Below are 140416 nucleotides of genomic sequence, written 5' to 3' on the forward strand. Positions count from 1 at the left end.
ATTACAGCTGTTTATCAGTCAATTATGATGAGAAGCTGTTAGCGCGTGTCAGCATTAGAAGTTAGTTGACCCTAAAAGATAATATAAGTATCTTCAATTTTAATATTTTAATTGCATCATCACCGTCAAAATTTCCACCCACCGCTTAATCTCTGCCGTCAATGTTGACCTTCTCGTCCTATATATACCGCCTTGGCTTAGTGTTCCTCTCATGCCATCTTAGGTTTTGGTTTCTTGTATTCGTCATATGGATTTGGCATTTGAATTTCCTTGGTATTGCTTGGTCGATTCGATTCTTTTGGTATTGTTTCGGTGATTCGATTTTCTTGGTATTTCTTCAGTGATTCGGTGATTCGATTTTCTCGGTATTTCTTCAGTGATTCGGTTTTGTTTCGGTGATTGATGTGCTTCTTGATCCTTCTTGATCAAGTTTTTGTGTAGGGTTATTATGTGATGTTTGGGATCGATGAATGTGCTTTTGTCCATTGAAGGTCTATAGAATTGTTGTTTGTTAGTATTTGTGATCATTCCTTTTCAAGAAGTTCTGAAGTTTATGACATCTCTTTTGGCGATTGAGGATGTGGTGCTCAAGTTTAGAACGGCTACGGTTTCGGATATCTTACTTCTCTACAATTTCCCTTTCTATAATTTAATTTCTCGATCACCAAATATACGTGTTGAACAGTGAACTATTTCTCTGCAGCGGTGGTGTTTGGTGTTTGGATTATTTTCGTTAAGTGTCGAGCATCTCATGGAGCATTCATGGAGCATTTTATGAGAGATCATGTCCCCCTTGGTTTTTAATTCTTAAATTGATCATTGTTCTATACTTTGTTTTTATATTCTTAAATTGATCACCTTCTATTATTTCTTGTATTGTTCTTTCCAGGATTTCTTGTATTGTTCTTTCCAGGGATGTGTGGGATAGGATTGTGGCAACAATGGCACGAGATTCTTGAACTGTTATCTTTAGGGTGTGGTTAAAATGAAAACACTGATCTTGGAGTCCTTCCTTTCATTTTAGTAGTGGTGGCCCTAGGGTTATTCGTGTTCTCTTATTCTGGATTTTGTTTTCTCAAATTTGCTTCTGTTTCCACTTTTTCTTGTACTAGTGTCACAACTTCATCTCATAGGGAAGGGAAGCAGTGAATTTGTTGTTGGTGGTCGAAGCAGTGTATCTCAATCGAGTGTTCGTCTTTTCTTTAATTTCTTATCTTTACATCCAAGACAAGCAATGTATGTCGAAACTTCGACACGAGATCTCCTAAAGCTTTAGGTTTTGTCACCCTTACATTTACTGATGGCTATATTTATGATGAAGGATACCTATTTGAATTTGAATGTAGTTCTTTATTTGATTTCTTCTAGGTGTTGAACTGTTTGTGTCCATTCCTCTTTAGCATATCCAGACTCTACGTTCGGTTGAGGATTAAAAATCTCGTCTTGATTGGGCAACGATTCAGGATAACCTGATTTATTTTTATTTACTTCTATTTGATTTCTTGTGATTTGATCACCAAACATGATCACTCAATTGTCATTCGCTTCTTTGCAGCGGTGTTTGGAGCATGTTTCAAGATTATCTCATCGAGCATGTTGAGGATGATATCTCCTCGTGATGGTGTTTCCTTTTATTGATCAACTAACATTAGGATTAATTTGTTATCTGGAGAATAAGTCTGGTACTTTTTTATATGGCCTCTATTAGTATTTTCGACTTTAATTTGATATCTTTTTTCTTAACAATCCTTTTGGAATAGATATGAAGTTGGAGATTAAACTAGAAATGGCGTCTGCTTCTACTATTGTTTAACTGCCCAAGATAACCTAATTTCTTTCCTCTACTTATATTTAACTTCTCTGCAGTTGATCACCGAACATTTAGATTGAGTTGTGATTTGTTTCCCTGCAGTTGGTTTGTGTAATGACCAGTATGTCAATCGAGCCTTCAACTTTTACAAGCAATCGATATTCTGAAGTTTTGTCACCCTTACGTATTTTGATATGTTTATTCTTACATATTCTGTTGTGTTTATTTTGATGGATATCTGTTTGAATGTGGTTTTGATTGAAGATCTCGTGAATTAGTAGGGAATTCATTTACGCCAATTCTGAATATGATTCTTTATTTGATGGTGGCGAGTTTTGAACCTTTTCCGTAAATTCCTTTTCAACTTTTCAGCTGCATGCTGGTTTTCTGAAATTCTTTTTGCCCATTGATGAAATGAAAATCATAATGGTTCAGGACGGCAAACGACTCAGCATACTCAGCATAGCTCAGTACCTAATTTCTTCTTCCGAGTCTCCTTTCTATTATTTAATTTATCATGTATTGATAACCGAACATGAGAATTGAACAATGATTTGTTTATCTGCAGTGGTGATTGGATAGTTGTGCGCATTGCATCTATCCTTGTTATGAGTTTATGTATTGGTTTTGAATTATTGAATTTGTGAAGTCGTCACGTTTCTATACTTCCTTTTATTAAGAGTGGTAATCGTCTTCTTAAAATTTTTGGCTGTACAGGGATGACAGGCAAGGGATGTGTGGTGTAGGAGATCGTGTGAAGTATTAGGTTTTCATACCTTTGCATTTTCTTATTCGTTTATTTTTGACATCCTGTTTGATGCCTGATGCCTATAAAATTGGTGTTTATTGGCATTTGTATTCATTCCTTTTCAGCAAATCCTGGAGTAAATAAAATCTCTTTTGGCGGTTGAGGATTTAGTGGTCAAGTTTAGAGTGGCTACGGTTTAGGATATCCTGACTTCTCTATATGATTTTCGTTTCTATAATTCAATTTCCCTTGACTTCATCACCAAATATACATGTTGAATTTTGAGTTGTTTCTCTGCAGCAGTGTTTGGTGTTTTGATTATTTTCGTTTGGTGTCGAGCACAATGGAGCGTAGCCATGTTATGGGTGATTGATGAAGGAAATATATTTGAATTTAAATGTAGTTCTTTATTTAATTTCTTTAATTCCTAAATTGATCTTTTGCTATTGTTGTGTACTTCGTTTTTATTTTCGTAAATCTATTCCTTTCTATTACTAGTTATATACTTCTTGTATTGTTCTGTACAGAGTTGTGTGGGATAGGATTGGGGCAACAATGGCACGAGATTCCTCGACTGTTATCTTTAGGGTGCGGCTAAGTTGAGAAGACCGATCTTGGAGTCATTCCTTTCATTTTAGTATTGGTGGGCCTAGGATTATTTTTACTGTTTATCAATCTGATTTTTTTTTTTTCTGAAATTTGCTTTTTGTTTCCTCTTATTGTTTGTTATGTATTAGTGTTTGCACTTCATCTCACAGAGAAGAAGAGAAGCAATGAATTTGTTGTTGGTGGTGGAAACCTCAGCACGAGATCCTTGAAAGCTTTAGGTTTTTTCACCCTTACATTCCCTGATGTGTTTATTTAAGATGAAGAATATCTATTTGAATTTGAATGTAGTTCTTTATTTGATTTCTTCTTGGTGTTGAACTGTTTGTGTTCGTTCGTTTTTAGCACCTCGCCAGAGTTCGGATGTGGTTAAAAATCCCATTTTGATCGGCTACGGTTTCATCTATTTGAATTTGAATGTAGTTCTTTATTTGATTTCTTCTTGGTGTTGAACTTTTTGTGTTTGTTCCTTTTTGGCACCTCGCCAGAGTTCGGATGAGGTTAAAAATCTCATTTTGATCGGCTACGGTTTAGGATTACTTCTCTACGGTTTTCGTCACTATAATTCAATTTCTATTGACTTGATCACCAGATATACGTGGTGAACTGTGAATTTTTTCCTGCAGTGGTGTCTGGTGTTTGGATTGTAGAGCATCTCATGGAGCATGTTATGGGCGATCATGTCCCACTGGTTTTTTAATTCCTATATTGATCTTTTGTGTACTTCGTTTTTATAGTCTTAAATCTATTACCTTCTATTACTAGTTATATACTTCTTGTATTGTTCTTTACAGAGATGTGTGGGATAGGATTGGGGCAACAATGGCACGAGATTCCTCGAACATTTGTCTTTAGGGTGTGGCTAAGTTGAAAAGACAGATCTTGGAGTCATTCCTTTCATTTTAGTATTGGTGGGCCTAGGATTATTTGTACTGTTTATTAATCTGAATTTTCTATTCTGAAATTTGCTTTTTGTTTCCTCTTATTATCGGTTATGTATTAGTGTTAGCACTTCATCTCACAGAGAAGAAGAGAAGGAATGAATTTGTTGTTTTTGGTGGAAACCTCAGCACGAGATCCTCTAAAGCTTTAGGTTTTGTCACCCTTACATTTCCTGATGTGTTTATTTAAGATGAAGGATATCTATTTGAATTTGAATGTAGTTCTTTATTTGATTTCTTCTTGGTGTTGAACTGTTTGTTTATGTTCCTTTTTAGCACCTCGCTAGAGTTCGGATGAGGTTAAAAGTCCCATTTTGATCGGCTACGGTTTAGGATATCGTTACTTCTCTACGGTTTTCCTTACTATAATTTAATTTCTATTGACTTGATCACGTGATATACGTGTTGAATTGTGAATTGTTTCCCTGCAGTGGTATCTGGTGTTTGGATTGTAGAGCATCTCATGGAGCATGTTATGGGCGATCATGTCCCATGGGTTTTTATTTCCTAAATTGATCTTTTGTTTTTGTTGTGTACTTCGTTTTTATAGTCTTAAATCTATTGCCTTCTATCACTAGTGATATGCTTCTTGTATTGTTCTTTACAGAGATGTGTGGGATAGGATTAGGGCAACAATGGCACGAGATTCCTCGAACTGTTATCTTTAGGGTGTGGCTAAGTTGAAATGACAGAACTTGGAGTCATTCCTTTCATTTTAGTAGTGGTGGGCCTAGGATTATTTGTACTGTTTATTAATCTGAATTTTCTTTTCTGAAATTTGCTTTTTGTTTCCTCTTATTGTCGGTTATGTATTAGTGTTAGCACTTCATCTCACAGAAGAAGAGAAGCAATGAATTTGTTGTTGGTGGCGGAAACCTCAGCACGAGATCCTCTAAAGCTTTAGGTTTTTTCACCCTTACATTCCCTGATGTGTTTATTTAAGATGAATGATATCTATTTGAATTTGAATTTAGTTCTTTATTTGATTTCTTCTTGGTGTTGAACTGTTTGTGATTGATCCTTTTTAGCACCTCGCCAGAGTTCGGATGAGGTTAAAAGTCCCATTTTGATCGGCTACGGTTTAGGATATCGTTACTTCTCTACGGTTTTCCTCACTATAATTTAATTTCTATTGACTTGATCACCAGATATACGTGTTGAATTGTGAATTGTTTCCCTGCAGTGGTGTCTGGTGTTTGGATTCTAGAGCATCTCATGGAGCATGTTATGGGCGATCATTTCCCACTGGGTTTTTAATTCCTAATTGATCTTTTGTTATTGTTGTGTACTTCGTTTTTATTGTCTTAAATCTATTCCTTTCTATTACTAGTTATATACTTCTTGTATTGTTCTGTACAGAGTTGTGTGGGATAGGATTGGGGCAACAATGGCACGAGATTCCTCGAACTGTTATCTTTAGGGTGTGGCTAAGTTGAGAAGACAGATCGTGGAGTCATTCCTTTCATTTTAGTATTGTTGGTCCTAGATTATTTGTACTGTTTATTAATCTGAATTTTTTTTTTCTGAAATTTGCTTTTTGTTTCCTCTTATTGTTTGTTATGTATTAGTGTTTGCACTTCATCTCACAGAGAAGAAGAGAAGCAATGAATTTGTTGTTGGTGGTGGAAACCTCAGCACGAGATCCTTGAAAGCTTTAGGTTTTTTCACCCTTACATTCCCTGATGTCTTTATTTAAAATGAAGAATATCTATTTGAATTTGAATGTAGTTCTTTATTTGATTTCTTCTTGGTATTGAACTGTTTGTGTTTGTTCGTTTTTAGCACCTCGCCAGAGTTCGGATGAGTTTAAAAGTTCCATTTTGATCGGCTACGGTTTAGGATATCCTTACTTCTCTAAGGGTTTTCCTTACTATAATTTAATTTCTATTGACTTGATCACGTGATATACGTGTTGAATTCTGAATTGTTTCCCTGCAGTGGTGTCTGGTGTTTGGATTGTAGAGTATCTCATGGAGCATGTTTTGGGCGATCATGTCCCACTGGGTTTTTAATTCCTAAATTGATCTTTTGTTATTTTTGTGTACTTCGTTTTTATTGTCTTAAATCTATTCCTTTCTGTTACTAGTTATATACTTCTTGTATTGTTCTGTACAGATTTGTGTGGGATAGGATTGGGGCAACAATGGCACGAGATTCCTCGAACTGTTATCTTTAGGTTGTGGCTAAGTTGAAAAGACAGATCTTGGAGTCATTCCTTTCATTTTAGTAGTGGTGGGCCTTGGATTATTTGTATTATCTAGTAATCTGAATTTTCTTTTCTGAAATTTGCTTTCTGTTTCCACTTATTGTCGGTTATGTATTATCTAGTAATCTGAATTTTCTGTTTGTGTTCCTTCCTTTTTAGCACATTGAGGTTAAAAATCCCACTTTTATCAGACAACGATTCAAGATAACGTGATGTCTTTTTATTTTCTTATATTTGAATTTTCGGAATTTGATCATCAAACATGATCACTTGTCATTTGTTTCTTTGCAGTTGTCTTTGGAGTATGTTTCGTGATTTATCTCATTGGGTGTGAATGATGTTTCCTTTTGTTGAACAACTAACATTAAGATTGTATTGTTATCTGGAGAATAACTTTCGGTACTTTTTTATATGGTCTATATTTGTATTTCCGACAATGTGATATCCTTTTGCTTAACTAGAGAGGGCGTCTAACTGTCCTTTTGGAATAGGATATGAAGTTGGAGATTAAACTAGAAAGGGCGTCTGCTAACTTAAATTTCTCCCTAGCTATTATCACCGTCTTACAGTGTTTGGCTTTACAGAGAGGACAAGCAATGGATGTTTGGAGGTCATGTGAAGTATTAGGTCTTGTTACCCTTACATTTCTTTATTCTTTCGTGATTGGCTGTTTGATGTCTTATGCACTTATCAAAGTCGTGTATGCTGGTATTTGTGTTCATTCCTTTTCAGCAAGTCCCGGAGTCTATGAGATGTTTTTTGGTAATTGAGGATTTTGAGCTCAAGTTTGAAACGGCTGCGGTTTGGGATACCCTGCCTTCTCGATGAGTTTCCTTTCTTTTATTTAATTTTTCTTTCTCTTGACTTGATCGCCTAACATATGGGTTGAATTTTTAATTGTTTCGATGCAGTGGGTATTTTCGTTTACTGTTGTGCTTTTCATGGAGTTTGTTATGAGTATGTTGTGAGCGATAGTGTTCTTAGTTCTTCTCTACTCTTTCGGGGATTGGGGATTTGGAGCTTGGGCTTAGAACGACAGTGGTTTAAGATATTCTCTGCCTTCTCGATGAGTTTCCTTTCTATTATTTAATTTCTCTTTTCTTGATTGAATTTTGAATTATTGTTCTGTTTCCTTATTATTTCCATATCAGGAGTGGTTTCAATCTTGTGTAGTTGGAGTGATTTGAGACAACAAACTTGTTCTGTGATTCTGATTTTAATATGATATCCTTTTAATCCTTTTGGAATATGATATGTTGAGCATAACGATCTATATGAAGTTGGAGATTAAACATGAAAGGAAATTGTTGGAGATAACATAATTTCTTTGAAGTGTTTCCTCTACTTTTATTTAACTTATTCGATTCGAGCCTTCATCTTTTCTTTAATTCTTCTTCTTGGTCTTTACATCCAAGACAGGCAATGAATGTGGAAACTTTTGCACGCGATCCCCTCTGAAGCTTTAGGTTTTGTGACAATTGTTTCTTATGCGTTTATATGACGGATATCTATTTGAATTTGAATGTAGTTCTTTATTTGATTTATTTGATTTCTTCTAGGTGTGGAACTGCTTGTGTTCTTTCCGTTTTGCACGTGAGACTTGAGATTGTTTGAGGATTAAAACCATGTTTTGATCGGTCAATGATTCAGGATAGTCTGATTTCTTCTTAGTTCCCTCTTGATTTCTTGAGATTTGATCAGCAAATATAGATACTTAATTTTCATTGTTTTTTTTTTCAGCTGTGTTCGCAGTATGTTTCATCATTTATCTCATCGATCTTGTTAAGGGGTGATTTGTTTTGAGTTGTCTTGATGTCTATACTTTTTCTTTTTATTGGTGAAAGCTATCAAATCTAGCTGTTTGATCTGTTGTGATTATGTTCATTCCTTTTCAGCACATTAACTGTTGAGGATACGAAAATAATACAATGCTCATGAAGCATGTTATGGGCGATCATGTCACCCTTGGTTTTTAGTTCCTAAATTGATGATTGTTCTATACTTTGTTTTTGTATTCTTAAATTTATCACCTTCTACTACCAGTTATATATTTTTTGTATTGTTCTTTACAGATATGTGTGGGATAGGATTGTGGCAACAGCGGCACAGGGTTCTTGAACTGTTATCTTTTGGGTGCGGTTAAATTGAAAAGGCAGATCTTGGAGTCCTTCATTTCATTTTAGTAGTGGTGGGCCTAGGATAATTTGTGTTCTATTTTAGGTGTTGAACTGTTTGTGTTCATTCCTTTTTAACACATCGAGACTCTAAGTTCGGTTGAGGATTAAAAATCCCATTTTGATCAGACAACAATTCATGATAAACTGATTTGTTTTTATTTCCTTGTATTTGATTTCTTGCCATTTTGATCAGACAACATTGCAGACAACAATTGTCATTTTCTTCTTTGCACGGTGTTTGGAGTATGTTTCATGATTTATCTTATCAGAATAGGATGTGAAAACTAGAAAGGGCGGCTGGTTATAACTTAAATTTCTCCCTAGTGTTTCCTCTACTATTATTTAACTGCCCAAGATAACCTAATTTTTGTCCTTATATTTAACTTCTCTTCACTTGATCACCGAACATTTAGATTGAGTTTTGATTTGTTTTCCTGCAGCTTGTTTGGCTAATGACCTGTATGTCAATCGAGCCTTCAACTTTTCTTAAGTTTTTGGTCTTTACATCCAAAACAAGCATTGGACGTTGGTACTTTAGTACTAGATCCTCTGAAGTTTAGGTTCTGTCATCCTTGCATATTCTGATGTGGTTATTTATAATGATGGATATCTGTTTCAATTTGGTTTTGTCGGAGTGAAGATCTCTAGAATTAGTGAAAATTCATTTATTTGATGGTGTTTAAATGATTTATTTTCCGTAAATTCTTTTTCACCTTTTTAGCTGCTTGCCTGGGTCTCAGAATTTTTTTTTTCCCAGTGATGAAATGAACATCGAAATGAACATCATAATTGTTCAGAACGGCCAACGACTCAACATAAATTAGTAGCTAGTTTCTTCAGGTTTCCTTTCTATTATTTAATTTCTCTGGTATTGATATGCAAACATGAGAATTGAACTGTGATTTGTTTATGTGCAGTGGTGATTAGATTAATTGTGGGCATTGCATCGAGCCCTGTTATGACTTTATTCATTGGTTTTGAATTATTGAATTTGTAAAGTCATCACCTTTCTATACTTTCCTCTTATTAAGAGTGGTTATCGACTTCGTAAAGTTTTTGGCTGTACAGGGATGACAAGCAAGGGGTGTGTGGTGTAGGAGGTCGCGTGAAGTATTAGGTTTTGTTACCTTACATTTTTCTTATTCGTTTACTTGTGACTTGCTGTATGATGTCTATTTCGGCTCACAATAACTTGGTTCCTAATTTCTTCGAGTTTCCTTTCTATTATTTAATTTCTCTGGTATTGATAACCGAACATGAGTGATTTGTTTATCTGCAGTGGTGATTGGATTAATTGTGGGCAATGCATCGAGCCCTGTTATGAGTTTAATCCATTGGTTTTGAATTATTGAATTTTGGAAAGTCATCATCGTCCTATACTTTCCTCTTATCAAGAGTGGTTATCGACTTCTTAGGAGGTCGTGTGAAGTGTAGGTTGTTAACTTTACATTTTTTTTATTCATTTATTCGTGATTGGCTGTTTGTTGTTTACCTTTTCATTCCTTTTCAGCAAATCTTGGAGTCTATGACATTTCTTTTGGCGGTTGAGGATTTAGTGGTTTAGGATATCCTGACATCTCTACGGTTTTCCTTTCTATAATTTAATTTCTCTTGACTTGATCACCAAATATACGTGTTGAATTGTGAATTGTTTCTCTGCAGTGGTGCCTGGTGTTTGAATTATTTTCGTTTAGTGTCGAGCATCTCGTGGAACATGTTAAGGGCGATCATGTTATTGGTGCCTGGTGTTTGAATTATTTTCGTTTAGTGGTGCCTGGTTTTTTAATTCATAAATTGATCTATTGTTATTGTTCTATACTTCGTTTTTATAATCTTAAATGTATCCCCTTTCTATTACCAGTTATAGACTTCTTTTAATGTTCTTTACAGAGATGTGTGGGATAGGATTGTGGCAACAATGGCACGAGATTCCTCGAACTGTTATATTTAGGGTGTGGCTAAGTTGAAAAGACAAATCTTGGAGTCATTCCTTTAATTTTCGTCGTGGTGGGCCTAGGATTATTTGTATTCTCTTTTAATCTGGATTTTGTTTTCTCAAATTTGCTTTCTGTTTCCACTTATTGTCGGTCTTGTATTATTCTCACTACATCTCACAGAGAAGAGAAGCAGTGAATTGTTGTTTGTGGGGGAAACTTCAGCACGAGATCCTCTAAGGTTGAGGTTAAAAACCCCATTTTGTTGATTGACAACGATCTAGGATAACCCAATTTCTTTTCATTTTCTTATATTTTTTATTTCTTGGTATTTGATCAGCAAACATGATTACTCAATTTTCATTTGTTTCGTTGCAGCTGTGTTTGGTGTATGTTTCATGATTTATCTCATCGAGCATGTTGAGGGATGATGTGTTTCCTTTTATTGATCAACTAACATTAGGATCGAATTGCTGTCTGGCGGTACTTTTATATGGTCTATATTAATATTTTTGGCTATAATTTGATATCCTTTTTCTTAACTAGGAAGGGCGTCTAACTATCTTTTTGGAATAGGATATGAAGTTGGAGATTAAAGTAGAAAGGGCGTCTGCTAACTATCCTTTTGTTTTTGGCTTTACAGAGAAGACAAACAATGGAGTTGTGGTTTTGGAGTCATGCAATGTATTAGGCTTTGTTACCCTTACATTTTCTTATTTGTTTTTGTCACTGGTTTTGATGTCGGATGCCTATCAAAGTCGTGTATGCTGGTATTTGTATTCATTCATTTTCAGCAAGTCCTGGAGTTTGAGATGTTTTTTTGGCGATTGAGGATTTAGAGCTCAAGTTTGAAACGACTGCGGTTTACGATATCCTGCCTTCTCGATGAGTTTCTTTTTGTCATTTAATTTTTCTTGACTTGATCATTCTATTGTTCTATTATTTCCCTTGACTTGATCGCCAAACATATTACTGTTTGTTATGGAGTTTGTTATGAGCATTGAGCGATTTACCCATGGTTGTAAAATTTTTAAATTTGTCTATTGTTCAATACTTGATTTTTAATTCTTAAATTTATCGTCTTGTCTTGTACTACCAGTCATAGCTGTCTGGAATTCTTGTTCTTTACAGAGATGTGTGGGGTGGGATTGTGGAAACAGAGGCAGTAGATTCCTTGGACTGCGAAGTTTAGTACGACTATGGCTTAGGATATGAGTTTCCTTTCTATTATTTAATTTCTCAAGTTGTTCTGTGATATGGAGCCACTTCTTGGTATTTTTTTATATCATCTATACAAGTATTTCCGATTTTAATATGATATCCTTTTGGAATAGGATATGTTTGAGCATAACGATCTACATGAAGTTGGAGATTAAACATGAAAGGCAATTGAAGATAACATAATTTCTTTGAAGTGTTTCCTCTATTTTTATTTAACTTCGACAACCAATGGATGTGGAAACTTTAGCACGAGATCCCCTCCGAAGCTATAGATTTTGTTATTTCTTTTATTTATAATGATGGATATCTATTTGAATTTGATTGTAGTTCTTTATTTGGTTTATTGTATTTCTTCTAGGTGTTGAACTGTTTGTTCTTTCCTTCTAGCACGTCCAGACTTTTGAGATTGAGATTGTTTGGGGATTACAATCATGTTTTGATCGGTCAATGATTCAGGATAACTTGATTTCTTTTTAGTTCCGTCTTTTGATTTCTTGGGATTTTATCAGAAAATATGGATACTTAATTTGCCATTTTTTTTTTGCAGTGGTGTTTGGAGCATGTTTCATCATTTATTTCATTGATCGTGTTAAGGGGTGATGTTTTTTTTTTTAGTTTTGTATAGTTTTTCTATACTTTTTCTTTTGGTTTGTGAAAACTATTAAATCTAGCTGTTTGATCTGTTATTATGTTCATTCCTTTACATTTTGTTATACATTTATTTGTGACTCTAGCTGTTTGATGTACTGTCAAATTGTTGTTTGTTGGTATTTGTGTTTACACCTTTTCAGCAAGTCCTGGAGTCTGAGATCTCTTTTGGTGGTTGAAGATTTATAGCTCAAGCTTATAGCAGTTGGGGTATCCTGGCTTGTCGATGAGTTTCCTTTCTATTATTTGATTTTTCTTAACTTGAATTGTTAATTGTGAATTGTTTCTCTGCAGCAGTGTTTGGTGTTTGGATTATTTTGGTTTAGTATTGTGCATCTCTTTGAGGTTGTTATGAGCGCTCTCTTGGACCATGTTATCAGCTTTTTCCCTTAGTTTTTAATTCCTAAATTGATCTATTGTTTGTCTTTCGTTTTTATATTCTTAAATATCAGTTATAGATTTCTTCTATTGTTATTTATAGAGGTGTGTGTAGGGTTGCAGTAAGGGTGGCAGAAGATTCCTCGGTTTAGTTCTTCTTTTACTCTTAAATTATTTTTTTTTTCTTTTTCATTAATTTGTGTTTGGCTGAACTTGCTAGTTTGATTTTTATTTTCTTAGGCATTAACAAATTTATGCTGGAGCGGTCTTAGCAGGCGATCATGACCACTGGATTGATTTGTGGTCTTTTGTCACTATGGTTTGTGGCTAAATTTTTACTGGAGTCATTCTTTTCATTTTAGTAGTGCTAATTAGCAATTTGAATTCTATTGGAAACTGTATTTTGTTTTCTCAAATTTGCTTTTTCCACTCTTCGCCGGTCTTGTATTTATTCGCCTTTATTTACTATTGCTTTAGGTTTGCAACCCTTACATTTTTTTTATCCCTTTATTTTTAATGACAAACATTTATTTGCATTTAAATGTAGTTCATTATTTGATTTGATTTGGGTGTTGAACTGTTTGTGTTCATTCTTTTTTAGCACGTCCAGACTATCTCATCGACTGTTTTCATGGATAAGGTCTTGTGATGGTGTTTTTTTGTTCTGTTCTTATTGTTTCTATACTGTCTTTGTGAAATCTTTCAAATCTAGCTGTTAGACTTTGTACCGCCAAATACATGGAACTTATATCACATTTGATGTGTTAAAACTAGTGATTTGTACGAGTATTTTTTATTTATATTTAATATTTAGTTTAATGATAATTTTTTTAAAGACTTTCTATATATTATATTTTGAATTAGAGTCATAATAATTGAAGTAATAAATAATAATAAAACTATTAAAATCTTGTATGTATTATTTAAATTATTAGTTTAAATTATTAGTAAGTATTTTTTGTAGAGGCTACATATGTTGTAATGTGTTAAGTTTAAAGATCAAATAATGATTTTTAATTAAAAAGTTATTTATTGTCTAAAATAAATAATTCAACTTAATTTATAATAAATGATTTAATTTTTAAATTAATTTAATAACAAAAATAACATAGAATATAGAATGGATCAAATAAATAATTTTGAGTGAAAAAAATAACTATATTATATAAAATAAATAATCAATAAATAATTTGGAATATTTTATCTAAATTCTAGAAAAGATAAATGACCTAGGATTTAGATACGATATAATCTGATACTGATATGTTATTTGTTAATTTTGAAGATAAATATCAATTTTGAAAATAATAGGTTAACAATTATTATTTTTGTGTAATTCTAAATTAAAATCAAACGTATTAAATGTCATTTTATTATTTAAAATAAAATTTCATGTTAGGCATCATAATATCTCCCTAAAATTTGATAAAAATAAAGTAAATAATGTAATATTAAGTTGTAATTAACGAAAAAAATGAATAAGTTTCATTATTTATTAAGTTGTAATAAAAATTTGTTAAATTTTCTTTCTTCCATTTTAATATTAATTTGGTTCTTTAATTTTTATTTTGGTTCTTATTTTAGAACATTTGATTATTTTAGAAAATTTAAGTCTTTTTTATTATTATTTTGGAAAGTTTGATAATAGTGATTTCGTTAGTGGTGTACTAAATATTATTAAAATATTAAGTTGATGCAAATTTTACTTAATTTTTTTCAAATTAATTTTAATTACAATGTATTTTATTAATTGATTTTTATAAAAAAACAATGTTTTTTAATTATAATAGTGTAAAATTTAATAAAAATATTTACTTTTATAACTGATTTATATTAATTTTTTCTATAACTTCTATATAATTTCTAATACTATTTTTTATTTTAACTATTATTTTAATATTTTGTAATTATTACAAAAAAAATGAATATAAATTTAATCTTTCTACACAAAAACGGATATTGACCAAAAGTTTTAGAGAATCAAATATTATAATCAAAATTATTTATTTAATAGTTATATTAATATAATAAATTTACATAATTTAGCATTTAAATCTATTTGGATGTTTTTTTTTATAAAAATGATATTTAATATAAATCATATTTTAAATTAGCTTTTTCTAATTTATATTTCTTTCCATATTTTATTACTTTTGTTATTATGATATAGATAATTAATATTAAACTTCTCGTAAAATTTTAAGAAATGGTTGTTCTACTATAATTGGATTATTATTATTATTATGCTTATAAATATGTGAAGAGGAGTTGGATTTATTTTATTTTCATCTTAGATTTACTTTTATCATTTTTTAAAAAAATAATCTTTATTTTAAATTTTTATTAATATACATATTTTCTTTTTAGAAAACAAGATTTAAAATAATTTTTCAGTATAATATTTATCTGGTTAGTCCTATTTAAAAAATAAAGAATCGAATAAGTTAAATGATTGAGCTATTTGTTTAGGTATTATTCTTTTCGTATTATGATAGAATTGTAGTTTTGAAATTATTATAAGCAAAAATCATAAGAAAAATAATTTGTTTGTTTGAACTTTTAAAATTATTATAAATCTTGTATTTAACCAACAATTCTAAATAGTAAAATTTGTTCGATTAAAATATTTCAATACAAAAAATATTAAATTAATTTTCAAATACATAAAATAAAAAAAAAATTATTGATATGTTTTTTTTTATTAATAAAAATGGGGGCCAAAAAGAAGCTCGCCATTGTTTCTACAAATGTCGAATCTTCAATTGACCCAATTCTTTTCTTTAACTTAGTTGTTGTGATGCAAGAATAACGATTTATTTTCTTTTGACGTTTCTGACCAGAACTTGAAAGATATATTTTGAGAAAATTCAATATTTTTTTCCAACAGAGTAGACTTGGTAGAAGTATATATTTTCGTTTCTAATTGATTGTATAAAGTTTTTATAATCAAAGAGGCCCCATGAGTTTCTTGCAGAGAAGGAGTGAAAATTGATTCCAATGGCAGAGAGTTCTTCATCATTTCCTGTGTCTACTTCTCCCACTAGGCATGATGTGTTTCTGAGCTTCAGAGGGGAAGACACGTGTGATAACTTCATTAGTCACCTTTATGCAGCGCTGAAAAGGAAGAACATTGAAGCATACATCGATTACAGACTACAAAGGGGCGAAGAAATTTCACCTGCACTTCAAATTGCAATAGAAGAATCAAAGATCTATGTCCTCGTTTTCTCCGAAAACTATGCATCCTCGACATGGTGCTTGAATGAACTGACTAAAATACTGGATTGCAAGAACAGATATGGAAGAGATGTAATACAAAGAAGTATTCGAAGAGCATGAACAGCGGTTTAAGGACGACATGGAAAAAGTTCAAGGATGGAAGGATGCTCTCGGGCTGGGATTCAAACGTTATCAGGTCATTATATTTCTCTATAATGCACTTTTCAGATAATCAGAATATCATTTCATTTACTAAAATTGTGTTGATCTCATCATAGTTTAAGTTTTTCTCTTTTTTTTTTCTTTTTTTCCTTTCTCTTGGTCGGTCATGGATTTGATCATATCACTTTGTTATAGTTTAACTTTGTACAAGTCTGTTTTCCAGTATCAAAAGTCACAAGTAGTTACGGTAGAACTTTTTCGACCATTTCACTAACCAACCAAGCTAATATATGAAGATAATTTCATATACTTGCTTAAACATCTCTTCAAGATGTTCACTTTTGTTGACTTCGAATTTTTCTTTAGTTTAGTTTAGCTTGTTTGCTTGAATACTAAAACTTTGTTTTCCAAATTATTTGCAGGTCAGAAAACACACTTGTTGAAGGAATTGTGGAAGATATTCTGAAAAAATTGGATCGTTATTCCATTAGTTATGATCAAGGAATCATCGGCATTGAAAAACATACTGAAAGAATTCAGTCCTTGATGCATCTTGACTCACCGGATATTCGAATCATAGGAATTTTTGGCATGGGAGGAATAGGAAAAACTACAATTTCTGATCAAATATATCAAAGATTGACATTGGAATTTGATTCCAGCAGCCTTGTTTTAGACGTTCAAGAAAAAATAGAAAGAGATGGAATAGACAACATCAGACTCAAATATATGTCAGAGCTTCTAAAGGAAGCACCATCCCCTCATTTATCATATTACAATGAAAGACTCAAACGGACAAAGGTTCTCCTCATTCTTGATGATGTTACCGATTCAGCTCAACTTAGAAAATTAATGGGAGGACGTGATAGCTTTGGGCAGGGCAGTAGAATCATTATGACTAGTAGAGACAGACAAGTCCTTAAGAATGTTGGAGCTGATGACATCTACGAAGTTAAGGAGTTGAATTTTCTTGATTCTCTAAAACTTTTTAGTTTACATGCTTTTAAACAAAAACCTTCACAAGAAATAACGTACATGGACTTGGCAGTGGAGGTGTTGATGTACGCAAAAGGGATTCCGTTAGCTCTTCAGATTTTGGGCTCATTGCTTTATGGCAGAACGAGAGAAGCATGGGAAAGTCAGTTGCAAAAGTTGGAAAAGTGCCAACATCTTGAAATTTTTAATGTATTAAAATTAAGTTATGATGGACTTGACGAGGAGCAGAAGAATATATTTCTTGACATAGCTTGCTTTTATAGGGGACATGAGGAGAGTGTGGTAGCAGAAATGCTAGATGACTGTGGTTTCTCTTCTAAGATTGGAATGGATATTCTCAAAGATAGGTGCCTAATTTCTGTCTTGGAAGGTAAAATTGTGATGCACGATCTAATACAAGAAATGGGTCAAGAAATTGTTCGTAAAGAGTGTCCTCAGCATCCTGGAAAACGCAGCCGATTGTTGAATTCTGAGGAAATTTGTGGGGTTTTAAGAGAGAAGGTATATTTTGTTGTTACTCAATTGCAAACCACTTAGCTCTTATTAAACATCCTGCAATATTTCATGTTTATTAATGTTCCAATTACATTGATTTACTTTCAGGGGTCAGATGTAATTCAATGTATCTTACTGGATATGAGGAAAATAGAAAACGTTGTAGTACATGGAGAAACTTTCAAAAAGATGGACAATCTTAGGATGCTTATGTTGTGTTATTCTTGTTGTGGACTCAAATCAGAAATGTCTCTTGCATCATCTCTTGTAAGTCTACCAAACACTTTAATGATTCTTTATTTGAACGGTTTCCCTCAAAGATCTTTACCACCGAACTTTTGCGCACAAAATCTAGTGAGACTCGAAATGCCAAACTGTCATCTTGAACAACTTTGGGAAGGAGATCAGGTTTTTCACGTTATCTATGTTCTTTTTGTTTTTAGACTTTTAAAGATAAAAACAAATTCTACAAGCATGGCATTGTACATGCTTACTTTATAAGAGATATGATCGTAACTTTTGACATATTCACACATTCAGATGTCATTTTAGGTAGGGAACAAAAACATGTTAAATTTTGTGAATTTTTAGTATAACTACAAAATTTGTAGCCATCATAATTGTGTTAGTTCACAATAAGACAATGTAACTAAGAGTTTACAGAAGAAACATAGCTAAAATTGGCTTACAACTCTATTTTAGTTTTTCTTTTTAACTGATTCATTTCCTGTTTTATGACAGAATTTACCGAAGTTGAAAAGGCTCAACCTTGGTGGTTCTTGGAAGCTTACTAGAATACCAGACCTTTCTCTGTCACCAAATATTGAAGAAATAATTCTCAGCCACTGTGAAAAGTTGAAGGAAGTTTACTCTTCGACATTCCTTAGCGAGCTCTGTTGTTTATGTTTAGATAATTGTTCGGATCTGAGGAGTGTAAATATTCCCGGTAATATTCTATCTAGATCACCAGGATTCATTTCTCTTTCCCAGTGTGGCAAGATTGAATTGTTTTCAACCGCTCAAACCCAATTATATTGTTCTCCATCATCATCCTTAATCACTCCAACATCCATTTTCCTGAAACTGATGCGTCAACGTCCAACTTTATCAGTATTCTCTGATGAGTTTAAACTATCTCGACTTGATCGTCTCTCAGGCTTCCCTTCCAGTGAAATTTTCTCAATTACTTTTGACAGATATGAGGAAGAAGAAAAAGAACTGGCGAATAATGATGTGTACTTACGATGTGATGAAGTGTGGAGAAAACTTAAAGAAGGTGTGCCCTTAAACTTTCAGAGTCTCAAGAAGCTCTGTTGCTTAGATCTCTCGAACTGTTTTTCCCTTACAAGCTTTCCATTTAATCTTTCTGAGATGAAATTCCTCAAGCAACTTTGTCTCAGTGATTGCTCAAAATTGGAAACATTCCCCGAGATTGAGGACACGATGGAAGATCTACGGGTGCTCATCTTAGACGGCACAGCCATACAGGCATTACCTTCGTCCTTGTGGCGTTTGGTAGGGCTTCAAGAACTGAGTTTGCACAATTGCTGGAATCTTGAGATTATTCCATCTTCCATTGGAAGCCTCACCAGACTATGCAAGTTAGACCTTACATACTGCGTATCACTTCAAACTTTTCCAAGCAGCATTTTCAAATTGAATTTGAGGAAACTTGATTTTTGTGGTTGTTTTACGCTGATGACCTTTCCAGAGATCACGGAGCCCGCACACAGTTTTGCTCACATTAACCTAACAGAAACGGCTATCAAAGATTTGCCTTCCTCATTTGACAATTTGGTCAACCTTCGATCCCTGCACCTCAAAAAATGCACTGATCTCGAGTCACTTCCAAATTCCATTGTTAATCTAAAACTTCTCTCTAGCCTTCATTGTTCGGGGTGTGCCAAATTAACAGAAATCCCAACACACATCGGTCGCTTGACGTCATTAATTGAACTGTCACTGAGTGAGACCGGAATCGTTAACCTTCCTGAGAGCATTGCTCATCTTTTAAGCTTGAAATCGCTTGATTTAATGCAAAAGTCTTGAATGCATCCCTCAGATTCCATCATTTCTCAAACACCTCGTGGCATTGGACTGCCCATCCATTAGAAGAGTGATGTCAAGTTCTGTTGTTCCAAACATCTCAAATTCGAAAGAGGGTGTCTTCAAATTTCATTTCACCAATGCCCGACAACTGGATTCAGGTGCTCGTGCTAACATTGAGGAGGATGCAAGGCTCAGGATGAGCGACGATGCATACAGGTCAGTGTTCTTCTGTTTTCCAGGGAGTGCTGTTCCTCATTGGTTCCCTTTTCGTGGCAAGGGACGTTCGCTGACTATAAATAAAGATTTAAGTTTCTGCAGCGATGATAGGCTCGTTGGTTTCGCTTTGTGTGTGGTTTTTGGACTGTCAGATACGAATGATATTGAAGGTAGAAGTGGTTCTTTTCGTTACAGCCTAAAATTTAAATCTGATGATGATGGCACACATATTATTCCAAATAATGATGTGCTAAACAACTATTTCAAATGGAATGGTAAAGACAGAGTTGTTGATAAAAACCACACATTCATGTGGAAGTTTAACTTGGAGTCCTTAAAGGCAAGCGGCATGAGCCTCAGAATCTGTGATGCTCGCAGCTTCACTTTTGAGATCAGTCCGTACGATCACGACTTTACGTGGCGAGATATCAAATCAATTATGAGAGAGCTAAAATGCTTTGTAAAAATAAAAGAATGCGGCATGTGTCCTCTTTATGGTAGCGGAAGCAATCTTGCAGAGTCTTCAATTGAAGGGAAGATAGGAAGATGAAGGGGGAAAACTACCGAGCTGCTGATTAGTCTTCCTGCTTATTAGTCTTCCGTTTTATAGGAGGGGTATCATTGGGGAGATACAACACCCACCAATGAGATCTGAGTCCAACCATATAAGGAATTGACACCACTCTCAACCCAAAACTTTAAGGCAATGAATTTATGAGTCTTTATTCTTATATAATGCCCTACTTTCTCGGTTGCGGTTAATGTGGAACTTAGATTTACTTGTTTTGTTTGATTTAAATGCTCACTGGCGTTTTTAAGCTATTGTTGAATATAGTTTGATGTTTCAGTTTGGACATAAGTTGTGTTCTTCTGTTGTCCCAGAGTTCCATTTTCTTAAAACTCTTCATATATCGATTTCATTAACTTCATATTTGGCTTGCATTTGCAGTGAAGACATATGAAATCTCGAGGAGCTACTGCATTTGGAAGGGTAATAGGAGCCTCGTATTCCCAGATTATGCCCATGCTAATTGAATATATTATCATATCATTGTATTATATTAACACTCGGCAACAATCAAGGAGCCATGTCAATCACCTCTTCTTAGGGTTCAATTCTATTATGGAGTGACACTGTTTTCACAAAAGAGCAAGTTAAATGAAAGATGTTATACTTATAAGGTATATAGAAAATGAATGATGTCCACATATATCTATATATAGAGATATATTAATGATTTAATTACCTTTTAAAATGTAACTGGTTAACCAAATAAATTCACATCAGGAATGTAGGTGCCAAGCCATAATGGTCCATTGAGGAATGAATTAGTAATTTAATTACTTTCTAAAAATGAAACTTATAGCTCAAAAAATGCTTAAGTATTGAAAAAAAAAATCGTTAGGTTCATTGACGTGGTGGATCTTTCTTTTTTCTAAGAGTATGTTTTATATATAGAGGGCGAGAAGAAAGAGATTTTGATATTGGTTGTTAGCGAAGAGTAATAAAGACCTTTCTTCTTTAAGAGTATGTTTTATATATAGAGGGTGAGAAGATTTTATTTTAATTTTTTTATATTGGTTGTTAGAGAAGTGTAACTTTATTACGTTTTTAAAAATATATGGTATGTTTGATTTCAAGAGTGGATTTGAAGAGATAAAGAGATGATTGTGTTACTGTTTATATTAAGTGATAAATTGTGTGATTTGAGTAATTTTGAGATAAAAATTTGTGAAAATTATGTATAATTTGATGATCGTAATAGATTAAAAAAATATTTTAATAGATAAATTAAATGATTGATATTCTAACTGATCACAAATGTGGCATAAAGTTAAAATAAATAGTGAAAATAATATAAAACTTAAATGGAAAGTCATATTTCTGATTAAAAATAGAGTTAAAATTGAAAAGATAAAATTAAAATTAGTTGGGAATCGTAGGAAAACAAATTTAATTACATTTTTTTCAAATAATAATTTGTATATTGTTAACATTGTACTCGTAGCCAAAGTAATAAACTTTTTATTAGTAGAGTTATTATAAAATGATGTGGTATGTAAAATGAGAATATCACATTATTATACCATGGTACAATATCATAATAAAACATCACATTGCGTGCACAAAAAAAAACGCCTTGGAGCCCGAACATCTAGTCCTTCGAGGGATGTGTTGTGCTCAAAACAACTAAAAGGGGTTACTTTTGTCTTTTGTTCTCTATGATGCACGGATACAATATGTGTATTAGATATGACATGTATTTGATACGTTAATATATTTATTTTGAAAGTAATAAGACACGATACGTAATACACAGAATATTAAAAAATGAATACAATAATTCTTAAAAACATAATAAATATATTATTGTTATTGTGTTAATCCAAATTAAAACTATATGTGCTGAAGTTATCAGCATAAAAAACATAAATTATTGTCATCATAAAAGTATCATTGTAGGAAAACTCTTAAATAATAACCAATTTTGGTAACCAAAAATATGTTAGAGACTAATTTATAAATTAATTATTTTGATAGTTAAAACTTTGATAGCTAATGTTAGTGATTAATTTAAAAATCAATTATTTTGGTAGTCAAAATCGTGGTAACTAATATTATTGACTAATTTAGAAATCAATTCATAATATAAATTATTTTAATTATCAATTTAGAGACTAATTATAATTTTTTGGAACTATTTTAGTTGCCAATGATTTTTAGTTTTTAAACTAATACTTAAATTGGTCACTATATAATGACTAATTTTTTTGTTACTAAAATTGATCATTATTCAAATATTTTCTTGTACTGTACTGAGATTTTGTAAATTAGATATTTCATTGATAAATATCTATAAGGTATCTTAAAGTATTAGATACGGATACGTTTCATACACAAAGACGTGATCCAAGTTGAAGTATCGGTGACATGAATATTATATGCTCACAATTTTCTACGCATGTGGAAGCAATTGATATCACCGTCCTTAAATATGTTAACATCATCTAAAACAAACATCAAACTCATTTGCAAATTGACTCTCACACTAGTTCATACATAAACAAATACGACAAAAGATGAGAGTGAATTAAATTAATAAATAAGGGGAGTGATAATATGATTTAGTGATTATATTAAAAGGAATGGAAGACATAAAAGATAAGACTAAATTAAGTTAATTGAAAATGATAGTAATAAGATAACTTAATTATTAGTTTGGAGAGAATGAAAGGTTTGATTCTTCAAACTAACAATTTGGAGAAATAATGAATTAGTTAAATAGTTATAAATTAAAATATTTATATCGATAAATTAGATAAATTAAAAATTGAAAAGTCTAAATGATAATGTATGAAAATTTTTAAGTAAAAAAATTGAAAAGTTTTATTTTTCATTTTATATTTTCTCACGTGGGTTCCATCATACACATTCTAATTTGTTTTCCACAAATTTTTACTCAATTTATGCAATTTGTGATTTCACATCGAAACCATATTAAGAGGAAGAAGTTCAGCTTTTAGTTTCCTCTCATGATTCTCTATAAATTTCTCTCTTGATTTTTCCTCCTAACATGATGAATAATGGTAATAAAATGCATAATTACATTATTAGTGTAAAAAATATATGGTTGTCGCCTAAAAATTTCATCATCAAAGTCAAGAAACATCAACCTCTGAAACGTAAGAATGACAAAACAATTATCTTGATTTGAATAAATTAATTTGTTACTTTTTTTTTTTGTAGTTTTAAGTCTTATTACTTTGTTCAATAGTAAACTTATTTATCTTCATTAACTTGTCAGCTTCTATTTTTATTACACTTGTTATCTTTCTATAAATACATTATTATATAAATGCAGTGTTATTAAAAAAATAATTAATTTATCATAATTGTATGTATCTTCTGAAAACTCATCATTTTTCGATATATATAAAAACAATAATATGGTATGTTATTTTCTTTTTCACAATATTTATTAGAATAATAAAATTTCCCATTCTATCTCATACACTGTTAGAAAAAAAAAATTATATACATGTTTTAAAGATATATATGAATATAAATATACACAATTTCAATTTCAGTTTATTTATCATCACTGTAATGCAATATCAAAAGCTGTGTTTATATTTTGATAAAAAAACACTTTTCTGTAGTCACGATTTACAAATTAATTTTTTCTTTCAAAGAATTATTTTTGTTTCTCAAATTTGATAAGAAATTTATTAAATATTTTTTACATTATAGATAATACATTTAAAAAATATTCTGTAATAGCAAAGGTGAGTATGTGCAGTTTGTCTAAGAAATGGTAGAAGGTGGTGATGCAGTGTCTGAGAAATGGAATAGAAAGATAAAGAAGAAGGAGATACTGACACGTGTCACGGTGTTTAAAATCGGATGCGAACCTATTTATATTGTTCTCTTTATTCTCTCCTTCTCGTCCGCCACTTCTCTCTCTTCGCCGTTCCACTCAGCTCTCACTCTCCACCCTCATCACAAACCCTAGCTTACAATTTTCCATGGTTCCTCTCCATCTTCTCCACTGAACTTTCCTTCAAATCGCTCCTCAAGGGAGAATTGTCGGAGACACTCGCGATTCTACTCAAACTAACATTCGTCATGGCGGCTTCCACCACCAGCCAGGTTTACATCGATGTAATCGAGGATGTCATGGTCAAGGTTCGTGACGAGTTCGTCAACAACGGAGGCCCTGGGGAGGAAGTTCTCAAGGAGCTTCAAGCTGTAATTAATTATCATCTCCACCTCTTATATATGTCCACGATTTACTTTCAATTCCTATGTTTGAATAAATAAATCGGAGTATTTGATGTTTATACACATAGTTCGAACGTGTATTGATTCAGTCTGGAAGATTTTTTTTTCTTCTTCCTGGACTAGTTCGATCATTTAGGGTTTGAATGGTCTGGATCCGATCGATTGTTTTTTATGGGTTTTTTTTTTCTTCAATATTACTTGAATTGGCGGTGTTAAATATGTTCGTCTTCTTCTTTTGTTTGTAATTTGTGTAGATGTGGGAGTCAAAGATGATGCAGGCAGGTGCTGTGCTGGGTCCCATAGAAAGGTCAACTGCTGCTAAGCCAACTCCCGGTGGTCCTATTACTCCGGTTCATGATCTTAACATGCCGTATGAGGGTACCGAGGAGTATGAGACTCCTACTGCTGAGATGCTTTTTCCCCCTGTGAGTTTTGGTCCACGTCGTAGTTATAAGTTCAACCAGTGATGTCTCCTTTTAATGTTTTGTCATCAGTTAAAATTATTGGATTGTTGATATGTGCAGACGCCGTTGCAAACGCCAATTCAAACCCCTCTGCCGGGAACTGGGGATAACTCAAATTATAACATTCCTACTGGACCAAGTGATTACTCCACTCCCGGAAATGATACAGGAGGAAATGCTGATGTAAAAGGAGGAAGACCTGCGACTTATATGGTAAAGCTCATTTTGCTAGCTGGCCTCATGATATATCATAAAAGTAATTTTCAATATAATTGTCAAATTACCTTTTTTCATTTGCTCCCAGTTATATATCTCAAACAATTGCACACACCTAAAAACACTATAGCAACGTAGCGCATGACCACCATTCTAATAATCAAATTTAATAACTTAGCAAACTCAGTAAATAACAATTAAAGTCAAGGAAATGAAACGGTTTAAAAGACATCATATTTCAAATACAAGTCACAAAAGAAACATGGGTGGATGTTACAGAAAATAACATCGGTAGAGGGTTCAGAGTACAGAAATGAGTGGAGGGTGTCACCAGAAATACCACCAGAGATAGGTTGGTTTAGTCAAACAGTATGGGTGATGGACAGTAGAAGTTTGGGAAATCATAATAGTCAATCATAAATTGCAGTGGAAAGTGGCTGGCCTTGAAAGTGCTATAGCTGTTGTTTGAAGTTTATACACATTACATAAATTATGCTACAAAAACTCACATGTTAACCTTTTTTTAATAAAAAACTAAAACTAAAGAATATCATGGGGGCATATGGATGAAATCATCACTGTTGATCAATGGGGGAAGGCATCAATGCCTAGTTAGAATAATAAAAAAATAAAAGTTAGATCTTAGAAGAACTAAGGACTAGGGACCTCATGAACAGGAAGTAAAGGATGCATTACAAACTTTGGTAGCAGTGAAAGAAGGAAGGATAGACAATGTTTTATGGTACAGGAGTTGACTGGAACATAAACGACCTTTTCAGGTAAGTGGCTGGAAAATGCTTTGTAATGTCAACAATCTTGATGAAGAAAGGTGGGCGTCTTCTTGGAGAGATGGTTTAGGTTCCTAACTTATAATTTGGTCTTATCCCACAAAACTGGTTGGACTTGTAAGTTAAGAAACTACCTAAGTCTTACATTGGTCATATCTCTTGTTGATATGGGATCTAAACACTTCCCATCACACCCAAAACTGGACATTTTGAGTGTAGACAACTGCTGTAGCCCAATAACACCCTGTCATGTGCAGGAGTGGACATTAGAGGTTCACTTGTTATGATAGAAAGAGGGAGAGTGAGGAAGGAAGGAGTAAGGAAAGACTAAGGAGGGAGGAACTGGTTTGATCGAGAAGAAAGGGAGGGAACTTGCAAGCTGATGAATATACCCAAGTTTAATAAGGACTACATTAGCTATGTCTCAAGTTAGTGTGGGATTAAACACTCACTAAGTGAATGGGACGTGCAAGATAGGTGGGAATAGGGTTTCTGATATGATTAAATGAAAATGGGGGTGGAATTCTGATATTCTCCGGGCTAAGCATCAAATGACACCATTCCATCATGAGGAGAATACTGGTAGAGATGATTGTGATATCACTGAAAAATTTGTGCTGCTACAGCCACTACAATTAACATCTCTGCAACAGGCTTCACAGCAGTGGCTGGCGAGTGTGATGCAATGTAACTTTATATGGTGGTACTATGTGGGAAACTACATAAAAATAGGAATTTTTTAAATTCGTAAAGGAGTATGTCAACTTTGCCCCTTTAAAGACACCAAAAGTTATTCTGTTGAGGAAAAAAAGGTATTCAAAATCATGCTCCTTTTTGGACGCAATTGTAGCCATTATTTGGAAATGAACTACTATTTTGACTTTGTATTTGCCCCGGGTCGCCCTCACTGCTATAGTGTTATTTATAACTTTTTGTTTAAGTTTCTCAAATGCCATTATCAATTTATGCTATTCTTTTAATCTTTAGCTATTATTCAGTGGTTTAACTATTCTGTTTAAATAATTTGCATGGACTTTTTTTAAGGTGTACATTAATGTTGACTTTGTAAACTTCTACAGCAACCTCCTTCTCCTTGGATGAACCCGAGGCCCTCACTTGATGTCAATGTTGGTGAGTGTCTTTTATATTCAGGATAAAGTGTTTAATGTAATGCTTTGCAGTAAAATGGTTTGTATTACTGTAGCTTATGTGGAAGGGCGGGAAGAGGCAGACAGAGGAACTTCTAATCAACCTCTGACACAGGTAAGCAAGTCAGTTAGGTCTGATAGAAGAATGCTTTGTCTGTTGTCAAAATTCAAAGAGATCTCATCTTGGTCGAGTTATTTTATAAAGCCAGCTAATTGTGTTACTATTGTTGCAAAACACGTTGTAGGTAATTTTGTCTGGAATGTCACGATACTCATGCTTTAAAAAATTGTAGGATTTCTTTACAATGTCGTCAGGGAAGCGTAAGCGCAATGATTTGACTTCTCAATATAATGCTGGCGGATATATACCTCAACAAGATGGAGCTGGGGATGCTGCACTTGGAGTTTTTGAAATTGAGGTACTTGTTTCTCTATTGGTCGGCATCATTTATATCAGCAGGATATTTGTATGCAGTTTGTAAGCTGTGCTTTAGTGATGTTAATGGTTTAAATTACTGCCTTTGTTATTTTTGGTTTCATTGTAAACTATATTTTTTACCTAATGGGAGCGAGGATATACTAGCTTATAATTAGTTTGTTGGTTTTCGCACTTCTCTTTCCTGTTCCCTTCTTTAGGAGGAGGGGTTGAGACAAGATGGGACATGGGGGATGGTAAAAGTACATCTTGCCACCCCTGATTTGAGGTGCTTTCCTTTCCCCTTCTTTTCCCAAATTGGGTTTGCCAATTGTTGGCATAAGACTGAGTGATTACTGATGGAGAGGGCAACCCTTGCTGTAGCTACCTACGTTGCATCTGTCAATTTTGAAAAATGCATAGATTATGAGGATATCTCTGAAGGGTTTTCAAACAAATGTCTGTGTTGTGACAGTACCATGAAAACAAATGAATAATGATTCAAATTACATCAAAACTATGAAGGTCCAATTTCCACAGTTTTACGCCAAAATGAAATCCTTAGAGTGACATTCCTTTTTTGTTCAGTTTATTTCTACCAAGGATTCACTTTCCACAATGATAGTGTTTCTCCTTGCTGTTTCTTCCTGCTGTTTATTTTTAGGCAATCTTTCTACTTGTTATTTTTGTTTCCCTATTCTCTATTTATTTCCTGCTTGTACCTCTTTCTTGTGCATTTTGCTACAAGCACTAGAGTATGGTCAGTCTAGTCTCTACAGTATTTTTCTTTGTTAGGGTCTTCAATTATAGTTATAATTGATTTTCTTGCGTCCTGTATCACTCTGGCTTGTAGAAAGAAATTTTCCTTTGTAATAATTTCGAAAGATAGCATAATGATTCAAGTAGTCTCTCTCTCTCTCTCTCTCTCTCTCTCGCAGTAAAACTATTCATGAGACAGTATTTTTTTGGAAATTTGATATCTTATTTTTGGTCTCACAGTTTTATAATTTTTGGGGCATTTTATTGTGAAACCAAATTATTCAGCTCTTCAAGAACGTGGGTTATGATTTTGCGTGCAATTGTCTAATATTCTAGGTTGAGTGGATTCAGTTACCACCTGTCCACCTGGGGCTGTTTGATAATATTGTGGTATTTACCAACTTTAAAAGCCTCATAAAAATTGTCCTCAAATTTTTTATTTTTCAGACTTGTTTTACTGTGATCTCAACTCTCAATATGAAAGTAATAATGCAGAATAGACATTTTCTTCAGATAGCTCTATTGAGAATTTTAAATTCCTAGCTTCTTGCCTGTTCCATTCTTGTACTGAATATATATTGTTTTTTTAACCACGCACAAGGAAGCGAATTATCTGTCAGTTAATTTCATTTACTTGTTTGGTTGATGGAAAAATTGTTCAGTTACTGAACTCTTGGATATCTATCAATTAGGTAAATGGAGGGGACATCTCCATTAATTCACATCACACTATTTCCAAAGGGAAAATGCAAGCGGATGTTGAGAGGTTGACTACTAGAATTCCTCAACTTGATGGACCAATTCCTTACGATGATGAGCTTTCTACTCCAAATGTGAGTAGTGATATTTGTCCCTTCTCCTTCTTACACTCATGATTTTGTTCTTTCCCTCCACACCAAGAGATGCATTTACTTTTTTTACTTGTTCTAATCTTTTGTTGCCCTTATAATTTTGTGAAAAAAGACATACCATCTCTCTTTTAGTTCTTGGTATGTAGATAGCCGGGCTTTCTATTTTTGCAATTAATAACCACATACCACATTCAATGTTAAGGTTTCAATAGGCACTTTATTTATATTTGATGAGCTCTTATTAATTACTTGAGCTATTCTATTGATGCAAAACTATTTCCGTAATTATTGCATAGTGCGAAACAACACAGTTTTAAGTTCTCCCATTTACATTAGTGTTTGTTAATGAGCTACATCTTCTCTTGTTCAAAATTGGACAGAGTAATAATTCCAAGGAACTATATTGAAATGGTTGATTTTAAATTCAAGATGGATTTTGTAATATACTAACATGTTTGTAATTTAGAACATGAATTAGTTGCTTATTTAGTTTCGGGGATTGATTTTTAGTTGCTAACTTAATGCAACTTATGGAACTTGAAAACTTCAAATGATTGGATGGACTAATGTATAGTCAAAGGAGAACAAAATTGGACTAGAAAATTCCACCAAACTCTGCAGTTACTATTTTTAGTGTTTAAATTGCATTATGCTTCATTTGGCACTTCCCTCCTCCATGTCTCCCGTTCCATAATCTTCGTCTGTATCATCCTTTGGCAGATATACAACTACGAAGTGTTCAATGATGACTACAATATTTCTAATACACCAGCTCCTCCTGGTAAGTCGATTATGTGGAAAATTTTTATGGCTTATCATTATATATTTTGTACGTCACATCTGCTGATTACTTTTCCTTTATTAATTATTAGAAGTGCCAGTTAGCACCCCTGCTCTCTTGGCTCAGAATGAGGTGGGAAATGATGAGGACGACGACGATGATGAGCCTCCATTAAATGAAGAAGATGATGACGAATTGGATGACATGGAACAAGGAGATGACCAAAATACACATCATCTGGTTTTGGCCCAGTTTGATAAGGTAACAACTTTCCTACACTCTGAACTGGATGTCATGGGATTGTAATAATTTGTAGGTAGTGTGGTTCAGGGTTGGATAAATTATTCTTTAATATGGTCTATCTTGCTCAAAATTTAGGTGACACGTACCAAGAGCAGGTGGAAATGCACACTAAAGGATGGCATCATGCACATAAATAATAAGGACATTCTCTTCAACAAGGTTTGTCACTGTTGAAGGAGGACATGTAATGTTATTTTCTATTTTTCCAATGTAATCTATTGAATTGTCATACATCTGCAGGCGACAGGAGAGTTTGAATTCTGACTTGTTGGAGGTGGTGCTTTCGTGAAGCAAGATTCAGAGATGTGGTTTAGTGCTTCGTCATCTTTCTTTAATTATACTTGTTAAGCGAATGTTTCAGGAAGAGGAAAATCCTTTTACCCTTTCGAGACTGTTGTTTTGATGTTGGCCTCTTGTACATAGAGAATGAGCAATTTTTGGCCTTTACCTGATTACAGACACGGGCATTTCCTTGAGCCCAGCAATTGTAGTATGTGGTTCCTTTAGTTCTGTATACTTTGTCGTTTTGGTTAATTTGGCAATCCTTTGTATGATAATGATAGTTAATTTTGGCATAAACTTCATCCAGACCTCCCAGCTGAAAATGTGTGTACTTTCTTTCTCACCTCAATCCATCTGCATCACCAAGCTCCCTGTTGTTTTTTTCACCTCAGGTTAGAAATTGTGATCCTGCTTCTACTGTGTCCTTGTCTGTCTCATAATCATCCCATCAGAAATTCTTAAAACATTCTCACCAAGCCCACTCTATTCACAGCACTTCACAATTTTGAGTTGTAACTTTTGTAGCTCTTCTATTCATTCCTCGGATTACTGATCTGGGGCAATGGTTCATGTGTCATTCTTTTCCAAATGCCTCCATTCTTTTCATGCCCTTCATCTTATTTTCGTTAAACTCTCCATTAGAAAGCACTCCGGTGTTGTCAAATTTTCTTCTCTTCTTTAACTCAACAATGTTATTTATATCCCTTCTACTTTTAATCTATACTCACTATGTTCTTTCACAATTTGTTTCTGCAATATGTGAGCTTCAATTACTCATTTACTTTTTCTAAAATTTTTAGTCTTTTTCAGTTCTCTGACCAGTAACCAATTAAGTTTTTTTATGAGCAGTATGAATATATTAATATTTGAATTCTCTTCGAAAAGGTCGATCTTACTCCGATTAAGTTTTCACTGGTTCTCCTCTAGAATTACAAAGTCTTCATTTCAAGCTAGGAATTATTAACATTCACTATCAATTTACAGATGTCTCAACTAAGTCTTTCAAATTGAGATTATGCGAGATTATGCTTAGGAGCATGAAGATTCATATAATTGTATATTGTGGATATTACCAAACATGCATTCATGAAAAATAAAATTAATCTTTTGTCAATATTTAATCAAGATAATGTTCTGATTAATGTACTTTACAGAAGAGATTTTAGTTTTTGGTTTAAATTGAATGATTTATATGAGATGAATTAAATTTAATAGAGAGAAGGAAAAATAATTATCTCAGTTTTTCTTTTTATTTTGTTAGCACAAAGTAACTCATGTTTATTTTATAATAAAATAATTATTGAACTTGAGTGAGTAAAAATTAATCCAGTTTTAACTTTTAAATTTTAAATAATAATATAGGGGATTCTAAGGGAAGAAAATTTAAAAATAAATATTTGATATGTGTTCAAAATTAGTGACAGAAAATGAATAATAATATTAATTTTTAGTTAAGTAGTGTTGTAATTTTGTATTAATTCTTTATGAATTTTAATCATAATTATATTAATTTATAATTAGATGAAATGTGATAATTACACATGTAAAAATACAATTTTTTAACTTTTAGTTAGGTCTAAATTTAAGTTAAACAAAATTCATTATTTTATAAGACGATGACATTTTCAATAAAAACACTTTTACGAAAAGTAAATTTATACAATTTTATGATACTATTATGTTACGATTATATTTAGAATATACTTCCTAAACATGATTTAAAATTATAAAATTTTACTATCTAAATCTCTGATTTTGAATATCTTGTTTTCTCATAACTAATATTTATAAGAGTTCCTTTTCGAGCTATTCTTTTCTTTCTGTGAAACTCTTACGAAATTTACTTGAGAGGGCATTTTAATCCTCTTCACGTAAATTTAAAAATTGCGATTCTTGAGTCTCGTAAAATGAATTGGGTTTGATTAAATTATAAAATATTAATTTCATGGAAATAGTTCTTTTTATCCTACCATAGCAATTAATTTTCATTTCAAAAAGTTTTACGGTTGTTGAAAATTTCAATATTTCAATCATATTAATAACGTTGCAAAAACAATTATCAAACAATTATTTTCTAAATGTGGTTCTCATGCAGAAATATTTATTATCCATGTAAGTAAAGAAATGCATGAAAATGAAGTATTATGTTTGAGATTTATTGCATTTACTGGATTTGATTTTTGTTTCACAGGAAATTAGAGCCTCCAAAAATAATTAAAAAGGTATCACGTCAATGCATTTCCATTCATACAAATTAAACGTACTCAAAATAATTTATGCACCCATTCAATTCAATTGAAAGTCTTTCTCTTAGAAAATCAATTCTAATTTAAATTTTATGTTACTTGTATCTTTTAAACTCTACAATGTGATTTCATAATAAATAAATAGGAACACTGTCTTAATCCGTTATACTAAAGAGGTTTGGTTTAATTTTCACAATAATATAAAATCAATCCCACTAAAATAGTGTGTCTTGATAAATTAAAAATAAATTCATTCTCATAAAAGGTTAACAATTTTGTGGACTATAAATAAATCGCAGTTTAAAAGATAATTAATTTTAAAATTATTGAATCTCAAGTTCATATATGATAATTAGGATCACTTTAGAGTATAAATTCATTTTAGGCTCTTAGGTATATCAAAACACCATGTTATTATATTTAATTTATTTCCACTCATATATTCTTTTAATCAAACCCTTAATTTCTACTTTACTCCCATATTCTCCCTCTTCATTTCTATTTACCCTATTTCTTTAATAGTTGTGAATCATATTTCTATTATTGTACACATGTGTTTGTTGAAAGATCATACGTAAAGAATTTTGTGACTATTATTTAAAAGACATTTGTAACAATTTAGAAAGTGGTCCCTATTTAGGAAAAGGAAAAGAAGGAAACTCAATAACTCAATAATTGAAGAAAAGAGTAAAAGGTTTCTAAGAGAGCAAGATAGAAGAAAAAAAAAATTTTAACTACTAAACATTGACAATTTTTTTTATAAAATTAAATATCAGTGATTTTGAAATATTAAAAAAAATAAAAAAATAAAAACTAATTAAAAATAACACTTAAGATTATTAAAAAAATTGTAAAAATTTAATAGTCTAAAAATTATTTTTCTTAAAAAAAATTGCAGAATTTGACGAAGTGGTCACTGCCACCATTGGTTGCTGATTTTGAAAGAGATAAGCTTCATCATAACTTAACTTAATCCCTCTAACTACTACCACAACAAACCCTTAATGCTTCTGCTACACTACACTCCAAATTCCAACCAATAAATATTTTCAACTAATCAAAAATAGTGTATAGTACAAACTAGTAAAAATATGGTTACTTGGTCCTTTTCTGTCTATTCTTAGACCTATTTTTTTCCTACCTAGTTTACTCATTTTGAACTAATCTTCTTTATTTTAGGTCACACTCTTCACAATTTAAATTATTTTTGTCTCTGTCGGTGGTGCAAGCCATGCAAAAAAACACCCTCCTTTGAAAATAAATAAAATTTAAAAAGCAAAAAGAACCAAAAGGTGTGGACACTCATGCTCATCTTTTCTACTGAATGATTAGCCAGATTAAACAATAACGTGTGCGAGTAACCTACAAATATTTTACAATAATTGCAACCGGTGCCATATTGTAAATAATAAAATAATAAATAGAACAGGTTAAAATAATAGAAAAATGCAAATCTGTGTAGAAAAAAAAAATAGTGGTAGTATACATTCAACATGCTAACAACTGTCAGTCACCGACTGAAACCCCGTTGCCATTACACGCATTCAAGTAATTTATGAATATGAACAAATTCTCCAAAAATATACCAAAATAAAATTAAAACCAAAAAGAAAAAAGAAAAAAAAAAACAATTAAGACAATTAACACAGTACACACCTCTGTTGTTGTGTTTTGTGTACATGCAGATCAAATCGTCCACTTCCAGATCTTGAACCTAACATCCACGTTGCACTTGGCGTGCGAAGTGGACGCCGTCGCCGGTTTCTTGCCGGAGGGAAGATTCACTCTGATTCCGTCGCAGGAGACTCTGATTCCGACCTTCGGGGTTTTCAATTTTCCCGTTTTCGCCTTCACTTTCGTTTCCAAATTCACCGTCAGTGGCAGCCCGTTCTTGTTCTTCATGCTGGACTTCAACCGCGACGCGTCGTCGCTCTGGAGCGCGCTGCCGGTGCTCACAATGGAGGTTTTGATGAGCGTGGTGTTCTTCTTGCCGTGCAGGAAGGCGGGGACGGTGCCATCGCCGACGTCGACGTCGCCGGAGAGTATAGCGATGGAGGTGGGGTCGTAGGCGAAGAGGATCTTCTTGTTGGGATTGGTGGCGGAGACTGTGACGTCGAAGCGGGAGTTAAGGGTGGAGGAGGCGGTGAGGTTCAGGTACGAGAGTTTCAGCGAGGTCACGGTGAAGGTAGGGCGGTGGGGGCGGTAGAGCAGGTAGAACGCAGTGCCGGCGATGCCGATCAGGAGGAGTAGGACGAGCACGGTGAGGATCAGCCAGAAGAAGAAGGTGCAGCAGCACCGGCGCTTGCTCCGCCGCCGGTGGTGAGGCTGCGGGCGGTAGGTGGGGCGGGTGGCACCGTAGAGTTGTGCTTTCGTCGCCGGGAAAGCGGGGTTGGCAGTGGCGGCTGCGGCGGGCTTTGCCGAAGGGTACACTCTGTCTGTCATGGCGATGGTGTTGGTGTCTTTCGTTTAACTAACGTTGTTGTCGGTGAAATGAAAAGAGAAGGATGTTTTAAGAAGAAGAGAATGAGGAAAAAAAGATGGTTTTTTTTTTTTTTTTTTTCCTTTTGGCTTTGTTGACTAGAGAGAGGAGAAGGTGGTGGTAGAGCAGTATGAAAAGTGAGAGTGGGAGAGAGGGTTTAATGTTTAATGTGTTATTAGGAGGTTGTTTAGGGATAAATAAGGATTAAACAGTGATTAGAAGTTGGAGAAGGTGGGGGTAAGAAGAGAGAGATGGTAACGTTCTAACCACACACCCTTTAGCTGGATCCAGCTCTTCTTCTCTTTCACATTCGGCGCGTACAAATGCAGCAACTAACAAAATGCTCTTAATTTCTAAATCTCCTTTATTAGTAGTTAGCGTCACCATCATACTTAAGGTCAACTTGTTTTTCTCCTACCTAATTAAAATTTTGATTGGGATTTGACCAAAGAAATTAAAGACACATTTACGATTAAGTTCTAGACAACTATTTTCTTTTTCGTATTACTCACCCACCACCACCACCCAATCATTTAAATCACTAATATGCATACATACTCGTTACTTTTTCTTTTAATTATTTTGGCAATTATTTAAGAGCTTTAATCTTGATAATTAAATAGTATTAATTGCAAGGAAGATAAAATGTTGGGTGTAGTGTAGGGGAGTGGAAGCAACGCGGCCGTAGTGAAAGTGGAGGTTTGAGTATTAGGGTATATGTGATGTGAGATTTTACTAATACATTCTAGACTCTCTTCCAACGTGCGAAAAACGATGTTCATTATGAAACTGACTTCATTGCTTTAATTCTCTGTGTGCCACCTCTGCGTTATCGTCTTTATGCAATGATCACACGGCCACGATTTCCCTGATCTTCAAGTTACCAATCATGGATACCTAATCATAAATCACGTATTTTATATAATCATTCACACAATTTGTAAATTGATTCATCCCCTTTTATTTATTCTTTTGCACATGTTATCTTGCAACTAGGGATTAGACCTTTGTAAATAAAATCCCAAAAAAATGGAAACAAAGAATTAATCGAAGAGCACTAGAAAGTCCGAGACAATTTGTCCCTGAGAAATGACATTAGTTTTGTTGTATTAAAGTTTGAGTAGCCACCTAATCCCGTTTTTAATGTAGTTTTAGATATTAAGGTTGTTGTTTAGCTCCAGCTGGAATATTCATGGAAAGGAGAATCCCAAATTAAAGATTTCTTTTATTACTGAAAATGCATATTTTCATTGTGGTGGTAGAAACATTATGAAAGAAAAGTGACCACATTTTTATGAATATATGTTGCACATTCTGCTTTTGTTTCTGTTGGTGTATGGTCGGGTACATCCCGGCTCAATAAGATAGAAATGGTTGGGATCATTCCGGCCTAAGTATGAGGCACATTCGTTGTGGCTCAGTCACTGGGATACTTGCTTTTCACCTTTTCTCCAACATAACACAGAGGGCCCAATAAGTGTGATGTTTTGGCCGAGTACATCCCGGTCCAAGGAAGTGGCAGATGGAACATGTGATTATGGCACAGAGGTACAGAGGAGCAGCGCACAATCTCAGCCAAAAAGGAAGGAGTTGATATTTGAGAAGTACAGACAACAAAACCCCAAAAAAGGAAGGAGTTGATATTTGGCGAAGTACAGACGGGCAAACCCCAAAAAAAGGAAGGAGTTGATATTTGAGAAGTATAGACGGCAAAACCCCAAAAAAAGGAATGAGTTGATATTTGAGAAGTACAGACGGCAAAACCCCAAAAAAGGAAGGAGTTGATATTTGAGAAGTACAGACGGCAAAATCCCAAAAAAGGAAGGAGTTGATATTTGAGAAGTACAGACGACCAAACCCCAAAAAAAGAAGGAGTTGATATTTGAGAAGTACAGACGGCAAAACCCCAAAAAAGGAAGGAGTTGATATTTGAAAAGTACAGACGGCCAAATCCCAAAAAGGAAAGAGTTGATCTTTGACAAAAGTACAGACGGACAAAACTCAGATGGAAAGAGCTGATCTTTAACAAAGACACAGAAGAACAATCTCAGCCAATAAGGAAAGAACCGATGCGTGTAACCTCAGTCGGAAAGGGAAAGAATTGATCCTCGAATACGAACGGCCCACAAATAATGATAACAGGTCCATTAAGAAATTAGTATAAATTAAAGCCTAGTGAACAGGTAAAGATACACTTTTCTCACTAATCAATTACACCTCATATCAATCACTTTCTGACTTGAGCGTCGGAGTGCCTGCAGGTACCCCCACCCCCGGAGTGCAGACGATAGGGAGATCCAGGAGAAGTCCAGAAAGAAACAAGAGGAAGTTCGACATAGAGGATTCTTGAGATCGTCTGATTCCGCACCAAAATAGTATCGATCAGTTTCTATAATGATTCTTAATATTATGTGTTTTTAGGTTTATTTCCGTCCGTCACTACCCATACCTCACGTCATCAAGTACATTTCTAAAAGAAATTTTTAGGATGTGCTTGTTGAGGAATATGTGTCAGAAATTAAACAAAACTTTAGAAAAATAAATTGTACGGGAAAGTTAGAAATTTGATTCTAAAATAAATATAATACTATATTCTTGTATGATTTACTATTTGTAAATTTGTATATCTCTGTTGTGTTATGCTGAATGCATTGGTATTGAATATGAGAATATCTTACTCACTCCAGACAATATATAGTTTAGTTTTTAAGTTCATATTTTACGTGTTATATTACTGAAATTTAGTGATTTATGTGTGATATATTGTATTAAGTGAATATTAATTTGTTTGTATTTAAGATTTAATCTACTGATTTCGCACTACCTTCTGTGTGTGTTGTAAAAGCAGAGCATTTAAACTTACGGCAACTTCACCGACACAAGTGATCATTTATTAATATTTTATTTTTTGGTAGCTAGGACAGAGGGTAGAAGGTGAGTGAAGGTTAGATATTAAATTTTATAACGCATTTCGAAGCACCTACCAAATCAGTGTATATATATATATATATATATATATATATATATATATATATATATATATATATATATATATATATATATATATATATATATATATATATATATATATCTTGCACAAGTCTTTTAACCAATACAAAAAAATTATTTTATTTTTTAATATTTTTATTATTTTTAAAGTAAGTTGTCAAATGATTATTGAAGCATGGAAAAACTTTTTCTCTTTTTAATTTTTTTTCTATTAGTTATGTATTTACTTACATGTTATTCATTCACAAAAGTAACTACTGTATTTTGTTAAGTGGGAAAAAAAAAGAGAAAGCAGTGTTTAACTGTGTTATAATGGAATAAGAAATTTATTTTTAGGAATACAAGACTAAAATTTAAAAGAAAAATTGAAATTCATATCGATGTTTGTTATTAAATTTTAAAAATTTCCTGCATAATATGAAGTTTTTATGTTTATGAATGCTGAGACCAATCTCTTGTATAAATTTTTTGACGAGTAAAACAAAATGACCATAAACAACCTTAAAATTTTGTGTTTTTCAATGAGAGAAAATTATTGTGTTTCCAAAGATTTATTTATTTTATTTATCTACATTATTTTCTATCAACCGAAGAAAGACTTTCCAAGACTAATAGGATAAAACTAATTATAAAATGGTGTTGGAAATAGTCCAAATGTGAGTTAAAATCTCATATTGAATAGAATAAATAAAGTTAAACACTATATAAGAATAAAGATCCATAACACAATGTCTTAAAGTTTTGGGATAAAAGTATGATCAAATACTTTATATGTGTAAGACTAATATCATATAATCATATGAAACCACAATTTCTTAATGACTATAACCATAACCCATATATAACCAAAACATGTGAAAAAATATAACTCATCAATGGTATCAGAGTCGATAGTTCGGAGTGATTGACCTCAATGACTATAACCATAACCCATCTATAACCAAAATATATGAAAGAATATATAACCCATCATATCTCTTCATATATTTTACAGATTATTTGATTTGTTATGGTTAGTGTTTAGCACTTGAAACAGCATTTACTAAATTCAGCTTTCTTTGCGTTGAACATTTCAACTAATTTACATTTATATTATTTATATTCATAATATTCCTCTCAGAAAACAAATGATTTTATCAGATTCAATTTTTCTATTTTATAATCAATTATCTTATTTACATTAAATACTATAATCAATAACATTAATCTAAAATAAAATTATAAAATCTTCTTTTACATTATCGTAGTTTCTATGATAATGACATGTCTCCAATCTTAATTAAAGACTTTATCAAATTAACAACTTAATCAAACAATTAGTATAATAATTAAACAAATATCAATTCTTAATTGAAATTAATAAAATAACGGATCCTATATATACAAAATTATTTATAATACTAAGCTGAATATTCTCCTTCAAACACAATTTATTCTGTATCTAAGATGAAATCCTTAAAATTCGACCAGTCAATCAGTTGATTAATGAATATAATTTCATAATAATTTTGAATAGTGACTAAACTTCATAAAGTAATTTATTTATACCTATTTTTATGAAATTATGATATTAAGAAACTATATTAGACATTTGACCAATTTCAATCAAAGAAACAAAATCACAAGTGTCCCCAAAAATAAATATACCTATTTTGGTAACTTATTTATTTATTAAGTTATGTAGATGGAAAGGTTTTAAGGAGAGCAAAGTATATGAAATAACTATGGTTCTCTTGTTTATTATTTTACCTTTACTTTCAAGTCTAGAAATACCATTTATTATTAATGTGTCATCGATGCACAAGCAAATATATTAAAGGTTATAATACATAAAATGTTTATAAATCAAGTTGGATGAATTTATAAATCACCATAAAATGTTTATATTACGTGTTTTACAAGATATTAAAGGTTATAATACATAGGTGCATACATGGTAACAATTTATGGACCTTAAAACCAATTATTTATTTACATAAAGAATGTTTTTGAAAATAGAAATATTGTTTTTAAATATTATTATAAAAAAGTTCTGAAATAATAATAAGTTTTAGTAACTAAAAATAATTAGTCTTGATCAATTTAAATATTAATTTATAAATTAAAAATTATTAAAAATTAAAATAGTTTTTATTATAAATTGAATTGATTATTAATATTATAATTACCGAACTTTTTGTTACATAAAAAATTATTTTTTAATTAAAAAATTGATTTTTAAATTGATCTCAAATATATTTTTAACTACCTAAATTAATCATTACTTAAGATTTATCTTATAGAGTATTACCTTAACTTATTTTTTACCACTATTTTTTGTTCAATTTTGTTTCCATCTTTGATCAATAAATTGGAAACTTGATTTTAATGAGGTCTAAATCAATCAGATAGTCGATTAAATTGGTTAATGAATAATTTTTTATATATGTTTTTAAAACTATATTATTGATAGGAAACATCTATTAATTTTGTAAATATCATCAATTCGAGAAAACTTGATTAGCAATCACAAGTACATGTACTTAGCTTTAACACTATCAAATCAAATGAATAATACTTTTAGCTTACAAATTTAATACAAATTTAAAATAATTTTGATTTGTGAATTAAATTCCTATCTAACCTCATAACTGGTCGCAATAAAAGTGTTGGGTATTTCAAAGACATGAATCTTGACTAACTTGAGTCAAAGATCGACCAATAAGAAAGCTAAGATTCTTTAAAAAGTTTTTTTTTTTCTCGATATCCTATTCATGAAAAAATCAAGTTCTTCATCACTTCCACCAACAGATTCTGGTGTATTTGTTGGAGAGGAGATTTTATATAATTTTTATAAAATGAAATATTTATAATTTAATTTAAAATAAAAATATAATTTTAATAATTATTTAAAGATAAAAAACATGTTTAACCAATATCAAATTTATTCAAACAATGCACATGCAATTCACACAGTTAATGCAGTTAATTCAAGGAGTGTCTCCTAATTGAATGTTGATATCATTCAGTACTTTGCCTCTTCCTTCTCTTAAAATCAAAGCACACTAACACAATTCCAACCCCACCAACCCTCTTACATAGAAGTTATTCTCTGCTTAGGATTGTACTGTCATGATTTTTTCACTGCTCAGTTATTCTGAAGAACAATAAAACTGTCATTTCCCAGTCATTAATTATGAAAATAGGAAGCATGCGTGTCTCCTTCCTCAACCATTCTCTTGCCATTTTTTTTCCTATTAATTTGGTTACCACTGTCGGTTTCCTTATATTTTAGTCTTTTTCATAGTACCTTGTCTCTTACTGCGCTAGCTTCAGCGTATATGCTGCTGCTGCTAACTCCAAACTAATACACTTCAATTTCACCCCTCCTTGGGTTGTCGGTGAAAGATCTTCAGAATGGGATTGCAGCTCATTTTCCTGCTAATTAAGCTACATTTTGTTACATGTACACCCCATCTTCATGAATATGCTGGTATGAGCTTGATTTAGATGTTTTGATGAGTTCCTTTATATTGTTGCATGTATGATCCATTTGAGAAGCTCATAAATTATTGTTGAACATGAAATGTGGTTCACATTTATGGGGTGTTTGTTTGTTTGAGGAACTGGACTGCATATTTGGATGTTCATAGTATCCGCTACTATGGGTTTTGTTTTCATGTTGATTCTCTCTGAGATTGTAAATTTTTAAATGAGCTTTGTCTTAGTTTCACCCTTTTCTCTTTTTCTCATCTTCACGCTTTGTAAAAAAACGTGTTCTGTAGCAAGCTATTTGCACCATTCGAGAATCCGAAGCCCTTCAAGCATTGCATTTCCACCCACAGAGTCACCTACTACAGTTCCTGCTGGTACTACACTTCCACCTTCCCAACCATTCCCCAAAAGAAAATGGATGCACAGTTCTATGGACTCTCCAATTCCACGCCACAAGCATCACCATTCCAGAAGAAAGTTCAGCAACCAAGCTCCTGGACCAACCTTTTCAATCAATCCCCATACTCATCAAGGTTTGATTATCTGACAAATAAAGTTAATGCACAATTTCAACATTTATTGCCTTCAACACCTCAAAATTAACTACATTTCTTCTGCAAACTTCTCTTGAAAAATCTAGGTCCTCCTCCTGTCATCAAATCACAACATTCATTCTCTTCACCTGTAAATGCACCAGCACCAGCACCAATAGTTCTATCACACCACTTGAATGGTAATAAACATTCATTTCGGTCATTTCTCTTACTTCTATTTTTTATGTGCTGTCTACCTTGATTGCTAATTAGAGTTAGCACCTCATTGTTTGTGTCTTGCTCTGTCCATCACCATCAGTACCGTATACTTCACCTAGAATTTCACCTCTAGGTTCATCAATGAAGAAGACAAGGACTCCACCAGCAGCATATGCTTTTGTTCTACCATCTCCACCGCCTAACAAAGGTATTATTGATTCCTTCTCTTCAATGTTCGCACCCAAGTTATGCAATATATGTGTATTGATCTCATTCGTGATTGATTTTTAGATTGTATGTCACTGACATGCTCTGAGCCCTTGACATATACACTTCCTGGATCACCTTGTGGTTGTGTTTGGCCACTCCAAGTTAAACTTCGCATCAGCGTTGCAATATACAAGTTTTTTCCTTCGGTTTCAAAGCTGGCCAAAGAAATTGCAGCTAGTGTTTTGCTGAACCGTAATCAAGTACGCATTGTGGGTGCCGATGCAACTACTCAGCAGCTCGAGAAAACTACTGTTCTCATAAACTTGGTGCCCCAAGGAGTGAAATTTGATGATACAACAGCTCTTTTAATATATAAGAAATTCTGGCAGAGAGAGATTCTCAATGATGATTCTACCTTCGGTTCCTATGAAGTGCTCTATGTTCATTATCCAGGTTATACATTAACAAAATGTTTTTAAGACCATTTTTGTGTTTGTATTGTATGAAGTCAATAAATGTAGTATATTTGATTTCATTTATCCTTTTTTGATAACATATTCAGGTCTTCCACCGTCTCCACCTTCAAATGTTTACGGTATAGATGTTGAACCATACCCTGGTCACGACAACAATGGAACAATAATAAAACCTTTAGGAGTAGATGTCTCAAGGAAGCAAAAAGAAGGGAGTGGTGGAAGAATGCTTATTATGATCATCCTTTCATCTTTTACCGCCTTCCTTCTATTCATTGGACTTGCATGGATTTTTCTCTTGAAGTGTGGTTCCAGCACTCTTGAACCTGGACATATACCAGATGCCAAAATTTCATCCTCTTCAATGCGATCAGGTAACTTAAAAGCAAGTGAGGACTACCTTTACTTTTCGGTAATTTTTGAAGACTTAATTTCATGGACAACTTACTTCATGAAGTTTGAAGTGTTAGTTTCAGCTTTTCTGGTTACGATGCTAATATAGTCTTTTGTATTCTGGGATTTATTCAGATATTGTGCTTGAAAAATCTTGATCTTAGCTATTTACTTGAGTGTCTCCATGTTCAAGTAGTAAACAGTGGAATTCATTATGAATATATGTTCAAAGCAGGTACTGCCAGTGTTAGGTCATTGACTTATGCGAGCATGCCAGGTTCTAGATCAATGTCCTTCGGTTCTGGAACAATAATCTATGCAGGATCAGCTAAAATATTTTCTTTGAACGAAATCGAGAAAGCAACAAATAACTTCAATTCTTCAAGCATACTAGGAGAAGGTGGCTTCGGTCTTGTTTACAAGGGTGACTTAAATGATGGCAGAGAGGTGGCTGTGAAGATTCTCAAAAGGGATGACCAGCATGGTGACCATGAATTCTTTGCAGAGTCAGAGATGCTTAGCTGCTTGCACCATAGGAATTTAGTTAAACTGATTGGTATATGCACAGAGAAACACACTCGCTGCTTAGTGTATGAGCTTGTTCCTAATGGCAGCGTGGAATCCCACTTACATGGTAGGCTAAGTCACTGAAATGATGATGAAAGTCATCAACACTTTTGAAAGCCAATTCTTAAGAGCCTGATTTTTGAATACTCTAACTTGTGGCTAGGTATGGACAAAGAAACCGAACCACTAGATTGGAATGCCCGGATGAAGATTGCACTTGGTGCAGCTAGAGGATTAACCTATCTGCATGAAGATTGTAATCCATGTGTCATACACAGAGACTTCAAATCCAGCAACATCTTATTGGAATACGATTTTGTACCCAAAGTTTCAGATTTTGGCTTGGCTAGAACAACATTGAACGAGGGAAACAAGCCCGTTTCAACTCATGTTATTGGTACATTTGGGTAACAATCTCTTCCTACACCTTTTGTGTTGATGATTGCAATGAACTCATTTCATTTGTTACGGATGAAAACTGATTTTGTCTCATTGGCATCTTGTTTTGAAGCTACGTAGCTCCTGAATATGCAATGACAGGACATCTTCTTGTCAAAAGTGATGTTTACAGCTATGGAGTTGTGCTCCTTGAGCTGCTAAGTGGAAGAAAGCCTGTGGATTTGTCGCAGCCACCAGGACAAGAAAACCTTGTTGCTTGGGCTCGTCCACTTCTTACAAGTAAGGAGGGTTTGCAGAAGATCATAGACCCCATTATGAAGGATAGTGTTTCCATTGATACCATTGTAAAGGTTGCAGCAATTGCATCAATGTGCGTGCAATCAGAAGTCACTCAGCGTCCTTTTATGGGTGAAGTTGTTCAGGCCTTGACATTGGTATGCAGTGAGTTTGAAGAAAAAAGATGACCCTGTAATTGGTCTTATAACCGGTGTTCCAGGTGAGACAGTGGGCTTTCAGAGTGCAACAGAACCTGGTTGAGAATCAAGGTAGCACTATTGTCATCATAAGTAATGTTCATATGGTGCAAGAATTTGAGTCATTGGGGTTATTTGTATAGAGGGGGCATGAAAATTCAACTAAATTGTGTCAAGAGTACCATTAAACTTTCACAAAGCAAATTCTAATGACAATGCAAATTTGGTCATCGTTACTTACTAATTCAAAAACATTTTTGCTTTTCAAAACAGGAATCACTATAGTAAAATTTGACAAAACAATACTTCAAGAAGTTAAGCAGGGACATCTATTGCTCAATATTGCCCACTATGTATGGATTTTTGGCTGTATTGTATGTACAAAATATGTGTTCTCTACCTTTAATATTATCTATAAGTACATCATAGAAAAATAGAAATTCTAAATACCACAAAAATAATTCAACAAATTCAGCGAGAACTCAGAAAAGTGATAGGAAAATACTACTGTCTCAAATCTCAGTGACTAAATTTGTGAGCAATTTAGTTAAATGAAACATGCGCACAGTATTTAAAAACACTTACTTCATAGACTCCTGTATTGAACCAGGATAGGTGCATTGTCCAAATTCTCATTTCTGATTAAACCCACATCGAGTGGTATTGTAAAGTCAATGTGATGATCATACTATAATAAGAAGAGACTGCTACATTTATATTCACGGAGCCATGTGATAAGCACAAAGCGAACTATTCTTTCGCCTTTTACTAAAGAATACCGTGTGTTTGTCACTACAAGTGGCATACGTTTATTTTTGGAAGAGTCTTGATAAAAGGCTCTGCAATATTAGTTGAATTTTCAATGATTACTATATATATTTCCTAAATAAAGTATTTATTGGAAGATTTTTATATATATTTCCTAAATGAAGTATTTATTGGAAGATTTTTATTAGGTTTCATGTCTTTCAGCTTTAGCAATGCAATATTAGTCTTATCTTAGTACCTGTTCTTGTGTTTATGATGATGTCTTTATTGAAATTTTTTCTTTAGTTTGTATTTTATTAATACCAACTTTTTCTCTTTTCAGAATTCTTTCTTTATGTGATTTTATTTTTTCATAGTAAACCAGATGCCAGAGTTGTGAACAATGTTATTCACGTCTGGCATGAAAACTGCTTTCACTAAAAGTTCTACAAGTTGTGGGTGAGGGTGAGTAATAATTGATATCTCAGACATCTATATTTGACTCAAATGTATGGTAACAAAGCAACTGCATGATTTTATTAGTTGTGACATTTACCATAACTCAAGTTGAAATGTCCTCTACAACGAGGACAAAAAAGCAAATAATTAAACTTTTGAACTAAATTTGTGAGCAATCTAATTAAATGAAGTGTTGGACAGTATTGAAATACAATCACCTCAGACAAAAATATGAAGGATGCATAAACATCGAGTGGCATTGCATAAACAAGTTTTGTGATCATACTACAAGAAAAGGCCAACAGTTCTTTCACGGAGGTCCTAATAGACTGTCTGTAATGTTTATAATTTTTCCAAAGAGGATGCAATTGAAGTGGCACAATTAAATTAGAAATTTTCTGAAGAGATTGAAAATATCATTTCATTGATTTTGTATTAACTCTATTCTTGCTGTTTCCTCTAAGTAGACAAACTTCTTAAAAGATGTTTTAATGTCTCACCCTCCCCTCAGTGCTTATTTTTAATTTTTTAATAGTTATTTATTTAATTATTAATAGTGATATAAAAGATTTATTAGGAATCTGAACAAATCAGAGTTAGTTTGGTTGGATGGACAACCACAGCCTGCTTCAGCTTACAACACACTACTGTCTTCACCTTGTAGCTGCTGCTGATGATTATAAGGTCTTCAAAAATCTTCAATTCATGGTCTCAACATACCAAATAATCGGTATTCTTTAGTAAAAGGCAAAAGAATAGTTCGCTTTGTGTTTAACTCATGGCTCCGTGAGATATCAAAGAAGAGCATTTCAATATTATATAGCGATCCTATATCTGTTCATACACTAACACAGTCGATGTGGACTTCAAACCTTCTATCAGACATGTTAACTTGGTCATGTATAATTCAATTTTATTATTTAATATCATTTTTGTGTTTTAATATGAATTTAATATCAAATTTTAATTAGATTTCTACTCTGTTATTGACTTTGGATAAATTCTTTTCAGCTTCTATTGTTATAAAATAATAAACATCCTTTTTGATATGATAAAACATTTTTTATAAAAATACTACTGAATATTTTATAAAGAAAATTTATCAAACAAAGAAACATGTCATAAGTTTTTTTTTTTGCATAATTTTTTAATATTTTGTAATTTTAAATTTTCTCAAATAATTGTTACATTTTTTTCAGTTTTTATTATTTTAAATCAATTAAACACCATTTTCAAAAAGTCATGAAACATTTGATATAAAAAAGTTTATAAAAAGAAAATTATCAGACAAGCATGCTATAAATTTCTCACAAATAATTGCTATATATTTTCAGTTTCTATTCTTATAAAACTTCTATTAATTCATCCTGAAAACTACTTTATTCCCATTTACTCAATTTGAAATTTAACAGAATTATTACAAATAAGACTCTACTATATTGGTATATCCCACAAAATTCTTGAACTAAACAATAACTTCAAAATCCATGTAGTATTATCTCACAACATAACTCAAGTATTACGAGAAATGTATAAATCTTTGAACTAAAATTTACAGAACTTTACCCCTGAGGGAGCCCTTCCAGAAATTCTCGAAGGCCCAGGGTAAACCCAGGCCCAAGAGGGGGTTTGGAAATAGTTTTCAACCAGCAATAGACGCGCCTCGGTTAGAACCTCACTAGCTGCGTCATTGCCCCAAGCGCAAAGATACTTCGCAACATCATCTCACAAATTATTTATTAGCTTTTGTCAGTCTCAACAACCAATTATTTCCTATGTGGGACTTAACCAATGTTCCAATGAGTTGCTAGATCATTTTCAACTTGATGATTTTACCCACCATTCCAGTGATTGATAGCAGCATTCCTCCTGTTTTTTTAAGTCTCTGCTACTTATCCAAGTCAGAGGAAAATTTTTTTAAGTCACTGATTAACAAAAGGTTTCTTTCATAGCAATGGCATGTATATTTTTCACAACATCAAATTTTGGATTAAGAGAGACTGATAAAGACGAAGAAGTTTGAGTATATAAATTATTTCATGACCCAGGATGACAGGAGATTTACTAAGGGACTAAATGTGGTGAAAAGATAACACGGGAAGAGTTTTCTACAGCATCTCTCATCCTGTAGAATGAGAGCCTAAATCCCTCATTTTTTTACAGTTTCAGATATTTTTTTTCCTAGTCTCTGTACACTCTATTCAATTTATAAGTTTTAAGTTTGAAATGAAATATTTTGGATAACATTAATGTTTTTCAGACGTTTTAAGTGGACGTTAATGACTACATATCGCAGCCATGAACCATGTAGTAGAAATGCATAGCTGCAGTATTTGTATATGCAGAAATTTTGGTTCTGTGACTGTTTGTAAAACTTTTTCTTTCCCACTCTTTTGAACGTAACTCGAACAGGTACTTTGTCATGTCATGTCATCCCTAGTTGTCAAGTTTTATAAATGTTTTTGTTATTTTGGGAAATGGTTTCTTTGATTTAACCCCAACCATGTGTACAAAAACCTGGTTGTGTGTCTGTTACACGGGAAACTAAGATGGTTGAAAAGCTTGATGCCGAATGCAGTTTCAAAGTGTTTCCGTTCTCTCTTGTCACCATTCCAATCCATTTTTGTGGTCTCTCCTTCAATCTCCCACATACACACGCACTCTTTCTACGTTACCCACACACATGAACTTGTTGATTCCCTCCATGTCTTTTTCCAGCGTTGCCTCACTCTGCATCAAGCTCGCCAGCTTCACTCCCAATTGCTTCTCACCGCTGCGCATCGCGTACCCTTCTTGGCCGCCAGCCTCATAGCCGCTTACTCCCGCTTTGGCTTTCTCTCAGACGCTCGCAAAGTGTTTGCTGCAATCCCAGTTGAGGGACTTCATCATCTTCTTTTGTGGAATTCCATTATCAGAGCCAATGTCTCTCATGGCTACCATCAACACGCGCTTCAACTTTATCTTGAAATGCGAAACCTTGGCATTTTGCCCGACGGCTTTACTCTTCCCTTGATAATACGGGCCTGCTCGTCTCTGGCTGTCTCTGGTCTCTGCAGGATTGTCCATTGTCATGCTTTGCAGCTGGGGTTTCGGAATCACCTTCATGTCGTCAATGAACTCGTGGGTATGTATGGGAAGCACGGGCGAATGGAGGATGCTCGCCAACTGTTCGATGGAATGTCTGTTAGAAGCCTAGTCTCGTGGAATACTATGGTTTCGGGTTATGCTTTCAACTGTGATTCTCTTGGTGCTTCTGCGATTTTTAAGAGGATGGAGTTGGAAGGTTTGCAGCCGAATTCGGTGACGTGGACCTCCCTCTTGTCAAGCCATGCTAGATGTGGGCTTTATGACGAAACTGTTGAGTTGTTTAAGTTGATGAGGACGAGGACAAGGATAATTGACATCAGTGCTGAAGCATTGGCCGTGATGTTGCCTGTGTGTGCTACTGTGTTTCAAGTTGACTGGGGAAAAGAAATCCATGGGCTTGTTGTTAAAGGTGGATATGAAGATTATTTGTTTGTGAAAAATGCTCTGATAGGTACATATGGGAAGCACCAAAATTTGGGGGATGCACAAAGGGTGTTTTTGGATATAAAGAACAAGAGCCTAGTCAGTTGGAATGCTTTGATATCGGCATATGCTGAAGCTGGATTGTGTGAGGAGGCCTATGCAACATTTTTGCAGATGGAGAAGTCATGTACAGATGGTCAATCCCCAGTGAGGCCTAATGTTATAAGTTGGAGTGCGGTGATCGGTGGCTTTGCTTCTAAGGGGCTTGGTGAGAAGTCACTGGAACTTTTTAGGCAAATGCAGCTTTCCAAAGTAATGGCAAATTGTGTGACAATTTCCTGCGTTTTATCAGTTTGTGCAGAGTTAGCTGCATTGAACGTTGGCAGGGAGCTCCATGGTTATGCCATTAGGAATTTGGTGGGTGACAATATATTAGTAGGAAATGGTCTGATTAACATGTATATGAAGTGTGGGAACTTCAATGAAGGACATATAGTGTTTGATAGTATTAAGGGTAGAGATTTAATTTCGTGGAACTCCTTAATTGGGGGTTATGGAATGCATGGGCTTGGTGAGAATGCTTTAAGAAGTTTTGATGAGATGATTAGAGCAGGAATGAAGCCAGACAACATCACTTTTGTGGCTATTCTATCTGCTTGCAGTCATGCTGGACTTGTTGCCGCTGGTCGTAACATTTTTTATCAGATGGCCAGAAAGTTTAGCATTGAACCTAATGTAGAGCATTATGCATGCATGGTTGACCTCCTTGGTCGTGCTGGACTTTTGAAGGAAGCAACTGATATTGTTCGAAACATGCCTATTGAACCTAATGAGTATATTTGGGGAGCCCTTTTAAACTCATGTAGAATGTATAGAGACGTGAACATTGCAGAAGAAACAGCATCGCAAATTCTAACCCTGAAGTCAAAAATAACAGGGAGTATCATGCTGCTGTCCCATATATACGCTGCAAATGGAAGGTGGGATGACTTCGCAAGAGTGAGGGTGTCGGCAAGAACAAAAGGTCTTAAAAAAGTACCCGGTCAGAGTTGGATTGAGGTGCGAAAGAAAGTTTACATGTTTTCAGCAGGGAATTCAGTTCATTTGAGTCTGGATGAAGTTTATGTGATCCTTGAAGAATTGGCCCTTCACATGGCGAGTGAAAATTATAATCTATAGTTTTGTCAAGAATTTGTTTATTGTTTATAATCACTCATTATTACTCTTGTTGCAATCTGGGAGCCAATAGGGTAGATATTATATTTTGCCATGACTTATTTCATGAACTACTGGACAATGACACTCTGAATTTGAGTTACCCAGAAAATTTTGGCTAGATATTAATATATTTTTCCATAATGCATAGAGTCCATTATCTTTACGTCCTGTTTTGGAGTGGGTTTAATATGTTTATAGTTGTCTTAAAAATAAGCGAGGTTTTATTTTATTTTTTAATAATTTGGAATGAATATTTTGCTCTTCTTTCTATATTAATGTCATTTTAGAGCCTTCTTTCTATTCCATGGAGTTTCCTGACATTTTCTCTTTAAATGCGGTTCATGCACTCACATGAAATGGGATTCTATAGGCAAGTGAACTGCTTGCATCATAAAACGAAAGGATTTTCATAAATGTTTCATGTGGAGTCATGTGACTAACACCGCGAAATATTCTTTCGTCTTCTAAATAAGAAAACTTTTAAATGACATACACTTCTTTTTATAAAGAGTACCCCTGTCGGGAGTGTTCTGCAATGTCAGTTTCAACTATAAATATCTATTTTCAATCTAATTTGTATTATATTGAGGAATGTTTGATTATATTGTTCTGTTATTTGCTTTTTCAAAAGGATTACAGTTGTACGTGAGTAGTGACTAGTGGTATTTATATAGACTTTGTACATCTAAATCTAACTTATTGTTTGAAATACTTGACTGATAGTTGTTAAATGCTAAGAAGTACCTTTACTTTCTAGAAATTTTTAAGCATCCTTCAGTTCTGAAACAATAATGTATGCAGAATAGACTACACTTACATGGTAAGCAAAAGACACTGATGATGAAAGACATCAACACTTTTGGAAGCCAATTCACAAGTCTGGCTTTTTAATGCTGTAAGTTGTTCCTAGGTGCTGACAGAAAAACCAAACCACTTGATTGGATGTCCAGATGAAGATTGTAGTTGGTGCAGATAGAGGATTAGTTTATCAGCATTTGAAGATCCATGTGACAGGCAGACACACAGGACTTCAAATCCAATAACCTCTTATTTGAATATTTGGGATATTAGAATAAAGAGGATTATAGTAGTCACTAATTATACGGATATAGTAGGGTTAGAGTAAACATAACAGCAAAAAGCTCAGCCCACAAGAATTGAACAAAAAGTATTTTAACATAACTGGAATTCGGACAAAAGAAATAACCTGCATTCCACAAAAATTTCAATAACCAATAAAACTAAATTTGAACTAAAGTTGCAGAGCCCTCTAGAGAGGGCTCTTTCAAAAATAAGGGTATACCATTTAGCGAGACAAACACACGGTATTCTTTAGTAAAAGGCGAAAGAATAGTTCGCTTTGTGTTTAGCTCATGGCTCCGTGAGGAACTATTGGAGAACATTTTCATATTATATTATGATCATTGATCTATTCCTACATTAACACAGTCGATGTGGACTTTGGTCAGAAATGCTAACTTGGTTATCCCTGTTATATAAAATTTTCATTAGATCTCTACCTATTATTGAGTTTGGATTAAAATTTTCAGTTTCTATTAAAACACATAGTAACTGTATTAAAGATTGTCTGGTATTTTTGAAATTCTTTTCTTCCTCAATAGAGAGGTGTTTTTTTATATGTATAATAACTTGTAACTGCCTTAAAGGTTGTCTGGTATTTTTGAAATTCTTTCCTCTCTCTTGTTACTTCTCATTAACGCATTAACTTCTGTTATAATGTGTTAACCTATGTAAAAAATGTTATTAATAAATATATCAAATTCTCTTTGAGCAAACATGATCTCACATCTTCTGTAGTATAAAAGAGTTATGTGACATTTATATCTTATACATTTTGAGTTTCTGTAACCAAAATTATTAAAATTAATCAATTATATAATGTTATTTCAACTCTACCTAAGATGAAGCTAATTATATGTTGTATTTGTATGTAAACTGCATTGGAAGAGAGAACCTGATTATCAATTTTCACTTAAAATTTTGTTTATGTAGATATCTAATTTATCGCTTGGTATCAAATTTAACGACTAGGAGTAGTTTTAGCAAATGTCTTCATTCCAAGAAATTCTTGTGGACTATGGGCTTTCTGTTTCGATTGATGATCTAAACCTACCATATAAAATTATAACAAATGACTTTCTAATAAAATTAATTAGACAATATAGCATAGATCTTTTCAAAAATCAATTGATGGATGATTAAAAATACTATTAGAATTACATTAACCACTCTTCATGGATGATTCAACACATACAGTTGACCATTTATCATGAATGATTCAACACATTGAGAAGCATCTCAATAACTTAGTAGAATTTGAACTGAAATTGCAGAGCCCTCGAAAGAGGTCTCTTCCAAAAATAGGCGTATGCCACTTAGCGAGACAAACACACGGTATTCTTTAGTAAAAGGCGAAAGAATAGTTCGCTATGTGTTTAACTCATGGCTCCGTGAGTGACACAGTAGGAGTATTCCAATATTATATAACCATCTTATATCTGTTCATACATTAACACAGTCGATGTGGACCTCCGTCAGACATGTTAACTTGTTCATAATTGATTTTTTATTTAATATCATTTTGTGTTTTTATCTGCCTTTAATATAAAACTTTAATTAAATATCAAACTCTGTTATTGAGTTTGGATTTATTTTTCAGTTTCTATTAAATTTTTATTTAGTAATTTTAAATTGTCTCAAATAATTGTTATATGTTTTTCAGTTTCTATTGTTATAAAATAAATAAACAGGATTTTGAAAGAGTCATCAAACATTCTCTATATAAAAATTTATCTTACAAAAAAAATAATTGTCAAGCAAATGTTATAGATTTGTTTTGCATAATTTTTATTGTAATTTTAACTTTGTTATAAAGTTAAAGATCCTTTCGTGAGAACTGTTCCTTTGTAGAAGCTAGAAAATTATTAGTGTTATTTCAACATTTTAAAATTATATATATTAAACTTCAAACTAAAATTGAAAATTTTACCCTCACTGTCATATCACATAATACTCAAACTTTAAAATTGTTTAGAACATTATAACATTGAACTAAAATTTATTGGGCTTTACCCCTAAGGGAGCCCTTCCAGAAATTCTCGAAGGCCCAGAGTAAACCCAGGCCCAAGAGGGGGTTTGGAAATAGTTTTCAACCAGCAATAGACGCGCCTCGGTTAGAACCTCACTAGCTGCGTCATTGCCCCAAGCGCAAAGATGGTTTGTGACATCATCTGACAACTTATTTTATAGGAACTTCTGTTGTTCCCATCAATTGTCATATTTGATGTGGGACTTTAGTATGCAGAGGCTAATGTGGCCAGTGACTCCAACAACAGATAGGAGCATTTCTCCATTCCTTTCATTTTCGTTTTCTTCTTTCTAAGTTTTTGCTACTTGTCCAATCCCAATTAATTGTTGTTCAAGATATTTGAATGTCTTTCCAATATTAAAGAACACTAACAAATCAGAGTTGTATTTTTTACCAGTTAATTCTTAGTTGGTCTCTGAGAACTACATTACTGATATATATATATATATATATATATATATATATATATTTGAAATAGTTATTCTTAATATAACTGTATTTGAATATTTCTTAAAACAATTTGTTCATTAATAAATTCATGTTTCTTCCACTGAACACTTCTGTTAACATGTCTATTCATTGAGTGAAAAAGTTTTTCCAGTCATATATATTGATTTTATACATAAATTAGTTAATCATGTTTTATTACATTCAAAATACACTATGTTGTTCATAGAAAGTTTGCATGAGGAAACTTCTGCTCAATAAAATACATGTTAGATGACTGATAAACTACTAAAAGAATACATATAATATAATAGCCTTGGTCTAAATCGTTACACCGTGTCTAATTTTCTTCACGCTTCATCACGACACCAAAAATTGGTTCTTACAATTTCAAGTTTTAAAAAATGACTCGAGTTTAAACCGGCCTTGAGGAGTTGCAATAACTTTTTTTTTTCAGAAAACTCAAATCTAACTTCATAATTTGATAACCACTCTTCACTGACAATAAACAAACAAAATACATCCATTTCCAGCCCTAAAGGATACTACTACTAATAGTACTTTTTGTCTTCAAATTACAACCTTTTTCTCATTTTTCGTGAGACAATTTCATACTACACACTCGAGACTCATCCTTAAACACCACCCAATTTCCCCAACCTGTCCCTTAGAATCTTCAGTCCCATGTACCTGTTACAAATACAAACATATTATTAAAGTTAATTAAAAAAATGTACATCATTCTGTGCAATGTTCTGTATTTACATACCTGCCCATCATCATCACAGTGGCTTGAGGATTGGTTCCTGGCGACTCAGTAAACGTGGAGCCATCAACCACACGGAGTCTATCAACACCAAGAACCTTATACTCAGAGTCTACTACTTTCCCCACATGGCACCCACCATGGTAGTGCCAAATAGTGATCACAGAGTCTCTACAAAACTGTTCCAGCGACTTTGTGTCATTCGCATGTTTGGGTATGAGGTTGATATTTGCCTGCACAGTGATGTTCAACATTTTCTCTGCGCTTTCTTTGTCGCACATGGTGTAGTTTGTCACGTGCTGCGACTGCACAACCTTTATCGCCAAGCGAATACCCTCCACGCAGCGCTTGAGATCATAAGGGTGGCTGAAATAGTTGAAGGTAACTGCAGGGTTGTCCTCCACGTTAGTGTTTATCAACCTCAGTTCACCTGTTGACCAAGGATTCGCAACTTTTGACAGTATGAACCCTCCCCTGAATGCTTCTATCGGTATATCTTTCTTGCTCTTCACAAAAGCCTCAACAGCTTCTCGTGATCTTTGCTTTGGTGGGATTGTGGATAGCTGCCCAATCTGTTTTTTTTTTTTCCAAAAGTAATTGCATCATTTCCAATAACACGCTCTAAGTTTCTAACATTATCAGTAATTATGTAACCAAATTTAGCGAATAAAGTGCATACCTCTGCGGACAAGATACCATGGTGGCAGTGAATGCTGTCTTTGGACTGGCTAAAGCCACAACTGGTCTCAATGTACACACCCAGATTGGTTATACCTACAGTTTCTATGAGTGACTGCTGAACCGGTCTCTTTGAAGGGACAAAGATTGTGTTCATGGGGTTATCGGCCATGCCTTTACCAACAAATTCATTTTCAAGCACTACAGGGATGTTGAATTTCTGAAGCTCTTCTCTGGGGCCGATTCCACTGAGAAGTAGCAATTGAGGAGTGCCGATTGCCCCACTCGACACAATCACTTCACTCTGTCTCCCACTCCCCAGAAATGCCTGATGCTGTTTTCCATTTTCATCCTTGAAGATAACCCCAATGGCTTTTGGTTTTGTTCCTGCATCACCATTTTCATTTTCAGTCATGAGACAGTGATTTTAAGAAACAAAACATCGTTAGAAGTGTTTGTTTGTTACATGTTCATCGTACCTGTGGTGTCAAAAACAATCTTTTGGACAGTGGCATGGACGAGGACAGTGAGTTTCTGAGGATTTGCAGAAGCAAGCAATTCAGCGGCGGTGTGGCGGCGGCCAAATCTGTCAAAAATGGTTCCGCCAACTTTGGTTCCGTACTTGTGATCATAGGTGAATCCATTAAAGGGTGAGACACCAGCATCTAGAAGGCCGTCTCTAACTGCTCTCTGCCAATGTGAAAACTTTGGACGATGAACAACCTGCTTCTCCACCCATGGATAAGACTCGTTCACCAGCTGTGTATCCCACCCCACCTTTCTTATGAATCTGCAATTTAGTTTTCAAAATCTTCAGAAAACAAAAAACATGTTTCATACTACAAACTATCTATGTACCATGTCTTTTCTTGTTTCAGATAATTTATCATAGTCTTTCAAGCACATTTTATTATTAATTAAATATCCTGAAAATTATTAATGTTGAAAAAAATATATATATATACGTACCCTGTTTAAAATGAGTGAAAAAAAATGGGTAAATTTCAAAATAGAAAAATGATTTTTTAAAAATTAAATTTTGATAAATTTTTCTTATAATTTGATGCGTATTTTTTAAGTGTTTTTTTTACTTTTTATTTTCTTATTTTTTAATATTTTTAAATTAATTAAAAGATGACATTTTAAATTGTAAAACAAAATTGTTTTTTGTCAAATGTATTATTATCCTTCAAAATAATAGTGTGATTATTTTATTCATTCTGAAATAAGTGTTGTTTTAGTATTTGTTTTTAATAAACATTTTTTAGTGGTTCGTTGACATAATTTGATTGATGTCATAAATGATTTTAGAATTTGAGATTCTGTTAATCTTTCTAAACAATATACATTATACTAAAATGAAGGGAAAACATTTATATCATTATTGCTTTAAATTGTTTTTAAAAAATATAAAAATTGATTATGTATTTATTAAAAGAATTGTTTAATTTTCTTAACTAGTCTCCAACGATTTGTTTGGATCATAAGTAAATTAAGGATAAAAAAATATGAGTGGAAAATAAAAAGAATAAAAAGAAAAGAAAATGGAATTAAAAAGTATTTTATTTAGATGGATATAGACAAAAAGGAGAAGATAAAATAGGAATAAATAAATTATATCAAAATATTTATACTAAATAAAGTTAACTATATATTTTTAAAACTTTTAAATTTTTTACCCAATTTTTTCTCAACATTAAAGGTTAAATTATTTTAAAATATTTATTAAATTTTATGTAATAAGAAAAATTCTTTGAATTTTCAAAGCGGTAAATAACCAAAAAAATGCACATAATATTTCCGAATTATGACTAATGCTACATAACATTTATATATCATAGAAATACCATATTAATTTTTGTTCTTATAATTTTACATATATACAACTTTTATCCCTGATAAATTTTAATTTCATATTTAATTCTAAAATTTTATAAAATTAAACAATAGTATTTTGATTTACATATTAAAAAGTTAATAATATGTTAACAATAACATAAAATAAAATTGCTTAATTTTTTAAAAATTTGAAAAACCCGATCTACCATTAAAATTTTGTGGACCATATAAAAGTGGATTTGAGTATATATATATTTGTCACTTTTTCTCCGTGGATGTTGAATAACATTGACGGGTCCATGTAAGCATCAAATAGCAACACTAATAAATAAAAATTGAAATGAATGAGTGTAATTGTGATTTTGCAACATGTGAATTCAATGACTATTCCCAGGAACAGGGATCCAACATGCATCCTTAATGATTTTTACCAAAACATAAAACTACCCCACAATATATTCAATGTCTGTTTTGTGTGTGGTCTCTTTTCTTCCCTTCCTTTTCTTAAGATCTGACACTCTCACCTAACAACTTACATTGCATAAAATAGAGCTACCAAGGTACATACAACGGCATTTAATTCATCAACTTGGAATTTTGTCAAATTAGACGCAGTCTTTTATATATCATCGTCATTCTGTTAGACCCCATAAAATCCTCAAACCCATTTAAGATATACCAATTAACCTAATTTCTCTAAAAGAAGTATTTTTTTTTTTTAGAAATAGGTTATACTAAATATACCCTTATGGTCATTGTGTTATTAGGTTAAGAAATTTAAATTTAACTCAAAAGTAAGTTTTTGAGATACAAGTTTTAAATAAAAATTCAGTGGGTAAATTTGGATTGAATGCCATGGTCTGCTTTGGGGGAGTAGATCAATGGCATTCGCTTTCACCTTGGTCCATTGTTTAATCAAATATATAGGTGTGTACCTTTGTTTTTGGGTGGGTGGTGGTGTACATAATGTTAACCCCACACACACACAATTTCTTTGGGAAACAATAATCAACAACTAATAACGATAATGGGAGAGAAGGGAGAAAAAAACACACACACATTATTGAAGTTTTGAATAAAATTATGTTTGCACGTAAACACATAATTGGATTTAAAATGCTGTACTTGATTGTTGGAACAGAAAACTAGTAATAATAATAATACTAAAACAATGTCACATTATAGAAAATAATGAGTATTAGACAAATCTCATCAATGTTATTTCATTCATGGAAGCTTAAAGCATTAGTACGAATATTATCAATAATCTACGTAAGTTAGCATGTCAATTTATTTTTTGTTTGAATTGATCTATCAGGAGAATAAAAATGGGTGTTACCTACGGAATTAAATGGGCATGACTCCTATTTTTAACTCTCATCTTTTATTCTATGACGTGATTTAGTGTAAATCATTAATTAATATATTACTATTTTTATGTTTGAAAGAATGAAAGTAAAAAAATGGAAGTCTTAGTATATAGGATTATTTCTTTTAGCAGGGCAATTTAGTTTTTGTTTGAATTTACGTAGAGGATAAAGGTTGGTGTTACCTAGGGTTTGCTCGGGTGTAGAAGCCAGCGTTAATGGAGCTGCCACCTCCCAGAACCCTTCCTCTTGCATTCAAGACTCCATCGGTTGAAATGAAGTACTGAGAAGCCGAAGTTGGTGAAGTGTCTGCCAAAGCTATGTGAAAGTTTTGCAGGAATGACACATTGGGGTTGTTGAAAGGGACTCCTCCTCTTTCCAGCACCAGAACTTTGAATTTCTGAGACAGAGTTGCAGCCAATGGACACCCTGCAGTGCCACCTCCCACTATTATATAGTCATAACCACCATTGTCCCAAGACTCCATTGAACTCCCTCTCCTGATAAATGGGTACTCACCGTTCCAATTCCGCTTACCTGCAACCATAACAACAAGGAGAGTGAAGGTAAAAGGTTGTCTTATTGTATATTACAGAACATTGTTGTCTATCATCTATAGTGAAATACCAGAATCATTGTGTTTGAGATTGGTTTGTGTGAATGTAAGAATGTGAATAAAAAGTTTAGAAAGTAGAGCAAATGATTAGATATGGAATAAACCTTGAGAATGAGGTAGATGGATGAGGAGACATGGAAGTAAGTAAAGCAAGAATTTGAGTGCACCAATGGACGCCATTGGAGTCTCAGAAAAGCAGCTTCTTCAACCTCTAAGTGGCTGTCTCTGGTTGGCCTTCTCTTCTGTGTGCATGTGCATCATATAAATATTCTCAAATGTCCCCACTACTCTGTTCTTTGAGTAAACACACATATTTTTAAGAGAATGTTAACTAATGTTTTATGAATCAAATCCGTTTGTGATATATTGAAAACTAAAATATTAAGAAAAACAAGTTATTAAATATAAAAAACATCAAAACTCTAAACCCTGATCTTAAATTCTAAACTTGATTATCTATTATTTAATAGTATAATTTTTAACCGAAAGAAAAACATTATAGTAATAAAGTGGTGAAATTTAGGTTTAGAAAGAAGTGAATAAGAATGAAATAAAAGATGAAAGATAGCAGTTAATGGTAATGAATGTAAGTCTCCCGTGCTTGTTGAGAAAGGGTGAAACAGCATCTGAAGAAGGCATTTAATGAAGAAATGAAGGTGAAGGTTTTGGGAAGAATCTGACCGTTGGATTTGGCTACCTCTGCAAACTTATCCACCACTTTTATAACAAGCCAGCTCACTCACCGGCACCACCAATAAAGCTCCATATTTAATATTCTACCAAATATATCAAAATTCTCTCTCTCCATTCATGCTCTTCTTTTCTTTTCATTGCTCCTTTAATTTTACTTTATTACAATCATAAAATCCACCAATTCAATGTTGGAAGTCTCACGACAATAAAGACAATGGAAATTTACATTGTTATGTAAATGATGTAAATCCCAATCTTGTAAATTAATTTTGTAAAATTCAAGTTTAATTTTTAACATTAGAATTAAAAATTCATTTGATATGATAAAACTAATTTATGGTATATAAATGAATGTAAATTTAATCTTAAAAATCTTTCTCAATTTTTTCTTTTAATGTTCCTTACATAGAAACAATCAAGTGTAGACGTTCAGTGTTGGTGTATAATTATCACCGCACATGTCAAATGTAAATAAATTTTCAATATATAATAATTTTATGTGGTTGTCTTAAAGATGGAAATTGACAGATCAGAATCTGAATTTAAAGATTTGCGTTAAAATATTAGTGATTTAATAAATTTAGAAATAAAAAGCATATATCTGAACCTTGGTTTTTTTTCCTCCAAAATGTGTCTCCCGCGCATACTCTGAATAGAAAAATTTATTTGGGTGATCATTGCCTGTGTTATTGGTGGTTCTGTTTATCGGTTGACTGGTAATACATCAAGACAAAGGAGCCCAAGAACAACTATTAATGACCCATTATTTTAGCTTATCTACTTCTAGCGTTTCATATAATTAATCACGAAATTGATTTAGCTGTATTAGGTATTAAAAGCATTTAATCACAAATAAGTAGATCAATAATCTCAGTACTGCAGAATCGTACATACACTCTTATTATACATACAAACCAAATCATTACCCGTGTATTTGGATCGAGTTAGAAAAATTAAGTTTGGTCGAACAAACATTAAAATCTGATGAATGGATAAATTTTATTATTTTGCTTTAAAAATAATTTATGTTTGAAATTAAATGAAACAGAATAAAAATTTGTTAAACATTTGTGATTTTCAATACAAAATAAATTTAGTTTTGAACTTCTAAACTGAAAGTCAAATACACTGCAGCTGCTGCATGCAACCAGACACAAATTTGAATTATTTGTTATGTTTCACCAAACACTTACATAGTATTTATCGTACCAACAATTATGCAAAAATTAAAAGACAGGAGGAAAATTAGACACTACAAAACTCTCCTACAAGTTGCCCAACTGTGTCCAACTCATGTACATCATTAATAAATACAAATATATATAATAATCATTCCTTTATATATGGTTGATTTTGTTGATACAATTAATCATCAATATCTCCTATAGAATTTGTTTAGACAAATATCAGAGTGTATTTGTTATTTGTTGGGTTTATAATATTTTTTTTCGTCTTTATGAATCCATTTTCATTGCTTCTTCTTTACCCACGTTCTGTGTGTGCTTTAGTCATATAAGTTGGAACACCAAATAATCATTGGCTTGTGTATGTTTACTTTTTTCTAGATGAAGAGAAATGTGAATTCATCTGAAAACATGGGTGTGGAGTTATGTTTCTGATCCACACAACAACATATTTGCATGGTGCATTAGTTCCATTTATCTAAACACTAGGATTTGAATACATTGGTTCAAATTGATGTTGAGAATTATTAACTTGCACATGCTACACGCAAGTAGACATGAAAAGTTGAAATACAAAAAAAGAAAAAGTAGGAGTTATTACTAGGAAAGTAGTTGAATCAAAGTAGAATTATGCCACCCACGACCTCTTCTCAGATATGTAAATTAAGTATGTTATCATGTCTGTCACATTTCTATATTTAGCCTCTACTTCTTCTGAGATAAAAAAATAAAAAATATTGGAGTTAGAAGTTTAACAAGTTTCTTAAAATGAAAAAAAAAATAGAGATTTTCTTTTAGGGTGTCTGAAAAATAGACGGTATTTTCTTTAACAGTTATATATTTATAATAGATAAGAAAGATTTTTGTTGTGTAATCGGAACTCAACTGAGTTGTTAGGAAGATAGTTTATAACGATTTATAAATAATTAAGGTACGTAGGTTGTTTTTATATTTTAGGATCGATTTTAATTTAAATTTATAAAAGTGGATTTGTTAATTTTTTATTTTTTTTTACAAAATAGGGTCAAAGACAGGTGAAGTTGTCTTTCACCCAACCAGTTTTTATTTTTTATTTTTAAAAATAAAGTTATGTCATAAAAAATCGATTTTTATTAATGTAAAAAATGAAATCGTCTTCCTAATGATGATTTTATTTTTCAATTTTTTTTTTATTTTGGTCGCGTGTTGGTATTTTTCTGTTTTCATGTTCAACATCGTATAATATGACATAAACATGGACAAACAATGTTTAAAAAACAATCACGTTTGTTTTAGATATCGGATTTGAGAAGTTGCTGAATAACATTTTCTATTACTCCTTGTTTGTATTTACATTTGTCGCAGCGAAATTACCGATTTTACTACATGTTTGTTTTCTTAGTCACTCTATTTTTGCTTGTATGTACATGTCTTTTGCTCGGTTTATATTATAAGGATAAGGGCTTCGAAAAAGTATCAATTTGGAGAACAATAAATTAACGAACTCATTTTTACAATTTTGAGTTAAAATCGATCCAAAATAAATAAAAAAAAACTATAATATATGAAAAATGAAAAAATTGTATTTCCTTTTCCAAATTTAAAAATATTTTTCCATACATGTTTATACGATAACCACTAACCAAATAAAAAAATAATAATTAGTTATTTATTCGTACACATACGGCTTCCTTTGTATTTTATGATCTTCCTTCAATAAATTCAAGGACATGACATCTTCTTCCCACGTATGACGGTAACAATATTGCCGATAAAAGACATCCAAAGGTTGTATTGCAGTTATACCCCACATGATTTATAAACCTACTTTCAAATTATTTATGTTGTGCACCCTACGTATATAAAGATGTAAAAGTAAGTTTTAATTGATCGGTGAGAAAAAAATATATCATTTTAAACATCAGTCAAATTGATTTGACTTATTTAATATGCACGAATTCCGTTTAAATCGGAGTCAACTTAGTTTAAATCGGAGCCACCTATTTAATATGTAAATGAACGAGGTTAAATTAAAAAGAGGATGACTATTAGAGATGATAAATAAATTTGTTTACGTGGGTATTATCCGAACTCGTTTTCATTTTAACGGGAATTTCTGCATTGACTGGGTATGGGAATCTCCGATTTTTTCGATTGGGTATGGGGATGGGAATGAGATGAATATATCTCCGCTATAATACCCGTCCCCGCCATATCTTCATCCTCATTTAAATTATTAAAATATTCACAATTAATTAAGTAATCATATATATATATATATATATATATTCTTTCTATTTTTTATTTCTTCTAAATATTTAGTTTGTCATGAAACTTATTCGCATCTCCAATATATTTTTTATCTTATCATAACCTTTATGTAATTATGTTAAAATGGTGTATATCAGTTAAAAAAAAATATGTCTAACATTTGAATATTTATATTATTTTTTAATATTTTTATTTATTGTGTATTTTTCTTTCACATGAAAATGATTAATACTCTTAATTTAAGTGTTTAATAGCAAAAACATTTCATTTACTAAATAATATAAAAAAATATTTATTATTATTAATTTTTGTTTCATTTGAAGAACTTTTTTGTTTCGTTAAAACAATTTTTGTTATTTCTTAATCATTGAGTATATAAGTTGATATTTGAAAAGTTTTCTTAGATGTCTGAGATATTTTTCGTCTTATCATACCCTTAATTATACATTTGTTTTTATTTGCGCAATTTCTTCCCATAGTCTCCAAATTGTTTATAAGACACACATTTGTTAACCTTTTAATATTTTTATTTTTGTTTATTTTCATTATGTAGAATACTATTTCGATAAATTTTATCTAATTATTTTTTATTTTCTAACTCATTACAATCATACTTTAATTTTTTTCACTATAATTGTATAAATAATTTTTATTTACTAAAAATTAAAAATTTAACGTAATTGCCATGAATTTTTTTTATCACCATATTGAAGTTTAAAAGATACAAGATCTATGATAAAATTTTATTATGTTTATTATTTGTTCTTTGCGTCATTTTTTGATCAACCATTGAGTATATATGTTGATATTTGAAAAGTTTGCTTAGATCTCTAAGATATTTCTCATCTTATCATACCCTTAATTATATATTTGTTTTCTTTTGTGTGATTTCTTTCAATAGTCTCCAAATTGTTTATAAGACACACATTTGTTAATTTTTTAATATATTTTTTTTATTTTCATCATGTAAAATACTATTTCGATAAATTTTATTTAATTATTTTTTATTTTATAACTCATTACAATCATACTTTAATTTTTTTCGCTATAATTGTATAAATAATTTTTATTTACTACAATATAAAAATTTAATGTAATTGCCATGAATATTTTCTTACCACCATCCAACATATATTGTGGTTCAAAAGATACACGATCTATGTTAAAATTTTATTATTATGTTTATTATTTGTTCTTTACATCATTTTGATCAAGTGATGTATTATAACTTTTATTAGTGTATAAAAAACAGATTCATTATAATTTAAAAAAATTGAAGTAAACAAACATTTAAAATATATTTTAATTTGAATTTTTTTCCTTTTATATATATTTTTTTAAATATTTTTAAAATTTATCAATTAGGTTTCATTAATGTTTGCAAATTTAATAAATATTTTGGTTCTCATTAAATGTTATTTGGTATTCTAATTTAAAATGTAAACAATTATAATTTATTTCAAAGTATTTGATATCGAAGAAACAAGCATAGTCCTAATATTAAATATTTGATAATATTATGTTTTCTTTACCGTAATTTTTTATTATTTTATAAAAATTAATTAAAATTAATATTAAAGTAATAAGAAAATAGGTACGGGTATGTGTACGAGATTATATCCATTACCCGGTGGGAATTGGGATGAGTATGAGATAGTAAAACTCGTTCCCGTCCCGTTGCCATCCCTACTCGTAATTCAGTCACAACAATATATTATTATCTTTTCATAAATTATTTATTATAATTATTTAACAGTAGGTTGACAATATAATATTTTTTAAATATTATTTGATTGAATGTTTAATTTATTTGTTTATTATTTTACGTATATTAATACTTAAATTTCAATTATAGTGTAATGTTTGATGAAACATGTAAACATTTTATTTTTTACTATTAAAAATAAATTGATCAACTCAATAGATTGAGTAAAAAATTTATGTCTTAGAAAAAAGTAAATTAGATCGAATCAAGTCATTTTTATTTTAATATGTAATGAGTCCATTTATGTGAACTAGATCGACTTATTTTGAGAATTCTAACTATCAACATATATTAAATAAAAAATTATATTATATATACCTGTTTTAGTTACTTATTCCGTATTATTATACTTGTTTGTTCCCATCCATATTTAGCAAACAAAATATGATGAATATTCTTATAGAACTTCTTTGTTGAGCCAAAAATATATGGGAATTTTATTTTGATCACTTTAATCTTTTTTGGTCAAAACTTAGTAATTGATTTGATTTGGGAGGTAACAGTGCACATATCATATGTCATCATATCCTTGTCACCTTTATAACTGTGAAAAATTAAACGTCTTTGCAAAGATTTGTGAATGTGCTGTTTTTATTCATTTGCAGTGCAACCCTTAACGCAACACGCATTTGAGCCTGAGTAATAATAATTCATGTCTAATGAAATTTATGATATTCACGTTCCTTGCACAAATTCAACATAAATACCACTGAGGCTTCAAACACAAAACAACAAATATGCACGTACACACATACTATTGCATATGCATTATCAAATATGTTATCTTAAGTTCGAACAAATGATATCATTAAGATTAGATATTGTATTTAAGATATTATTTAAAAAATAAACTATATTTAAATTATTTTTAACTTTGATCTCAATTCATAAATGATATGAATCGATACAATTTTAATTTTTTATAAAATATCTGAAATTTTGTCTAAAAAAAGTCAAATTTTATTATTTTAATAGTTGAAGTTAGTAAAAAAAAAATTGTTGTGAATGACTAATGTAACTTAAATACCTATTTTAAAAATTAGTGGACAATACATTTACATACAGGACAGTATATTATTCGAAGGTATTTTGACACCACTATCTTTTTTACTACCATTTGACACAATTCTTCATTACTATTCACTTTCTCTTCCTTCTAAAATTATAAAAATTAAATTTTATGAAGACTATTTTACCCAAAAAAATTGTCAAATAGTCGTCAAATGGTGTCAAATAACCTTTTTCCTTGCTCAAAATATCCATTGACAATTAATCTGTATGCGAGATGATTGGGAAAGGAATATACATATATATATATATATATATATATATATATATATATATATATATATATATATATATTGGACAAGAAGATAAGAAAGCAAAAATAAAAAAAATTAATTTTTTTTAATAATAACATTAAGAAGAAGGTGATATACGGGATTTCATGACTTAAGGGGTGCAGGAAGAAAAAGGGGTGCAGAAAGAAATGCTCAAATTTCTGTAGTGAGACAACTTAACAGTGGTACGAGCCCATATGTGAAGTACTCGGTCCAAAAGTTATTGAGTTTGCTTATGTATCAAGAGCTTCTTCTAATACATTGAGCCACACACAATTGGGTTTTGCACCCCATGATTGCAATTTGGATCACGCAATACGAAAATATAATTATTTGAAAAACATTTTCATATTGTACATAGTGTAATACACTCTTAGATTGCATAATTTTAAATATTTTGTAAATTATACAATTCAAAATACGTTATTGAATTTGAGTTGCACAATTTACAATATATTTTTTAATCATACGATTTAAAATATTTTTTATTCATCCACAATTTTAAAAAAAAAATCATACCTATCAAAATGAAAAGAAAGAAGGAATTGAACAATTAAAAGCAATCAAGTAACATGATACTTTGACACATAATACATTTATTATTTTATTTATTCTTCATTCTATGTCTCATTTTCCAACATTTTGTCAATATTGGTTTCAATGGTTTCACAATTACCAACACAACATGATTTGGTTAAAAAGATAACTTTCTAACATTATGATTAAAAAATACAATTCACTTTGTTATGTTCATTCATATATTTTGCATACATATACTTTGTTTATAAACTATATTGAACTTGATGACATATCCAAACAAATTCCCATGGTCTGATCGTTGCTTTTGTTTTGCATCAATAAACATATTTATTGAGTTTTATTTTTCTAAATCTTCTTATTAGATCCTTAAAAATTTGCTGATAAATTGCTCCGTTTATCGATTAAATAATAATACACAAAAAGTATCCTTTTGCTTTCATCTTTAAGCTAAAGTCTACCAAATTGAATATATTATATTACTTTTGTAATCAAAACATATCAACATAACATTATAATTAAAATCTTTAAATTTAAAAATCAAGGTTCTAGACAGAAATATTTACCCAACTTTAGATATTTCAAAAAGTAAAAAAAAAAAAAAAACTAAAGTTAATATTTCAAAGGTTAGAAATTAAAACAAAGAATCTGATAATTTTCTAGAGATTAAAAACACCATTAACTCGTAACCTTACCAGTACGGTTCCTGTATCACTATATATAAAACATTGAATATTAATAAATTGTATAATAAATAATAACTATTTTAAAATATTTTCTTAGAGTACAATAATTTGAACCAAAATAAAAAACTAAAATGTAACCTGGATTGAATTGAATTCATCCATAAAATATGTGAAAATGTTGCATTGAAGGAACATGTCACGAACACATAAAATAAATCCAACCAAAGTGTTCTTTCTTCTACCACGTTTTTTCTTTTCAGACAGCTACCTCAAAGTATTCTCTGCTTTTATGGAGTAAATTGCCCCTCCATTGAAGCAAAAGCAAGCTCAAGTTGCAATTGCGTGCTCATGCTTCCACAACCCTTCAATTCAGCTTTTCATTTGCATGCGCAGTTGGATTTCTCTAGGGTTTGGTGGTCACGGATCAAATAAGCTGAGGCTAAGGTCAGTAGAAAAATTTCGAATTTCCTGCCCCAATCAATAATCCATTTATTCTCCATTTCTTTTGCCGATTCCTGAGTCGAGGGTCGTTGTAAATTTCTCATATTGACTGCGGATTCTGTTAAATATCGAATTGGGGGTACCCTGCATTCTATGGGGGTGCCCGATAATTTTGTCTATCTAAAATCTGTTTTACAATTCACAATTGCAATGTCACTGTTAGGAAGTGAAAATTGTGTTTATGCGTAGGTAATGGTATGACCCCCCTACTGAACCTTTACTAGCGTTCATAAGCATAGTTGCCTGATATGATTTGTGGTAATGCAGCAGAATGTGTATATATTGCTCCAATTGTGGTTAGAATCGCGAGAACAATATGGTGTTTTATGAATTGTGGAGTAGTGAGTGGGTGAAGTAATAGTACTGTGGAAGTCTGTGACATACAATACCTGTTCAAGGGAAGGAGGAGAAGTATTTATATGTTCTTTTTCTTTGAGTACTTTAGTGATCAACCTGAACAGATGAATTCTTGATTCTTGTATGGCATTGGCATATGCTTCAGATTTATAATTTTGAAATTGATTAAATATGTTTTTAGTCTTGAACTTTGGACATAAAATTGAAATTTCTCTGTCCCAAACTTTGATACATTTTGGTGAGCACACTTAAAAAATGAATGGATATAGTCATCATAACCTAACTGTGTTAAATTTTATTATGTATCAAACGTGTTTTAGTATGGTGTTTGAGTTGTTTACACCATTTTGACGCATTTCAACTGAAATGCCAGTTTGGAACACTATTTAACAAGCCCAAAAAGTGAACGTCATTAAATTGAAATGACTATATCTATTTATTTCTAATGTTTGGAAACCAAAATATATCATAGTTTGGGATGAAGACAAATTTCAAATTTGCGTAAAAAATTAGAAACTAAAACCATATTAACCCCTTTGAAATTATTACTCTGCATAAAGTTAGTATTCCAACAAAAGGGTTGCCATAAACTTGTGATTTTCCTTCCAGTTTGGGCAGGTGAAGAGAATGATCCTCGCAAAGCAGTACCGATGCATACATTCATCTAGCTGCCAATGCACCAAAGGGCATTTAACTGAAGATGTGATATTCTTAGTATTTTATCACTTGAATTGGAATCCAAAGCTAATTGCTACACTGTCATGTGCATGCAAATGGTTCGATGATTTTGCGAAGCGAGTTCTGTGGAAAGAGTTTTGTCGAACAAGAGCTCCAAAAATGATGCTTGATCTGCAGTCTAGTGGCAGTCACAGTGTTGATGGGAACTGGAGAGCCCTAGGGAAGTTGCTTATCTACTGTGCAGGAAGCAAGAAAGGTGGTTTGTTCACCAACATTCACATCCCTGGTCATTTTGTTTATCAGACACGGTTTTCTAGAACATCTGGAAGGAGTTTTCTCTTACCACAATGCAGAACTGATGTTTTGTATGTATCTGATCCTTGCGAGCATCTGGACCAAGGTGAAGAGGGGGACATAGGGTTCTTCCGAGGAGTTTTTAAGTCATTTTCAGCTTCAAAGGTGAAGAAAATGCTTATCAAGAGAAGTGCCAAGTTCCATCCAACAGAAGTGTGTCCTTATTGTAAAGCAAAGTTGTGGAACATGCTGCAAGCCAATATGATTCCTCAAAGTGCTAGTTGCAGGTTGGGTTCCTATGAAGATTGTGTCGAGTATTATGTATGCCTAAACGGTCACATGCTTGGCTTCTGCACCCTGTTACCATTGTCTGATTCTGAAGAAGCATCTGAGTTGGTGTAATATAAATGATTCTCTGGTTTTTTCTTGTATCTGTAAAACGCAACTTTCTCTCCTGTTTATGTTTTCTTTTTTTGTTTCAATATAAAATGAAAATTGAGGCTGGAAATTTATTTGTGCATAGAAGGGTATGTTTTCTGTCACTTTCCATAATTCAGAGACAAATCAAAGTGGTCTCACAGAATGAACATTTACATGATATCTTTATGTTATTGTTTTGAATGATTTTTCAACGATTTCAAACAAAATACTTGATTTCATTACTTCAATTATTAGAATTAAGTCATATCTTCAATGTAAATGTTCATTTTATCTTCCACTTAAAATCTAAATCATAAAATCTTAAGATTTTTGTTCCTTGAAATCCCTATCCTCACTTCTCATAAATGTTTCCAAAGTATATTAAAGTTTCACCAATTCTTTCAAATTATTTCATATATCTCAAATCATATGGTAAAATCTCAAGTATTTGAAAATAAAATGAAAATTTAAGAGTTGGGAAAGTAATTTTTAATTATTAAAAGTACTATTAAACATACCAATTAAGATTAAAAAAAAAATCCAGAAGACATTTCCTAGTAATGTGTATTGTTGAGTTTCGTCTAAGTTGATACATTTATGGAGTATGATCCATCACTCTTTTTATGTCATGGCAGTAATTTAAAAGTATTTTTTTTTAATATTTCTATTTAGACGTGTAGACAAACATTTCCATAATTTTTTTTACATAAAAAGTTGATTTACATATTATTTAATTAAATTATTTGGTATAATTTTCTAAATTTTTATTTTTAATTTGTATATAAATTTATTTAATTTTTGCTGTCGTACTTTTTTATCTTCCAAAAATAACTTGCGAAAGAATTTTTTCTAAACAAACTATTATTAATCAAGTTACTCTTCACTTTCAAACTCTAATAACAAAATTATGCTTTCAAATTCTTTTTAAAATCCGATCAAATGTATCAAACTAAAAGAAGGTTGCAAAATTAGTAAACTATCAACCATTCGCAAGTTCTATGTCTAGTAAACTATCAAGTAACCAATGGATCGTTGAAATATCAATTTGTTAAAAATGAACATAAACAATTTGAGTATTCAAAAAGTTATTTTGTACCTTATCCAAGTATTATAGCGTAGACATGTTCACAAATTACAGTTCAATTTTTCGAACGCGTACTTGTTAACTACACAGTATACAAAACCGTGCTTGGTATGCCAAAGCCAAATAAGATGATAGAAGTAAGCAGTTTCTACTTTAAACATCGTATTGCATGATAACCAATTTGGCAGCAAACATAATCTTACATACAGTTGCATCAGTCAAAATCTTAAAAATCTAATATAAACACACGACTCCAACATTTAAACTTTCAGAAAGATACACTCAGACCACATTCAACTCTTACACACAAGATTGAATGCACTGCTAGTATAAAAAAATCACAACCTAACTTCCCATATTAACTAAAGAACCTAACTGGAAGACTTGCATCATACCTTTCAATGTCTTTAAAAATGATCACAAGTCATAAATCTGCGAACAAGAAAAAACCCTGCAAGACCCTACCACCCTTCAACAGAATAGTTTGCTTTTCAGTTAGATAACTACCTTTACCTACTCTTCTTTTAATTGACTGATATACTCGGATGAGTCAGTTCTATTACCCATAGAAGTCACACGAGAAGAAGAACTCGATGATGTAACTCTACCAGAAGGAACAGGCCTCTCATAGCGTTTTGATGAATTTCCACTATGGTCATCGGCTGCAGCATTCTGTGCCTCCTCTGCTAGTTTTCTCATAAGGTTCATGATAATTGGAACAAACTTGCTAGACAAGGAGATGAGTCCTGGAAGCTGAAAGAAAAAGGGAACATTAGGATACTAAACACATCCTGTAAAACACAAGCTACTATGGTACATACATGCTCTACTGTATCTATTGCACCGGGTTTGGTAGAAGTGCGAAACACAAGAGAATGAAATCATATGGCAAACCACATGTGTTACTTATACATAATTTTGATTAGTGCAAGAATACTGTAGTCTGGAACTTGTTTCAGGAAACCCTTGCAGGAGTATGTAAACATTAGATGGGGTCTGTTTTTTACAAGGTATTGGTTTGCAAGTTTCAGTTTGTTTTAATGCTATATTTAATTGATAAATGCAAGTAATCCAGCATGTACGGTCATGTCCAATGGGTTGATTAACCTCTTTTCTGAAACCAATATCAGGGGAAGCCCAGAAATGTTACATATCTTACATGAAAAAAATCAAGACAATATTTTATATCCAGTAAAATGTATCGTTTAAAATCTTTCGTGAAGGTCAATTACACCTTCCCTGAAATTACTCCAACAGCTGAACCCAATATAGTAGGTAACGGCTCGTTAGCTGAACTAGATACTAATTGTCACAGCTCAGAAGTAAACTTAATAAACAGGATAGAAAGAACTAACAACTATAAAAAATCTAAGAATGAACAACAAATCATAAGAGATACTCACAGCTCCATTTTGAAATTCTCCCGCAACGTCAAGCTGCACCCATAGGGCTTTCAAGAGAAGATAGCCAACAAAGATGACACCTATATACAAGGGATTTCTGCCATACAGAGAAGCAAACTTGGGTGAAACCAATTAAAGTAAATAGTTGGATAAAAGTCAAGAAATTTCTGTAGGTTTGAACATTCTTATGTTTTTGAAAATGCCCATTTAATAGTTGATGTAAAACACAAATTATGGAGTTTATTCGGGTACACTTCTCTTTGTGTGGGTGCAGTCACCCCTTTACAATTTGTCGTTAATGAGTACCGGTAGCTTCATAAATACAAGGCAGTATAAATAACAATATCGTAAGCTCTTTTTTGTATTTTATGGATGCTAAATGTATCTAGCAAGTTAGCAGCAGTTCCAAACATGCCATTCCCGAGGTTTTGGGACAAGTAAGGAGGGCACAGCCCTTTGGCAGATTGCAATATATGTTGTTGATTGATCACATGGTTAGAAAGCAGTAAGAGAATTTTAAGGATGTTCTAGTTAGTTTGTTATGAGATAAACTGGTCTTTTGACCTCCTTATGGGGCTCAACCTAATGGTTATTTCAGTGAGTTTAATTAGGGTACATGCAAACAGAGAAGATAGATGGAGATTAAGAGCGAATAAAAACGGAGCCTTATTTTCTTTCAAAGGAAGAAGTTAGAAAGATATCAGGTAGGTAAAATTAGCATCCACCTTAAAACTGTCATAAATTCATTAAATCCAAGAATAAGCAAAGCAACAATTGCCCATGGTGGAGGTAACCAATTGTTGCTACGATTGTTTGCTTCCTGAAATTAAAAAGAAATTTCATCATCAATATGTTAGTAAAACGTTTGATCAGTAACTAAACAATATGGTACCATAATATTCATCATAATTTTTATCAAACCAATTATGTCCCCTGGTTTGCAAGCAACAATGTAACCTTTACACACGGATATTAATTAAAATAAATTAATAGCATTTATATTTCAAATAATTTTTATTTAATATTTTTCCTATGAATAGAAGAACCTTGAAAGTCATAAAAAGAATGGAGAGAATATCATGCCTGTGCAGCAATGGCCTGAGACACAGTATATTCTGTCTCTATCTTGAATTGCCTCCACAATGATTTGCACTGGACAGGTGTGATCAATGTTTTAGTGGATGGGACCTTCAAAGAAAATTAAAACACAACAAATGATCAGTCACAAGGATAGAAAATATTCCCAAATCATGAGAACGTGCAAGATATCTAAACACCAACATTCTTTAGCCTAAAATACACACTAAGCAATTCAGAAGAAAGCACTAAGTAATTTTCTATATATTTTATTTATGTTAGGAATGAAGGACCATGTAATATTAAACTTTAAGAGCAAATCCAAAGATAATATCAGAAACTATCTTAATAGAGATATGACTGTTGTAGTCCTTATAAGTTTAGGACAACTTTCACTTCACAAAGTGGTTTTGTGGAGTTAAGTCTAAGCCCAAATTCTAAGACTTTTATGTGAGGCAAGGGATGAGGATCACACATAAGTCCTGCTGATTATTTGAATACAGAAGTGCAGAGAAATAAGTGTAAGGAAGTGAAGAATATGAGGAAATTATTGGGAGGAGGAGACTGTCTTTGCAAATGAATACCGAAATAGATAACCAATAACTAACAAATTAGTCCAGTTAATCATTTATTGGGAGGTTATAAATTGAGAGGGGAAGAATTAACAGACAGAATTTTGAAGTTGTTGCGGGGATGGCGTCGGGTCTCCCAAACTACCTCGGTATTTGTTTATTCTATATCTTAAGTAAAATTTATATTATTCTTGTATTTTGTTTGCCGCTTCCTCTGAAACCCAAGTGATATTGAGTTCTGTCCAGGAGCTGCGCACACACAATCACATAGGATAAAAAGGTGCCAATGGTGCCTAGTATTTACAAGAATGGAGGTAAGATTGGACTCAGTGCAGCTGGGACCAAGATATGCAAGAAACTTGGTTCAACTTGCAAACTAGACTCAAGAAATTGGAAGAAATGATGGAAAAGGTAATGTTCGTGGTGTGTTATAGATTGTTGTATAGAGGGGATTGTCAGAATCCCTCAAGTGAGGAGTGACTAGGGATGTCAACGGGGCGGATAGGGTACGGGTAGTAGTTCTCCCGTACCCTACCCGTTGAATAAATATTCGTCCCGTACCTGTATCCATATCCGTCGGGTATCCGTTATGCGAGTACCCGTCTATTTTTTTCATATCCGCGGGTATCCACGGGTATCCGCGGGTATTTACAAAAATATTTAAAAAAATAATTATTTAACCATAATTATTGTTTGGATCAACAAGTTCCCTTTCTCCAATTGATTATTGAAAAATAAACAAATAAAAAATCACTACCAATTTATATTGTAGTTTATTTTTGAATAAAATATTAAAGAAATTACTAACTTCATCAATGTCCACCTCTTACAACATTGTATAAAGTTTCATGTTGTCCAATTTTAATCTAGAAGAGCCTTAAAACATAAGGAGTTCAATAAAAATTTCTAACAATCACTTAATTAAAATATCTAAGTAAAAGTGTTAATTTCATTACCTTCCATGTTGGTCCATAACCAATCTTAGAGACACATCAATGCCTCCACAGTATATGGAAGTAATTTACTCATTTGTGGGGTAAGAATCTGACTACCATTATTGAATGAAGACTCATAATGTTTTTACTAATATATATATATATATATATATATATATATATAATTTTTCTGAATTAAAGTTTTTACTAATATAATGAAGACTCATAATGTTTTGACTCATTTGTGCGGTAATAATTTTTCTGAATTAAAGTTTAGCGGGTACGGGTATCCACGGGTACGGATACTATGATACCCGTACCCGCCCCGTTAACATGCGGGTATCAAAAATACCCATACCCACGGGTAGCGGATATCCATTTTTAATATCCATTTCCTATCCGTTGCGGGTTTTATTCGCGGATACCCGCGAGTACGGAATTTTTTGACATCCCTAGGAGTGATACAGTTCAATAGTTCCGTGCAACCTTTCGATTACAGCTAAATTTCTGATCCAGTTTGTACTAGCCCGCCTTCTCACTTTCTGTTATTTCCAAAAACTCAGGCTCCCCTAGTTCTGTTCTCACCCTGATACCAGATCAGGAGAAGAGATATACCTGTTTATTATCTTCATAGATTGCATTTCTGATCTATCATTTGTCAAATATAATGTAGCAAGAACAAAATTGCACCTGCTCCCAAGTGCTTGAAGCCAGTGGATCGAGTGTCGTGATGCTCTTCTCTTTACCAGCATCGCTTGATGAATCTGTCAATGCGACTGTTAATGTTTTCTCTATATCATAAATATCATCAGCATCAGCCAAACGAATTACAGCCATTACAGACAGCAACTTCAAGCACTGTAAATGAATAAATTTGGTTAAAAGGGTATCTCAATCTCAAATGCAATAGAAACTCGGGTAACAATATGTGAATCTTAATTATATATCATACTGAAGAGCGGGAAGACTTTGTGATGGCTCGAATATCTTCATTACCCGTCCAAATACGAGGCATTGAATCAGAATCATGACTAAACAATGTCATAAACCTGCATTGAATTTAAAGATAAGTGCCTCTAATAATGTAGAACTTAATAAGTCAACTTAGCATGAAGTTTATACCTGTCCTTCATACGGATTAGAACTCTGCCAGCCTCTTCCCTAGCCCTGGCTTCTATCACACCCTTTGCATAATCCTCTAAAGTCACAATCATGCTATTTTTTGTTTCTTCATCCATATCATATCTGTCAAGTTCCAAAGAGAACCCAGAAACAGCTGCTAGAGTCTCACGTTTAAGAAGTTTCCTTATCGATGGCCAAGTATCACTATTAGCTCCATCCAATAGAGTTTCAACAGGTGCAGATAATGCCTCCTTCAGTTGTTCCTGCAAGCGTACTACTATCAGCAAATTTCCTAGGAAGTTAGCCACTCTCCTATATAAACACAGCAAACTTCTAGCAAGTATCACTAAGAAAAAAACTTGACATAAACTTTGACTGTCCATTATTAATTGGCAAAATAATGACAAAATACATTGTATGAAACCATCAATTTGCCCTTTTTTTCTCCCCGATAACTGTAGTGGAAACTCTTTTTTAGTTCTAATTTCAAATGGCCACCTACAAGATTTCAACCATTGGTCTATTTGGCCCAACACGAGATAAAATTCTTTCAATATAAAGCATGAATGAACAATGTTTGACATGTACCTCATATGATGAAACTAGTTCTGATATCTTAGATGCACGGACAGATAAGACATGTGCATCAACATCACGCCGTAGCTTCTCCCTCACTTTAGATGTATCCCAGTCGGCTATTTCAATGACAACATCTGCAAGAATAACATTTTGGTGTCAAATTGTAATTCACTGACATCCTTCATCATATTGAGGCATATAAGACTCAATACCTGCACATCCTTCGTCAAACTTAGCCATACAAGACTCTACGCACCTATTAGCAGCAGAAGAAAACCCTTGCCCTCCATTCAAAGCCTTGTCAAATGCTTCCTTGAACTTATCAAAAACTATGGACCTTACATGTCCCAGCGCAGTTTGGAATGCTGGTTGGGCAAGCTAACCAATTGAAAAGGCATTAAGCGAAATATAGCAGCACTGTAGATCTAAGACTTATGACTACTCTCCGAAAACATCTAAGAAAAATAAACATGACCAACAGTCCAATATCTTAATTAGTCAGTCTTATTTCAATATCATTAATTTTGGTTTCTCGTTGTTTTATCGCTATTTCATTTATTTTTACATGAAATTAAAGATAAAAAAAAAAAAACATGATTGTGCAAGAATGAACTTAAGAAGAATTACTTGCAACAGTTTTTCTTGAAGTTGCTTTTGCTTTGCCGTTCTGACACCTTCGTCAAAATAATTGGCTTCAGCATCATATCTAGAGTTAAAAAAAAAAAAAAATCTCAATTTACCTTCAATCAAAATCAAGTCATTTTCATATAATGTTTCAACATGCATGACAGGTTCCTGGAAGCTAAAGAAATAGTTAAAAAGTAGTTAGAGTTGTTAGGTGTTTCTAGTAGTAGGGCTCTCAGCTTTAATAGTTGAACGAGATTCATCCTGAATTTCTACCTTTGGGGATTTAAGAGTAGTTCAGTTGTAGAAAGGGAAGCCATTTTTAAAGGAAAGACCAACACAAGAGGAATCTCTTCTTTTCTGTTCGCATTTCATTCACCAATAATATATTCATTATTTTTCTTTATCTCTGGTACTTCTCTTCATTCTTGTTTGTGGCTTTCATCTTAAACTGCATTTTATTTTTTAAGTTACCGTGTAACATCATAGCAATAAAACTGTCATTGAATGTATAAAGCTGTGAGGTAAGAAACAAAAAGACCATGAAGTGAATATTCATCCTCCTTCGACCACCTTGGGCAATAAAAATCACTCCTCGCTCATTACATCAGTTCACGTTCTCAAAGTTTCTTTTTCTTGTTTAAATGAAGATCTCTTGCCGTCTTAATTCTTTGTAATTAATATCTACTTCTAAGTAATAATAATATGTATCCCAGAACCAAAGGGTTTCTCACTTCAAGAAAGTACGAAAGAGGGTTGTTGTTTGCAGCATTTCTCTTGCGTATGGAAAGAGGTTGTTTCAGAATTTGAATTCATAATCAACCCAATCACAAAGGACAACTTACAAAAAAGCAAGGATTCAATTAAACAACAAGGCAAAGACTCTAATATTTCCAAACAGAAATAGTTTAGAGCCCTAGGATTTAGCAGAGAGTTTATAATATGGCATTTGCATGGAAGTCAATAAACGAGCCATAAAAAATGTCATAAAATTGGACCATACTCACTCTGAAAGACAAGTGGTAAGGATTGAATTGAGATTTTTCCCAAAACCAGAAATAGGGCCAGATTGCACAGCCTCTTTCAACTCACACCAGTCCTGAGTAGTCATTATAAAGTAATTTCCATGACATTAGTACTTACGATTGTCAAGTGTTGGACAACTATACAAAAAGAAATGTAAATACCTTATTTGAAACAAAAAGGTCATATTTCTCATTAGCAATTTCTTCACATCGAACAGTAGCAACCATGACCTACAAGTGGTTGGATCATATATAATTAAGAAAATCGACATACATGTAAAACAAAAACAGTGGCACCATAACCTCTGCTTATCTACCTTGTGTGCGGGAAGGTCGAGATCCTTATTCTCCTTAATGATTTTCCAGATTTCCTGAGCACTAAAAGAAAAGCCAGAAGCAGGAACCACTCCACGTCGATCCCCTGCAAGGCCACCGGGAGCGATAGAATGCTGGAATCGTTTCCTCAAGTTGGCAACCTACATTTAAAACTAATCAATAATAGCATAAGCAAATTGATTAACTTTGTTTTACACTATGAAAGCTAAACTAATACAAATCTATGCATATACACAGTGAGCCACATCAGACACATGCTGGTATCTAGTCATTCAATACCAACATGTAAATCAGAAGGAAGCTAGTGCACAATTCACACCTGTTCCTTAAATTGTTCTTCCTTTTCTTCGAAACTAGAAAGAGCAACAACTTCAACCTGGTCATTGGTATCCAAGTGCAAAGAATTACTATAAAAGTCCAATACAATTCTCCTATGCATAAGCGAACATCATTAGTAAAGTTTACTGATTCAAAACGGATGATGATCTTACAATGAAAAAATCACTTAATGGGGTTTCCTTATGGGCCTCTGGTTTAGGAACAGAGTCCCATATCTGTCAAGTAAAAAGTACAGAAATCAAGGTGAACAAAAAAGTTGGATACCTCTATGATAACATCATATAAAAAAGTGACATGACTGAATTACCTTCTGAATATCTTCTCGCAAAACAGGCTCTAAATTTTCAAGCGGTGTCTATGAAAGGAAAAGGTTAACCACGTAGTAAATAAAGATATACAGACAAGAAAAAACATGAAAGACTAGAAAATATTTAAAATTAGCAAAACAAGGTGTAGCTTTTTGCTTTGACACCTTTGTCTTGTCACGTATGACAAACAGCAATGTTGTTTTGCGTGGACTAAACAATCTCATCATGACCTGAAAGCAAATACAAGCATCCAATTAGATAAATAACAATAACAACTCGTAAGATTGCAAAATGCTGCCTGCAGTTAATCGGCTGTTGAATGATACCTGAAACACAGTTTTTAAAAGAGGCTTATTTGCAGCTTGTTCGCGGCCAATGTCATGGCACCACCTTTACAAATATTAAAGAGGAGGAAAAATCAGTTGCACAAAGGAAGAAGATATAACCTAAAGGACATTAAAAAAAGACAGCAACTACACAGACTTGAAATTTTCTTGTACAAGTCTGTAATAAATATGTCCAAGGAAGAAGAGGCCAGAAAGAACTCACATGTTTATTAGCACTATATCAGAAATGGCCAAAGCAAATAAAGCACTCTGCTTTTCAAATGCAGTGTCATCCTGAGGGAAAGACAATTTCAGTATAATGGAGAAACAACCAAAGGCAGAAGTATAATCTCTCCTTGTCCTATTTTTTCCTAAGGAAATGCAGACCCAGTGGTCTAGAATAGTCAACTTTCTAACATGCATAAATGTAATAAATCTGAGAGCTAATTGAATCCTCTCATTTAACATGGCCAAAAAAAATTAAGAGTACTGTAAATTATAATAAAAAAAGGTATGGCGAACTATGTTTCACTGGAGCAACAAACACATCGACGTCTGTGCAATGAAGTTAATGATATAAAATGAAAATGCAAATGACAAAAGGCAACAGACTCTGGACCATGACCACAATGATCAAAGTAAGTTAAGGTGGAGAAAACACCTCTCCACGCTCTCTTCCATCTGTACCCTCCAAATCCATCACAAGTGTACAAGGCTCTATGCCAACACATTTAGCCATCCAAATTCCTTTGGTTGTTTGAGACCTGAAAACAAGCACGTGATATGTATCAGTTTTCCACCTTGCTAAATGGGCAAGGTCTAAGAGATAGATGAGAGTTGTAACAACATGCCTTCCTTTAAATGCATCCATCTCTCTGAAGTTGGTATTAAACAAAGAATTTAAGAGTGTACTCTTGCCTGTTCAAACAACACAAGACAATTGTAAAAATGGCTTCGCTAGGAATGGAATTCATCACCTCTTCGTCTATTATAATGTATATATGCTTAAGATAACGAAGAATATAAAACATACCACTACTTTGAGGACCCATTATAGAAACTACGGCATAGGAAAGCCCACATTCACCTAACTTAACTTCTTTCATGAAGTTTTCGATTCCGGCAACATTGATTGTACCATCTCCATCAATAAGCTGAGTGGAACAACAATGGTCTGAATAATAAACATACTTTCAAGATTAATAATGTCGCCGTTCAAAACATGCTACGGATTAAATCAAATCAACATTAAGGAATAACAATTTACTAAAACTGAGAAGTATTAAAAAAAAAAATCAGATGAAAACATTGTTATCAGTTATAGCTGCAGGCATCGTTTCTATTTCGTTGAAATTGTACTAAAAGGCTTTGATAAGTATATTTCAGGAAATGCATGTAAGAGACGTACCCATTTGCATGAATCGGGATTGGGTTTGAAGAAGGGGAAAAGTTAAGAGAAAGGGCAATCTCTCATCTTACAAAATCATTTACAATTTGGCTTTTGTTCTTATAAACTATCTTCAAACTGTCTCTGCCTAATGCATTTTCGTCTTCTTGTTTCCGCCATACAACACAACACAGAGATTTTTGTTCTGTTTAACGGTGTCAAACATTTTCCCCTTTTTCTTGAAAAAATTCTTGTGTGGACAATTGTTTACTATCTTTCCTATTTTATGCATCTTTAAATTTGGAAAAAGTTGTGTTAGAATAACCCTTCTTCTTTTATTCTTGCCACTTTCAACTTCTTTTGAATCCATTACATTATATAATATAACATAACTTATGAGACAAATATCTAAGTTTTCCCTAATTGGTGAGAGAGTCTTCTTCAGCCTTTTAATGTAATAAAAATTGAAAATAATAATAAAACATATTAAATATCAAAATTATTTTTTTGACTAAAGAATGTCAAAAACTCCATTTTTATTATATTCTTCTCCTACCTCTATAACTACATATTATTATTATTATTATTTTCATCCATTTATGTTCGTTAAGTAAACAAAGTTAATCCTACCTGTATTTTTTCAATGTTGACTGTAAAAGAAAATAGTTACTCTTTCCATTATTATTTATAAACAATATAAAAATATATTTTTCTTAATCATAATAAATTTTAACTATTTTTAGTTCATTTAATTCTTATCTTAAATATCCTAATTTCAATTAATATTTTAATTTTGGTCATGCCATTATAATGTTTTTTTTCCATGAGTTGCATTACTTTTTGTATGAGTAATTATTTTTTGTTTCACTATTCTCAGTATTAGAATATAAGTAACATGACATTTAATGTAATTAACTAGTTTTTTTTTTTAGATTTTTTATTTTTTTTTCTTTCAACAGTGTATTGTGGTGGGTTAGTTGTAAGAAATATAACTAGTATGTGATTGCACCTTTTTTTTAGAAAATAATATAATTAATATTATATTTATTATTTATAAAAAAATTGGTATCTATTTTCTATGTAAAAATTTTCAAAAAGTAAAAAATATACATTTTTTTTAGTAATAACGTATACCTACCATTTTTTATTGATTTAAATGTGATGAAAAATTATTGGATAAAAGTATGATATTATCTTGTTTTTTCAATAGTGTGTTGTGGGCTAGTTTTAAGGAATATAATTGCAATAGCTAATCAAATTCATAATTAATTACGAGATTATTTAATACTTTTAAAATATTTTTTACCAAAACATTAAATAAAATAAAATTGGTGACATGTTTCATTTTTTAATAATATATGTTTTTCTTTTCTTTCTCTCGATGATGTCATAACTGAAATACTGTCTAAAAATTAAAACACATTTTTCTCGGGATTGCTAATGAAAATTATTTATATTATTATTTTTTTATATAAAATAAAATCGGGAGAATAAAAATTTAGAGAAATGGCATTAGAAAGAGTGAGTGGAAGTACAAATTTCAGTGAATACAAGAGAGAAAAAGGGAAAAAGGCGGGAACTCGAAAGCATTAGAAACCAAACAAAACTGTGTCTTTCTGTTTTCTCTCGAAAACCACTGCAGAGATTGAAACGGAGATGAAGGAGAAGGAGAAAGAGAAAGAGAAAGTGGAAGAGAGGTACACGCAGTGGAAGTCTCTTGTTCCCGTTCTCTACGATTGGCTTGCCAACCACAACCTCGTTTGGCCTTCTCTTTCTTGCAGGTTTTTTTTTTTTCTCTCTCTCTGTTTAGGGTTTTCCATTTTCCAAATCAATTTTAATCAATTATGCGCTTCCAATTCATTGCAGATGGGGTCCTCAACTGGAACAAGCAACCTACAAGAACCGTCACCGTCTCTATCTCTCTGAGCAGGTTTTCTTTATTCCATTTCCTTTGCTTGTACATTTTCCATTTCAACGTTTTTCTATTGTGTGCATTATTGCTTCGTCTTTTGTTCTTCTCAGACTGACGGAAGTGTTCCCAACACTCTCGTTATAGCCAACTGCGAGGTTGTTAAACCCAGGGTTGCTGCTGCTGAGCACATCTCTCAGGTCAGCTTCATGTTGTCATTCCATTTACACTTAAGTTAATTAATGATTACGTTTTTGATTTCTTCCTAATGTGCCATTTTTTTTTGGTTTTATCTTTCAGTTTAACGAAGAATCACGGTCTCCTTTTGTAAAAAAGTTCAAAACTATACTACATCCTGGCGAGGTATGGTTGTTTCTGGCTTATGGGAGCCATACTTTTGGTTTAGGTCTAATTTCGTCTTTGACGTGTATTTATGCACTCATAAATGCCTTGTTACCGATCAGGCTTAGCCACTTATAAACACTATTTTAAATCCTAACTAGAGGCGCTTACTGATGACAGTCAGCCTCAAAATCGCATTTTTGAATATTTTTTATATTGTTTATATCATATATTCTTCTTGGATCACCATGTTATTGGTATCATGTTTACATTTTTAATTTTGTTTATGTTTTCTTGGTAGAGAAATTTTGTTAATATTGATTATATCGTATATGCGTATAAATTCTTCAAATTACAAAAGTAATTGACATTTAATGACATTCATAATTAACAGTAAAATCATACGCGTCTTGAACAAAACCAGATAAGTAAATACCATAAAAATCAAATACAAGTTTCCAAGATTAGGAATAACTTATCGTAAATCATCATCTTCTAAACCCCAGCCTTCTTTATCATTTCCACTACTATTACAGCTGTAGCTTTCATTTTTGATAATTGAAATCCCAAAAGGCCCAAATGCTTTTGTTTGGAGAGCTTTTGGGAATCAATACATAGCACCACTTTAGTTCTGCTGTGGTCACTATTCAATCTGGTGATTGGTAAACTACGACTATTATACTAAACTGTTCTGCTGTTCCTAAAGCACACTTTTTTAAACCTTGTTAATATAATCGACGAAGTTTATTTATAATTTACTTCAACATTGGTTTACTTATTTTTTTTCAGGTAAATAGAATCAGGGAATTTCCACAAAAAAGTCAGATAGTAGCTACTCACACAGATAGTCCTGAGGTTAGATGACTTTTTTATGTTTCCTTTTCTCTGTTAAATTAAAATACCATTAATTTTATCCTAAACTTTGTGGTTAATGAACTTGTCGAAGTTTGATAACTGAATTATAATTTTCTATATCGTAAAACAGGTATTTATATGGGATGTTGAAGCTCAGCCAAATCGAAATGCTGTTCTGGGGGCTGCCACTTCTCGTCCTGACCTGGTTTGTTTTCATACATTCTTTTAAAATAATTTGGTTCTTCCACACCTTTATTCATGAGTCAGGCACCTGAAATATAAGCTATACCTTTTTTCAGGTATTAACTGGCCATAAGGATAATGCTGAATTTGCTTTGGCTATGTGCCCATCTGAGCCCTTTGTACTTTCTGGAGGTTGTAGTCTTTTTTATTGCCTTCTCACCATGAAAGATGTTTATTTTGCCTGGAGTAAATTTCTTTCCCTAGCATTAGGTTTTTGGAATCTGAGAAAAAAACATTATCCTAAAATTTGCAGTTACCAAATATAAAACCACAAACACATGCTTATTATTGGCTGTAATCTTGTCGGGTTGTTATGTTGCTCCTACTATATAAACTTTATCTGTTATTTCCTCCCCGCATAAAGCAAATGGTATTGTCCTTACCCTTTTTGGATTATTTACTTCTTATGGACATTGGATTTTTGTTAATTTTGTTTGAATCCACTATGGTAGGGAAGGACAAATGTGTGGTTTTATGGAGTGTTCATGATCATATTTCAACTTTAGCTGTTGAAGAAGCACCCACTGTTAAACAGGGCTCTAAAAGTGGGGGAAATAATGCAAAAGCTACAGAAAGCCCTACTATTGGACCAAGGGGCATCTACCAGGGTCATACGGACACTGTTGAAGATGTGCAATTTTGCCCATCAAGGTAGTTTTTTCTTGCTTTTATCATACTTGTGCCAGTTTCTGTTTAGCTAAATCTGAATTATTTATGATTTAATTTTGGTAAAATATCTTATCATGAGGTATGTATTTGCTGTAGTTTATTTGTTTGCCAGTTACTTATTGTGTTGCAGGAATAATAATTTTGGACATTTTAATTTTTTGTTAACTTATTTTGTTATGATAGAATTTATCTTAATGAAATTCAGTTTGTTATACTGAAGGGTAGACTTGAGTTGTAAGTTGATAAAAAATCGAACAGTAATATTTCAATTTCAAACTTTGATTTGGATATAAGTCCAATATTAATGGATTGACTTGCTGATTTCCATATCATTTTCTCCTTTGCTGTTTCATTGTTATTTTGACATGCATCTTGTACCTTTTTGTGACTGTGAATTGTAGTGCACAGGAGTTCTGTAGTGTTGGTGATGATTCTCGTCTTATACTCTGGGATGCACGAGTTGGATCTGCTCCAGTTGTCAAGGTTTAATTCTTCAGTTCATCTGCATTATTGCTGTTTTCTTCATGTTTCAAAAACCAAGTGTTAATTGCTGAAATACTTCAAGAAGTTAAAAGAGATATTCTTAGTTTCGGATGATCATTGTTGAATAGTCACCTTAATTGTAGTTACTCCTAACCCACCCAAATTACAATCTTTGGGGCTTGTCTAAATTGCAATCTTAATGGAGGAGGTGATGGTGACACATAGACGAGTGATATGACCAAAATAGAGTATATAAATGGAATGTAACCCCCCCTTACAAGTCATATTTATAGGATTAAGTTAATCTTGAAGCCACATTCTAATATGTTATACGAGTCTATTGTTTTAGTGAGTTTAAATCTAAACTCACATTTTAATAATCATAAGCATCCTATCACTTGTCAAATTTGAATTGCATAAGGAGTTTAGGAGTGGCTTTTGAATATGAACTTACTCTTTAGTGGTCCAAATGCAGAGAATTTTTTTGTTACTATTATTAATATTTCTTCCAAGAAGAAATTGACATCAGTACAACTTATGTTTTTATTTGAGGTTTTCTTACCATTTGAATTTTCGGTATATTTTAAAATTTAGGTTCTCATAAATCTCATTTGGGTTTGATATTTGCCTTTTTCTTTCAATTACTATCATGAAACGTTTGTAATGTAGATTTGAACATGCTTACATTTTCCTCCTTTTGTCCCATGGTTATCTTTTTATGCAGGTTGACAAAGCACATAATGCAGATCTTCATTGTGTTGATTGGAGTCCTCATGACTCAAATTTTATACTAACTGGGTATCCCCTTACACCATTTGAATTAATGTGAATTAAGTTCTGATTTTTCTTGCTGATAAAGAAAAGTACTGATTTTTCTTTATTTGAAGCAGCCTTTTTAAGTTCTTCATGCTTATAGATTTAACTTAAAGGTTAAAATTTAGGTGCTTTTCTTGCTGATAAAGAAAAGTACTGATTTTTCTTTATTTGAATCCTTGTTCTGAGTTTTGTTTCTTTGGATTCAGTTCTGCGGATAATACAGTCCACATGTTTGATCGTCGAAAGCTTAAAAGTAGTGGAGTTGGATCGCCTGTTTATAAATTTAAAGGTCATGATGCAGCAGTCCTCTGTGTACAGGTAGCTGGAGATTCCACCTTGTATAATTTAATTGAAGTTCTAATTTGCAAGTCAGTTATGGACATTTTAATCTTGTGCTTGTTAACCTACATTTTTCTTCTGTTTCAGTGGAGTCCTGACAAGTCATCTGTATTTGGTAGTGCTGCTGAAGATGGTATTTTAAATATCTGGGACTATGAAAAGGTTTAAACTCAATTTAAAGTCAGACCTTTTTGTATCATGCCTCCCTTTTTTATGAAATGTGAATTGTATATACAATACTAATCAATATGGATCTTATGGACTTCAAAAAAAATTTTGAGTGCCAGAGCTACTGAAAAACCTGAATTCAGAAACCTTATTGTTATTTTTTATCAATGAATTGTTTGAGTCCTTCCAGGAAATAGAAGAGATCCAAAGGCTGCTTGTCAATAATATTCGAAAGAATCTTTCTTGCCTATCTATTTTTTATTGTACAGCAGGGCTGGTCCTACAATCATGAAAATTTATTTTCTAAATTATGAGGATGAGATTTGATTGGCTAGCTTATAGCCATTTTATCGCCAATTGTAATTGTTTGATTTATCTCATTGATGTCAGATTTTTTTCTTATATTGCATGATTGTTTTTGTTACTTTTAGGTTGGTAAAACAACTGATTCTGCTGGTTCAAAATCACCAAATACCCCCTCTGGTTTATTCTTTCGACATGCTGGGCATAGGTATGATATGAAGTGGTTGCGTGCATTCATTTCTTGTAATTTGCTGTGATGTAATATATAACTGGTTATGGAGTAAATACCCGTACCCTTATCACGTACCAACCTGCACACCAATGACGGATTTTATCAAGAATAGTGTTTAATACGGCGTGTTTGTGCATTCAGGGACAAGGTTGTTGACTTCCACTGGAGTGCATGTGATCCGTGGACAATTGTTAGTGTCTCTGATGATTGTGAAAGTAGTGGTGGCGGTGGCACCTTACAGGTAAACACTAGTTTATTTTATCCTTAGGTTAAAATGATTTCTCGTCATCACAGACTGGAACAATAAACCTTATTATACTCCTTTGTTTTACTTTTATAAAGTAACGAGTTTCTGACTGTTATGAATTTCTTGGTTTTGTTATTATGTGAAAAAGTTGTAAAATGCCGGAGATATGAAAGTATTTTCTGATATTATGTGAAATGTTTTGATCATTCTATTGTCTTTTTGCTAACATTTTATGATACAGATATGGCGGATGATGGATCTCATATATCGACCAGAGGAGGAGGTGCTCACTGAGCTGGATAAGTTCAGATCTCATATTTTTGGATGTAACTCGTGACATTTCGTAAAACACGATCTGCATCTTTTGCTTGGAATAGAAAGTATATGATTGAGAATGAAATTTAGTTTCAGTTCCTGCATTTCATGTTCTTGAATCAAAATTGGTCTTTTAGTTCAGTAATTAGTATTTGGTCTTTAATATTAACTACTAACTTTTGTATGAATTTTTAAAATAAATTATAGTTTTGATTGAAGAAACTTATCTGATATAATTTGAATGCCCGTTGCAATAAATTTCAGGTAGACTTTTATGTTTAGTTACACGTGGAAGCAGGCAATTGCGTCTTGCACCACATCACTTTGAACCTGCACACCCTTAGTTTTTGGAATTCCAATTTTACCCTTGGAAGCTTAACTGAAACTGGTCTCCTTCTTGGACAAACAGTGGTTGTGATAGTTACTGGGGTATGGAATATGTTCTTCTTTGAGCATAGTTGGAAAGTAAAATGTCGAAGCTGAGGTGCAAATTGCATTTTCGAAAGAGTAATGTAACACTCCAGAAGAACATTTCAAAAGTAGTTGAGTAGAGTTTTGGAATGGAAATTCCACATCATATCGGGAAAAGTAATTCTGTAATAGTTATGTTGAATTTGTGTCTAGGAAAATTGGTCTCGTAATAGGGGTGGTGGGTTTCTGAAAGTGTTTTAGGATTGCTTTTTCCACATTTATACTTATTCTGGATTTCTCATTCCAGTTAAGTTTCGAATTACTATTTCCCGAAAGCAAAAAAGATTTCTTACCTAGTCGTCATGAATACAATCTCTACCGCAAACCCTTCTTTCTGGTGCTTCATATGTGTCAGAATGATCTCAAACAAGGCAACAAACAAGCCACCACCAACATAAGATGAAAGATAAAAAATTAGGGTTAAATTTCAAAATCCATGAAGTTATTTGTCATTTCAAGCATTTCAGGTGTGGGAAGCAATTGTCGGGGAAGCAAGTTGAACTTGACCCTCTTTAAATGTGTTGTTTCCTGGACTTTTTTTTTTCTTCCTGCACCCCATAAAACTTATAAACCTCAAATTATCCCTCACTAAAATCATAATAAAAAAATAAAAATTATTTCTGGTGTAGCTCACTAATATCAAATTATCCCTCACTCAAATTATACATGCATTTAAAAATATACTTTCCCGAATCTTGTAGCTTCATAATTTTTTAATCCGTGTTTTATATTCCGGAAGCCATTTATAGTGGAGGCTCTCCTCATACGTTAGCTGCCTCCATCACTCACTCAATGTTTGAGGTGGATTTTATTAAAAAGGAATGGAAAAAACAGAATTTATTTAGGTTGGAAGAGTGGAGATGGGGTGCAGATGAAAATGAGGATGCAGAGTTTATTGAGGGTGGAAGAGTGGAGATGAAGGTGTGAACATAAAAGAGGTGCAGAGATTTTCTTTTTTATTCTTTTATTATAATTTTAATGAGGGTAATTTAGAGTTTATGGATATTACAGGGTGGAGGAAGATGTTGGAAGAAACAGCCTAGCATTTGATAAATGTATTATTTTGGTTTGTGTAGTTTAGCTCTAAAAAATGTTTAGTAGCTGGGTTTTAAAGTTTTATAATTAAAAACAAATTGAGTTAGAAAATATATAAACTCAACACATACTTATATATGCAAAATTTTATAATTTTTGATGTTTCATCCCTATTGATAAAAATCGACCAATTATATATATTTTTTAAAATTTATTAAAATGTGAAGTATTTGACTATTTTTATTATTGTTCAATGCGTGCTATTATAAGTAATGTCTAAAATAAGCATTACTTAATTATATATTTGTAATTATTTAATTTTCTTAAAATCTAACATAATTAAGATGATAAATAATTATAAATTTTGTAATTTAATGGTTAGATAGTTAACACATACAGTCTATATACATTTTTTTTGGATAGTCTGAATATTTTGTAGTGTAATTTGATCCTTTCAGAAATCAATCTGAGTTTATAAGACATATTATTATAGTTACACCCTTAGATAAAAGTTATATTCCATATAAAATCATCCACTGTGTTCAGTAATTAGTATAACTTATGGAGTATGTATTTTGTTCCTTTTATAAATCAATTCACCAGTTCATGAGATAAATGTTATAGTTACAAAAAGAAGAAAATGGATTTTTGCTCAAGTTAAACAGAAACCAATTGCAGAAACTACAGTTTGTAAATTGGTATGATTGATCACTTTGTTATGCACAAAAATCATGTCCCATCTTATATGCCTCATTAATTTCAATATAAATGGTTTCCATTCATAAATTCCTAAAACAAACTCAAAGTTGTATCATCTATATTCCATTAACAACCAAAAATGCCACAGGTAAATAACCAAAAAGAACATTCCTGTGACAGTACACTACTACAGGTATTGGATATACATACTAACTAACTCAGTAGATTACAGTTAGCCAAACTAAATATTTATCAGCTTGAGCATAATCTTGATTTCCCATTTTTTTGCCTGCGCAAACCAAGAAAAGTGGTAATTGGTGACTTGAAGCCAAACCTTCCAAGAAAAAATGCAAGGGAGAAAGAGCAAAATGAAACTAACCAATACGAATCTTTCTTCTCCCGTGCTAATAATTCTTCAAAAGAAATGTCAGCAAAATCATCATCTCTGTTCTCTCCCAGTCCAGTTGCCTTTTCCTTTTCCATGCAAGCTCCAAGTTCAAGCATCTTCATAAAAAGGTTTAAACAGTAAGAAACATATCATACATGAAGTTTTTCATGAACTGATGAAAAGCAAGCTAGAAGAAATCCAACATCCGTTTGAACAAGAAGTGTTTCACAGTGTAACTCCAGAAATTGTTGCAATAAATACAAAGAGAAGATGTTCATCAATACTCGTATAAAGGCCTCAAATAAATAAAAAACCTTTTGGTATGCTGGTGAGAGTTTAAGCTGTTGTTGAAGTGAGTTATAAACAAATGCATCCTCTTCTAAACGTTTTTGCTCTAATTCCAGCTTGTATATCTGAAATAGAATTAGATGGTCAAATGTGTCTGCAAGTTTAGCTTGATGACATAAAAGTTTCCTTAACAACATACTATAATCTAACCAACCTGTTGATGAAGGCGATCAAAAGAAGATCTATCTGCCTTACATAGTAAAGCCTTCGTTATTACAAATTTACGTTGAATTACATCAGCTCTGTTGAAAAAGGAGAATGTGAAAGAATCAGAACAATACAGCATACAAAATTTTGGTGTTAGACCCAGAATAAGGAAATAGTGAAAAGAAACTAAAACCTTTTATTTCTAATTTTAAACAAGCAAAACATGGAAAAAGATCTTCCCTCCGGGGGGTTTTACCCTCTCACAGTTGAGCACTTTCTCTATTCCTAAATGCTAAAAATGCAGAATGACCCCTCTTCCTACATGAATCTAATCCCTTTCAGTCAACTAAGTCCTAGCTAATTCCTTCCGCTGAAATCTCCAAAACAAATAAAAAGGTCACAAATGTCATGCTAGCATATTTTTAACACAGAAAGTTCCAGTGCCAAATAAGTTTCCATAAGTACACTTGCATGTGCAGGGGAAGAGGGGAACAAAAAACAAAAGAAAACATAAAGTGCTCTATAATAAATTTTGACATACTTGTGCTGTAGTTCATTTCTAGCATCAACCAGACTGTTAGCAAAATGTACAACCTGCATTACATAGGATAAGAATTAAAGTTTTAAGGTGTTAACATAACAAAAAATTTGACACTTGTATCTTTGAATGAGAATGGCAATGAACAATAACAGGTTGAAGTGCGTAAGCATCATAGAAAAGAAAAGACCATTCATGATCCTTAAAACAAAAGCAACAACCTCTTAATGTGAAACACAAAATGGAAATTACCAAAGAAAGTGCACTTTGCTGTCAACATAGGAGTTAAGCCTTAAGAATTTCACATCCACAAAATCGTTTGGCTAAGTCATGTTGTAGAGATAGACAGTATTATTATCATTATCATTATATCATACATGTACATTGAATGGATGTTATTTATTCAATTGCACTACGTTTATAGTAAGCTTCTTTCTAAACAAATTTCTATATATTTCCAAAAACAGCTCATCCAAAACCACCCAGATATGTTCAAAGGTGAGAGTATATATATTCTCGAATTACATTAACTAGTTCTATTCAAATTATTTCAAAACTACCAAGATATTAATTGCATGATTTCATCAATCTATAGAAATTACCCCCCTCAGTAACACATAAATTCCACTCCCAGATGTAAAATGCAAACCCTCATTTCCATTTTTTATAGACTACAAGACATTATGCAGTTCAGGAGGAAGAAGTAAACAAAATTAACAATCTCAGACATAAACAAAAAACACTAAGCTGGTGGTTAAGGTTACCAGCGACCCTTCTTCCCCTTTATTTAAAAACAACAGATTTCTATCAATTAAAGAAAATGTACGAAATTAAGACACAAAATGAACTAAACAAAAAACGTATAAGAACTAAACATAAAATGAAAATTTAAGACAGAAAAACCTGCGGCAGTGTCAGTTTCTTCAAGTGGTTGCATTTGACGAGTTCATCGTACTGCTGTTTGATCTTTCTCTGCATAAAGCTGCTGGAAGACGTGAACGGGTAGTAGGACGCGGATTCAAGTCGGAGCCCCGAGTCCGAATTCGAATCGGGATTCTCTTCAACTTGGGTTTGGCAATCGGTTCTCTTCTTCTTAGGCTTCCTCTTCTTCTTCTTGGGGGCATGTTGGGGTGGCAACAAGGTTGGAACTTGCGCAGTGTGGTGTTGCTTTTTGGAGAAACGTTTGAAGAGAGAGAAAGATAGAAAGAGAAAGGAAGAGAGGGATGCGAAGAAGAGGAAGAAAAGAATAGGATCGTGCATTTGTATTTGTGGGTGGCACTCAACAGAGAATGAGAATGGAGAATACGAATACGAAGGTGGAGGCTCCATGAAAATGCAGAGAGAGAGAGAGAAGAGTGAGAAAACAAAGTGAATGAAAAAAGAGATAATATTCTGTTTCCTCTGTTTCTGGCTATTTCAATCTTCTCTTTACTCTTCCCTCTTCCTTTTTTGTGAAATTCCATTTTATACTTTGTTTAACATATTTTAATTCAGTTACATTTAAATAAATGACATCATGTTATTTGAGTTCAATAGATCTACTTTGCACTAATAAATATATAGTGAAAATTGTAAGTGATTATTATGCATAGAAAATTAGAAAAAGAAAAAAAAATCAGAAAACTGTCTGCTGAATGGCAAGAAATTATGTTGTGTTTATAATAAATAAAATCAAATTTAGATAAAATTATAATATATTTTTGAAGACTTTACTTGCATAATTGCCTGATAAAGCACTCATGCAGTGAAGTCCTTTTAAGTAGAAAAGTACATAAAAAAACTGATATTATAAAGCATTGCTATTAATATAATGGATGAAAAAAAAAACGAAGGTTGAAACTTCTTATTAAGAAAAGGACACAGTTCACAAATATTATAAATATAATTGTCCTGAAGTTAGGTATAGAAGAATATTAGAATGTTAATTTTGAGTTTCCAGATTTTGTTTGTGACGCAGGTGGCAACTTAAGATTGGAAACAAGACACAGCATCTTGACTGGTAAATATTTAAGGTAATAAGATGTTGAATATAATCATTTATTACTAATTTAATTTCTTATTTAATAATACTTAGTCAACAATTATGCATATTAAGTCAGTTATCATAATTATCTTCTCCTCTCATTCAGTGATTGTAAGTGTTACCAAGTACTACTATAAAAGCACGTAAATCAATTCATGATAGAATATTCTAATCTAATTTGAAACTTTGAATTCAAAATTTAAATGTATAATCATGTTATAGTTTAAAAACTTAATTTTGTTAATTAAAAAAAAAAAACTTTAGTTGATTTGAATTCGAATAACATGGTCCCCAAAGAAAAAAAAATCCGTGTTCCGTGCGTGCATTTGTAATAGAACAGAATCATTCAATAGAAAGCAACAATATTCCAAACTTCTCCTTTGACACTTTGCATTCTCTTTAAAAATATTATCTTATCTTCCACTCCATAAATTAGAGATAACACACTAAATATTTAATAATAAGGTGAGATAGCATGGATGTGATTAATTTATAAGATACATTCAATTGACAATATGTAGTGTATTGATAGCAGTTGAAGATTTTGGGTGACAAAATGGACTAGCCCGTGAGCCCATATTAAAAAGAATGGGTTAGATTGAAGATTTTAACCTGTCTACTCGTTTTGTCCGTCTCGTCCAGTATATCAACTTGACAGATCAAAGTACGAATCAGTCCATCCTGACCCGTTGGCCCATTTTAAAAAAATAAAATTAAAAAAATTAATTTTTATATTATATATTTTAAATATGTATATATAATACTATTATATATTTAATTTATAGATATTAATGATTTAAATTATAATACTATTATATATTTACATATTAAAAAAATATAATAAAAAAAATTAATATTTTTAATTATTTTTATTTTATTTTTTTAAAACGGACCAACGAATCAAGACGGACTGGCCGTACTTTGATTCGTCAAGTTGACGGACTGGACATGACCAAAACAGATTGACGGGTTAAAATCTATAACCCAACCCGTTTCTTTTAACACAGGTGACGGGCTGAGCCCAATGCCTGTCAGGCCCAACCCGTTTTGTCACCCCTACATGGTATGCATGATTTCCCTTGGTAGAATGAATATGGTCATATGAAGCTCAAAACAAGTATAAGGTAGAAACCAAAAGCCACAAAAGACAAGTAATAAGGAAATCAAAATAACTGAATTTGATGTGTTTAGAAAGTTTCTTACAGAAAAAAAGAAACTAAATGGATGCAGATTACAGTGGACAAATAATATTACAGGAAGCAAGAGGCTTCCACACTAAAAGTCTAAAACACTAGCACATGGACTCAATCAGTTTCGTGTCATCGTGTGCAGAGAAAATCTTTCACCTTTCACCTCTGTATAACATACAAGTATATATACACATGTCCATAATCATCTCAGAAATCTTTGCAGGCTTTCAACCACACGGTGTGTTGTGTTTTCTGCAACTTCACCTTGGTAAAGCCAAATTAATAATGCTTGTGGTGATCACAATTCAGAAGTGTAGACTTTGGTTGACCCAAAAGACTTGTATAGAATAGTGGAGAAAAAATCAATCTGAAGAGTTTAATCTTGATCCTTTTATATCCGAGGTTAAAAATTATCAGGAACAAATAGCTTCCACTGAGAGTTTCTTCATGACATTTGGACAAGGATCTCCTCCAAAATTTTCAGGTGACACCGTTACTGTGCACCAGTTTTGTCCAACACAATTCTGCAACAACAAAGTTATCCTTTAAATGAACCAACCATGTAACAATAACACCATGATCATATCATAAATCAATTATTTGACTAGCAGCAAAAAACTCAGAACGAAAATGTTAAGAAATAGATTTTAAGCCTAACTCAGTATAAGGTTAAGATGTGGGGTTTCCAACAGAAAGCATTCCAAAAGAGAGAAAGCAGAAGGCAATACCCTTTCAAATGCATCATAAGACTTGTGAGCATGGCAACTTCCTTCATGGAAGTTTCCACAAGAACCCAGTGGAGTACCAAAACTGGCAAATTTGATGGATGAGATTTTCTGTCCAGGACTACATGATAAATGAACTTTTGGTCTCACTGGTGGTTTTCCAGCAACTTGCATCTGATAGCTTATAAGGTTAGGCTGCCACTCATAAATATCAGCACACACACTATCTATATCCCTTCTAACCAAAAAGATTCCATTGGGATCTCCACCAAGCTCTTCAAACACAACCAATAAATTTCCTGTAGGTTTTAGCCATGACTGAGGAACATGATACCTGAAATTAACCACCAGTGATTGGTTTATCATCAGCATTACACAGAACTTGAGAGCATGTTATATATTTCTCACTTACCATCTTTGAGAGGCCTCGCCACAGTTGCTTCTGCATTTATTCTCATTATAAGTTCCAGCATAGTCACAATAATCACAGGTACCAGAAGCTTTATAAGCAGGCCAGTAGCGACCAAGATTCTGTCCATTTAACCACACTTGACCTTTTCCCATGCTGTCCATGTCTAAAGCCAACGGTGCAGTCCCAGCTGGTGCATCGAAACTTGTCTGTAACAATATTAAAAAAGATTGTTCCTTTAGGAGAAAACAAGTATAGAGACGATAGAGACTAATTGATTTGATATACTCTAAAATATTCTTATAGAGTCATGGATATGGTAATAGTGTAATGAGATATTTTCAAGATACTCTAACAAGTGAAAGTGCAGCCCAAATGTTGCAGATGTCTTGTGATATATTACTCACTTTGTACCAAGTCAAAGGCTGTCTGCTAGAAAATAAAGATTCCTCGATCCACTCCACTGAGGAACTTCCACTAAGAGAGTGGAGACTCAAGGTTTCACCTTTAAGACCAACCTAAACAAAATACACAGTTAGATCAGCTTCAAGCAAAATCAAGAGTAAGCGTGGTGACAGTTTGAGAAAGAACCTTGTAAGACCATTTCTGCCAAGACAAGTCCCTTCTCCCTTCGTTGAGACCACTTAATGATATTGGTCCAAGAACACCAGCATTCCATGTTTCAAAATGAGGTCCAACATTCTGCATGTTAAATATAGTCATGATCATACTCCACATTTGATGATACTGAAAAAATCAGCTTAGTGTGGCGTGCAAGGGTGCATCTACAATATCTATTGTGTGTGCGTGTGTGTGTGTGAGAGAGAGAGAGAGAGAGCGCGAACCGGGAGTCCAACTGCAACACTCAGAAGAGAGATCTTGTTAACACCAGCTCTTAGCTTCACTCCTTGACTAAATGTTAGTTTAGGGAATTCTAAGCTTCCATATGAAGTTCCTGATCAAAAGGATAATAGGCTCAATTAGAAAGCTACTGAACAACTATTAACTTACAATGTAAAATGGTGAAATTAAACTATTCTGAAAAAGAAAGGTTCAAAGACAACTAGATATATGCTGCTTCATTCCAAGCACAGGGTAAATTACTCAACGAAACCTTGATTCCAACATTGTTTCCATGCAATGTTCTAATTTATTGAACCCTCAAAAGCATACAGTAACTATTTTTAAAGAGTTGCTACTTCTTCCTCTTGGAAGATACTTAGAAAAGATAAGGCAGATAGCTGAAACAATTCTTGTTGATGTGAATTAAGTAATGCTGAAATTTTTAGGCCATCACATTATGCTCCTCACCTGATAGTTGACCATTTATAAAAACATGCAGAGCATGCCCAGCAGAAAACACAGTAAGAATAGGATCCTTTCCGTTTGTCAGAAACCCTTCTCTGGAATCAAGCACAACACTAGAAAAACAGAAGCAAGGCAAGAATAAGATGTGGGAAAAACAAAATAGATAATAAGATTTATCAATTGTGTTCTAACCAACGATTTAAAAAAAAATTGAAGCAGAGTGCAGACTTGTATCACTCACTCTGTAGAGTACCACAAGTAGTCAGATAAATCTCTTGTTGTATTTAATTGCTCTAACAGGCCAGTCATGGTGAAGGAACTATCCTCAGTAGTAGTAGTTTCTTCATTGAATGATAGCCAAGAGAGTCCACCATGAATAGGAACACCAGTCATCTTCATCTGGGCACTCTGAGAACCAACCTGTACAAATATTTTTGAATTTTTATTTTGGCTGAAATCTACACTTAAAAATTTAGAAAAATCTAATTTTTTTTCTTCTTTCCCTTTCACATATGATAGTTTTCAGAAAATTAAAAAGCATATTTGCAGGCAAAACAATAACAGAATACAAAAGGTTACTAAATCCTCTCAACCACATGTGCTTGGCCAAGCTCTTGTGTATCAAAAATCTTCATTGCAAATTACAGATATCATACTTAATCTACTGAAATAAATGTTTTTCCTTTTTCTCACCCTTGCAGTGTTATAAATAGTGTGCTTGCAGTCAGGAAGAATGCTTATAGACCAAGGAGGCAAGTTGTAATGCATACTTCCAAAGGCCACTTTTGCATAAGATTTTGGGTTATAGTTTGCAAGGAATGCAGCACAAGCTCCTGACTTTGCTTTAAACACATGAGCCTAGACATTAAGGATGAAATATAGAAATTCAGTCATGCTATAAAGCATTTTATATAGAATTGATAAATCTCTTCTCACATCACAGAATCAATTTTACCTCTTGATAGTTTCCAATATTTGTTACAGTAGGATCTCCTGATACTAAGGCTGGTTCACACATTTTTATTGCTCTGTGTAAATCCTTCAGATGACCCCACTTTGGTTGCCTGAGCAATCCTGCACAGGGGAACAAACAAAATCAGAATAAATTGCTTTGGATATTTGGATAACATTAAAGGAACAGCAGCCATGTTCTAATTTGTTATGCCTCACAAAATTAAGGAACAAAAGAGGTTTCTATATTATATTTTGATATTTATTCCCTGTAGGTCCTACATAAAAAGCGGAAAAAATATATTATATCATCAGTACTTATAAGTCATATCAGGTATTTTGAATCCTCTGCGCTTACCATATTCATCAAGTGGTGCATCATAATCATAGCTTGTTGCAATAAAGGGACCACCAGCAGTTCGACCAAAGTTTGTTCCCCCATGATACTGAAAGGAACAAAACAAAAGTACTTAGCTGAAAATTTAAAAGGGGTGAGCAAATACATCAGAATCAATATATAAAGAAGTTACCATGTAATAGTTTACAAATGATCCTCCTTTCTGTAGAAACCTTGCCACTGAAAATGCCAAGTCTTCAGCAGGTCGATGAGGAACTGGACCTCCAAACTCCGTAAACCTGCAAGCATAAAAGAGGAATAGAGGGATTGAATAATCATGCAATGTATCTAGCTTGAATGTTTCTTATTCTAATGGAGACCAAAAAAATAAGAAACAAAGGCACCAATACCAGCCAGTCCAAGCTTCTGTCCACATCTTTGGCTTGTAAGCCTTATTTGGAGAGAAATAATCACAGTAGAAGCCATTGCAAGTGTTAATCTGGGAAACATTTTTATTTGAGATTAGAAGTTGAATGCTCGGAGGCATAAAGGAAAACACCAAGAACAGAAAAATGAAGTTTCAAACATGACCCTGTCTAGTATCCCTCCCAGGAAAAAGACAGTAGAGAGACGAGTCTACACAAGATAAAAACATTTTCTCACAAAATACAGTTCATCTAAACTTACAAGAGGATCAGGAGTATCATCCTGCTTGCACATGATCCATGGAACACCAGTACCAAGTCCCATAGCCATCTCTGCTGCCCAATTAGTATAAGATTTACCCGCAGCACCAATTTCATACTCTACAGGTCCATATTCATTTTCAATCTGTACAAAGACACAGTAGTAAAGATAACAGTCTTAGTACACATCTCCACTCTAGTCAAGGAATGAAAAGTTAATCACTATCTAAAATATAACATATACAATGCAATTTTAAGCAAGTGATTCGATTAAGTAGATCACTAGCAGCATATTTTTTCCTACCTGTGACATAATTATTGGACCTCCCTGAGACTCGTATAACCTCTCCGCTTTCATCAAATCAACAATCTTCGTGGTAAATTTTTGCATTTGATTCTTTATTGTAGCAGTGCAAAAAACAAGTAGTTATTAGAAGGTACTCACAGTGAAAAAGAAAAGATTGAGAAGATTTACCGATTCTTAAGGATGAAGGAAATTGGAATCTAACCTTAAAAGGTTCATTGTCTGTTCTGAAGCTGATTCCTGGAATGTACTTTAGCCAAACGGGGAAACCCCTGAAAACCAATCAAAAGAAATCTGTTAAGACATTTCTAATTTCAGAGGCACCAAAGTTTCTGCAACGAACAAGTTACACTACCCAAAGTTCCACTCAGCACACACATAAGGACCAATCCTGAGATTAACATAAAGGCCTGCTTGCTGCACCAGCTTTATGAACTTCACCAGATCATAGTTCCCCTCAAAATAATACTGCGGCAATCAAGAAAGCAACAACATTGATTATTCCACAATTCACATACTAACCGGGCAGTGTCCAAGCAATGCAAGAAAGAAAAACCAGAGCCATTATTTAGTACTTTGAGTTACCTTGCCAGGTGAAGGCTCGTGCCCATTCCAGAAAACGTAAGTCTGAATCACATCCAACCCTCCCTCCTTGGCCTTCTGAATAAGATCTGGCCACATCTGAAAACAAAGAAACCCCACGAGTTAAAAATGCAAAAAGGGAGAAACTTTAAGGCACCCATTTGAGAAAAAGAAGAAAATATGAGGACCCCGAAGCACATTTGAGAGTAACAACAACATTAGTAACAAAACAATACCTCAGGGGTGCTCCTTGGGTAATGAATGGATCCAGAAATGAGGATCCTTCTCTGGCCATTAATGGTGATAGCCTTTGAGTCATACGACACTGAGGCCTGAGCAGAAGCAATGAGAGAACAAACAAGAAGAAGCACCACGTTCCACATTATGAGCTTGAAGCACATCACCATGATTCACCTTGATGCTACTGGTTATTCTATTCTAAGCCCACAGAGGGAAGTAACTAGGAAGTGGCTTTGGTGGCTTTGGTTCCCTTCTTTCTCTCTCTCACTCTCTCTCCCTTATTATTGTTATTCCTTTCCTTTTTGCAAAATGATGATCAGAATAAAATAATTAAAATAACTGAGGCTGGAACTTTGCATAAAATATAGTTACAATTTTCTCTGTGACTTTAATTTGAAGATGTTTTTTGGTACGAAATGGAGGTACTGCTTTTAAAGGCTGAGTTCAGCAGTGAACTGGTTGGATTTGGAGCAAGAGTGGGACCCACTTGAGTGAACTTTGGGACCCACATACTTGTCCTTACGCACACCTGACTCGGACCTAAGCTTGAACCAATCTTTTTTTTTTGTTTTTCACCTTTCATTTTCTCTTGCCTTTTCCGCCCCTTAATAATTAATAATAATAATCTCCGTAATTTATTCGATGTAGTGGAATATTTATCGAAGAGATGGAACTAAAATTAAAAGCGCGTTTGGGTAGTAAGAAGCAAGTTGCCCCAAAACCAGATTTTAGTTACCACTTTCTTTTTGCGACAAGGTGAAAGATTCCCCAGCCAATCCCATTCTGGTCGGTTCATATTTTCTGTCATATGTTTTCTGTTCCACTTAGCTTCTTTCCCACGCGCCTCCGATCATCGTGACGTCCACTGCGTCAAGTTAACCTTGATTTTAATTTAATTTACACAAAATTTAGATATGTCTTTAATAATATCACTATGTTTTAATGAGATTTTATATAAATAATTAGGTTTCACACATGAATGACCCCTTTTGGTTGTGATTATGCGGTCATTTATTCCGAATTATATGTTAGGAATCAAGTGTGAGTTTAAGTCTCACATTTATCATATATGAGAAAGTAAAGCACCATAAGATCAAGACCCATAAATCCATCGCTTTAAGGTTTTGGATTGAGAGTAGTGTCAATGTCTTATGTGATTAGACTCAAGTCTCATAAAACCTAACAAGTGGTATCAGAACCAATGGTTATAAAATTGTGTATATGATATTTGTATTATACATACATGTACAAGACATAATATCATTTTTAACTCCAAAACCTGCAATGATGTTATGTGTCTTTATTTTTATATAGTGTTTAACTTTATCAATTATATCCAATATAAGACTTTTAACTTATATTTAAACTATTTCTGACTATTCCAATATCAACTATAGAAATTAATTATTTAAAAATATTATTTTTTTCCAAATTACAATTATCTATTTTGATGTGTCATTAATTTTCCTTTTTATTCGATTCTTCTTTCATGTCTCTCCCCCAAATCCTAGTGATGTGTGTTTTATAGGATGATTAGTTAGTTATTTTAACCGTTTAATGACAACTATTTTTTAAAGTAAGTATAATTGAAATGGAATAATCACAAAGAAATATTAAGATACAACTTTAATAATGGGAGTGAGATGAGCATAAAATTATTTACAGGCTTTTTAATTATTACTTTTTTAACAGCACTGACTAATTATTTCTCCGCCCACTTATGTTCACCGCACTAATAATTAGCACGTGTTAGGTTTGCTTCTTTATCCCACGTTAATATACTTTTATTTTGTTTTTATTTTCAAATTAGTTTTTTTTTTAAATTGAAAATGAAAAACAACCTTGTATTTTCTCTCTATGTTAAAGGCCATAAATAAAATACATGAAAACAAAACAACACAAAGAGATAGTGTGTAATTTATAACTGATTAACGAACAAAATATATATATATATATATATATAATTGTTTTAAAGACGGTGCAACAGAAATTTGGATAAGTTTTGCTTGGATTGGAAGGTATTGGGAACCATTGCAGAATAAATTAAAATTTCTATTATTCACAATTACCCAAACTCATCTTCTGTCAGAAAATATGCAGTGGATTTGTGTCGGAAAATCCCAGATGCAAATCTAGATGTTGTGAAACTGTGTAATTAATCATCACCATAACCAAATGTATAATTTAAATTGCTGAATTTTGTTATAGAGGTATAATTTTAGTGCATGTTTAACGTCGGAGATATTCAAAATTAATTTTGATAATCAAAATCATATTGATAAATTATTTAGAAAATTTTAAAAATAAAATTTAAGATGGTAAATTTATATTTAGAAGAAATAACTATTTCTGGTTTCTCCATTAATTCAAATCGATTTGAAAAAATCAATTCCACTATACACTCATCCAAACACAAAATTTATAAGTGAAATACATTTTGAAGGACATTGTTTAAACAAATATCACCAAAAGCACTTAAAAGATGTGTTATGTAGTGGGACACTGTCTTTGTGGTGAAGGCAAATAGATGTGAAAGTGAAACATAAACAACGTCAACTCCAAGCATCAAACTTTTGTTAATAGCATAAGATGTGTGTTTAATTGAATTTCTAAATAGTTTGATTTTGTTTTTTATAAAGATATATTGATGTATTTAATAAAAATTAAACATTAAGTAAAATATTGTATTTAATTAAATTAGCAATGTTTTTGAGAAAGTGATAAGATTGAATTCAATGGAAATTATAGAAGATAAAAAAAACTACATAATATTTAATATCATATAATTTTGATGAATGATTTTGTTGATTGAAATTTTTATTTTTTATATGTATTTATAAATACATTTTTTCTTAAACGACCATGAGTAAATAGATGGAATTTGTTGTTTTCCTTTTCACCCTTTTCAAGTAAAAGTAAAGCTATGATTTTTTTACATTTAATGGGTTTTTGTTATTTTTCTACAACCAATATTTAAGATATTGTTTTTATCATAGGAAAGAAAGTCACTCTCTCCCTCTAATATTATTTTAGAAAAAAAAAGTTATATAAAAAAAAATGTCAACACAACAAAAAGTATCTCTTTATATATATATTATAATATATATTATAGATATACAAATTAAAATATATAAAATGGAAGTTATATATAAACTGTTTGCTTTTAGTATAACATAAACAACACAGACAATAGATATATAATACACGGATAAATACTGTCTTAAATTTATACAAGACAGTTTCCATTTTTTAAGTTTTTTTAAAATAATATAAAAACAATTACAATAATTCATTTTTTCATGTATTACTACACTTATTCGTAAATAATTTTTGTCGATGAACATTACGAGCATAAAAATAATTTAGTTTGAATAAATTTAAAATTTATCGCATGTAATAAGAATCATGAATTATCTCACAATTCATCGATGACTTGTCATTTTATCAAAATAAAAAAATGGAAAATATGTGAAATCACGTCAAATTTGTGACAAAAGTTACACTTTGTGAAATATAAATAAACTTTATCTATTATATACGTGAAGGTAGGATTTTTCTTATTCACACTCACTACATTTTTGAAATTCTGAAAATTACATTACTAACATAGTTGTTTTATTATGTAGATCGTCTTACTTGTAGGACTTTGATACAAAAAGTTATTTATTAGTTAATGTATTGATTTTTGAACCCTACAAACACATTTGAGAGGCAATAATGTGGGGTTGTTAGAGTAAGGAGTGAGATAATGGCTATGGAAGTGAAGTTTTTGAGATGAAAGATACCCTAATCACTTGCTATGCAGTAGTTGGTGATAGCTGTGATCTATTTATTTAGGTTCTAAAGGACACATGGACCCAATTTTGGGCCATTTGCCCTTACTTTTTATGACCAACGATACCATTTATTGGAAGCTAACACAAAGCCAGCTAATATATTCTATTTCAACCACAAACCCTAAATTAATGTAATGCCTATATTCATCTCATCACATTTATAAACTCACCACAATCTTTTCTCCGACAATGAGTCAATTATATACTACATTGTGATCAACAACAAGTCCAGATTTTTTATTGCTTTTTTATTTTCTATTGAGCTTTAAAAATACATTGTATTAATATTTTAAATATTTTTTTAATATATTTTAAAACATCAAAATTAATAATAATCAATATATTATAGAAACACAATAAAAAATTTAATAAAAAATTCAAATTTTATCAATAACCAATTGAGTAGACCCAACCAATAAACACACTCACTGTGTCTAATTTAATTGCATTCACTTATTTTATGATTAATTCCGATATCCAGTTAATTTTAAGAGTTATAATAAATCTTATATAAATCAATCATTTCCAACTGTAAAACAATAATTAAATGAATATCAATTTATTTTACATAATTAATTTCAGAAATTATATTAAAATTTTAAATTTACAACAATTAACAAACACTTCTTTCAAATTAAATACATATTAATATTAATTTTTAGTAAATAGATGTAATAATAAATAGTAATCAAATTTGTATTCAATTATATATCTATATAATTATCAATAAAGTTTAAACAAAATCACTATAAACTAAATTTTTTTTATTATACTAAAAATAAATTATGTAAATGTTTATTATATTTAAGCCACTACTTTCGCATAACATTAATAGGTAATAATATTATTTTTCACGATAATTTGGAAGTTTAATAAAGATACGTGCAAAAAATGTTTATTGATGGTTTGTTTCTAGTGTATTTTTCTTTTAAATCCCTAAAATCATTTTTTATTTTTTTTAAAGAACTGGACTATCATTTAAATATTTTTCCCCATATATTTACATTTTTACATTATTTTTGTTTGCATTTACGCACTCATCAACAAAAATTACTGTTGGAGTATATGGTCCCCGATGGGCCATTACCTATGGCCCATTATTTCTTTTATTTGGACTTTATCAATTTCAACTTACTTAATTCTGTTCTATTCTATGATCTACTCTATGTGGTCTTTCAATAGAAGTTGTACCTTGTTTGAAAATTCAAAATCAAGGCTACCAAAAAAACTCATCAACATTTCGTTTCTTTTAGAAGATTTTATATAGAGATAAAATAAAAGCAATAAGCTATTTTCACATTTTCAATTAATTACTAAACTGGGCACGTGTAACTTTTTTTTTTATCAGTTTACTTAGTACACAACATCATAGTATATACTTTGCTGATGTTTAGGTTATGTCAATAAAAAAGTGAAAATGTTACCTATGTTGAAAACACAAAGGGAATGCGAAGACTTGTAGTACTTATCTGAAGGGATGAAAAATTTAGGGCAGAAAAGGATGAGAATGACACATAAGCAGAATATGCAGAGACATTATCGAATCCATAGGAACAGTGTTGTATTAAGTGTTGGCAAAGACAAAAATGGTTTGGGACAAGGTTTTTGGATTATATATTTTTTTTTATACTTGAGTTGTGATTATTAAAAAATTGTGATCATAGATATATATAATATTAATTTTGTCCATATAAAATATTTGATATCACTTTTAATTTAAAATTGAAAGACAATAAAATTATAAATTTTTATTTTTATATAATATTTAATTTTATCTCTTTTATCTAATTTAAAATTTTGATGTAATATATGAGGAAACTATACACATCCACAATCATAGGAAGGTATATCAAAAAGGATGAGCTTGCCACATACATTCTGTGGTGGCATTGTTGTTCTCCCACTCACCATTCTTAGCCACTGGATTTGATGTTAGGACCCAATGCTTAGTACAACACCACATGTGGTTACTTTAATGTGTGGGTCCAAAAAGTGCACCACTGTGGGACACATGATCAAGGGTCACTAACAATAACAATTCTTTAACATTTTTTCCATGTGTGAATTTGATTTTCGGTCTATTTTTAATTCCTCAAACAAATTCATTCTAAGCTTTTATCATATAAAGAGAACGATAGAACATGCTAAATAAAAGGCAAAAGACAAATAAGGAGAGTTAAGATTAAGCGTTTACTACCGGATCAAAAATTTTAGTTAATAGTTGATATGTAACTCTTTCTATTTATATTTAAGAATATAACAGTTTAAACGTTTTACAATTATGATTCGACCAATCTGATCTTTATTACAAAACAATTAATACCATATAAAGTAAATTCAGGAACAAGAAATAACAACATACAAATAGAAATACAAAAATTGTGTAAGGGGTTTCTTTTTAGTTGAAACGTGTCTATCGTGCATTTCTCTCTCGCACTACCTACGTTTATTTTAAAGTTTGAGCATGCATGTGATTTACTTTTCAAAATTTAAAATTGGGATAGAGATCATGGTGCTGGCTTTGCAATGATCTATTCATTTGACTGAAATTTCAAAGCAAAAACAATCACTTTTCTGGTTTTTCTATTTTTAGTTTATTGTGAAGTGTTGTTGGGGTGGTAGATGTCATGAGTTTTCCTAACGCTAAGACAATTTGACTTTCTGTTGTCTCACTCTCCTAAAGCTAAAAAGCAAGCACTGTTTAATCGGTGCATCGTGGATGTTTATTTTTGGATAATATGTCGGTAGATATTTAATTATAGAAACACAATATTATCATAATCATCAAATTTCGCTAGATTGCGAAGAGTATCAAGTATCTCTATCCTCATCAACCACTATTTCTTTTGTCCCTCATAAACAAACTTTTTAAATAAGTTACTCTAATTTATAATTATTATAAAGTTTAAATATGTTTTTACTTCATAAATTTTTACCTAAAATTATAATTTATTTTTATCAAAATTTTTAATATATTTTGTTCGTTAAATTTTAAAAATAAATGAATATAACAATTTTGTCTAATTATGCTAAATTTTATTGATGTATCGATATGTAACAACTCAAAAATTTGATATGAAAAATATTTGACACATAAAAAAATTTAATATAATTGGATTGAAATGACTATATCCATTATTTTAATGTTTAAAAATAAAAATATATCAATAAGATACGAATGAATTCAAATTTTTCGTAAAAGTTTAAGAAGTAAAAACTTATTTAAACATAATTTTCTAGGAATCATACATATGAAACATACTCAAGAATATGACATCGAACTTATCCTATTCTTTTCATCATATTTATCTAGCTGTCATGACTCGTTATGTACATATATACCTGACCTGTTTAAATTTATGGTTTGTGAAAGAAAAGTTGTGTACTTAAAGAGCATAAGGAACTTGGCCTGGTTAATCCTCATGATTGAGACTTGTTTCCCATAAATAATCCTTATCTATAACCTGAACATCATGTACTAGTTCAAATCTTCAGGCCACTTTTGTTATGTCTGTCAGGAACCAAGATGTTTGACTGTATCATATTTAGTTGGCATAATACTTGCATTTTTGGTTCAACAATTGTGTCAGAATATTATATGCTAAATGTTATGTTCTTAAAAGGTTTTGAAGTTCTGGGCCAAAGAAACCACTTATGGAAAACTCAATAAGCAACTTGTTCTTTTCCTATGACTCATGTTGATTTGGGACCAACCTGTTCTTCTAAACACTGTACATTTTTAGCTAAATGTCATTCGTCATAGTCACTGACTCAATGAACCAAATGTTCAAGTTCAATTAACCACACAAAATTGTGCATGAGGATAGCGTTGGCCAAGTTGTACAACTGGGACCATCCTATAAAAGAAAACAAATTCTGCAATTGCTTATGAAAAGGTAAAAGAGCATTCTCTTTATGTGATAATGATGCTGCACAGTGTTTCACTCAGCTTCTCTATATACAAATTGCATTAATTTTCTTGAGGTAAGAGTGTAATGTAAAACAACTAAGATTGCAAAGGTACTTTATGTGAACTCGAGAGAGAATTTGGATTCACAGATTATTTTTTTTTTGTGCATCTTGTGCCTTCAAAATTAACTGATAATCATTAATTTTAAAGTATTAAAATATATTAAAGATATTTAAAATATTAATATATTGTATTTTTAAGGATTAAATATATTTTTGATCCCTTATTTTTCAGTAAATTTTGAAATTAGTTTATTTCAAAATTTTGGACCAATTTAGTCATTCATCTTTCAAAATACGTGGATTTAGTTTTTTTAATCAAATTTTGTTATATTTATTTGATGTTTCGTATGCATTTCATAATTGTATTTGAGTTGTTTATACTTTTTGACACATTTTTGCTTTATTGTTAAATCAAATACTATTATGAAACACGCTTGAAATATCAAATAAACTTAACAAAATTTGATTAAAAGGACTAAATTCACGTAGTTCGAAAAATGAATGACTAAATTGGTTCAAAATTTCGAAATAGACTAATTACAAAATTCACTGAAAGTTAAAAGATCAAAAATATATTTAATCCTATTTTTTTTACTGTTCAGGAGAAAATAACACAAATTTTTTTTAATAAAGAATAAAAGATTGAATTTGGTTAAGTGGGACCAAGTTTGCGACCAACACAACTTGGTGGCTTAGGTTTTAAGTCTATTGAAGACTTTTAATAAGGACCTCCTTGGCATGTGGAGGAGGAAAATTATGAGCACTCATAAATATACAGTTTCAGAATGATAACCTTCATAACCTCTGTTAATTTTAGTCATTATCCACTCACCTTATCCATTATCTATGTCACACATTTTTCTTCTTGGACAGAGTTTTACACATCCAATTTTAAGTATTATATTATTTTTTAAAATAATCATCTTAATTTTAATTACACATTCAATTATGTGGTACTCAATTCTTGTTGCTTGTGTTCGTAAATTTGTCGCATTTGTTTACATCCAATTGCTATAATTATAGAGGATAGAACTGATTTGGGCGTAAAAAATTACGTTAAATTTGTGTCTAGAGCATATCCAAACATGATACTAGTATAACCAGAGTCTCAGGTGGATATTAAATATGATAAATTGTAAAAATAATAAGAAAACAATAACTTATTTAATAAAGTGATTTTAATTTGGAAGGATAGTTTTTAGGAACACATATAATGTCACTTTTTCTTTTGGTGTTTATTTACGCAAGGTGCAATCACACAATTCATAGAACTTTTTATCTGAATAATACCCACGAAAAAAAGAACACACTGAAAAGTTTGCCACGATCCTTTCTAAAAGGTTCATCCAAATTATCGTTTGCATTAATTGTCCTTCACAAAAATATTCTAACTATGGAAAATGCTTTAATTAATTAAATGAAAAGAGGATAGAAATTCAAACTCTAATAATTTCAAGAGTATAGTAAAAGTGAGGTAGATAAATTGTTAATAAATGTAATAGATTTAGTTAACTGATTTTCTGCGAAGTAGATAAAAGACTAGTAGAGGTAATAATTCCAAAGTAATAATAGTACAAGTGATGCATTGGTCTCACGTCTTTGGTATTCTAATAATTGAATTCACATATGAACCTACCAACTCAACTAAATTGGAGCAAAATTTGCTAACCCTAACAGAGATCTACCACACTGAACCAAATGTTTCGCTGTATTACTTCCTTCTTCTGACTGGACCCCTTTGAAAAAAGATAAATTGCCAGCAAAATATGGTGCCACAACCTTTGTTCAACATAAATACTGTTATAAAGGAGCTTAGAGGCTTCTGATCTGATCTATATAGCACAGAAAGATATGCTGTTGGAATGTGGTTGTGATACAGCATCTCCCGCCAAAGTAAAAAGAGGAAGTCATATATGTTTTGAAGATGAGTACAGTGATTCAACAAAATCTTCAGAAGTTGTTTTGCTAGCTCCTAAGGAAGATTGTCTGAAGATCATATTCATCTATTGTTCAATTCATCTGCCTAGAAGAGGAAAGAAAAGGCAATTATCAGCAACCTAAACAAGAACAGAATACCACGTGTTTGCCAACACTTGACAGAGAGAGGCAACATCATGAATGATCAATGTTCAAGCCTACTACATAAGAGCAACAAGAAAGAGTTGCCTGTATTAGTTGGATATGTTGTTCAACAAATGCAAAAAAAATAATACCCTTGTTTGAAATATCCTATTGATGCCTAGCAAGGGCAAGTGGGCCCGACCCACCACCCGATTTTATAATTAAAATGAAAATGAAAAATAATTTAAAGAATTAATTTTTTGTGTTATGTGTTTTTTTTAAAGATATAATAGTATTGTAATTTAAAATCATTACCACTTATGAATTGAGTTAAAAGCAAATGTAGTAATCTTTTCCTTTTATAATTAGAAATATTAATGAATCGATTAAAGACTTAAAAAATATTTACATGATTAAGTTTATATATATATATATATATATATATATATATATATATTCAAAAATAAAATAAAATAAAAACTGGTGGGCTTGGGTTCTCTTGTGGGGTAGACCAGAGGTCTTAGCTAGTCCTGTTGTTGACCCACCATAAAAAAGGCCGAAGTGTCCCCTTTGCCACCCTTTTGATGCTCTCTAAAAAATCTCATAAATCTCTTGATTGCCCATGTATTCCATGTATGCTAAATATGTATTTTAGTGATGCATTATACAATATATTGCTACAACATAGTAATATTAATTCCTTCCCATGTCCTATCACGTAGAACAATCTGGTAGCAAGTAGCAGGAAAACCAGTTCATGAACTGTGTGCATAAAGATTTGGCTTAGTCAACAAGAGGTCAAACATCCAAAAATACCAATCGCTTTTTTTATGTTTCTTTCAAATGTCAGTTTCTGTGGTTTCTTGGTTAATTCCAGTTTAATGCGATATTAGAGTCGGTTTCTATCAAATTTCAACTGGGAAAAGCAGAAATTAAATGAGAAAAATAATAGCAAGCGGGAGTGGATGCATGAAACTTACTATTATTTCTTCAATATTCAAAGTCTCTGAAGAGTCAACTGAGAATCCCAACTCTAGCATTAGCTTTTCCAAGCGATTCACATTTGTCAAATACAGATAACCAACCTAGTTCAATGTCCGTGTCAGAGAACAGGCTGAAAACAAGTTTCAAATTATAGGAAATAACTTGTTTCAGATTATTCTTATAAAATACTCTGATTTTTAATTACAAATGAATAGTAATCTCAGCAAATTAGCATGTTACAATTGCATCACCATTTTAGAGTTAAAGAAATATATAAAGGAGGTTCTCAAGAATCAGATAGCCATTTTGTGCAAGATTTATATCAACAGAAGAGAAAATCCATAGTTTGAAGGCACTGACTAATGTTTCTAGTGAAGATGCTCTGCTATACACAGCTGTACCAGCACGTTTTTTGGTCTTAGTTTTGCTGGAAACTATGTTTTTCCCCCATCGAAGAACATCCCTGCAATAAAGATCATTAAAAACCATAGCCAAAACAAAAATTAACAGATTTACCAAGATCTGTCCATTCCTATCATGCTGGGAATGTATAATCAATCCTGTATTAAACCAGCACTACATTAGAATAATTGCAAGTCAGTTCCTTTTTCTTCTTTCCTTTTTTGAAATGTTTACTGTCTATTGGCTCCATCACCACAATGGTTCCATCCAATCATCACCATGTACAAACCACGAGACAGACTGAAATGTTAAATCTAAATATAGTCTCAAATTTAGAACATAAATTTGATCTAAAGCTACCCAAACCAGATTTTTCTTTTTCTTATTTTTTAACAAAGATCCGAGTTCCAGAACCTCAAGATAGACCCCATAGGAAATAGTAGAATCTGTGAAATGAGTTTTTATGATTCAAAGCAGTATTATTTGGACTCCTGACATTTAAACTAAGGATCATGGATGTAGATCTGTCCGGTGAAAACCAGAATATAGCTTTGTACTAAACAAGGATGCAATCCTTTGGTGGAAATTTTCGGTTCTATACCAAAAACAGTAGTGAAATGTCTAAATGACTTCAAAGTTTGAAGCATGCCAAAACATTTATAAAGCAATGTGCTAAAATGGCTACAAAATGCACCAACACGTGTAATGTGGTTTATACAATATTTGATGCAATAGTTTTATGCACAAATGCATCATAAGTAATACTACATTTCCGATATTCATATCAATTTCTTAGATAATGACATGTTATGTAGTATTATCTTATTTCAATTAATTAGCGTTTTCTTCTATAAATTAAAGAGATTCCATTAGTAATTGAGATAACAGAATAATATTTTCATATCAATTAATTTTCAGGGCATTTTATTTTGTAACGGAGGTCTTTATTAACCACTATTGTAAAAGAGTCGCCATTGAGACCTAAAAGTAACATATTCTAACCTCTCCTGATCTGATAAGAAGCTACTTTCGAGAAGTTTCTGCAGCAATGCATCCTGGAATGCAGAATCCATAAACAGTTTAATATATATGCTGTAATTAGATTAGAAACACATTTTAATTCATTAGTAACAATCAATCAAATCCAAGGACATCACCGCCCATCTGTAGCAACAAATAAAACACTTGCAATGGCAACTAAGACATGTAATTCTAACAATGAAAAAAACTCATTCAACAAATTCAGCCCTGGGAGAAAAGTTTCTGAAGTTTTCAAACAAGAGTAGGAGGAAAAAGTGTTAAGCTCATGATTTTATAACAAAAATTCAGTAGTGCTGACCCATATTATTTAAGGAAACCTTGAAAAACACAGATTTTTTAAGACAAAAACTAGTTTTAGCAGCATGGTTGCTATTTCTCCTTTTCCTTCTTTGTTTCAAATACTAATATCCAAGAACATATTACAGAAGAATTTTAACTAAAAAGTAACTTATAAGCTTAAAAATCATAGAATTACCCAAAAACTTTAACTTTAAAAATAAAGCTCTTATTTTAAGTCTTATGCTTAACTTTAAAGTACTTTTAACCTACGAAAAAGTTGGGCCAAACGCCACCTTAGTGAACTTCTTATGTTCCCTCCTTGAATTGCACTCTATTATGTCTGCTATTTAAATTATATCTCATTATCATGGTCCATGATTTACTTTGTACAGCTTAACACTGTATGGAGCAAATCCCAGATGCATGTAAAGCTATGTAACTATTTGCAGAGAAACCGTGAACGAAAATTGAGAAAGAAATAAAGTATAACCTTATTCAAAACAGAAAGATCTACAAGTCTATAACAGTAGATCAACTAGAAAAGTACATAAATAAATTCCTAACCCTCAATTAGGTGACAATAAAGTCTGAAAGATTTATAGATTACAAAGAAGAAGAAGAATAATGGAAAAATTATATGCTCATCCAAAATACTATTCTTCAAGATTTAGCATGTTACTTATCTAATTCCATTGAATACATGGTACATGAAGATAAAATAAACAGTAAGGAAAGAAAATATACCTGAGCCTCACAACGCACAACTGCCATAACCCGAACATTGTATTCTTCAATACTTAGGGGAGGAAATAAAAAGTGCCTACGAGCGTATAGCTGCATGTTTCAAGTATAAGAATTGTAAGAATTTCACTGAATAAGATATCTGGAAGTTCTAAAAACACAAGAATGGTAAGAATTTTAATAAATACAATTGATAATATGAACTAGGCAAGTTTATTGACTGTGTGCGATTGCATAGTGGATGACACTTTATACTTTTTCATCAAAAAATTAAAAAATTATAATAGATTTTTAGACTTATTCTCTTGTGCTTGGTAACCAAAATTTTCTGGGTAACAAATTTAATACTTGACCAGATACTGTATTTTTAATGCATAGTTTATCCATATTGTAATCAACTCTGCATTTCATCAAAGTAGTCAAATTCAAAATTGTCAGGTTTCCCTTTTAGTCCAGAAAGCACATTCAGACTTTGTCGTTGCCGCTTAACAACACACAAGCAAAATTACTTATACCATGGTTTTAAATTATTGATATTGTGGGAAGCTGCAGGAAAATGCAGTTGATGCAGCTGAATTTGCAGTTGTGGACCACAATTTAAAACCATGCTCTGACGATTGCATATCATCAATGTTAAACAGTGCTTGCATAACTTTGGCACGACCTCATGGCTAGTACTCAAAGACCAATTTCCTTGAGGATAATTGCTCATTTGATCAATAGGGAAATTCAAAAACAGAGGGCTAAAAGAATACCGAGCTCAAACTTCAAGTGGTTAAGCAAAGCTCATATGTGCTGTAATAGTAAATCCTTAACAGAATTTATTCTTTACTCTTTCAGACAGTCATAAACTAGTTATCCAAAAAACAGCGCACGAAATTTGGAGCGTGTAAGCTACTAAAGATAAGCACCAAAACAGACCACCAAAACAGACCTCGTATATGCAATCACCGATGTAAGCCAGAGTAGCGGCGTTAAACACGGATCGAGGCTTCACCACTTTCGGTGGACTTGGCAGCCATTTCTCATATCCCAGATAACTTTCGTCTTGCTCTTCTTCCACATGCGCTGCAAATATTGCAAATATGTATACGATTACTTTGGAGCATAGAAATTAAAGACAATTGGCAGTACAGAGGAGGAAGAATTAAGGACGCAAATACCTATAGTGGGGAGAGGAGTGGCGCGCTTGAGAAGATCAGAAATGTATTGGTCCCTCTTCCGAATTATTGGTGCAGGGGAAATAGGAGTGGGAATGGGAACAGTGTTCTTCTTAAGCTTTCTGGGTGCGTTGGGGTTGTAAGGGAGTCTCTGTTTGGTGTCCCATGAAGCTCTCACTGCGAATTTCAGAGGAGAAGATAAAGATGACAAAGATAACAGAGTCTCCATTGTGGCAACTCACATTCACCTTCAACTGATGCTGTTGTTGATATTTCTACATAGGGGTTTGCTATTGACACCCCCTTTTGCTATTGGCACTCCCTTCGCTGTTCAAACCCCTTGTTTTTTTTGTCCATAAGTAAAATGGACAGTAAAAATAAGTTTTTATTCAAAATCAGTTTCTAGTAGAAAAAAAAAAAGAATTACGATTTAGTGATCTAAAATTCATGTTTTTTTTATAAGTTGAACTAACTATATGTTTGATAAAATTTACTGAATTATGAAAAAGTAGATAAAAGCTAGAAATTGACTTTTTATAGCTCAAATCCGTTCAATTTTTTTTTATAAGACCATATGCAAATAGTAACCGGTATATTTATAATGAGATACTAACACAGATGTTAATTTTCTTTTTGTTGCTGAAGAAATTCTTCTAATTATACATTTTTACTTTTACTTATTATACTTTTTGTGTTATGTATTCTACTATTTATCTTAGAATACGTCTTTAAATATTTTTCAATCAAATTTAAAATAAATATTATAAAAGTATTGTCTATCCCTTCCATTGTATTTAAATATAGTGTTAAAATAAAAAGTAAATAATAATATTATAAATAATACAATGGTACAAATAAGAAATACAATATAAAAAATAATTATTATCTATCATTACCAAAAAGATAAAATAATAATACAACTCATACAAATAATAAGATGTATCTTACGAGTAAAAACGCAAATATATGTAATAATAACAATAACTTACCTTATATTAAAAGAATTCAAAGAAAAAAAATTAACAAATAATTTATAAATAAATAAATATAAAAAAAGTTGTTAAAAAAAAGAAGAGGATTATCTTACACATAGAGTTTAAAACAATGATACAAACTATTGAAGGAGAAATAAAAGTAGATAAAACATAACAAATGCTATTTACTTATTTATTTATTTATATAGAAAAAGGAATTTAAATGTTGGTGATGTAACGACGCCGTAAGAGGCCAAATTGATCGATCCTCTATATTTGTTGGACTGTGGTTGCTTTGTTGGGTTTTGCGATTGGCGTTCTTTGTTCCATCGGAGAAGACCCTTTCCCCTCTTTTCTTTTCACAAGGTTTTTCTTCTTTCTCAACCATATATTCACTCTATGCATCCATTGAATTCTTATTTTTCGCTCTTCTTGTTAAAATTTCTTTAACTGTTCTTTTCTTTAGCCTTTTCATCTTGTAATTATAATATTCGTTGCGATTCTCAGAATATAAAAATGTTTGCAGTTTAATTTGTAACTGTAATTGCAATTTTTTCTGCTTCTATCGTTTTAGGTCTTTTAACATGGCATCAAGACACCGTGTTCACAGAGAACCCATGAATGGCAGAAGGGGGTATCCGCCGGATGGGCCTTATGCTCGCGGGCCTCCGATGCCGCGGCCCCCGCCTATTCCGCCTCATCCGGCTGTGCTGGAAGAGGAACTTGAGTTTCAGCATGCTGAGATGCGGAGGTTGGTGGCAGACAACAGGAGGTTGATTGATGACCGCATGGCGTTGCAGCGAGACCTTGCGGCGGCGAAGGAGGAGCTTCATCGCATGAATCTCGCAATTGGTGACATTCGCGCTGAGCACGAGGCGCATTCGAGGGATCTTGTTGAGAAAGGCATGAAAATGGAGGCTGACCTTAGGGCAAATGAGCCCCTGAAGAATGAAGTAATGCAACTGCGGGCTGAAGTTCAGAAACTTAATAATCTCAAACAAGAGCTGACAGGGAAGGTTCAGACACTCACACAAGATGTTGCAAGGTTACAAGCAGATAATCAACAGATTCCTATGATGAGAGCTGAGATGGATGGCCTGCACCAAGAGCTAGTGCGAGCCAGGTGTGTGCCTCAACTGCTGCCAGAGTTTTCATTCTCTATTGTCAAGCTCCTGTGATAGGTATCTCCACATATGTTGCTTAAACTAATAACTGTTTCATTTTTGTTTCACAGAACCATGGTGGATTATGAAAAGAAGGCAAACATAGAGTTCATGGAACAGAGGCAGTCCATGGAAAAAAATTTGGTTTCCATGGCCCGGGAAGTTGAGAAATTGCGAGCTGAGCTTGCTAGTTCTGATGGAAGACATTGGGGTGCTGGTATGTCAGGTATGACGTTTCAAAAAGTTTATAATTTTTTTAATCATTTACATGTATGTATTGTCAAATGTACAACAGACACATCAGAGTAGTGTCCATCCAGCCAGCCTATTGCCTACTATAACAATATTGGGGTTGACCACTGCATGTTTCTATCTAGGATTGATAAATATGATAGACCACCAATCTTGAAGTGTCTATGCATCATGGCTCAAAGCTGATTTCATTGATCGTTGAAAAGCCAGCTCGAACCACATAGTTCTAATTTTCACAGATTTTATCATCGTTCTTTTATCCATATTATTTTTTATGTTTGTTTCATTTATGAAGGTGGTCAATATGGAACAAAATTTGGTAGTCCAGACGGTTTTCCAGCTCCGTATACAGATGGATATGGTGTTCACTTGGTATGTGCTTTCCTTAATGATTTTAGATTAAGCACTCTTTAATTTCCAGATGGGTAATGTGTTAACTTTTCATGTTATGCTATTTAGGGTTCTGCAGAGAAAGGTCCTCTGTATGGTGCGAGTGCTGCTACAAGAAAGGGACATGAGAAGCCTCGCATGAATCGACGTTGAAATTCAAGTAATTACTGTTGAAGATGAAGAAAGGCTTGCCATCGCTTTGCCTTTTCTGTTAGCTGGATGGCGGAGATTGAGTTTGATGTCCTACTGTGTATGCATGCAACACCAATGGTCATTTTATCAAGAACGCTGGATATATTTAATCCTAAACTGGCATGTGTAGGTTTTAGTGTTGGTTTACTTTTTCTTAGAAAAAACATTACTGCAGTATCTCTATGTTTAAAATTCAATATGACGGATTTCTCCCTTTATCTATTTTCGATTGATACATATTTCTTGTTTCAATTATGTTTTTGGTTGGTATTGTTAATAGTACTTCTTATTTTGGGTAAAAATATTTTTTGTGTTGACCATGAGCTGGAATGAAGCAGTGTAAGGTTGAGATTTTCTATCTCTCTTGTGATGGATAATGCGGGCTGAAGTTAAAAAATGAGGGGTTTGTCAAGCTAGAATTATTAGAAGACTATTTGGTTATTTTATTTCTACTTTCAATTGTTGTCCCTTGTGCTCCTTGGTGAAATCCGGGCAATGTGTTGAATGAATGGGATCGCTGTGTGCATTTCATGTCAAGGATTATGGATTTGTGATTTTGGAATTAGTCATTTTACTTTGTCAGAGGACTGATTGAATGCAGAGGAATTTGGAGCATAAATTATGTTAGGCTATACTTTTTGGTTTACTCAAGTTCAAAAGATGAGAAGTTGCTCTTATTTTGTGATTATAGTAAGCCTTTGTTAGGATTAAGTGGTAGATCTAAGTTTGTAACTATTTGTAAGATTGGATGAACCTTCCTTAGGTGCTGGAGATGGTGGTGCAAGGTGGATTGCATTTGGCTATAACCAGTGTACCACTGCAACTGGTAATTTGGCATCCTGCTCAAATTATTGGGATATACATCTGGAATTGATTGTGTTGCAAATAACTTTGAGGTGTATATAAGATGCCTTTTTCTTGGAGTTGAAGTTGCAAGCTGGTGAACTTTATTTTGTTTCTTTCCCTGGAAAAGTTGCTTGTTTTGAAGGGGGTTGTGCTCACATTTGGAGGCGATTTATGTACCTGCACATAATATTTTTATTTGGGAGTGTTGCAGCATTTTTAATTCCTTATTTTCTTTCTTTGCGAAGTTTCTGGTCATAACTACTGCTTTTTGCTGGCATGGAGGGTAACTGGTGAAATGTGTTGCTTTTGTCATAGATGGTATTAATGATGAATGATGAGACATTTTCATTGTAAGGCTGTAACAGTGTTGCAGGGACATGTGTTTTCCTCTTCAGATAATCTTGCATTCTCTTAAGTTTGTTGATTTGAGGAAAACTACTAATACAACAGATGTGGATGGAGATACATATATAGACATATGTTGTAACTCTGTTTAGTCTTTCTCTAGAAAACCTGAATTGTTCACTTAGACCTTTTGGAATTTGACAAGTTTTACCTGGACTGCTGAGGGTTTACCACAACCTTTCTCCTTTATCCACAATTGGGAATGTCTGAAACTTAAGATAGGATATGACTTTTGTTGTCGATTGTTCAGTTAGACCATGGGTGCTTTAAGTTGCAAATACTATATGGAATTTGATATCAATTACAAAGTATTATTGTACATGAGAATCTGGGTTCATGGAGCTGTTACATTTGCTGAGCAAGAGAGTAGTGCTATAGTGTTTGTATTGTTCTTGCAAAGTATTTATTTGAAGTGGACCAGAAATTGGTTGATGAAGGTAAGAGAAGATGCTAATAGTTAGTTTACAAATTTGCCTAGGTTTAGGATTTAAGAGGGATGCTATCCAATTTATCCGATCTTAAATATTGAAATTTTGAAAGAGAAAGAAACTGCTATCACATACCATCACAAAGTTTCTTGTTATTTATACCAAGTTGAGGTGCTGAAATCTCTTTGGTCAAGGTCCCCCCACAATATGAAAGCTTCTCGTATTCACCATGGAATATCAGAAGAAAAGGCTTCGAGCCTGCAGTATGTGTGAAGGCCAGCTGTTGATCAGAAAGCTCATAGGCAAGTATTCTGCTTCTCTTTATCGGTCTCAATGATGTAACAAATCTAGAACATGCTATTTGTTACCCTGCTGCTTACAATCATGTAAGCTTTAGTATGCTGCTTAATATGAAACTTAATTGTTGCACACCTGAATTAGAGCATAGTAGGGTCAGATCATCTTCAGATTTTGTTTCTAGTGATGCCATCTAGCCAGAAGTTTAAATGTAATGATCAAGAATTTAATACTTAATTCTATAATAGTGTAATGATTTAATGCAATGCTAGCTGCCAATGTATCCTATTTAAAGTGTTAAGAACTTAGTTGCATGCCTGGAGCAGTCTGAAGTTGCAGGGTGGAAAATTTTCTATATGCAATGCTCCTATAGATCTTGATTTTTGTTAGTCTTCTAATACAAGCCGTAAGGAACATTCAATATTGTTAACTCCTTTTGGATTGCCAGACCACCCAGTTAAGTTGGGGCGCATTATTGCTAAAGTTCAGAGTTTGCAGCTTATAGATTGCATTTGTTTCCAGTGGCTGGTTGGGCATACTAGTTGCTGTTGCTACTTTTCTCTGTTAGAGATTCGCATATGTATTTAGCAGAATTTGGAATTTTCAAGACTACTTAGTTAAAGGGCAATAAGCTTCAACTAGTTTATTTTAGGTTATATTTTAGTTATAATTGCCGACTTGAACACACGATATTATGATTTGGAATTTGCAGTTTCTGGAATAAGCTTGACTGAGAGTATTAAGGAGACAAGATGAACTGTCAGCTTCCTTAGTGAGATAAGTAGATATGATTAATCAGCTTCCACCTAGATAAATAAATAGCTGCATTCATTTCATTATAGGTAGTTCTTAAGTAATTGGCCTCGTGAATCCTTGGAGGTTTCGGTTACACTTTCTCAGAGCAAAGGATGCTAGCAGTCTTTTGAGATTTGTTCGATTGTCATACATAATGATTACATTGTGTTGTTCTGATACTGCTATTTCTATATAACATAGCTGGGTTCTTTCACTTGTCTTTTGTTATACTTCTCTCGTATATTTTCCCCTATTGCTACTGAACTTTGTATACATATTTGAGTTTCTTGTCATTTATTTCATCCTAATCTTTTATTTGTGGTTGCAGATGAAAAGCTGGGAAGCTTGTTTGGGACGGAGAAGTTGAGACAGCCCCATGCATATTTGTTTTCAAGAAACACCATTAGGTTCTTTATTATTTCAAAATGCAAAATCGGTTTAAGTTCTTATCTGGAACAAAGAACCATCTATCACTGGTGGATGGGTGTATTTTTCCTGGTCGTGATGGATTGAGATAATGGTATTAACACGCCTTTGTTGGGTTGGATCATCGTATTATTAGATTGGAAATGAAAGCATGAAAGCTTTCGTGGTAAGCATGGATGGTTTCGCTCAAATTTACAAATGTTAGTTTGCTAGATGGATCATGAGTCCATGCTTAAGACGATGCTTACCATGTTTTAGGGATGTCTCAGGTATCTCTCTCAGGGATGCCTCTTTTACACTTTTTCTTTTATGTTCTCATGATTTTTTGCATTAAAAGACATTCATGTTGCAATGTGTAGAATAGTTTCAATGCCAACCTACTACACATTGCGGACGACTTGGATCATTTTTCATTGATCAAAGTCTTAGGTTCTCATCTTATGATCAAAGCTAGTCAACAGGGGATGAGAGGCTATTTATGGTTGATTGTAATGCACTTGCTTGTGATCGTGTGATTGTGGTTTAGTTGTCATTGAACTAGGTACCCGTTACTTGTTAGGGTTTTATTATTTTAAGGTTTATAAATGTGGTGGCTAAATTATCCATTTGGTCTTGCAAAATATTGCCTGAATGTTCCATTTGGTGCCTAATTTACTCTTTGTAAATTGTTTTTTTTTTCTCTCTATTATTGTGTATTTGTGCTACTAATTCATCAGTTTCATATATTGTTTTTTCATCCCTTTTCAGCTGCAGAATATTTAGCATTCTCGTTCAATGGCGAATCTTAATTGGATTAGTTTTACTTTGCATAAACCATATTTCACTCATACTCTACTACATATTTAAATGGAGAACTTAACGAACAGGGTTGTAATAACATTTTTTTTAAACCAGATCATATGGTTTTTATATTTTGAAGGATCAACATGTCATTTATCAATTAAGTTATTTATGATAAAATGAAATTGGGGAATTGAGATGCCATCATACTTGGAATAGACTTCTCTGTAATTGTTTATATTATTTTAGGTTGTCTTTGTTATGTTTTATCACCTGTTTCTCGTAATATTTAATGTTTTTTAAAATGTTTTGAAACATTGATTTTAAATGATAATGCTTTTGAAAGTAGTTGAGAATAACATTTCTGATTATTTCTGAGAATAATATGAGATGTAATAATAGATCTTAGATAAACTTAGGTAGCTGATACCTAAGATATTTTCAAAAACTACATCAAATTAGTTAGTTTTCTTGATAGAACCAAGAATTAGTAGTCATGGTATGAGAAAAAAGAATTAAAAAATCAGCCAAAAGCGTATAAGATTTAGTGTCTGCCCATGAATCAAAACTAGTCCAAATTATTATTTTGTAATTCTAAAATATTTTTAAAGTGCTTATATATACTATTCAAGTATAAATTAACCGTCTATTATAATTTTTATCTTACGAAAAACAAATAAGGTGATATTTTAGGTTGTTTATAAGTTTACTTCATTTTCTAATTTTATATCAGTTTGTTATATTATATGTTGTACGATACTTAAAATATGTATTTAATAATTATTCAATTAAAATTGTATCACTTAATGAACTAATGTTTTCATAAAGTGATTTACAGTCACTTCTGAGAAAAAGATTGTAGTCAGATGCTAAATAAATAAGTTAATTATAAAGAGATTTATTTATTTATTTTAATTCTAACTGTTAAAAAGAAATCAGTTTCACAACAATGTATACAAACTACCTCAATAAAACAAAATACCTTGATAAACAATGACTACTTTATTTTTTTTTATCTAATTGTTTTGGTTTGATATGGAGAACTGAAAAATAACTTCTTCTTTTTTAAATGGAATATTATATATTTTAAATTAATTACTATGTAACAAACATATACAATTTCATATGATTGGTTTACCGTTTAATAAAATTATATTTTCAATATATTTATATTTATAATAAAGAATAACAGATCAAACTACAAAATCTCGTTAAAAGATTAAATAGACAAAATTAGCTTTTTCTTTATTCTTTCATGAATTTTTCATATTCATTCTGTTATAAACTAATTTTGTTCGTATTATTATAATTACGAACCAACACCTTTTTGGAGTAAAAATAGACTTATTTAAATAAACATTAGGGTTAATGGTATGAAAAATATGAAAATTTATCACATAATAGAAACTACTAAATTATAATAGATATTAGATAAACAGTACAAAACTACACCAATTTTATCTGGTTATAACTGAACAGTTTGACTTCACCTTCTTCATTCAACATAATTATCCCTTGAATGCAGGAACCCGATTTCATTTTTACAAAGAATCCTGAATCAACGCAGATCCTCAACTGCTGTGTTGAAATAGCATAGCAAGTTATTATAAACGGTAAATAATTATCATAAATGGAGGAACCAATCCATGTTACCTTATTCTTTTGTTTCATCTTCCTCTTTGTTCACATTTTATATTCTGAGTTTGAGATAATTAATTTGCTTTATTGCTACCAAAAAGTGCTACAAATCAAACCCTTTCTTCTGATATAGAAAATATGAGAGAAGAAAAGGAAGCAAATACCAGTGACAGTGATGCTGATATGATAGCACAGTTGCCAGACCACATTTTGGATAACCTACTTTTCTTCTTACCAACTGCTGATGCTGCTGTCATGGCCACTGTCTCCAAGTATTGGCTTAACTTATGGAATTCATTCATCACAGTGCATTTTTCCTTCAATGAAACCACTCAGGGACTTCAAAGCCTTTTGCCAACCTTTTTGCCTTGTGTTAAAGATTCTCTGAACTTTCTGGGATCACCTGAAGAGAATCCAGTCATTCACAGCTTTGTATTGAACATGCATTTTTCCAAACAAAGACGACAATTTCATCACACGCATAATATGCTTTACATCTCCAAAATATCCACTTGTCTAGATGATTGGATCAGTTTACTGCTGCAAAATGATGTCAAGCATGTAAAAATCAGATTTTCAAACATGATATACTATGTGCCGCCAGATATCTTTTGGGGAACATTGTTTCTCACAGTGCATGTGGAGGGTTGTCATATCATAGGAGATCCTATATTTTGCACTGGTAATTCATCCTTTAATTGCCTCACAGAGTTGGTTTTAGTGAGTGTTCAAACTTGTACTTATACGGTTCATAAGATTCTATCTTACTCCCCCTTGCTTGAGAAAGTTGTTCTCAGAAATCTTAGTAAAATGGACTACCTTGTGATTTGCAACCTTCCCAGGCTTAGTCATGTTGAAGTTGAGCAAGCACTTGAGCACAAGATTGAGATTAGAGCACCAAATCTTAGTACTCTCATCTTAAAGTTGTATGGATCAATTGAAGGGTTTTTTTCTGAAAGTTTCACAGGGGGTGTCAACTTCGGATCAAAAAAAATTGCTTTTGAACATGCCATGTTGAAGACTTTGAAACTGTGTTTCACCTCATGTGCTAGGGTAAAGGTTGCTTGTTCTAATCTTAGAACTATGTCCTTGTCAAACGAGGGTTCTGAAATTCCACTGGATGTTGAGGTTGATGCTCCAAAACTTGAGCAGCTTGATTATGATGGTTATGTTATTCCATCTTTCCATGGTGTGACATCTCTTCTGAAGCCAATAGTCACACTGAAGCTAATTCTTGGAGGTTGCCCTGGTTTGGATGTTGCAGCCAGGAGTTGCATTGAGATGTTCAACCAACCAACACTGCATTTAATTTATATTTATAGAGGGGTATGATTTTACTTATACAGAATTCTCAAATCCTATTCATGACATTAAATTTTCATGATTAACAAGGCTGTTAGTTTAGTTCATGATGTTAAATCTGTTTGAGTGTTTATATTCTTTGTTCCAAATTGCTGGTACTAAATTTTCTCTTCTACCAGTTCTTCAAAGCACAGGAGATTCTGTGGCCAGGACAAGTATAACAAATGGAGGTTACTTCTCCACCACCTAAAGTAAAATGTCTTACATGGTTTATCAAATTCTCAACACCATCATTTGCTTTCCAACTCCTTTTAGATGGTTCACTTTGCAACTGTCATCCTAGTGTTCTACGTGTAAAAGCACTTCCCTCAAATTGGGAATTCATGGAGGTAATATAAGAATCAATTTCATATTTTGAAATAAACAGAAGGAGTAAAATATTGAGAAAAAATAGTCACCAACTAAAATGTGTTTAGAATATCCTGACATCCCTTTTAGTTAGAAGAAATTGTGGTCACCTATACACAGAGTTATGCAGAATACAGTTGTAGTTAGCTTTTGATGTTACTGAGTTTTTTATTATTATGAACTTGCAGTTCTTGTGTCATGAATTACTTAACAGAGAAGAAAATCCATCCTGCTGTAAAGATGAACCTAAGTTCAGATGCTGGAGACATTACTTAAAGAGTGTTGATGTTCAGATTCAAAGCCAGTCTGAAACTGAAAAGCCAGAGACAATCAGAGGCAAAGATTTGAAGAAAACATTGAACCGTATTACCACCTCAGAGGAGGTTCAGTTTAACATGAACTGGTCGCGTGATTTAGTATGAAGTCATCCCTTTTCCTTTTGTTATTGTGCGGGATTTCTTCAAACTCTCTTCATTCAGCAAGTAGATAAATTTTCATTAGAAAGGTAGTAATGTGGAAATAAAAATTTTACTTCTCCAAAATGATTACACTTTACAAAGTAAAGCAGGATATCCTAATTATTGATTAGTAAAGTGGCTAAAGGGTGAGCATTTTCATAGAAAACTTGAACTATGGTGATACAGTTAGCTTATCTGTTCAAACTTTTGACATGTATAAGGCCTCAACTTTCTTCTTCTCTAATCACTTATTTACATGAATTAGTTTTACCAAACTCTAGAGTTTATATGTAATTATTTGTTGCTTACTTCTATTAATACTTACAGCAGAAAAGTCTCAAGATGACTTGCATACATTTATGCTGACAACTATTGGAACAAGGTTATTATATTCGCAGTCTCGTGCGACACATTGTAGTGTTAACTGTGCATAAAATTTTTAGATACATGGCGAAGTTAAACATTCCTTACAACTTTTATTGTCAACAGCTTTCAGCTTCTTATGTATAAATAAGAACACTTATTTCAGTGTGAAAAAGATAAGCAAAAGAATGGTCAGTCTAGTCTGTGTCCGTGTGAGAGTTGTATGGTTAACTTAAGTGGTAAAGACAGGGTTTAAGAATTTTGATCTCTTCCCCCTCACAGGAGATTTTGTATCAGGAAAATGATCACCACCATCATCTGGGTCCTCCACATACCCTTCTTGAGTTATTTTCACAGGGTACCTTACAAGGTGCACACCTTCCATGTCCACAATTTCTTCACTGCTGTACATTTCCCACATGTCATCCCCTATTGACCTCATTCTCTGCACACATGCCAAACTTTCTGGCTCTAAGAACAGTTCCTCAGCACTTCCTGTGTGCTCATACCACAGTGACATTCTGTAGGCATGAATATCACCACGGTTTATGAGGTGATCAACTCCATCTTCAAACTGGTATGCCCCTATGGCAATCTCAGTGTCCCTTTCTCCATCCATGGATCGTTGGTTCACATTGGCTGATCCTATTAGTATGTATATGTCGTCCACTGGTGCCAGAAGCAACAACAGAAAATGTTAGATAACCTACACCACAATTCTAAGATAGTCCAATTCAATTTTTTTGATTGAAGAATAAGTTATTTTAACAAATTCACTTGCACAGTTCTGAAATAAAATGATTATCACAGTTGCAATACAATCATACCTATCATCACCTTTGAGTGAACATAAATGGGGAACCTCCTATTCTTTTGTGCATTCCAGTATTGTGTTGCAGGATGAGGAGAAAGTGGTGGAAGAAACTCCTCCTTTTCCTTCTTTTCCCTATTTGCAAGGCAGAAGAAATTCAAGTAATCTCTTGGATGCCCTGGTTCTCCACTTTCTGTTATTGCTTCTCCAATCAACCGATACATCATTGTCATTGTTTCTCTGGTCCAGTGAAGTATATCTTGAACTGGTTCACTTTCAGGCACTCCTTCTGGCCACATTGGTATGACTATGTACACTGCAAACCTCTCTCTTGCTTTGATCTTACTAACCACCTTGAGTGCAATCTCAACCGGAATCAGATTGCTGCATCCACTGTGCCTATCTTCTTGCCACAAGTGACACCCTCCAACAAAATACTGGTTTTCAATGTATACAAACCTATCAGCACGCCTAATAGCTTCAACATAAGCTTCTTGGATGCTTCTCTCCACAGTTAACCTTCTAAACAACTGGCTAGCAGATACATGGTCAATTGACCTATATACTTGGACTTTCCAATTCCTTTCTGTTGGAGTGTTTGAGTATGTGGGAATGAGATTTTCTAAAGTGGTGGCAGGAACTAGAAGAGAAGGATCGCACTGCTTTGTCCATCTTTGCTCAAAATTGCTTAACACATCCCATGCAGCCTCACCAATAACACAAGCATGAGCATCATGCCAAGGCTCTCTTGGTCCTCCTTTCTTGAGGCTAGCTTTTGCAATGTTTGTTTGGTAGAAGTCATGGTAATCGGATTCCTCAGCAAGTGTCTGAAACAGTGAGTGTTTTTCTGTGTCATAGCGGCCACCACACAAATCTAAACCACCCAAAAAGCTCATAATTTCTCTGGCATGAACAGAGCAGGGTGTTCTGGTGTCCACAGTTATGGTCTTCTGATGGTGAGCAAAGAGTGTGGGGAACTTGTGGTGTAACCTGGGACACTTTCTGCATATTACCTTAGTGTGTTTGAAGTATGCAAAAGCTTCCTCATCATGAGTGTTCATCACACCTTTGTTCTTAATCAAAGGCAAAGATGTTTCGTCATCCCAAATCATAACCCTCACAGCCACTCCTTCTTCTGCTTTCTTCTTCAATAACTCACCCAGATTTATCTCCCTAGCATGAGGGATTTCTGTTTGAGGATCTCTAACCTGCTCAAGAACCACACCATTAGCTACTCAAAAATGCATATCAACTTAGTGTTAGGAATCCAAGTGTGGATAAATTCTTCAAAACTAAATCTATATTCCATTAGCTAGATACATTTTACTAGAACAATAAGAAAGTGAAATGAGATCATATTTACCAGAACCATCTTGGGATTTAAAGACCAGCCTGCAATATAAATCAAGTATTTTGCACCTTCAATGGCTTTATAGACATCTTCCCACAGCTTCATTGGAGCGCCACAAAGGTCAAAAGGAGGGTTGAAGGTAGATGAATGGTGAGCATCATGATAGAGTTTAACCTCGCAGTTGGACCTTTGAGGGAAAGTAGCATCCCTAAGCCCTTGAAACTCCCCATTGCTTAGTATCTTTCTCCAACTTGGTTCCATTTCTGCTGGCTTGAACCACAACATAAATCTTAACTTTAGTTGTGGATTTGGTTTTCCATTTTCCATGAGGAGAGGGAATACTCCATTGATCAAACTCTCTTCCTTCAACCGCTTGGCCTGCATGTGGAATTTCCCCAAAATGAAGCATGATGTCTTCAGCGTAATGGTGATAGTTGAATCTTCTGGATGAGCACACTGAATCTGAAAGGTTTGGTTCCACACACGTTCACGTTCTTGTGTCGTTCTCGCCACCTTCTGTTTTCCTATCCTAATGGACACATATGCAGGCTTTCCTTTTGTATGTACACACTGAAGAAACAAAAAAAATAGAAAATTAAGCTAACATTAACATGTGCAACTATGTTGCTGCATAATATTGAAGTTATGTGGAGCTTACATTGAAGGGAAACAAAGGTGAGTAAGGTGTGGCATTGAAGATGGTAGCTTCAATTGTTCCATGGATGAGGAACTTAGACATTTCCTCCATTGATTTAACCGTCAATGTTAACTAGAGATAGAAAATTAGTAACTGGGTTTTTTTGACTTTTGAGGGAATGAAGATAAAGTTGCAACTGTTACCAAAGACATATTTCATATATGCATATATATAGAGAGGTTGGTGTTGCAGAGGAAGAAGCAAAGGGAACCTTAAAATGTAATTGAACTGTTGAAGGGATGCAAGTTAGGGAAAACTTGTGGAATTATGCATAATTAAACGTATAGTCACAGCCAACCGTCACGTCTGTTCTATCCAAAACACAAATTTTTGCTTGAAGCTCAAGTTTCTTAAACCAAAATCACAAATTTTCGGCCAGACTGAGACCAACTTCAAACACTGGTCGAGTATTTCGTATATTCTCGTTACACATATACGAGGAATGCTTCAAAGATTCTCATCAAAGTTCGCATGTTAAACATTAAACATTCTTTTTCTATCAGATACAATCATAAAAAGCGAGTAACATTACAAGTTAATGTTATCCAATCAACTAAATAGACCATTTTGTATTGTACATGCGGATTAAGATATATGCTACAGTTAAGAACTTTCAAATAAAATTACGAAATTTAACTCCATCAAACTGTAATTCTAAATAATGATGCTTTCTTGTAAATTTTCCTAATTATTAATTATATATATATATATATATATATATATATATATATATATATTCTAGCATATAAGTAATATATAATGATAAAAATAGGTAATAAAGTACCATTACTCATCAAAATTTAATGGAACAATTATTTCAAATAATAATGGATTTCCATTTTGGTTATCTCTTCTAATGAACCAAGTCACATGCAATATGCTTTGCACTAAGATCATGTGATTCAGTTTTTTAATGCACATGTGTTTTTTAGATTTTTCAAGTGGTCCTATCTCTGTGTCTCTCTCTATATACTTTAGAAAGAGATTTGAAAAAAACAAAAAACTTAAAAAAAGTCTTACCTTAAGACCTTTTTATCAAATTTTTTTTTCAAATATTAAAATTATGTTTTCTAATCTTTCTTATACTAAAATATCTATATAATTCATAAAAAGAGTTTAAATTAACATGAACATAACGGGATCAATTGCTCAAACTTTTATTATTGTTGTGAAAAAAAAATTATTTATTATATAAAACTTTATAATCAGTAACTAACTCTTGCAATTAATATAAAGGAACAAAATAGTCCCAGGAAGACTAACATTAGTAATTTTAAAAATTTATTATTAAGAATCATAATATAATGGTAATTAAGATTTATTTCTTTAGGAAATTAAGGGAATGGGATTCAAATCTCATCAAACAAAAAATAGTTTGATTTTGCAAGACTGGTAATTTTGTTGTTGTTTTGTAGCCGTGTTATTATGTAGCCATGCATAACTACAATCTTAGTTTGTTATAAAGATTGCGTCCTATTAATTTTATTTTAAATATTACGTAGTCAATTTATTAAAAGTATTTATTGTTTGATTCTCATTAAAGTTGAAGTATCTATCTATTAATCATTATGGTTGTTTCTTTGCCATTGAATTGTTAATCACATGTTTCACTATTTTAATTATAAAAGATATACAAAATTTTTGTCCTATAGTTCTTTGTAATTTTTTCTCATATGAATAATTATAAAAAATTATTATTTAACTCCTAAAAATGTTAGCCAGCCACATATAATAATATAATATTATGAATTCAAATGTGAGTTTAAGTTTCACAATAACTAAAAATAAGAAAAAGAAGAAAGTAAAATATTATATAAAGATAAAGACCCAAAAAATCATTGTCTTAAGGTTTTGAATTGAGAGTAGTGTCAATGTCTTATGTGGTTTGATTCAAGTTTTATTGGTGTTTGTTCTTCCCGTTAATACCCTCTTTAAAAACCTGACAGATAGAGACACATATAACTATATGAATATACAGAAAAAAAAAGGAAAAAAAAGGAAAAACACGAAGCACAAATCCTTAAAGTTTGAATAACATGATGTCTGTTTCTTTAAGCATTGAACAGGCAAGTCTGAAAAGTTATGTTAGGGTTGTTCATCATTGTGCTACCATATTCGTCATGTGCTTCATTATTAGGGAATTAGTTTCAGAAATAAAGCAAGCTTCCATGGCCACAGAAGCATAAGAACTTGTGCCATGAATGATTGTTAGTTTGAATCTGTTAATGGAAGAGGAGTGCAAGAAACATAGGTGAATATGACTTTAGGTTATGATTTTCTTCAAAATAATTAATAAGTTATTAGAAAAAACCAAACTTATATAAAAGATGAAGAACCTATTTTCATTTCCAAAATTTTAAACCTATTCTGACATCTGTCTTTAGTTGTTACCGATCATGCAAAGATCCAATTGCGAAATTATACTATATATTCATACCCCTAAACCACGATGTCAATATTTTATTAGATAATATATTCACTCCATTTACACGTTCATCGGATATGAAAAAATATAATATTCGTCATCCTTTTTCTATTTTAGTTTTTATCTAAATGGCCGGCATGAAGTGATTTTGAGGAAGTAAATATATTGATTATATCATTAAATACTCGTGTCAAACTGATAGTATCGAATATCTAATTAGTATAATGGGTTAACCTTATAAGATTATGGTTATAGACATTGGGAGATTGTGATTTTATATGGTTATATGACATTGGTATTATATATATATATATATATATATATATATAAAACATTTGACATCATTTTAACTCGAAGGTAATGATGTTATGAGTTTTTTTTCTTACATAATATTTAACTTTGTCTATTTTATTATTTTATTTGATGTGAGACTTTTGACTCGTACTTAGATTATTCCTAACAATATATATCAGTTTTATCTTTAATGAAAAAGACTTTAATACAACTATTTTATGTTTTAAAATTGTAACGTATTTTAGGTTTTTCAAGCTTTGACTAATTTAGATAATTTGGACCGATCAAACTGGTAAAAGGTTTATGAGTTAGTATCTGGACAGCGAAGCAAAGGAGGAAAAAGGTTAGATGATGGATGAATGATGAAGAATTGATCATTGAAGCAAAAGAAAAAAAAAAGTTGTGTTTGACGAACTCTCTTCCTTTTCTGGAAGAAAAAGGAAAGATATGTTTGAGAACGTTCTTCTCGAGGGACCATTTGGACACGTGGCCTTTGGTAATTGGTTACTTTGCCGTCCCTCCAACGTTGGTTAGTTCAATGTAATGTGGTCTGGTCTCTCATCCACACAACCCATATGTCCCTTCTTTTAGTGTCCAATGCTTTAAGTTAGTTGCACATTAAATTATATACATAAACCTCATTCCCAGTTTACAATAGTATACTGACTTCATTCGTAAATAGAGCGGTTAATCTGGGCAATGTCTCATGGTCAGTCTTCATAGGAGATTCTTAAATTAAGGGTAAAAAAAAGTTCTGATCCGGATTGACGATCGGGACTGATGATCCAGACATTTTTTACGATCCAGACATTTCTGACGATTCAGACATTTCAATTCGATCATAATGAGAATCGATCATTTTTAGTATTTTGGAAAAGCGTCTTCAGTAGCGGACCGAGTCCAAGTCTCTTAAGAGGGGGCGCCAAAGAAGATAAGAGCACCGTTGTGTCCGGATCCTGACGCATCACGAAACATTGTCGGCGAGTCGGGTTGTTTGGGAATACAATTTCAATCGGACGGTAAATTCCATCAAAAACTAAATACTGGTGTGAGACCGATAAAGAACAAATACCGCGAAAAAAAAATGCGACTAGAAAAATCTATTCAATTCGATCCGGCGAATTTTTGTGAAGTTTTTGACCTTTCTTAACTTCTTTAATGGAAGATTTTTTTTTTCTTGTGAACTTTTTAAACTCAAATCTACGTGAAAGAACACTAAATCGAGCTGGACCAAATTAACAATTTTATTCATAAAGTCAGAAATTTTAATACATTATTTGAATTAATAGTGCAATAAAAAGGAAAATCGGAAAATGAATAAAGATGATAGAAATAGATGAGTAAATGTTTGAATGTTAGTGGTCTTGTCCAGTGTTTAAAAAAAGAATTTGTTTAATTAGAGTGAATTGTTAAACTTAAAATAGAACCTGTATTTAATATTATAAATAAATAAAGTGTGTAATAACCAATCATTCCTGTACCTAATATCTCTCTATCGGAATATATATTTAATCTATGGGTAGCATCGTTCCCTTTCTACTTCATAAAAAATAACATAAATATATTATAAGTTACATATTCACGGAATAGGATTAGGTCGAGTGAAAAAAAAGTTATTCTTTTATGATAAAAGTCAAATAACTAGATGCATAGACACGTTTCATTAGATAGCAATAGCAATATAAATATGAATATATAATGCTTATCCAACTATTTCATGTCGTAATTTTATTTGTTAACATCTATATATTACAATTCTATCACAACCCACAATATATATCACTTTCAATAAGGTTTTAATTAGAAAGTTGTTACCAAAAACAATTGTAATACCATTACTTAAATAAAATTCATACACAAAACTAGTAATGAATACAAGTTTGTAAAACTAAAAGTTATTCAATAAGAATAATATAACGAACATATAATTATTCATCCAAAAATATTAAAAATAAACTTTTATACTATTCTCTTTTACTTTCAGGTCCTAACTCATATATTTATATATAAAGTATAATTGCAACATGTTTTACATAAATAAAAAATAAAAAGACAAGCAATCGAGAATCTACACAATAATTTCAGTTCATAAATCAAGTCATGACATATTTCAATAAATAGATTTAAACTTAAAAAAAAATCAAGGATCTACGTAAAAAAAAAAAAAAACTATACTAAAAAATTGTATTGATATATTTTGAAAGTTGTGTATGAAGTATGTTTTGTGAAAGACTAACATTTAACTTATATCAAGTCTTTCCATTACCCATCTAAGTTTTGATAGGTCAAGATAAGTTTAAAACATTCGTCCTATATACTTTTGTATGTTTTATATGAATAATTTTTTTTAATTTCTCACCATCCAAAATTATAATCTATATATTTTAAAAACTCAAAGAAGGTAAGATATATTTGTTAATATATATCATATATTCATCATTTATAAGCATTTATTTTAAATGAAGATCAGTTTATCTGACATCAATCAATCCATAATATCACTTAATTTCATAAATAACCAAGTTAAATAATAAAATTAACACTTGAAAATGTCATTTGAATGACCCAATCTTATTTGTTTTTTTTAATGATGAATCTTCAGAAAAATATATATTTGGGATTCAAAATGAATATAAATTTTTTAAGGTGTCAAATATATAAAAAGTATATTAATTTTTTTAAAAAATATATTAATTATATTAATTTATATGTGTAGTCCTTACTTTTAATATTTATATTTAAAAAAAAAAGTTTTAGTACTTCATCCCAAACTAAAACTATGTGATTTTAAAATGGGTCGTTAAATTTAATTATTAATTATTTAATCGTTGATTTAAACTGTATACTTTTAAATATATACACTCAATATTTTTTTAAAACTAGATCCCATTAAAACTCACAAAATATTTATTGTGTGCGAATAATTTTTACTTATAATGAGAATATAGTTGTTTTATAATCACTATCTTAAAGTCAGACTTAACATTTAATTAATTGTGAGTGTAATAGTTTTACACCAAAAGTAACAAAAAAATATAGTTTTTTTCTTTCTATTGCTTCCCGTGATAAATAGTTAAATAGAATTTGAGTTTCTTACAAAATTTTTGCATAAAATCTAATGCACATAAAATCTAATGCACAAATGATCAGGCTTTATTTATGTTACTTCGTTTATTTATTATTATCATTATTTAACTTGTTTACCAACTAACAAATTACCACTAATGAATTGGTGTTTTTTGAACTTAAACAATTTTGTACTAAATATGTGTTGGAAACAGTGAAATTATAAGGGAAAAGTCTCGTATTAGATATAATAAATAAAGTTAAAAAGTTTATAATATTATTATTTTGAGATTTTTAATGTAAAAATAATATCAAATGTCTTATATCCATAAAATTAATGTCATATAATTATATAAAATTACAATTTTTCAATGACTATAATTATAATTCATGTATGGAAAAATAAATATAACCCATAATATCACTTCTCTTAAACATAATCATAGAATTAACTCTGTATGAACCAATATCTTACTGAAAATAACCTCAATTCAACACTTTCAGTTGAAAAAGAATATGCATTCATTAGTTATATAGATGACCTAGTTAATTATCTTTGCTTCCATTATTATAGAAAAAATTTTGCGAATGTGGAAATTACTAATAAAAAAAAAATATAATAGTTCCTTTTGTTGAGTTCAATCTAGGTTTATCCAGATTATATATACCTATGAGTTCAAAATAGAGACCATAAAGACGAAAAAGCAAACACTATTCAATCCACAACACGACAAATTTGTAAAAAAATGATTTAAAAAATTGTGTTTTAGATTGTTACCGATTGAAAAGTGAAACTAAGAAACAAATTTGGTTAATTTTGAAATGCATTTGTAATGAGAAGGTGCCCCAGAAATGAAGACAAACCCTGAGGCACGTTACAATTAAAATAATGCATTAATTTATAAGAATAATAGTAATAATAAAAAATAAAAATTTTATTTTATTGGCGTCTTTATTAATAATGTAAGAGTGTTTATCTTTGCTTTGTTCGTGAAAACCCAAGGAAGGAAGGAAAGAAAGAAAGAAGTGTTTCATTTCAGCAACGATGACCAACTACGGCACAATCCCAACTTCCTCTTCACCTTCCACCAACCTCGAGTTCATCTCACGCGCCAAGCAGCGGGTCAAGGAAGGGCTTGCCACGCGCCGACCATGGAAGGTCATGTTCGACTTCCACTCCTTCGCCCTTCCGGCAGGTTTCTCCGACGCCGTGAGGCGCGTGCGGGAGAACGTCGGCTACTTCCAGATGAACTACGCCATCGTGGTGCTCATCGTGCTCTTCCTCAGTCTCCTCTGGCATCCAATATCGCTGATCGTGTTCGTGGTGCTCGTGGCGGCGTGGCTCTTCCTTTACTTCCTCCGCGACGAGCCGCTCGTCGTCTTCGGCCGGATGATCAGCGACCGCGTCGTGCTCATCGTCATGGCGGTGCTGACCATCGCCCTCCTCCTCCTCACCGGCGCTGTCCCTAACATCCTGTTGGCGCTCCTCATCGGAGCCGTCTTGGTGGTGGCGCACGCCGCCTTCAGAAGAACCGATGATCTGTTCTACGACGAAGAAGAGGCCACTGCCCGCTTCGTTCCTCCTCCTCATCCCGGTGCTCCTCTTTCTTGATCCCCAATCTTCTCCTTCCGCTTCGTGTTTTTCTCTTCTCTGAATTTTTTTATTTGGTCAATTCAGTAAATAATTTTAGGTTCTGTTCAGCTTCTTCCTTCTCTTTCAGTTTTATGCTTTTTTTTTTTTGTTGCCCTTTTTGAATGGGAGGTTTGGAATTTGTGAAGCTAAAGATGTTGGGTGCTATGGATGAACTGAACTGAATGAAATTCATTGCTTACGTTTAATTTAGTTGAATTATAAATTTTATCCTTTTTTTTTCTGTGATATCTCATTCTTGCTTCTGTGAGAAGAGGGTTAGTTCGTTACTTGAAATTGAGACATATAACTAATTGACATGTCGGCAAGAGGAACAATCACAAAGTTCCCATTTTTATTTTTTTTTGTGCATTTGGGTTACCCAGTTGACAAGTTGGAATCAGTAATCAATGGCAATAATTTCAGACTTTCTGTGATTACAATTTATTAACTAAAGTTTTGGGGCATAATCAGTGATTACATTTGTCTTTAGAATTTTCTTTATTTTAAATGCGCGATTCAGCTGGTGAGTATGATTTTAGTACTTTCATCAGTCTTAATATAGTAATTGATCTTTTACTGAACATTTTATATATTCAACGAAATAGATCGAAACCTTTTGAGTTAGCACGTGTGCCATGTGAGGAACGAACTTAACCAATGCCGGCATTCTATGTCATTTAAATCATGATCATGATATATAATAATATGAAAAATGATACGTTGACGATTAATAATATTTTCTTATAATTTGAGTTGTTATCTTTTTAATTAATTTAAAATTATAAATTGAAGATTATTTTAAAGATGACATTTTGATTATTAAATAAAATTATTAAAATTTAGTTGTTAAAAATTTATTTTATATAATAATAATGATACCTACATTATTTTTGGTACGCGAATAGAATATGATTTTCCTTATTCTGTTGTATAACTTAATTTATAGTGTATAATATTTTTCACTGAAAGATTTTTTTTATAAAAGTAATGGGAGAGAATAATTTACTTTTCTCTTACTCTTATACCTCCATTCCATTAAAAGCATTATCGTTATTTTTGTTATCACCGTTTTCTTACATAGTTATCGCCACTTTTATTATAGGTGTCACTATTGTTATTGTTACAGCTGTCACTATTTTGGTTTACCAATTATGCATACATCATTGACAATGATGGTAATTTCTATTATAATAATCGTTATCATTTATTACTTATATTTTATGATATTATTATTATTATTATTATTACAAAAACCATTATTTTCCCTTTTTTTTATATCATTAAATTTTATCGTATTAAATATTATTTATATCGTTTACAAAAGAAAATTAGAACTTTGTTCAAAATTAAAAGCAGCTTACTTAATCTACAATTTATCGTAAGATATGTATATTTTGACCTATGTACATTACATAACAAACATGTAACTAAAATTTATAATTTATAGTATATTTTAAATATACAGTAAAAATTGCTCTCATATTAAATCAAATAGACGGTCGAGAGATTTTATGTTGCAATTGACAAAGATATCCGCTTGATATAATTTCAGATTTTAATAATCACAAGTTGAAAATACCTAAATAAATGGAGACCCTTGTTTTTCAAGCTGAAGGTTCTTCTACCAAAGGAATAGACAAGGATAAAACATTGTTCACCTTCATACTCAGGAATGAAGCTTTCCCATTAATACCAAGTAAATAATTTTCCCGTCGTAAAGAAAGAAAATATATTTCTTGAAAGGAAACTAAATAGTAACTTAACATGTTTATATTTGAAAATGAAAACTCTTTGTACCAATCAGCAACTTAGATCTAAGTGGCTCCGTTGAAATTGGATCTAGAACAAGCCTTAAATCAGTTTACGTTTGTGTCGGTAGCCTTTATTATGATGAGAAAGGTAGGAAAGTCTTGATTCTAAAAAAGGTCGCCTTTATTTGGTTTGAACCAAAAGTTAGATATTCACAAAAGCATCATAACCACCTATCTTTTTCTCAACAGTTTTCTTGTCCCGAGCATCACACGATGCGTTAGAAAGATATGCACTGAAAATATCACTGCAAAATATTTTAGCAGCCCATTCCCATAGTTTCTGAAGAAATAAGCATTATGATATGATGCTGCGGACAAATTTAATGATGAAATAAATTCAGGTTGGCAATTTTGACCTCAAATCCAAGCACCAACACTTGTAATCCGATCTTGACATGGCATAGAGTTGATCTGGAGTGAGGTTGTCAAGTTCCTTGGATCTCCAGCAATCAGGCATGCCAACAATCCTGTTACTCGGAGTCGATGTTCCATGGTCTTCTTCTTCCTCTGGATGAATTTGAGCTCGAATTCTTTTGTATAGTCTCATCACAGAAATACAATCTTCATACGGGTCATGAGTGCCGGATTGGATATCATAACTGTAAAGCAAAAACAATAGAAAATTATTGTCATCAGTTAACTATCGTAATTTTAAGATTAAACAGGTAAGTATTTAAATTTGGACTTTCAAATAAAAATTCAAAACAAAATTCATTTGACTAAAATGGAGCTGAATTGATTTTTAGTTGGTTTTGAAATACTTTTATCTGCCTTTAAAAATAAGGTTTTGCTTTATGATGGCTTTTAGTATAAAGAAATGAAGAACAAGCTATTCAGTATCTCGCATCCCTCCTCAACCATCCATGTAAACTGTCATCACTAGAACTATCACCCACCACCTCCTAATTGCCACCAGTTTACCACTGTCGTCACAATTTCCCTCGTTAGCACCGTCAGACCACCACCACCACCACTGTTGTCTCATTGATTCAGGATAGGATGTTTGGATTTAAAATTTGGTACCGAAATGTGAAGAGTAAAAACCACAAAAAAATAAAACCTTATAACTAAACTTGTTTTAGTTTATAACATTTTATATTTGACAATCAACATGAATACGTCCTTCAAAATTAGTTTAGTCGTACTCAACATAAAAAAATGTTGATCACCAATTTCATTTTGTTTTAGTATAGAAAGAAGTATCATTCATAGAATCTACAATGATCCTGGGCAAATTGAAATGATAGCCATTGAACAATTGTAATTTGACTTTTAAAATACAAGGAAAACTATAAGCTGGAAGAAGAAGTTTCAAACAGAAAAAGATTTGAGTTAAGAATTAACTTGCCCAAGATATGTTCGGGTGAGATACTTGAGCGAATGGCTGACCAAGTTTGTCTTCATCAACGGACGGTACTTTGCAGTGTCTCTTCAATGCAACATAAAAGCATAGGCAAAAGATGAGTGCAATAATTACAAAGATCTGCTCTCGAACAACAAACAGTACATTCAAGGAGATATTTCCATCAATCTGGGCATGATCCAATATAATAATGAAAAAAGGTTCTGAATAGATAGATCTTTTAAGTCTGGAAACATGTTTAGCATAATACCTTATATAAGATGATAATAAAAAGGAGAAAAACAGAAGAAATTCAGGGATTTCTAACAATTGTTTAGTTCATCATCATGATAAATCCTTAAAGTGGAAAAATTAGTGCAAGAGTGTGGTCAAGAATAATTCTGCCGAGCAAGATTTAGCACAATTTAAGTTACTCAAGAAG

The 140416-nt window shown here is 32.4% G+C and overlaps 16 protein-coding genes, 1 long non-coding RNA gene, 6 other non-coding genes and 1 pseudogene across 36 annotated transcripts in view; 11 read left to right on the top strand and 13 right to left on the bottom strand.

The window, feature by feature from the left end:
- Positions 1-216: 216 nt before the first annotated feature.
- LOC114183438 lies at positions 217-13439 on the top strand. 11 transcript variants are annotated; one of them, XR_003604370.1, is made up of 4 exons: positions 217-2576; positions 2684-2752; positions 2862-2957; positions 3086-13439. It is a non-coding gene; the product is annotated as an uncharacterized LOC114183438 (long non-coding RNA). The 11 variants fall into 11 exon arrangements; XR_003604365.1 differs by having other exon boundaries at positions 217-2752; positions 2859-2957; XR_003604368.1 differs by having other exon boundaries at positions 2859-13439.
- Positions 13440-15731: 2292 nt separating this feature from the next.
- Positions 15732-21000, top strand: LOC114185189 (annotated as a pseudogene).
- A 3230-nt stretch (positions 21001-24230) lies between these two features.
- On the top strand, positions 24231-30893 carry LOC114185654 (transcription initiation factor IIA large subunit-like). Its single transcript, XM_028073514.1, has 11 exons — positions 24231-24556; positions 24844-25014; positions 25114-25266; positions 27137-27188; positions 27262-27320; positions 27499-27624; positions 29072-29212; positions 29951-30011; positions 30103-30272; positions 30390-30473; positions 30555-30893. Exons 1-11 carry the CDS (start codon positions 24434-24436, stop codon positions 30576-30578), a joined length of 1164 nt encoding a protein of 387 aa, XP_027929315.1. The 5' UTR covers positions 24231-24433; the 3' UTR covers positions 30579-30893.
- A 3385-nt stretch (positions 30894-34278) lies between these two features.
- LOC114182988 (NDR1/HIN1-like protein 13) lies at positions 34279-35637 on the bottom strand. The gene has a single exon (XM_028069802.1). The coding sequence runs from the start codon at positions 35282-35284 to the stop codon at positions 34529-34531; it is 756 nt and encodes a 251-aa protein (XP_027925603.1). The 5' UTR covers positions 35285-35637; the 3' UTR covers positions 34279-34528.
- A 5788-nt stretch (positions 35638-41425) lies between these two features.
- On the top strand, positions 41426-45392 carry LOC114184221 (receptor-like serine/threonine-protein kinase ALE2). Of its 2 annotated transcripts, none has more exons than XM_028071501.1 (9): positions 41426-41802; positions 42095-42337; positions 42445-42537; positions 42657-42764; positions 42848-43219; positions 43329-43613; positions 43865-44266; positions 44363-44606; positions 44711-45392. In XM_028071501.1, exons 1-9 carry the CDS (start codon positions 41727-41729, stop codon positions 45060-45062), a joined length of 2175 nt encoding a protein of 724 aa, XP_027927302.1. In that variant the 5' UTR covers positions 41426-41726; the 3' UTR covers positions 45063-45392. The 2 variants fall into 2 exon arrangements, with proteins under 2 accessions (XP_027927302.1, XP_027927303.1); XM_028071502.1 differs by having other exon boundaries at positions 41427-41802; positions 43868-44266.
- Positions 45393-45796: 404 nt separating this feature from the next.
- On the top strand, positions 45797-45912 carry LOC114186408. The gene has a single exon (XR_003605066.1). It is a non-coding gene; the product is annotated as a U5 spliceosomal RNA (small nuclear RNA).
- A 1032-nt stretch (positions 45913-46944) lies between these two features.
- On the bottom strand, positions 46945-47060 carry LOC114186418. Its single transcript, XR_003605075.1, has one exon. It is a non-coding gene; the product is annotated as a U5 spliceosomal RNA (small nuclear RNA).
- A 775-nt stretch (positions 47061-47835) lies between these two features.
- On the bottom strand, positions 47836-47986 carry LOC114186401. The gene has a single exon (XR_003605060.1). It is a non-coding gene; the product is annotated as a U4 spliceosomal RNA (small nuclear RNA).
- Positions 47987-48594: 608 nt separating this feature from the next.
- Positions 48595-51146, top strand: LOC114183939 (putative pentatricopeptide repeat-containing protein At1g17630). Its single transcript, XM_028071138.1, has one exon. It carries the CDS (start codon positions 48843-48845, stop codon positions 50964-50966), a length of 2124 nt encoding a protein of 707 aa, XP_027926939.1. The 5' UTR covers positions 48595-48842; the 3' UTR covers positions 50967-51146.
- Positions 51147-52269: 1123 nt separating this feature from the next.
- Positions 52270-52384, bottom strand: LOC114186411. Its single transcript, XR_003605068.1, has one exon. It is a non-coding gene; the product is annotated as a U5 spliceosomal RNA (small nuclear RNA).
- Positions 52385-53357: 973 nt separating this feature from the next.
- Positions 53358-53474, bottom strand: LOC114186409. Its single transcript, XR_003605067.1, has one exon. It is a non-coding gene; the product is annotated as a U5 spliceosomal RNA (small nuclear RNA).
- Positions 53475-54090: 616 nt separating this feature from the next.
- LOC114186400 lies at positions 54091-54241 on the bottom strand. Its single transcript, XR_003605059.1, has one exon. It is a non-coding gene; the product is annotated as a U4 spliceosomal RNA (small nuclear RNA).
- A 754-nt stretch (positions 54242-54995) lies between these two features.
- LOC114184292 (protein HOTHEAD) lies at positions 54996-60055 on the bottom strand. Its single transcript, XM_028071583.1, has 6 exons — positions 59932-60055; positions 59397-59748; positions 56485-56795; positions 56007-56392; positions 55331-55899; positions 54996-55251 (listed from the first exon to the last, which is right to left on the bottom strand). Exons 1-6 carry the CDS (start codon positions 60005-60007, stop codon positions 55197-55199), a joined length of 1749 nt encoding a protein of 582 aa, XP_027927384.1. The 5' UTR covers positions 60008-60055; the 3' UTR covers positions 54996-55196.
- Positions 60056-68450: 8395 nt separating this feature from the next.
- On the top strand, positions 68451-70654 carry LOC114183549 (EID1-like F-box protein 2). The gene is made up of 2 exons (XM_028070607.1): positions 68451-68726; positions 69750-70654. The coding sequence occupies exon 2, from the start codon at positions 69768-69770 to the stop codon at positions 70512-70514; it is 747 nt and encodes a 248-aa protein (XP_027926408.1). The 5' UTR covers positions 68451-68726; positions 69750-69767; the 3' UTR covers positions 70515-70654.
- Positions 70655-71788: 1134 nt separating this feature from the next.
- Positions 71789-81864, bottom strand: LOC114183329 (protein ROOT HAIR DEFECTIVE 3-like). Its single transcript, XM_028070306.1, has 23 exons — positions 81671-81864; positions 81296-81436; positions 81114-81180; positions 80924-81026; positions 80486-80556; positions 80263-80326; positions 80101-80166; positions 79936-79983; positions 79781-79843; positions 79609-79665; positions 79271-79429; positions 79116-79184; positions 78936-79027; positions 77932-78010; positions 77517-77682; positions 77314-77438; positions 76726-76988; positions 76556-76652; positions 76294-76461; positions 74103-74207; positions 73745-73839; positions 73020-73116; positions 71789-72369 (listed from the first exon to the last, which is right to left on the bottom strand). Exons 1-23 carry the CDS (start codon positions 81678-81680, stop codon positions 72130-72132), a joined length of 2445 nt encoding a protein of 814 aa, XP_027926107.1. The 5' UTR covers positions 81681-81864; the 3' UTR covers positions 71789-72129.
- A 1323-nt stretch (positions 81865-83187) lies between these two features.
- LOC114183328 (WD-40 repeat-containing protein MSI4-like) lies at positions 83188-88792 on the top strand. Its single transcript, XM_028070305.1, has 15 exons — positions 83188-83430; positions 83516-83579; positions 83672-83758; positions 83859-83921; positions 84690-84755; positions 84886-84960; positions 85055-85130; positions 85451-85649; positions 86069-86150; positions 86875-86948; positions 87173-87284; positions 87393-87467; positions 87905-87984; positions 88150-88249; positions 88497-88792. The coding sequence occupies exons 1-15, from the start codon at positions 83306-83308 to the stop codon at positions 88590-88592; spliced, it is 1374 nt and encodes a 457-aa protein (XP_027926106.1). The 5' UTR covers positions 83188-83305; the 3' UTR covers positions 88593-88792.
- Positions 88793-90835: 2043 nt separating this feature from the next.
- LOC114183952 lies at positions 90836-93609 on the bottom strand. Its single transcript, XM_028071159.1, has 6 exons — positions 93100-93609; positions 92200-92252; positions 91666-91753; positions 91478-91576; positions 91155-91279; positions 90836-91064 (listed from the first exon to the last, which is right to left on the bottom strand). The coding sequence occupies exons 1-6, from the start codon at positions 93523-93525 to the stop codon at positions 91028-91030; spliced, it is 828 nt and encodes a 275-aa protein (XP_027926960.1). The 5' UTR covers positions 93526-93609; the 3' UTR covers positions 90836-91027.
- Positions 93610-95371: 1762 nt separating this feature from the next.
- On the bottom strand, positions 95372-101341 carry LOC114185810 (beta-galactosidase 1-like). Of its 2 annotated transcripts, XM_028073733.1 has the most exons (19): positions 100948-101341; positions 100715-100810; positions 100485-100597; positions 100335-100401; positions 100130-100222; positions 99827-99970; positions 99550-99638; positions 99333-99438; positions 99161-99248; positions 98807-98925; positions 98545-98709; positions 98093-98271; positions 97855-97964; positions 97389-97498; positions 97135-97245; positions 96951-97061; positions 96547-96752; positions 96138-96468; positions 95372-95933 (listed from the first exon to the last, which is right to left on the bottom strand). In XM_028073733.1, exons 1-19 carry the CDS (start codon positions 101116-101118, stop codon positions 95823-95825), a joined length of 2520 nt encoding a protein of 839 aa, XP_027929534.1. In that variant the 5' UTR covers positions 101119-101341; the 3' UTR covers positions 95372-95822. The 2 variants fall into 2 exon arrangements, with proteins under 2 accessions (XP_027929534.1, XP_027929535.1); XM_028073734.1 differs by lacking the exon at positions 98545-98709.
- An 8893-nt stretch (positions 101342-110234) lies between these two features.
- LOC114183347 (mini-ribonuclease 3-like) lies at positions 110235-115685 on the bottom strand. Its single transcript, XM_028070349.1, has 7 exons — positions 115431-115685; positions 115202-115335; positions 114271-114360; positions 113209-113261; positions 112165-112267; positions 111801-111905; positions 110235-110782 (listed from the first exon to the last, which is right to left on the bottom strand). Exons 1-7 carry the CDS (start codon positions 115654-115656, stop codon positions 110759-110761), a joined length of 735 nt encoding a protein of 244 aa, XP_027926150.1. The 5' UTR covers positions 115657-115685; the 3' UTR covers positions 110235-110758.
- A 960-nt stretch (positions 115686-116645) lies between these two features.
- Positions 116646-122278, top strand: LOC114183346 (protein FLX-like 3). 2 transcript variants are annotated; one of them, XR_003604345.1, is made up of 6 exons: positions 116646-116767; positions 116976-117524; positions 117636-117790; positions 118112-118188; positions 118276-118524; positions 121498-122278. XR_003604345.1 is itself a non-coding variant. In XM_028070348.1 (5 exons), the coding sequence occupies exons 2-5, from the start codon at positions 116986-116988 to the stop codon at positions 118357-118359; spliced, it is 855 nt and encodes a 284-aa protein (XP_027926149.1). In that variant the 5' UTR covers positions 116646-116767; positions 116976-116985; the 3' UTR covers positions 118360-118650. The 2 variants fall into 2 exon arrangements, 1 of the variants encoding a protein (XP_027926149.1); XM_028070348.1 differs by lacking the exon at positions 121498-122278 and having other exon boundaries at positions 118276-118650.
- A 1581-nt stretch (positions 122279-123859) lies between these two features.
- LOC114183971 (putative F-box/LRR-repeat protein At5g41630) lies at positions 123860-126411 on the top strand. The gene is made up of 3 exons (XM_028071190.1): positions 123860-125339; positions 125495-125704; positions 125912-126411. Exons 1-2 carry the CDS (start codon positions 124152-124154, stop codon positions 125534-125536), a joined length of 1230 nt encoding a protein of 409 aa, XP_027926991.1. The 5' UTR covers positions 123860-124151; the 3' UTR covers positions 125537-125704; positions 125912-126411.
- A 147-nt stretch (positions 126412-126558) lies between these two features.
- Positions 126559-129540, bottom strand: LOC114183970 (phospholipase D alpha 4-like). The gene is made up of 4 exons (XM_028071189.1): positions 129365-129540; positions 128719-129276; positions 127372-128563; positions 126559-127213 (listed from the first exon to the last, which is right to left on the bottom strand). Exons 1-4 carry the CDS (start codon positions 129452-129454, stop codon positions 126777-126779), a joined length of 2277 nt encoding a protein of 758 aa, XP_027926990.1. The 5' UTR covers positions 129455-129540; the 3' UTR covers positions 126559-126776.
- A 6620-nt stretch (positions 129541-136160) lies between these two features.
- LOC114183649 (PRA1 family protein F3-like) lies at positions 136161-137061 on the top strand. The gene has a single exon (XM_028070731.1). The coding sequence runs from the start codon at positions 136234-136236 to the stop codon at positions 136798-136800; it is 567 nt and encodes a 188-aa protein (XP_027926532.1). The 5' UTR covers positions 136161-136233; the 3' UTR covers positions 136801-137061.
- Positions 137062-138731: 1670 nt separating this feature from the next.
- The window catches only part of LOC114183921 (RNA exonuclease 4-like), a 4003-nt gene continuing 2318 nt past the window's right edge, over positions 138732-140416 (bottom strand). Inside the window, exons 6-7 of the mRNA XM_028071106.1 lie at positions 139981-140061; positions 138732-139231 (exon numbers count right to left, since the gene is read on the bottom strand). Coding sequence (XP_027926907.1) covers positions 138970-139231; positions 139981-140061 — 343 coding nt within the window. The 3' untranslated portion in view covers positions 138732-138969. The remainder of the gene's footprint in view (positions 139232-139980; positions 140062-140416) is intronic.

This window comes from Vigna unguiculata, chromosome 5 (assembly GCF_004118075.2).
Source record: "Vigna unguiculata cultivar IT97K-499-35 chromosome 5, ASM411807v1, whole genome shotgun sequence".
NCBI lineage: Eukaryota > Viridiplantae > Streptophyta > Magnoliopsida > Fabales > Fabaceae > Vigna > Vigna unguiculata.

Coding starts and splice junctions, on each gene's coding strand:
- LOC114185654 (XM_028073514.1), top strand. CDS start 24,434: ATGGCGGCTTCCACCACCAGCCAGGTTTACATCGATGTAATCGAGGAT. Junction 25,015..25,113: donor CTGAGATGCTTTTTCCCCCT/GTGAGTTTTGGT, acceptor TGATATGTGCAG/ACGCCGTTGCAAACGCCAAT. Junction 27,189..27,261: donor CTCACTTGATGTCAATGTTG/GTGAGTGTCTTT, acceptor GTATTACTGTAG/CTTATGTGGAAGGGCGGGAA.
- LOC114182988 (XM_028069802.1), bottom strand. CDS start 35,284: ATGACAGACAGAGTGTACCCTTCGGCAAAGCCCGCCGCAGCCGCCACT.
- LOC114184221 (XM_028071501.1), top strand. CDS start 41,727: ATGGGATTGCAGCTCATTTTCCTGCTAATTAAGCTACATTTTGTTACA. Junction 43,220..43,328: donor GCTCTATGTTCATTATCCAG/GTTATACATTAA, acceptor TAACATATTCAG/GTCTTCCACCGTCTCCACCT. Junction 44,267..44,362: donor CGTGGAATCCCACTTACATG/GTAGGCTAAGTC, acceptor ACTTGTGGCTAG/GTATGGACAAAGAAACCGAA.
- LOC114183939 (XM_028071138.1), top strand. CDS start 48,843: ATGCCGAATGCAGTTTCAAAGTGTTTCCGTTCTCTCTTGTCACCATTC.
- LOC114184292 (XM_028071583.1), bottom strand. CDS start 60,007: ATGGCGTCCATTGGTGCACTCAAATTCTTGCTTTACTTACTTCCATGT. Junction 56,796..59,396: donor TACACCCGAGCAAACCCTAG/GTAACACCAACC, acceptor ACTAAATTGCAG/ATTCATAAGAAAGGTGGGGT. Junction 55,900..56,006: donor ATGGTATCTTGTCCGCAGAG/GTATGCACTTTA, acceptor AAAAAAAAACAG/ATTGGGCAGCTATCCACAAT.
- LOC114183549 (XM_028070607.1), top strand. CDS start 69,768: ATGATCCTCGCAAAGCAGTACCGATGCATACATTCATCTAGCTGCCAA.
- LOC114183329 (XM_028070306.1), bottom strand. Junction 80,167..80,262: donor TTTTAAAAACTGTGTTTCAG/GTATCATTCAAC, acceptor ATTTGCTTTCAG/GTCATGATGAGATTGTTTAG. Junction 79,185..79,270: donor TCGACCTTCCCGCACACAAG/GTAGATAAGCAG, acceptor AACCACTTGTAG/GTCATGGTTGCTACTGTTCG.
- LOC114183328 (XM_028070305.1), top strand. CDS start 83,306: ATGAAGGAGAAGGAGAAAGAGAAAGAGAAAGTGGAAGAGAGGTACACG. Junction 86,949..87,172: donor TCAAATTTTATACTAACTGG/GTATCCCCTTAC, acceptor CTTTGGATTCAG/TTCTGCGGATAATACAGTCC. Junction 87,985..88,149: donor TTTCGACATGCTGGGCATAG/GTATGATATGAA, acceptor TTGTGCATTCAG/GGACAAGGTTGTTGACTTCC.
- LOC114183952 (XM_028071159.1), bottom strand. CDS start 93,525: ATGGAGCCTCCACCTTCGTATTCGTATTCTCCATTCTCATTCTCTGTT. Junction 91,577..91,665: donor TTGATCGCCTTCATCAACAG/GTTGGTTAGATT, acceptor ATTCTATTTCAG/ATATACAAGCTGGAATTAGA. Junction 91,280..91,477: donor TCTCACCAGCATACCAAAAG/GTTTTTTATTTA, acceptor CTTTTTATGAAG/ATGCTTGAACTTGGAGCTTG.
- LOC114185810 (XM_028073733.1), bottom strand. CDS start 101,118: ATGGTGATGTGCTTCAAGCTCATAATGTGGAACGTGGTGCTTCTTCTT. Junction 99,249..99,332: donor CATTTGTAAACTATTACATG/GTAACTTCTTTA, acceptor TGTTCCTTTCAG/TATCATGGGGGAACAAACTT. Junction 98,926..99,160: donor TGCACCACTTGATGAATATG/GTAAGCGCAGAG, acceptor TCCCCTGTGCAG/GATTGCTCAGGCAACCAAAG.
- LOC114183347 (XM_028070349.1), bottom strand. CDS start 115,656: ATGGAGACTCTGTTATCTTTGTCATCTTTATCTTCTCCTCTGAAATTC. Junction 115,336..115,430: donor CACTCCTCTCCCCACTATAG/GTATTTGCGTCC, acceptor CAATATTTGCAG/CGCATGTGGAAGAAGAGCAA. Junction 114,361..115,201: donor TCGGTGATTGCATATACGAG/GTCTGTTTTGGT, acceptor TGAAACATGCAG/CTATACGCTCGTAGGCACTT.
- LOC114183346 (XM_028070348.1), top strand. CDS start 116,986: ATGGCATCAAGACACCGTGTTCACAGAGAACCCATGAATGGCAGAAGG. Junction 117,525..117,635: donor CAAGAGCTAGTGCGAGCCAG/GTGTGTGCCTCA, acceptor TTTGTTTCACAG/AACCATGGTGGATTATGAAA. Junction 117,791..118,111: donor TTGGGGTGCTGGTATGTCAG/GTATGACGTTTC, acceptor TCATTTATGAAG/GTGGTCAATATGGAACAAAA.
- LOC114183971 (XM_028071190.1), top strand. CDS start 124,152: ATGAGAGAAGAAAAGGAAGCAAATACCAGTGACAGTGATGCTGATATG. Junction 125,340..125,494: donor TAATTTATATTTATAGAGGG/GTATGATTTTAC, acceptor CTCTTCTACCAG/TTCTTCAAAGCACAGGAGAT.
- LOC114183970 (XM_028071189.1), bottom strand. CDS start 129,454: ATGGAGGAAATGTCTAAGTTCCTCATCCATGGAACAATTGAAGCTACC. Junction 129,277..129,364: donor CACCTTTGTTTCCCTTCAAT/GTAAGCTCCACA, acceptor TTGTTTCTTCAG/TGTGTACATACAAAAGGAAA. Junction 128,564..128,718: donor TAAATCCCAAGATGGTTCTG/GTAAATATGATC, acceptor GTTCTTGAGCAG/GTTAGAGATCCTCAAACAGA.
- LOC114183649 (XM_028070731.1), top strand. CDS start 136,234: ATGACCAACTACGGCACAATCCCAACTTCCTCTTCACCTTCCACCAAC.